Consider the following 144,179-nt stretch of genomic DNA (forward strand, 5'->3'; position numbering starts at 1 on the left):
AGTTTTCCCCCTGAGTTAGGAAGGAGGGTTTTACTATGTTTTTTCATATAGTTGTCCATATTGTCAAAACTAATAAGAGTATGAACGTTTGATGTATGGGATTCCCTGGTTGCTCAGCTAGTAAAGAATCTGCCCACAATGCGGGAGACCTGGGTTCAATCCCTGGGTCAGGAAGATCCCCTGGAGAAGGGATAGGCTGCCCACTCCAGTATTCTGGCCTGGAGAATTCCATGGACCCCTTAGTCCATGGGGTTGCAAAGAGTCAGACATGACCAAATGACTTTCACTTTCACTGGGATTCAAGGATTGTATTTTAGGTCTAAACTGGACCCAGATGACCTTTCTCACACTGATGATCATCCTGCAAATCCCAAGAAAGGCTCCTTGGTGCAGGAGCTTAGGTAAATAAGCGGGCAGGAGCCTGTTTCCGTGTGTCCAGGCCTTCTTCCCAGTGCCAGAATCAGAGCTGATCACACCTGGTACCTGACTTTTCAGGAAAGTCTGGAGACCAAGGGGAAGGTATGCGTGCTTGGCAGTGAAGGCGCAGAACAGGGAGATTGGTGTCCCTTCCCACTGAGCCCTGGAGCCCTGGAATTTACAAAAAGGCACTGCCAGGGCCCCCGTGTTCTGGCACAGTTACACAGTCAATGTGGACAAGCAGTTTCTGCCTCAAAGGAGTCCACAAACCCTTCCCTTCATATGAAATGACTTGCATTCTGGATCATCTGCAAATGGTTTCTAGCATTTTTCTTATTCAAAATGGAAAATAAAGAGTTTAGATTTAAATACATGGTGAAACTTTTTTGATCCAGACAAATGTTTATGGCCTGAGTGTTGTGGCCACTGTTAGATTAGTGAAGAACTAGCCTCATGGGAACACAATTATTTTAAAAACATTTGATAATGTATTAAAAAAATATCAACTCATCTCAGCCCACTCCAGTGTTCTTACCTGGAGAATCCCAGGGACAGGGGAGCCTGGTGGGCTGGTGTCTATGGGGTTGCACAGAGTTGGACACTACTGAAGCGACTTAGCAGTAGCAGAAGAAGGCAATGGCACCCCACTCCAGTACTCTTGCCTGGAGAATCCCAGGGATGGAGGGAGCCTGGTAGGCTGCAGTCCATGGGGTTGCTAGGAGTCAGATACGACTGAGCAACTTCACTTTCACTTTTCACTTTCATGCGTTGGAGAAGGAAATGGCAACCCATTCCAGTGTTCTTGCCTGGAGAATCCCAGGGACGGGGGAGCCTGGTGGGCTGCCATATCTGGGGTCACACAGAGTCAGACATGACTGAAGCGACTTAGCAGTAGCAGAAGTGACTTAGCAGCAGCAGCAGCATCTTGGAGACTTATTTTACTTCCTTACAGTTGTTTTACTACATAGTAGTGTTGGGCTGAGGTCTATGGGGTTGCAAAGAGTCGGACACAACTAAGCAACCTACACACACACACAGTGTTTCTATTTATTATTCTATATGGAAGGACACTATACATTTTTAGGGCTAAGTTCCCTGAAGAATGTGCTTCTTGCCTGACTAGAGCTAACTTATATTCCTCTTTAAAGCTGCAAAAATTTTGTCGATAACCTAGTGATATTAATACCTAATGCTTCTCAATAAGAAATTTTGAGATCTTGAGCTGATAAAATTTTGAATTGCAGCAATTGGTGGAATGAGGACAAGATGATGCTGTAAGAAAGAAATAGTTAAGGATCTTCTCTTGAGAATACAAAGTGACAGAAAGGATCTGATCAGCACTAATTGATGGTTAACAATGAATTCATTTTCACACTATTAGTTTACTTAGTATTTATTAAATATCAAACACTACAATGAGAAAATAATCTCAAACTTCAAGCATTTCCATCATTAATTATTATCTTTTTGTAGAATCAAATACCCCCTCAATTGTAAAACTATAATTTTAGGTGAAATGAAAGGAAAACAAGAGAAATCTCATGATAAATCTATAAACACTACCAATGCTAAAAAATACTCTGACTTTGGAGATGTTAGAATATTAAAATATGCATGCCTTGGAATCAAGGAAACATGCAATTAAGTAATTCATCCGACCAAAAGTACCACAGGTCTATGTGGCAGGTACTCCGAGAGTTCTGAGAGGAACTCCAGTCATAACACACAGAACCGATGCAAAACAATCTCTGTCCCCAAGCTGTCACCGTTTTTGCAAATTCAAAAAGTAACAATAAAGTTTGGATGGTGCTTTTTTATATGGGAAGTGCAGTTTGATGCTTGAGCTGAGACTCAAATAAGATACAAATTCTATTCACATAATATGTGGTCGTTGCTAGGAAGGAGGTTCTAGCTAAACAGAATAGATAGATCAGAGGATATAGGAAAAAAAAAAAAAGGATGGTGCTGAAAAACTGTAGTATGACTAGAACACACTGCTTGGGCCATGAAATTTAAGTCTCAAGAATGCAACTAAAGAGACCAAAAGATACAAGTTCTTGAAGGGCTGATAAGGAAAGAGTAATGGAAAACCATAGTTTGACCTATAGTAGCTATTGTTTCATACAGTCAGGACCCTAGTCAACCTGAATTCATCTTCTGCTTGAGATACCCTTTTTCCTTTGCAGTGAATGGAATTAAATGTTTGTGGTAAAGGAAACGTTTACATGGAGGATCAACCTACAGTTAACAGAAACTTTTGACTTAAGGCTTACAAATGGGCATGTGGAATACATCTTAACACATGCAGAGAAATTTCATGCTTGCCTTTGGAAACCTGGAGGCAGGATGTCATCTGAAAATTATTCGAGTATTCCAACAGAGAAGCTTTTAGTATCAGCATACTAAACAGTAGTAAAAATAACTCAAATAGTGCCTACATGCCTCAACATAAATATAGACCATACATATCATGCTTAAAGAAAAATCCATCAGTAGAATGATCAAGTATGATTCTACTTTTACTGAGATTAAAAGCATGCATAATAAACTGTATATTATCTAATCATATAAATATGTAGTAAAATTATCTTAAAAATCAAGTGTTCTTATATTCTATTTTGTTATGAACATGCATTAATATATATGTTAAAATTTCTAGTAACAAATAAGATGATTCAGTTCAGTTCAGTTCAGTCACTCAGTCATGTCCGACTCTTTGCAACCCCACGAATTGCAGCACGAGGAACTAGTTCCTTTCCAAAATTTGTAATAGCTAGTGCCCTCACGGCATGGTACATCACACATTCTTCTCACCGGTAAAATTATTTTCTATTAACTATCACATCCTTGCATATCTAAGTGTCAGACTCTTACAAGGGTGTGATTGTTCTCTGGTTTACAGATTGCTTGAAAAGTAGAGAGTTCATGGCAAATAACCACAAGAGCCAGGCAGGGCCAGGTCTTTTGTCTACAGCCCTGGAGTCCTTCCTGCATAGACACAACACAACAATTATTGACTGTGAAAGTCTCCCGCAATTTATCAAAGAAGAACTGGGTGGAGCTGTGCTCTCCAAGTCAATAGTCATTAGCTCTGTGTTGCTAGTGAATGCTGTAAAGTGGTTCAGGAAAATCTTTGAGCTCAGTATCTTGGGAGGAGTCAACCTATGTGTCCCTGTTATATGTGCCCCCTCAGTTCAGTTCAGTCACTCAGTTGTGTGCGATGCTTTGCAAGCCCATGGACTGCAGCACTCCAGGCCTCCCTGTCCATCAGCAATGCCCAGAATCCAACCAAACCCATGTGCACTGAGCTGGCGATGCCTTCCAACCATCTCATCCTCTGTCGTCCCCTTCTCCTCTTGCCCCCAATCCCTCCCAGCATCAGGGTCTTTTCAAATGAATCAGCTCTTAGCATCAGGTGGCCAAAGTATTGGAGTTTCAGCTTCAACATCAGTCCTTCCAATGAACATCCAGGACTAATATCTTTTAGGATGAACTGGTTGGATCTCCTTGCAGTCCAAGGGACTCTCAAGAGTCTTCTTCAACAACACAATTCAAAAGCATCAATTCTTCTGTGCTCAGCTTTCTTTATAGTCCAACTCTCACATCCATACATGACTACTGGAAAAACCATAGCTTTGACTAGACAGACCTTTGTTGGCAAAGTAATGTCTCTGCTTTTTAATATGCTGTCTAGGTTGGTCATAACCTTCCTTCCAAGGAGTAAGCATCTTTTAATTTCATGGCTGCAGTCACCATCCACAGTGATTTTGGAGCCCCCCAAAATAAAGTCAGCCACTATTTCCACAGTCTCCTTATCTTTCCCATAAAGTGATGGGACTGGATGCCATGATCTTCGTTTTCTGAATGTTGAGCTTTAAGCCAACATTTTCACTCTCCTCTTTCACTTTCATCAAGAGGCTCTTTAGTTCTTCTTCATTTTCTGCCATAAGGGTGGTGTCATCTGCATATCTGAGGTTATTGAGATTTCTCCTGGCAAACGATTTCAGCTTGTGCTTCCTCCAGCCCAGCATTTCTCATGATGTACTCTGCATATAAGTTAAATTAGCAGGGTGACAATATACAGCCTTGACGTACTCCTTTTCCTATTTGGAACCAGTCTGTTGTTCCATGTCTAGTTCTAACTGTTCTTTCCTGACCTGCATACAGATTTCTCAAGAGGCAGGTCAGGTGGTCTGGTATCCCCATCTCTCTCAGAATTTTCCATAGTTTATTGTGATCCACACAGTCAAAGGCTTTGGCATAGTCAATAAAGCAGAAATAGATGTTTTGACACCCAGGGACCTGATTTTGATAAAACAAGTTTTCTTGGTGAAGAGTTCTTCTACCTTCTTTGCAGCTGGGTTCTTTAGATGATTAAGTTTTGGCTAGGTCCTCAGCTTTCTCGGACTTCGAAAGAATGCATCTGTCTAAGCTCCCAGGGAGTCCTTTTCTTTATCATTCATAATACTTTTCAACTGCCTGTCACTTAGACATTCAATCCCACTGCCATTTAAATGACCATTTCCTCTGTACCTCTTACTGGAGTTAGTGTATTATCTCAATTCTCCAGGTGGCCAAGAGTTCCACATCAATTACTTCATCTTCTTAAAAAATACATATTTATTTACTTAGCTGTGCTGGGCCTCAGTGGTGGCATGTGGGATTTTTAGTTGCAGCATGTGGGATCTAGTTTTCTGACCAGGAATTGAACCCAGGCCCCCTGCACTGGGAAGGAGTTGTCTTCTTAGCTTTTGAACTACCAGTGAAGACCCCAAGTACTTCTTTTTAAAAATCTTAGTTATCTTTATTTTTTGGCCATGCCATGAGACATACAGGATTTTAGTTCTCCAATCAGGGATCAATCCCACACCCCATAAAGTGGGAGGGCAGAGTAGTAACCACTGGACCACCAGGGAACTTCCATATCAATTACTTCTAATGAAGTATTGTTTATCTCTTAGCTCACATCTATGGCCTCCTAGGGAGTTCCCTATGACCAAACAAACAAAGGGAAAATTCTGGTCTGGTTCTCAGATGGGTCAGCTTACCAGTTTGATGTAAGCTGAAAATGGATACCTGCTGCACGTCCACCCAGTCTAGGTACAGTTCTCCAGGTCAGTGGTGAGAAAAGACCCTCCCAGTGAGCAGAGCTGGGGGTGATATCACTGGTCATTCATTTTGCTGAATTGGGACCTAGACAGACAAAGATTGGAAGATAGAGGAAGGAAGACTGGAGTATTATATGCTGAAGGATTTGGGATAAGGTACAAGGCTTGTGGATTATTGTATGTCTCACATTAATGTCTGACAGACATAAAGCCTCTATGACAGAAGAGAATTTCAGCTGGGAAGTGGACAAGATGGCCTGCCAGTCAGCTTATTTCTCAGCCGGCACAATGTTTGTATAATGGGCTGATGGATAGATTGCCCTTTAGGGCTGAGAGGGAGCTATGCATGAACCCAACAATGTGGGTTCCCTCTCACTCAGGCTGTTAGCTATTGTGACCACACTGAATGGATAAACTGTCAATGGCAACAACCAGAGCCCTTGGTTTGAACAATCTGGCCCTCAATTTGAACAATTTGGAGGCATGTTGAAATTAGACCCTTTCAACCTTGGAGGAGGCAGCGATTTAATCTTACTAGTGCTGACATAATTTTGGATATGGATTTGCTTTCCCACATGCAGTACTTGGCCGACCTTACCATCTAGGCTCTTACAAAATACCAAATTCATCAGGATAAGATCATATAAATTTCCTCCTGTGAACAAGACAATTTTATGGCAAATCTACTTGTCTCATTATACACCTTATCACCACAAACGGTCAAACTAATATGATGAGGGGACTACCTCTTAACTGTTAAGTGAAATGAAAGCTCAGAGCCTCAGTACCAGGCATGTTTTGTCTACTGTCCTATGCAATGTGCCTTATCTGTTAAACTAGTGGCTGATATAAAGTGCTGGGTCCCTCATATCTATAATATCAATTCCATAAACAATATAAAGGTACCATTGGCTCTCTTCCCATTACCCTTGTCAATCCACTTTGGAAACTGTGTTTCATGTACTCACAATTTAGACTCTTCTATAAATTTTGATTTCTATTGGGGAAATGTTTCTTCCGGGGAACACAGTAAAGATCTCAATGAACCGGAAGCTAAAATTAATACCTTATGAGATTGAGCTGCTCATGCTAATGAGCCAGAGGTGATGATGCTGGCAGGGTATCTACACTGATCATGGCAAACAGTCAGAGTGCATGCTGTTTGATGGGGAAGGACGAGGGCATGTCTGGAACCAGGAAGATTCCTTGGATCTTGGTGTTTCAGGGACCAGAAATAAACCTGAAAGGGATGTGAGAGTTGGACTATAAAGAAACCTGAGCACAGAAGAATTGATGCTTTTGAACTGTGGTGCTGGAGAAGACTCTTGAGAGTCCCTTGGACTGCAACGAGATCCAACCAGTCCATCCTAAAGGAGATCAGGCCTGAGTGTTCATTGGAAGGACTGATGCTGAAGCTGAAACTCCAATCGTTTGGCCACCTGATGCAAAGAGCTGACTCATTGGAAAAGACCCTGATGCTGGGAAAGAAGGAGGAGAAGGGGATGACAGAGGATGAGATGGCTGGATGGCATCACTGATTCAATGGACATGGGTTTGAGTGGACTCTGAGAGTTGGTGATGGACAGCAAGGCCTGGCGTGCTGTGGTTCATGGGGTCGAAAAGAGTTGGACACAACTGAGCGACTGAACTGAACTGAACGGGATAGTTGCAGCCATTTAGGTCTATCACACATTGTCGGACAAAACTGAGGTGACTTAGCACAGAACACAGGTCTGCCACAGACAAGTCAGCCAAGTGCCAGACTCCTTGAAGGCTGGGTCACCCCTTTGGGCAAGAAACCCACACGAGCTGCATGAAGGAGCTCTAAGGAAGGAGATGATGAATACCAGTTATGACTTGGAACTGTTTACACATGATAGAACTTCAGCTGCAAAACATCTTCCCATATAAACTCTTCTGTAAAGCTTGCAGCCAGCCAGCAGTTTGGAGAACTGCATGCCGCTTGGGTGCTTTTCTAGCATATGTTTCACCTGTGGGAGCTAGCTGGGAATTCATGTGTGCAACTCAGAAGTTCAAGGAATTTACGACTCATAAAGGAACACTCAATGGGAGACAGGATCTGATGGGTAATTGCTTCTTCTTTACATTGCTTGAATCCTGAGATCCTTATCATAAATTTCCCCAGATAGTCCAAGTGGGATTACACACTCAGTATTCACAGAAGTCAGTTTGAAAACATATCTTTTATATAGGCTCTTTTTCTCTTTTATTGTTACACTTTCCCCACATCTTAGCCCATTCAATATGCTATGTGGGTGTTTTTCACTCAGTCGTGTTTGACTCTTCGTGACCCCATGGACTGTAGCCCACCAGGGTCCTCTGTCCATGGGATTCTCCAGCCAAGAATACTGGAGTGGGTGGCCATTCCTTTCTCCAGGAGCATCTTCCTGACCCAGGGATAGAACCTAAGTCTCCTGCATTGTAGGCAGATTCTTTATCATCTGAGCCACTAGGAAACCAAATATAATAGACTAGGTGGCTGTAATAGAAGAGAAACCAAATATAATAAATAACAAGCATTTGTTTCTCACAGTTCTGGAGACTGGGAAGACTAGATTCAAATCACTAGCAGATTGGTGTTACGGTAAGGGCCTGCTTCAAAGACACCTGTCTCCTTGCTGTGTCCTCATATGAAGCTGAGGTGGAGAGCTCCCCGGTGTCCCCTCTATCAGGGCACTAATCTCTTTCATGAGTAATCCACCCTCATGACCTAATTACCTCCCAGAGGTCCTCCAAATACTGTGACACTGGGGATTGAGTTTCAACATAGGAGTTTTGGAGGGATACAAATACTGAGTCTGCACTCATCTCACATGCTAGTAAAGTAATGGTCAAAATTCTCCAAGCTAGGCTTCAGCAATAAGTGAACTGTGAACTTCCTGATGTTCAAGCTGGTTTTAGAAAAGGCAGAGGAACCAGAGATCAAATTGCCAACATCCGCTGGATCATGGAAAAAGCAAGAGAGTTCCAGAAAAACATCTATTTCTGCTTTATTAACTAGGCCAAAACCTTTGACTGTGTGGATCACAATAAACTGTGGAAAATTCTGGAAGAGATGGGAATAACAGACTACCTGACCTGCCTCTTGAGAAATCTGTATGCAGGTCAGGAAGAAACAGTTAGAACTGGACATGGAACAACAGACTGGTTCCAAATAGGAAAAGGAGTACGTCAAGGCTGTATATTGTCACCCTGCTTGTTTAACTTCTATGCAGAGTACATCATGAGAAACGCTGAGCTGGAAGAAACACAAGCTGAAATCAAGTTTGCCAGGAGAAATATCAATAACCTCAGATATGCAGATGACACCACCCTTATGGAAGAAAGTGAAGAGGAACTAAAAAGTCTCTTGATGAAAGTGAAAGTGGAGAGTGAAAAACGTGGCTTAAAGCTCAACATTCAGAAAACGAAGATCATGGCATCTGGTCCCATCACTTCATGGGAAATAGATGGGGAACCAGTGGAAACAGTGGCAGACTTTATTTTGGGGGGCTCCAAAATCACTGTGGATGGTGACTGCAGCCATGAAATTAAAAGACACTTACTCCTTGGAAGGAAAGTTATGAGCAACCTAGATAGCACATTCAAAAGCAGAGATTATTACTTTGCTGACTAAGGTCCATCTAGTTAAAGCTATGGTTTTTCCTGTGGTCATGTATGGATGTGAGAGTTGGACTGTGAAGAAGGCTGAGAGCCGAAGAATTGATGCTTTTGAACTGTGGTGTTGGAGAAGACTGTTGAGAGTCCCTTGGACTGCAAGGAGATCCCACCAGTCCATTCTGAAAGAGATCAGCCCTGGGTGTTCTTTGGAAGGAATGATGCTAAAGCTGAAACTCCAGTACTTTGGCCACCTCATGTGAAGAGTTGACTCATTGGAAAAGACTCTGATGCTGGGAGGGATTGGGGGCAGGAGGAGAAGGGGACGACCCAGGATGAGATGGCTGGATGGCATCACTGACTCGACGGACGTGAGTCTGAGTGAACTCCAGGAGTTGGTGATGGACAGGGAGGCCTGGCGTGCTGCGATTCATGGGGTCGGAAAGAGTCGGAGACAACTGAGTGACTGAACTGAACTGATGGTATCCTGGTTCCACACTTCTGCTTCTTGGGAGCATTTGTCCATTTGACTATTTGCACTAAAATCCCTTTGAGCTATGTTTGTAAAAGAACCTAGGCTAAGACAGTAAAGCATCTGCCTACAATGCAGGAGTCCTGGGTTCAATCCCTGGCTTGGGAAGGTCCCCTGGAGGAGGAAATGGTAACCCACTCCAGTACTATTGCCTGGAAAATCCCATGCATGGAAGAGCGTGGTAGGCTACGGTCCATGGCGTCACAAAGAGTCAGACATGACTAAGTGACTGCATTTTCTTTCTTTCTATACTGTGAATATGACATATATATGCACATTTTTCTATGAATAGAGTCCTTAATTTTATTTTCTCCACTTGTCCATACATCTGTTTTACAAAGCATCAGAATAGATAAGATCTCTAAAGGTGGCTCAGATGGTAAAACGTCTGCCTGCAATGCGGGAGACTCGGGTTCGATCCCTGAGTCGGAAAGATCCCCTGGAGAAGGAAATGGCAACCCACTCCAGTATTCTTGCCTGAAAAATCCCATGGATGGTGCTTGGTATGCTACAGTCCTTAGGATGGCAAAGAGTCAGACACGACTAAGCGACTTCACTAAACATGTGGAGATTAAAGAAGACGAGAAAATCCTACTGAAACACGTTTTAGATAAAGTCATAAAAAAGGGAGCCCACAAAGAGAGAAGGCGTTGTCATTCCCTGAGAGTTAATACAAGAAGGCTCACATTCCGCATCTTGGAAAGTCTAGGCACAAGGGATTTTGAAATTCTGGAATCATCCCAAAATCAATCTTAAAATTTATGATAATTTGGAAATATGTTCTGAAGTGAGAGGAATAAATCACTTAACAAGTCATTACTTGGAAGTAAGTACAAGATGCTTTCTTTCATGTGCCATTCCTTCAAGCTGGAAACAAACTAAATATTGAAACAGAGACATTTGGAAGTGGAGGCTTTTGTGTGGTGGATAATTTCAAAAGGTCTGGTGGCTACTTGGTCTTGGTAGTAAGTGCTTGTTTTAGGATGAATTTCAGCTTTATTTAAACTTGTAATTCAACAATGTATCTGGGGAAATATGGTCAGGAGCTGGGGTGGCAACTGTGTAATTTCCATGAGCAGGGACTGTTGACTGTTGCAGTTTCTTAGGGTAATAGTTTCTCAAACTGGCTAGATTACAAACAAAAGCAAACAAAACCCACAGCTAGATTCTGTTCTTTGGATCATCTGTTTTAATGGCAATAGCTTGTCTTGATTTGACCACTTGATTACAAATCACACTCAAAGTAGCCTGTGTCCTCTGCCTGGCCCCTGCTATGTTCCCCTAACTCTCTGGGCACTCGAGGAATAGAATCCTGGCCACTAAAGGATATGATTATTTATTTTCATGTTTGTTTCTTTCATCTACATTTTGATAACCACGAGGAAAGGTATTCCTCATGTTTCATGGAATGCCTAGTAGGGAGTATTTCTTTATAAATGTTGAATAAATGTAACTATTTTATAAGATAAATTATTTTTAGATAATACTTGCATATTTTATATACTTGCAAAGACAGACATATTAACAGAGTTTATAGACTCACATAAGAAAATATGCCATCAGTGTCTGTAGAATTAAATAGAATTACCCCATAAATTAAATGCCTATGTACTGATAAAAAAAAAGTAGGACTGAGAACCACGAATACAGATGATTATTCTAACAACTCACAAGAACACTAAGTTACAATGTCCATAGAAAAGCAGAAAGTATACCTATTTTTCTTTTGCTAAGCCTATGTTTGACCTTTGAGAGCTCAGCAAATAGGGTCTTATTAAAAGCCCATATTTTTAAAAAAGAAAAATCTTGACTTATTAAGAGAGTCTTCAGAAACATTTCTTCATATATGCACATGGTAAATATCACACACTGAATCACCTCCCCTGTGACTGTTCTGTACCCGAGAGACAAATGATCCATTTGGACACAGCGACCTCATGCCCAATCGTGGAGATCAATGCGCTCGGAACCCGAAGCGGAACAGCTCTGGTGGAAGTGCTCTTTCCTGGAAACATCTGCTGCCAGCGGAGTGTGTTTACATTTTGGCAGCCCTGGCAGATGGGTTCTTAGGCAGCCCATCTGTGCCCGGATGGAGGCTGGAGCAGCGGAAGCCGGAAGCCGGGCAGGACAGACAGCAGAGAGACAGCTTACTGCCACACACTGAGTGGCTCTAGAAAACGCAAATTAGCACCTCGTTACAGGCGTTTTCTCTTCCCGTGCTATTAATGTTTTAAAGCTAACTTATTTGTGTGCTGTCTGGAATGAGTCATAAAGTTTAGGTTTGGGACTGTTTTTAAGAATGTAGTCATGGTATGATTACTATTATAGAAAAGAGAGAAGCTGTTAGTAAAATTTAATATAAAGAGTGTACAGAATAAATATATGTTTAAAATATTTTCCTATTTGAAAATATTCTTCAAAACTACTTTACGGGAAAAGAAAAAAAAAAACTGAGTAAAGGAAGCATCAACCTTTCTAACCGAAGCTCTTATCTGTTCTCTCTGTACTGGTATTTATATTCAGAAGTGTTATCCAAAACGCTGTTCTGAAGAACATAATTTCATATTTAATAGGATTTTTATACAAATTATGTATGACTTTTCAACAACAGAAATTTCTTCCTTCATTGCAAGATTTTGCCTATCTTTTCCTATGTTAATATATTTTCTGAATCTGCAAGGAAGAGACATACAGAGTTGTCATCCACTGAGCATATTTTTGTCGTGCGAGTCCGGCACCAGTGTTTGCTTGTATTTACTTGATAAATTCCACGTTGGGGACTGAGTCAGAAATCAGAAATCTGGAAGCAAAAATATTTTTAACAGAGAGATACTTGTTAGCATTTCATAATTTGTTGATTGAGATTTCAGAAATTCAGAACCTACATGACTGAAATCTATCTTTTAGGAACAGACTCAACAATGCTGATATTCTATCTGAGATTTTTTATTTTTTGCTTTTATGGGCTCATGCATGATGAAGCCAGTATAGAGTGGAAGTCATTAAACTGCTCCTTAATTTGGCGACTAGGTTACTTCCATTCTCAGGAAAAGAAAGAAACTAATAAAAAAAATCAATATAAAATGGATGAACCTAGTCATTTGCAGAATTTCAACCTCAAGATATTTATGTAAATATTTAGTGCTAAATTGTTAATGGAGAGGAAATAATCAAAATGTTTGTATAGAAATCTCTTAATTAGACTTTAAATGCAGTGCAATATATTTTGTGATACATAAAGTCATTCTACATAAGAGTAATCCAGCTTCCATGAAAAAATATAGGAAGCAAGAATTAACAGTATTTATGGAGAACCATACAAGAGACACTGCCCTGGAAGGTACAGCTCTGTCATTAGAGATGATCACTCCTTTTTCACTTATTAGACTGCTCCCAAGTCTAAATTATGACACTGCCTATATGACCCTGCCTACAGGCCACGAAGAGTCGGGCATGACCAAGTGACTGAACTGAACTGATAAGACTTACCTCAGCTTTTAATCTATGCTCACTGAATAACGACTTACTTGCAGACTAAGTTTCCAAGGGAACTTCTTGCCAGTTATTGGCAAGTATTGCCATCAGTATTGGCATCAAAACCTATGGTTAAGAAAGTGTACACTGAAGTCAGACAGACCACTTGAATTCAAATCCTCGTTTTCTCATTTCTGGGCTTTGTGACCTTTAGCGAATCACATAATCTCACATCTATAAAAATGGGATATTGCAGCTTGCATCTCATGGGCTCATGCTGAGGTCTGATTATATCCCAAGAATAAACAGGGATTGCCCACTGTATGTGGATCTTTGAAAGAAAAAAATTACACAAATACAAACAAGATTGATATTCACCAACCTTTGTTCATGGTTCACTGTTGGTCTCTACCATATATTTTAAAATTATAGAAGGTAAAAAGTGACCTCAAGAAACTAAAGTTAATAATTTCTGGAGAAAATAATGCAGTCTGAAAACAGACTAGTTAGTTCTAGAAAGCCATGAAAGCTTTAACAATGCGGTTTTTAGGATCATCCTTTGGAAGATGAACTGCAAACAAGAGCAAGTGGGTGTAATAGCATTTGCAATCACAAGTCACAGGGCAGCCATAAGAACGTGTAAGGAGCCACTGGCTTCTTCAGCCATGAAGCTGGAGTGACTCACTGACAACAGTCACTGGGAATACAAATTGGATATAAATGACTGTAGCTTATATAACACTCTATTCCCTCAACTACAAACACAATGCACCACACACACACACAAACTGTTCAGGATTCCCGGATGTCCATGAGAGTTTTGATATTGTCCATAATGCTCTGTATACACTTTAAAGAAATGACTGGCTAAATTGCAAATAGCTGGGGCTGACGAGGAGGGAAAACAGGAACCCTGGGTAAAGCTTGTTAAAGATGGTATCACCCACCTTATGTTGACGCGCAAAGTGGAACAGATTTCGTAGATATAAGAGATAAGAGAAAAATGAAAAAATAATGGGGTTTAATTTATTTTACAGTTTTACAAATGATAAAACAATAACACCTGATTGCTATACATAAACAAAAGGGAAACAGTGTTGAAGAGAATGAACTTGACAGAATAAACGTCATCTTTCAGTTCCACAAATGATATAAGAAACACTCAGTAGCAATTATTCTGTGCAGCAATACTATCTCTGTAAACTCTTTTTTTTTTCCCCTGCTATATACATTTGAAACTCTTGTGCTTTTGCCTACACAAAGAAACAGTAATTATTAAAAGGTGCTACTTAAATGGGGAGACAATGGTTCTGGAGCCACCATCTGAAAACTGCTATTCAAATACATTGCCAGCTTGAAGACTTTTTTTTTATAATTTTTAATTTTTTTAAAGATTTGGATATACTAGACCCTCATCGTAACTCTAGGTATGAACAACATAGAATTCAGTTACAAAGTAGATCCCTTTAAAGCAGGTTAGCAACTGAAGTTTCAAAAGAACTTCTTTATTCTAAAGAGGTCTTATCTCCAGAGTGTTTCACAGCGCAAACCCTGAAGACATGAGCGTAACACAAATCTCGTGTGTGTATATTACAGACTCAGTGTGTATACACACAGACACACATATATAACATTGTATATATGCATCACACGTCTATTTGTACTATGTAGCTATATCTATAGCACATATATAATAAAATATCTATTTCTAGGTGGGCTTTATTTGGATTTTCTTTCATCAAATAGGAACGATAACCCTCTCTCACTCAACTTGTCAAACATTGGTATATTGATCATGTCTGATGGGGAAACTCTCAAATTGGTCGAGGTCACAACTAACTACACATAACTCTTCCTACACCCCTTCCACAGTTATGGATACTCCCAACAATAACCACATAAAACAACTCTTTTATGAACCAAACACCACACTGTGTGTATCATGACTAACTGGCTCAATCAGAAATAAATTACTTTGTTCACCCTCTTCCTGTGTAGTAGCTTAACAACTAGTTGGTATGTACACTACCTACAGCATTATTTAAATAAATTGCTTCTGTAAGCATATATGTAGAAATTCCCATTAGCAACTGATATACATTTCATATGATATATAATACATAAACACATTTGAATGCCCAGCACCTTCTTTCAGATAGAAAAACTTTTAGTCATTTCATCAGTCCTGTGGGCTCAATCATCAGATCTGCCCAGAAAAATCTGTTACTGATTTATTATTTTTTATTCCAGCAACTTAATATTAAGTATAAAACAGGCTGGGTCATAATGACGAAATGTTTCCATGGCCTCTTCATGTCAACAGCACAGTTAACAACCATGTTCTCGAAGGGACAGGAGTGTTTCACACTCAGCTGCCTGAGTATTGCCAGGTAAAGGTTTAAATCATGAAAAGGAAATAAAATATTAAAGCTGCGAACATATTCTCAGAAGAAAAAAGCAAACGCAAATATTTCAAGTATGTACTCATAATTTGATTTCATTGTGGTCGCTTTTGCCCCCTGATTGGTTAGATCTGAATACTTTTTCTTATTCTTGCCGTTAGCCTTCAGTAATCTCCCTGCCCCACCCCTGTAAGAAGGCCATAGTGGATGGTGAAGGGGGAGAGGAGATGGAAAGCACTACAATAGGGAATGGATTGGTCTTGTACAGTTTGTTTTCTTTGAACACCAAACGCCTTTAATTGAATGCATTCTTGAGTATTGAAAGTTCCCTGAGATGAACAAAAGTAGTCTCAGTTGATACTGAAGCCCTTTTTAGATGCTGAGAATTTTCAGAACTGGGCAATGTATTTAGAGAACGGAAAGCATAGGGCAACAAAGCAATGTGAAGCTAAAAAGGCACCACTCAGTGCACTTGTGAGATGAGCGTCAGTGCACAGAACAGTGAGTGTCTGGGATGCTTTTGCTGTGGCCTTAAAACTGTCTAAACACATTTGCTGAAAGCGCAGTCAAAATGGCAAGGTACCTTGATGCCGCTTTTTACCTTCAATGAGTTCTGAGATGTATCTTATCTATAAGAATTGACTTGTGATTTCAGAATGTTTATTGAATTTAAATTAAAGACTACTCAAACAGCTTGTCTGCAAGTCCAAATTAAGAAATCGCCTACTTTTGATTGGTTGGGTAAATCAGACTTTTCAAGTTTACATTCAAAATATGGACCTAATCCTTTAAAAACTTCCCAAAAAGAAGAAGTTCAGTGATAAAAGTACATCATATTCTATCCATTTTTGGCTATGTATCTCCTTTGTGGATTCTATTTTGTTTTGAGACACATAAATTCTCAGAAAATATAATCTTCTTATCCCAAGGTTCTATCATATTTCTAAAAAGAATACCACATATTATTAATATACTGAGAACTGTATTACTATGAATATCCTTTTTCTTGATAACATATATATGTATATATGTATATTCTTTATGCTATTTATTCTTTTTCAGGCCTTCTTTGCCAAGAAACAAAACATATATATTCCTCATGCTATTTCTTCTTTTCGCAGATTGCCTTCCCTAAGAAACAAGAAGTAATCTATGTTGTTTCAGGCCAAGAGTAGAAGTGGGTACGTAGCACTTCTGCTTTCTAAAGAACAATTTACCGTCAGAATTACCTACCAGCGTAGTAATTACCAGAAATTGGCCTGTTGGTCAATTCTGTTATATGTTAAAATTTTCAAAAATCACTTTATTAATAATTTCATGTGCTTCTCTGGAAACACATTAATGTGATAATGTGAATAAATTTAACTATGGAAAAAATATTGGTCAATTTAATTAATCTGAAGTTCAAAATACTGACATACAGTTTCATTGTTAAACCTCTTAAAATTATCTCTGTGATGAAAACAGCACTCTATTAATCATATTATTTCTGCACTGAGAAATTTTAACAGTCATCTACAGAGCAAGTCAATGTTTCTATCTGAATTAACAAGTGGGATATCAAAGAACTGGAAGTCACATTTCAGCCCTACCAGTCAAACATTTACTCTAACGGGCAAAATGCTTCCACAAAATCATTATGAAATGTAAAAGCCATGGAATCTTCCTTCAAACAAAAATGAAGGTTGAGTTTGGAAAATTTAAAATATCTAGAGACAATTTTCACATCAGTAGCAGTAGCATCGTAATATACTAATATGTTATTTTCATGAAAGGAGACTAGTTTCGCGTGTAGACACATCAGTATAATCTTTGGTACCAAAAGTAATTTTTTTTTTTCCTGCTAATTTTACCATCTCAGATGACACAGAGTTTGTCTCTCCTTTAGAATGGCTCGAGATTACTAAGTGAAACAGTTTAGCTGGTACCTTCTACACCACTGGGAAAAAATTGGGAGGTTTACAGTTGTGCAAAATAAAACTTTTTTTACAAAGTTATTGTGTGATAACTTTAAAAAATATAAGAACTTTAAAAACAATCACTTAAAGGTTATTTATCTCATTCATATTTATCTCAGAAAGGATTTCAAAGCACCCCGATACCCAAACAAAAAGAGACTCCAGAAGGCAAACAAGAACAGAAACAAAACATAAAGTTCATCATGATCAGACTCAGAGTCCTGACTGAAGGCATTTACTTGAGTTGTTTAACCTTACGGATTTCACTGCTCAAACTGTTTCCATCTTGATTTCTGCTGACAGGACAGTTCAGTTTCCCCAAGGGCTGAGTTGTGTTCCTGGGTTCCTCTTCTCATGTGCTTGGCGTTGCAGTGGCAACCCAACAGTGATGAACATTTTTGCTTTGTTAACTAATGACGAGTGCATTGTTGGATCTTGTAAACACTACTGATTATACATTCAAACTGTGTTCTGAGTGGAAGTGGCACTTACTAGGACCCTTGAAGTCAAAATACTTAATTTTTAGAGCACTTTGCAGGTATTTCATCAGCTGGTAGTAGATTTCTCATGGGTGTCCTTTAATCACCTTTCCGGTAAGTGGTGGATGCTGCAACCCAGTCTTGTGTTGGATCCTGTTTTTCAAATCTTAGGAAGCATCTTCAGAAAAGAAGTGCATATTCAGTCTGCTTGTGTGTTTCAGGTGTGCTTTATTGCTTTACGCACTTTCCTGTTGTCAATTTCAGAGCTCCTCTATTATGTAGCACATTTAATGTTTTGAATTCTAACGGCATTCTATGAGGACTTGCATTGGAAAAGTACCTATATTTTAAGTCATCATAGTAATGATATTTGACAGCTTTCCCATTCAAATCCTTGGGGAATGGCCAGAATCCATACAGGTGAATCTCATCACAGAATCTCGTGGCAAGTGTATACATGAGTAGACCTGTGCTGGGTCTTTTGATGGGAACTTTGTTTGTCAGCCAGTAACTGGGAAGAAAAAACATACACACAAGAGAAGAATTTAGAGAAGCATTCAATATAACCTATAGCAAGCATACTATGTATAAAGTAAATGAAATGTGAAAAGTAACTGTATAAGGGACATTAAAAAGATTGCTGAGGAAATAAAGTATTTCTCATGCATTTAGAAAATTGAATGCATTTATTTTATCTTTCTTATCTTTTATTTTCTTGCTTATTTTGAGGTAATGTGAATAGACAAGGGACCTAGAACGTGAGTAAGTATTACTGTGGAATCTTGTATTAAAAAGAACTAGAAGAAAACATTCATAGAACTTGCAAAGTAGAATTTTCTCAGAAAGGGTTAAATATGACTGCAAAAGGCAGAGTAATTGGGCAGTGATTAAGCAATTTTCTCAGAAAAAGAGGATTTTAAACTATGCCTATAGGTTTCTAAAATCTTTCATATTTCAATTAAAAATCCAAACATAAATGCTTTGCCTGTACTATACTGACTTATTCAACTCCAATTTCTAAGTCACATGTTACTAAAGCTAATTAATAATACTACCTCAACCCACAGAAGAGCAAAAACATAGCACAAGTAATAAATATTTGTAAATCGTTCACTGCTTATGCTGTTTAAAATTCGATAGAAAAATATTTTTCAAAGTATTTTACACTATTCTTTTAAAAAGGCAATAAAATACTCCAAAATGTTTGATCCACCTTTGCGACCAAGCTTTGTTCCCCTGAACAGCATGCACACTCACAGGTTAATCAGAACCTCAAACAGGAAAGGAGGCGGCCCAGCCTTCTGGCCACAGTCATGATCTTATATGCGATCAGCTAAAGTTAAGGAAGAATGTGGATTTTCTTTGATATAAAAAGTTGTCTAGTTACACTGCCAGAGAACTCCTGATCCCAGGGACTATTAATTAGTGAGAACTTCCAGGAAGGACTATACCTGCATACAAAGCTCAGGAGCACCCAGCTGCCAATGGCACCCAGTGCAGGACGCCTCTCCCAAACAAGAAGCAAGAAAACACCACAAAACCAGCCATCAGCAGACGGGAGTCCCACAGACACCCCAGATCATACCACCTCACACAGTCCTGTCCATTGCAGGGGAAAAAGGAAAACTCACCTCCTCCCACTAGATTGTGGGCACAAGTAACCCCCAATACGAAGCCAACACAACCCACTGGACCAACCTTACCCACCGAGGGCAGAAATCAAAAGAAAGAAGGAATACAACCCTAGGGCCTGGGAAAAGGAGACTTCAAATGGAACAAGTTAGGGGGAAAAAAAAAGACAAGACAGAAATATAGTGCAAATGAAGGAACAAGGTAGAAACTCACAAGATCAAAGTTGTCTAGTTACAAATGAATTTAATAAATTTTGTTTTCTTATTTTTGTTTTTATTATCATTTTCTATTCAAGGAAATATATAACTGGCCATCCAAATATGAGGGTAAGATTGTTCGATTCTGGTCACTGCTGTGCTTAAATCCTTTCCTTGGATTTTACATAATATTGTTTTCTTTTTTTTTTTTTTTTCTAAAAAGTAATTTGTGAAGTTTTCCTGGCCAGATCAAATACATCTACACTAATGAATACAAAAACCCAAATTTTGTTTCATTTAATTTGGTTAAGGAAATAGTGGACTTTCAAACCTCACTACAAACATTTAAAACAGGGAAAATATACTTAGCCGTTATTATTCCTGTTTTTCTTTTTTTTTTCCTTCTTTCCCCCCTTTCTTTGAACTAGTATTGACCTTTCACATTTTTTATCTTTCTTGTTGGGTAAAGGGCACGTGCCGAATATTGTGAGCAACGTGAAATGCGTTATGAACTTTCTGTTAACGTTAAGTGTTTTGAGAAAGCATATTCTCAGTAAAGGTTATTAAGGGATTTTTAGAGAAGAACATCTAAGAATTTTCTCAAAACCCAAAGGCATGAGCAAAACCCGCAGCACATATACTGTTAACATCACGAAGAAACCTCAGACGGATTTCGTGGAAGGAGCATAAACTACAGCCTGGAGGCTTTGAAGAAACTTTGATACAGCCTGCAGCTCTCTCCGCTCTGAGAAAGCAGGTGTTTTTAAGATGAAATGGTTATTACAGGAAAGTTTTGTGAGCATGATTTGTGTGTGGTTTCAAATGTCAGCTGAGGCAGTTGGTTAGTTTAAAAAGTGCAAAGTGAGTGAATAAGTTTAGAAGAAAAAAAAAAGATCATTTCCATCAGGGAATGTCAATTACTGGAAATAGTTTGGCCATATATGGGCTTCCCTGGTGCCTCAGACTGTAAAGAATCGGCCTGCGATTTGGGAGACCCAGGTTCAATCCCTGGGTCAGGAAGATCCCCTTGGAGAAAGGAATGTCAATCCACTCCAATATTCCTGCCTGGAGAATTTCATGGACAGAGGAGGCTGGCAGGCTACAGTCCAAGGGGTCACAGAGTCAGACATGACTGAGTGCCTAACACTTGGCAGTATATTGGTCATGCTGAATTATCTTATTTCTAAAGTGGGAGAAAAATAGATAGGAGAAGAAAATGTAACACTATAGCATTTGTATGGGACATCAAAGTCACATTATGCGTAATTACAAGATCATATTATAAATAACCTTTGTGATGTTTGGTTTATAACAACTTGAATAATTTTTAAAAACTGACATTTTTTGAGAAATAATGAAAATAAATAACATCTTATTGATTTCCAGAAAGAAATCACAGGAAAAAAGGCCTTAATAAATGGCATCAATATGTAACAGATAAATTGAAACAAAATCATCTAAAGCAGGTCGAGAACTAAAGTCATAATTATCACTGTAACATTCTGTGAAATTAAAAAAAAATAAATAAGGAGCCAAACCAAACACAATCAGTAAAAGTTTACTGAGTGTTTAATGTAGCTCTGTTATGCTTGAAATTATTTAAGTTAGTTAAGTTACTTGCTCAGTCGTGTCCGACTCTTTGCAACCCCATGGACTGTAGCCCACCAGGCTCCCCACCAGGCTCCCCACCAGGCTCCTCTGTCCATGGGATTTTCCAGGCAAGAATACTGGAGTGGATTGCCATTTCCTTCTCCAGGGGATCTTCCTGATCCAGGGATTGAACCCGGGTCTCCCGCATTGCAGGCAGACGCTTTAACCTCTAAGCCACCAGGGAAGCTAGGCCAACCTAAACTATAAAGATTCAGTATTTGTCCAGGAACACAGTACAATTTTAAAGAATCTGTGAGTATCTACTTATATACAAGCTGGCATTTAAAAACTACAAATTTCTTGTGAACAGTTCATCAAAATAGACTGTTAAGTTTTTAACTCTAATTAGGAAAAAAGATGGAAAGCAATTAACTGATAAAATAATGAGCTATTCATACTCCAATTTAGTACATGTTGTCCTAATTTTTATTTCAAATTCTTATCTATTATGGTTTAAAATTCAGCAGTGTTTTCAATTCAGCAAATAATCTAGTTTCCACATATCTATTTCTTTGAAATGATTGCAGAAGAAAAATATTACCTATAATCCAAACACAAATTGATAATTACTGCTACAAGGTGCTGAATCCTTGTTTCCCTAGCTGTTTTGAATCAATATATATTACAACCATTCATAGACATACATAGGATATTTTCTATCAGCTAGGCTCAGTTTTATTTCAAAGACTATTAATCCCCCTCTCCCTCCCTTCCTTTCTACTTAAATATTCTAATACTCTGTCTTGTATGAAACAAGCTCACCTTGGATTTGCCATGTAACTTTCTATCGATATAAAACTTTCCACAGTTATTTCTGCTTCTCAGCAAGGTATCTTATCTTCTCTTCCTCCAAATATCAGTCCCATTTCTTATTTCAAACAAACGCAATTTGAAATGCTTTTACTCACCACATTGGTGTGCTAGAAGGCCAAATTTATTGTCAGAAGTTATGAGTGTGAATCCGTAATATAATGCTTATGAATCCTTGGGAAAACTACTTTACTTCTTCAGACTTTGGTTAATAATATTTAACATATAACATTTTTATAGCTCAGATGGTAATAACTGCAATGCAGCAGATCTGGGTTCTATCCTTGAGCCAGGAAGGTCCCCTGGAGATGGGAAGGTCTGCTGCTGCTGCTAAGTCGCTTCAGCCATGTCCAACTCTGTGTGACCCCATAGACGGCAGCCCACCAGGCTCCCACATCCCTGGGATTGTCCAGGCAAGAACACTGAAGTGGGTTGCCATTTCCTCCTCCAATGCATGAAAGGGAAAAGTGAAAGTGAAGTTGCTCAGTCAGGTCTGACTCTTAGCGACCCCATGGACTGCAGCCCACCAGGCTCCTCTGTCCACGGGATTCTCCAGGCAAGAGTCGTGGAGTGGGGTGCCATTGCCTTCTCCTGAAGGGAAGGTCTACCCACTCCAGTACTCTAGCCTGGAGAGTTCCACAGACAGAGGAGCCTGGTGGGCTACGGTCCATGGGGTTGCAAAGAGTCGGACAGGACTCAGTGACGAACACAACATTGTTAGGATAAAGTAAAAGAGGTAGTAAGGACACAAGAACAGAGCATAAAGCTTGACACGCAGTAGTGGCGGGGTTCAGTCACTAAGTCACGTTCTACTCTTGCGATCCTGTGGATTGTAGCCCGCCAGGCTCCTCTGTCGATGGGATTCTCCAGGCAAGAATACTCAAGTGGGTTGCCACACTCTCCTCCAGCGGATCTTTCCGACCCAGGAATTGACATACAGTGAGTAACAGTAGTTGAACTTCCATGTAGCCCACAAAACCCATTCTTCAATTCCGCGCCCACAGCCTACTCTCTCCCAGCAACATCTGAAACTACAAATGGGCTGGACATGTCATTTCATCTCAGTGGTGCGTTTCCTTAGCTAAGAAACAAAACCATCTGACCGTATGGCTTTAGGGTTTCCTCTGTTTCTAAGATTCGATTTCTGTTTCAAATCTTCTCTCTCAGTGAAACTGCATGCTCCCTGAAGCCACGTGAAACTCCTGTTCCAGCTCTAGCTTCCTCCTCCCCATTCTGTTCCTTTTACCTGCTTTAGTGTTTAATGCATTCACAGCAAATGCATTTGATGACCAATCGATATTATAATGGGTAATCACAAGCTTAAAGTACGGAGTTGAGAGGTCACTGAGGCTCAGGTCTCAGACACATCTCTGCACCACTGAAAACACCAACTGTCTTCGAACTGTACCAGGCCCGAGCTCACCACCAGCTGTGTTCTGAACAGCACCTGCCACCTGCAGCATCCAGCTCTCAAGTTCTCTCCCTGTGACTATGCAACCATTTCGGATTCCAACCACGCTTTACTTAACAAGCACCCTTACTTTTTTCCAGGTCCGATTATAATGATTGATACACAACTCATGTAACTAGGGGCTTCCCTTGTAGCTCAGTTGGTAAAGAATCTGCCTGCAATGCAGGAAATCCAGGTTCAATCTCTGGGTCAGGAAGATCCCCTGGAGAAGGGAATGGCAACCCACTCCAGTATTCTTGCCTGGAAATCCCCATGGACAGAGGAGCCTGGTGGGCTACAGTCCATGGGGTCACAAGAGTCGGACACGACTTAGTCACTAAACCACCGCCACTCATGTAACTAACTGCAACCTTGAGATTTTTTTCCTTTATAAGCCTCCTTTCCTTGTACAGTTCTGTGGTACACAATTCAAGTGTTTCTTGAATATATGTCTCCTGGGCAAATATATGTCTCCTAACAAACTCCAAATAAACACCTTTTTATTTCAATTAGGTCTCTGTTTCTAAAATCCTGCCTAACATACTTAATAGATGCTTCTTGATTTTAAAGCCTGCAAGAGGTTACATTTTATCTCATAATCAATTAGATAATAATCAGGAGCCAACATACATGATTGTTTTCAGAAACCCATGTTTTTGAAATAAAAGCAAAAAATGTTAAATTCAAAGTAGTATTCAACATACTAATGATAGCTCAAACTCAACACACTGGCAAACAAGGAATATTAATTTGTATTTATATTTAAACAAAGAAGCCAAAAAGTTTAGAAGTAATATATTTTTTCCTCTTAAAATATTATTCTTCCTGAAATCAACCAAGGAAATTTCTAGAAGAATTTGAATAGAGAGAATGAATCCCCACTGTGCCAACAGTTTTATTTTAATATTATATTATAAGCAAAATATCCATTCAAGAGTCCAGAAATTATTTTCTCTGGGATGGGAGATGGAGTACACAGCCCACTGTGCCTGTGCATTCTGAGTTCCAATGAATCTTCTGTATTTCTCCACTCATGCTTACCCTTCTACAACCGAGCTTTGAGCTTGGCTCCAGAGGAAGATTCTGTTAAAGGTAAACAGCATGGCTTCTGGCTATACAATGTCCGCAGAAATTTCAGGCATTATAAAAGAATTCGTTTTCATCATCTTTGCAGAAAATGTTTGCATCTTACCAATTCTATACTCCACTCCCCTAAACTAATTCTTTTATAATATCTGAATATTGTATTCTGGAATTGTGTCTTCCATGCTTGTCATTATTTAAGTTCATTATTTAAGTTTGTTAGGAGGAGTATGTGCGTTCAGATTATAAAGTTTAAGACTTCAAAGCAATCATCCCTGGGCATTCTGAAATGGAATATCACTGCTGTTTTATTTTCAACTATTCAAATTATCCTTTCATTGTATTCCCAGTCTGCAGCATCCTATGTAACATGATTCGATTTTAAAAGTGCACAAAACTTATTTTTTTCATAAAACTCTTGTGGTTACCTTCATGATACCTTTTAGGATTGTTGAGATAGCTTGGCTTGTCACAAAACTAGGGTTGGTGATATTTTTTTAAAAAAAAAGAACTTTACTGAGTTCTCACTGTACTCACTGAGAATAATTTAGTCCACCATGAATTAATTCTATTATTCCAGAGAAGCAAAAAGTGGTAGATCTTATACCTAATTCTTATGTGAGGAAACAAAAGGACAGAGTAGCATATTTAATGTGATTTGGCAAGATAGGAGTAAACCCAGGAGTAAGCAATTTATTAAAAGGTAGTGACAGTAATAATAATGTATTATTTATAATGTGCCAGAGACAGTGTTAAGAGTTCCATATATGTAGCCTTCTTCCTTTAATCCTCACCACAAACCTGTACATGTATTTCACAGATGAGGACATCAAGGCTTGGGGAGGTTAAATAACCAGATTAAGGTTGTGGAATTTGAGAATGACAAGCTCACATGTATCTGGCTATGATGATTTCAATTTCAGCTAAAAAAGAATAGGATTCCTTAGCTTCTACAAAGCCTTCATCTTGGAACAGCAAGTCCTCAGGACAATCTGCAACACACAGTTCACATCAGGAAAAATAAACAACTGTATGGTGTTTTGGTGATTGACAGTCCAGCATCAATAGTGATGGGTTTTATGGAGGGAACTTTCTCAGCTTTCTTTTTTTTTCAAAGGTAAATAAGAGCTGACCAGTATAAAGTACCCACTTTTCCACATAAGCACTCTCAAAAGTGTTTGAAGTCAGAAGATGATTTCGTAGTTTCAATATGTAACTTATTTAACCACATTGAAAATGCCAAAGGCAGGGACACTGAATCAAAGGGTAGGGATTTTCATGCAGATTGGAATAAGTCTTCTGAAAGTATTTTGAAGGGTCATTAAAATGAAAGCAGGAATTTGCAGCCTCAAAAGGTCAAATTTATCAGTAATGTTTTCTGTGTGTCCTTTATATGCAGAGCTCTGTACTGAATAGGTGATAAAAAGAAGACAGAAAATTCTTTCTGCTGAGGCCCTTCATAGTATGCATACAGAAAATATTTTATCCACCTTCATAAGCCTAATTCATCAGAGGCATAGAGAGCGCAGAGCTTAGGAAAAGGAATAGGTTACTATTTTGGGCTAATAATCTACATTGTACATGGTACCTATCTGTTACTTGATGTATACTATAGAAACCAGTGTTTGGCCTGATACTTTGACTCTGAATTCACTTTGCTTTTCATCTGACCAGATACACTGTCAGGTTGAGCGTAGATATAGGGTAAGAAAGTCTAGATCCACTTACACTCTATTGGCTTTGCCAAGAGTCTCATGTTTTATCACTGAATACACAACTTATCATTGTGATATTACTAATTTCACTTCATATATTTTCAAAGTACTCTCACATGTTCCTCTTAAAATCCTGTGATATATGCTATAGGATATATTACTATCCCTGTTTCACATAAGGTGCAGTTAATAGCTCAAGAAGTAAAAATAACTCGTCCAATTCTGCCCAATGAATGCTGGTGTTGTACACTGACCCGCTGGTAAATGTTTTAACGCAGACACTGGCTAGGGGAGAGAGAGAGTTGCATTTCTGTAGAGCCTGTCAATTTCTGTGGTGTAAATATTCCCATCAGGGCTAATTGCAACTGACTAAGCCGACATCATACTGTAGGGTCAGCCTAGTCAAAGCTACGGTTTTTCCAATGGTCATGTATGGATGTGAGAGCTTGGACAATAAAGAAAGCTGAGCACCAAAGAATTGATACTTTTGAACTGTGGTGTTGGAGAAAACTCTTGACAGTCCCTTGGATTGCAAGGAGATTCAACAAGTCCATCCTAAAGGAAATCAGTCCTGAATATTCATTAGAAGGACTGATGCTGAAACTGAAGCTCCAATACTTTGGCCACCTGATGCGAAGAACTGACTCTTTGTAAAAGACCCTGATGTTGGGAAAGATTGAAGGTGGGAGGAGAAGGGGATGACAGAGGATGAGATGGTTGGGTTGCATCACCGACTCAATGGACAAGAGTTTGGGTAAATTCCGAGAGTTGTGATGTACAGGGAGGCTGCTACAGTCTGTGGGGTCACAAAAAGTCAGACATGACTGAGTGGCTGAACTGAACTGAAGCTGACATCAGTGAGCACTGAGCTGGAGGAGGGATGGCAAAATCAGCTCTTGCAAGGTAGTACAAGCCAGCTTCACCACACTACTGGCGGTAGAAAAGAGACGGAAAATATAGTCCTCTTGACCCATGATCTCATTCCGTTTGCACAATAAAATTCAACACTAAAGAACCTTCCCTTAGGAAGATTCCCAGGTAGGGATTAAAGAGAGAAGATGGAGGTATAATGTGTATCTTTGTAAAGATAACTTCACTATATCCTAAGAGGGAAGCTTAACTTTATTATATAAAGCACAGTGCTCTCTTTCTATTTTTATCACATTATATTTAACTCTGGTGGCTTCCCTGGTGGCTCAGAGGTTAAAGCATCTGCCTGCCATGCAGGGGACCTAGGTTCGATCCCTGGGTCAGGAAGATCCCCTGGAGAAGGAAATGGCAACCCGCTCCAGTATTCTTGCCGGGAGAATCCCATGGATGGAGGAGCCTGGTGGGCTACAGTCCATGGGATTAGCAAAGAGTCGGACACGACTGAGCGACTTCACTTTCACTTATATTTAACTCAGTGCTGCATACACACTGAGTACTTAGTTAGTACTTACATAATGTGTTATTTCTGGCACCTTACAGATCTGTAGTGTTAATGAGATGGAGTATATGCATGCCTTGGCCATTACCAAGTGACAACGGTCAACAGTGGGAAAGTGCAGCAAATGTTGGCGTCTTGTTGTTATGGCTTCAGCAAACTATGTGGTCTTGGGCAAACTACTTAAACTTATTCAGCCTTGGCTTACTTACCAGTAAAATGAGATTCTACATATGGCTTCTCCTACACTTTAAGCTCTCATTTATAAAAGGTCACAAATAATACCTGAATTCTGCCTGAGGAACATGAGTGTTTATCCACTAGTAGCAGCAGTCCAATCTTTATGTCTCACTATTAACCATAAATTATTCCAACTTTGATAATGTGTCATGTGACAGACATGCGGCCTCCTCCTTCAACAACATTACATAGCTCTTTTATAAAAGTCATCCTTGCTGAAAAAACAATTCTAGTTTCCTGTAATAGTTGTAATGGGGGAGCAGATGATTTTATTTACTCTCCAAATAACAGTAAAATGATACTTGTTATCTAAAAATTATAAAATCATCCATCACAATTTTAAGCATTAGTGCTTAAAATCTTGAACTGGCACATGGACACTATGGTAAAAAAAATAAAAATAATAATAATAACGTGGACATAATGCTACAGGCTTTAATGAGTTTCTGTTATAACCCAACTGAACTCTGAAAGACAACTGAATGTATCATCTAAACTCCCAGAGTGAGGAAGTGGTGATGCCCAAAAGGTGAAATATTGGCAATGTAGAAGGGGGACAGTCTTTCGAAGTATGATGAAGGAATTAAATGAGGTTAACGCTAAAGTGCTTTGTGAATGGTCTTTTTCATGAGGGAGCAGGCAACTTTCTGAAAATGAAAAATTACAGAAACTTTACATTTCTCCTCCTAAAATTAAAAGGAAGCAGTGAAGTCCTTTATCATAAGACAGGGAGTCTTATGAGAAAAGAAAGAGGAATTAAGAGTAAGTAGAGTAGGTAATCCTAACACTTATCAAAAATGGCTTAGATACTGGCAGGTGAAAATGATAGCAGTGATTTATCCATGAGATTTTCCCCTTTACATAAACATTTATTCTAAGGAGGCACTTAGAGATTATACTTCCACATTCCCCAGCCAACATAAACACTGTTTCTCAACAGAAGTCCATTTTACTTGACTCCAGTAACAAAACGTAAACAACTCATCTAATGGCCTGATGATGTTATTTTAGCTTCATTCAGACTAGTTACAAATGGAGATGCCCAGTTTACATCAGTAAGTCAGGCTACAGTAACCTTCCAGGTAGGTCTGGCACTCAAATCTATTTTAAGAAGAGTAAGGAGCAGCAAATGCAATCTATAATCCATTCAATAATAATGTGATCTATAATCCACTAAATAATGAAAAATGCTTACTACCAAAGTGTACAAACTAAACATCAGCTGAAGATCAGTGTTCTCAAAACCCAGTGAGAATCAGAATCAAGACAGTCATAAGCAAGTTCAAAGTACTTCTTTTAAGCTTTCTCAGCAAGTATAAAAACAATAACATTTGGGGAGGGTAGTCAAATATAGATCAGTATTCTCTATTTTTATTCCTGTCATAAAGTGCGTGACGCTGAAGAGACGGACCATTTAGAAAGCAACCTTGTCCTTGGCATGGCATTGTCACTCAATAAAGAGCTTTCTATGAGCATGTAAGCTGAGAAAGGGGTTTCTGGCTGAGAGAAGAGTCCCATGAAGGAATATTGCTGAGACAATTCCAGCAAAGCAGGGTTTATGACCTGTGGTGGCGGTGGTGGTTTAGTCCCTAAGTCGTGTTGATGTCCGACTCTTGCGACCCCCATGGACTGTAGCCTGCAAGGCTCCTCTCTGCATGGAATTTTTCAGGCAGGAATACTGGAGTGGATAGCCATTCCCTTCTCCAGGGGAATCTTTCCACCCAGGGATCTAACCCAAGTTTGATTCTTTACTTGGAAGATCCTTTACTACTGAGGTGGATTTTTTTACTATTAAGTCACCCAGGGAAGCCCAATATGCTAAAGCTACCTGTCACTAGAAATACTGTTGCTGTAATTCTGTTCCACAAGTTTAATTAGGGGATAATTTAAAATTTTCATCTTTAAAAGTTTGACGGCAATAGGGTGATAAATAATATTTTTCATTATGCCAAATATTAATAAATATTTGGGAATTTTACTCCCTCCAGATGTCAATGTGCAGTTGAAAGTCTAATCTAATGAAATCAATGCTAATTTTCCTATCTTTTCTTTTTTAGTCTCACTTAATGCTGATTCCTTCAACATATTTATAGGTAGAATCACTAAACTTATAAATCACATTTATTAAATAGTTGCTGAATAGAAGACCATTCGTAGATATCAAAAAGATAATGTTCTTCTGAGGAAATAAAATAATCAAAAACTCAGCTGTAAATACAATTACATTATGTAAATATTATTCTTTGCAATGGAAAAGTACAAAAGTGAAAAAGCACTACAAAGGCAGGCTACTGTGTAACAAATTATACCTTGCCTAGGATTTCCCCCCATTATAATGCTTGTCATAACATTCAGTTAAAGTACAACGCTGAAAAACCGAAGCTGGACCCCTCCATCATATTACATGCAGGAAATAACTCAAAATGGGTCATAGACCCAAATTTCTAAAACTCTTAGAAGAAATACAGAAGGAAAATGCCATGACCTTAGGAAAATCCTTCTTAGGTACAATACAAAATGCTCAAGCTACAAAAGATAAAACCGATTAAACCTCATCAAAATTAAAAATTTTTATGCCTCAAATGAGGCCATGAAAGTTAGAAAAAACCCCACAGAATGGAAGAAAATATTTGCAAATCATATAACTGCTGAGAGGCTTGTATCTAAAACACATAAATAACTTCCACAACTCAATCATAAAAAGACAAAAAAACTCGGTTTTAAAAGTATGTAAAGAGATAGCCGTTTTTCCAAAGAAGACATACAAATGGTCAACCTTCGCGTGAAAAGGCAATATATATCATCATCTATTAGGGAAATGTGAGAGAATTTTGCAGCTCCTAGATGGTTACGATAAAAAAGACAAATGATGATAATTATTGGTGAAGATGTGAACAACTGGAACCATCATAAATTGCTAGTGACTGTGTCTGAGAGGAAAATGAGGCAGCCTCTTTGGAAACTGTCTGCAAGTTCCTCAAAAGGTTAACATGGAGTTATCTTATCATGCAGCAACTGCCCTTCTCTCAACTAGGCCTCTACTTTTTGGCCTTCTGTAGCCATCTTTGCTGAGGCCAGTTTTAGCAAAAATCCTGCCCAGGTAGTTTAGTGGGAATCTCTCTACCACTGCTATTTGACCACCACTGATATCTGACCAAATTTCTCATACCCCAACTTTGATGTCCAAGTTCTTGGTCTAACTTTAGAAGAGCCTCATTAAGCCTATTGAGTAAGAATTACCTCCCTGAACCCCGTTTTCTCTTAGAATTTCCCAACCCATACTCTGTACAATGTCTGTAAATTTCTACTTTTTTTTTTTTTTTTTTGCTGTATTCAGAACTAAGCTCAGTTTGATTCTCAAGTCTCTTTTCCCTTATGGCAATAGTTTCTGAATAAAATCTGTTATCATTTTGGCCAGAGTCTGTCTGGCTCAGTTTCTCTTTCATAATTATCAAGAGAACAGAAAACATTTGATCATATAAAAACTTGCAGACAGATATTTATAGTAGTACTATTCATTATAGCCAAAAAGTGAAAACACCCCACATTTTCATCAACTGATAAACAGATAAGTAAAATGTGGATCTATGCATACAATGGAATATTACATGACAGACAAAATGAAATACTAAGACATGTTACATGGATGTGGATGAGTGATTGCCAAGGGCTGTAGTTGGGGGTTTAGAGGAGAATAAGTATTGACTGTTCTGGAGTGAAGAAAAGGTCCCCAAATTGACTGTGATAATAGTTGCCCAAATCTGTCATTATAGTGATTTAATTATATAATTTAAAGACTGAATTATCTTGTATGTAAATTATGTAGCAATACAGCTGTTATATTTAACAAATGTAATAATGAACATCTATACCTTATATTGGGAAGGAGATAAGGTCCTAAGTCAAAAATTATTTTCCTTTAATGTTATTAATATAAATTCACAACTCAAAAAATTAAAGGGTAGAGAACTATAAGCCTATAGGACCTAAATAACAAATAATTTAAAATTACAATATCTATCCTCTATTTGGGCTTCCCAGGTGGTGTTAGTAGTAAAAACAAACAAACAAACAAAAAACCCTTCTGTTTGCAGGAGACACAGGAGATGCTGGTTTGATCCTTGGGTCGGGAAGATCCCTTGGAGGAGAAAATAGCAACCTATTCAAATCCTTTTGCCTGGAGAATCCCATGAATAGAGGCGCCTGGCAGGCTATAATCCATGGGGTTGCAAAGAGTCCTCCATGACTGAGCTCATAAGCACATCATCTATCTCAAAACAAGAAATGGAACAGCTGAGAAGCGACTATGAAACTGATCTTATTGTGTTGTACAACTATGCGGCTTTGGTACTATGGAAAATCCTAGGACTTAAAATAGAGTCAGCTATCAGAGTGTGCTCTGCTCAAATTGGAATCTGCTTTGTGAGATTCAGCTGCTCCTTGTCATGTCTGTTTCTGTTTCCTGTTCTATAAATTTGAACTAGAACACCTTACCTTCTGGGAATATTGGAGAAATTGAATATATACAAATAAGTGTCCACTGTGAATTCATACACAAATAAATTTTAGGATATTGCATTTGTGCTCAGCTGTGTCCAACTCTCTGCAACACTATGGACTGTAGCCCACCAGGCTCCTCTCTCCATGGGATTGTTCAGGCAACAGTGTTGGAGTGGGTTGCCATTTCCTCTTCCAGGGGATCTTCCCCACCCAGGGATCAAACTTACATCTTTTGCACTGACAGGCAGTTTCTTTACCTTGGATCTACCCAAGAAGTCTTATTCTATTGATGTGATTGTATTAGGTAAGATCAGTAACATTACCTGTGCACACACCTAAGTAACACTCAATTTGAGTTCAGTTTAGTTTACTTTGTTTAAAGAACTTGTTGAATTATTGCCTGCATTATACAACTAGGGCTCAAAAACCATCTAGCAAAACAAAATAAAACAAACAAAAAACCCAATAGTTACTTTCTTTAAACTTGATAAATTTTAAGAGGCAGGAAGAAGTAATCATTAGGTTTCCATCCAGAAGATGAGCTATGCAATTCAACTGAATATAGCAATCATGAAATTCACATAAATTTAGAGGCACTGCCTATAAGACAAACATTTATTTCCCAAGATTTGTTTTCTTTTAGCCATATCGATATAATAGAAATTCAGAAATGACAGTCACAAAACTTTCTTTTCACACTTTAAACAAGAATATAAGTTGATGGAGATAATTACCTCAGACTTCATAACAATAAACTTATCAAGAGGGTGAAACATAACTCTCTTTAAAATGAAAATGTAACTGAAATGCCTTTTTTTTGTTGTTGTTGTTCAAGAGGAATATTTCCATAATAAAGAATCTCAAATCACTTCTCTGATGATTGATTCTACTTGGGGGAAAAAAAGAGTCTCAAGATAAGCAATTTGTGGGAGTCGGCTTACAAAGCATGTATATAGTATTGCTGATCATCTGCTTCTCTTTGTGTTAACACATTCATGTAATATTGTTTTGTAGGCTGACCTAAGTTGCATTTCTAAACTTCAATAATTCATGAAACACACGTAGAGTACAGAAAGCAAGAGATGAATCTGGGGAATATACAGGTTCAGAAAGGGAGTAGGCACTTCTGGAGAATAAATTACATTTACATTCTGGAATAAGAGTGATCAGGCTGAAAATACTGAGAAATCTCACACTGAATCTCTATGGTTTTGCTTAACAAATAAAACATCCCTGAAATGTCTCAGTTGCTATCTTACTATTCATCCTTTCAAATATGGGAGATAAATGAAACACAATCCCAGAAAGGCTGCAAATCATTAAAATTCGCGGTGACTCTGTTGTAAGAGCTGGCCAGAGGGTCCTTCATTTTGTAAAGGCATGAGCACAAGCCTTTTCATCTTTGGTCTAACAACGGTATATGAAAGCAAACTCAGGAACTCAGGGACGGAGCAGCACATCTGAAGAACACTAAATTATCGGCTCCAAGAGAACAAAAGGAACCAACGTAGGGCATTCTGGACAGTCTCTCAATTAAGTAAGAAAATATACCTAATGAGTTCTTGGAAATGTCTGCCTACATGAGAGACTCAGTAAATAAGATCTTTAACCCGCTTCATTAGAACCAGTGATTATTCATGGAAGAAGGGGAAACAGGCACATTTTTGGAGTGAAGTGAAAAAATTAATAAACATTAGAGTTGTTTTGACTGATGGTTTAAGTCATACCATTTATTTTGAAATTGCAAATATAATTAAAGGGTATGAGATTTTGTGGGTTTTAAAAGGGGACAAAGTTTAAAAATGCTTTGAGGATTGTCTACACATTCTACCTAAAATATTTTACTATATTAACATTAAGCTTCCTAAATGATTTCGAAATGTAGTAATAAGTACAGACACAAAATATGTATGGATAACTGTCTTTGATAATTAGAGCTCCCAAGTTCTTAAGCATTTAAGTATTCTTAATTCTCTAACCTAGACCACTTTCTAATTAATTTAGTCTCAAAAACCTTAAAGAAATTTAAAAACATTCATTATAATTTTTCTTCTTATGGCAAGAACTATCAGGTCAGAGACAAGCTCTGGAAGTACAGGACTGTGAATGAATTTAGACATTAAAAGGGCTTTTTAGGCCCAGCAACTGACTACAGTAAGAAAAAGACATTATATTGTTTGCAAATGGATGATCAATGTATAGATACATATGTATTTTATAGCTACAGAATTAAGACCTGTCTTAATAGGTAGATATTTTAAATTATTTTTTTTTTACAAAAGTATATTCCATTTATAGTTTGTTAATAGCTTTTCCTGAAACTGGATTGCCAGTAAGTCTCAATTTAAGTTGACTATATTAAAGTCAAAATATAATTTTAATTTGTATAGTTTACTTAAAATATAATTTGGCACAATAAATCAAATCCTTGCCAGAAGGATAGTTCATTTCCTTTTCTCTTAACATTTCATCAGCACTTTCTGCATTTCCAGAACTCTAGTTCTTTGAAGAGTACCAAAGAGAAAAACAGGCAATTTTTACACTAGCTAAAAACCGTCTTTTTTAAAATTTTAATTGGAGGTTAATTACTTTACAATATTGTATTGGTTTTGCCATACATCAACATGTATCCGCCACAGGTATACACATGTTCCCCATCCTGAACCCCCTCCCTCCTCCCTCCCCATGCCATCCCTCTGGGTCGTCCCAGTGCACCAGCCCCAAGCATCCAGTAGATGTAATAGAAGTGTGGTTAGTTTGGAATGACCTAAAACTATTTTTTTACATGTGGTTCTACAGACGAAAGAAACTGGAACTGTGATGCAATGCTAAGTGGTGATCTTCCAGATTTTAGTCACATACTCTGACCAGTTTCCCTGCTGACTGTCTCTTGTCCATATTTAGGAGCTGACTACGTATTCTAATGTGGGAAAACACTATTCCTTTTCAAAAATGAAGTTCTACTTTAAATTTTAATTTCCAGTTGACTTATCAAAACTAAGCTGGTTCAGAAAGGGGAAAAATTATAAATTGCTTATATCTCTTCAACCTAAAACATTATTCATAATCTGCCAGTGATGATGGCTAAGCCATCTGGGGAATATGATGGGTACTTGGGGAGAAAAAATCTGTCACAGCACAATGAAGAAATGACATGTGTGAAGGTCTTAAGGTTACTTCATAGTTCAGTGATGGTGTTCAGGTATTTTGGAATAGACAAGTTCTGAATTTATATACACACAAACCACAAAATATTTATCTATTCAACAATTTTACACAGTAAGCAAGGACATATTTGTTAAATAAAATGAGCTGTTGAAAGCAAGAAATAAATGAGTGAAACAAATTAACAGAGGTTATGATTGGGAAATAGGACATTTTACTATAATTAATAATGTGAATCTCCCTACAAGTATACTATTAAGTATGGCCATTATATATATATACATATATACATGTGTATATATATATATATATATACACATACATACATATAGTTATATGGTACATTGGAGAAGGCAATGGCACCCCACTCTAGTACTCTTGCCTGGAAAATCCCATGGACAGAGGAGCCTGGTGGGCTGCAGTCCATGGGGTCGCTAAAAGTCGGACACGATTGAGCGACTTCCCTTTCACTTTTCATTTTCACACATTGGAGAAGGAAATGGCAACCCACTCCAGTGTTCTTGCCTGGAGAATCCCAGGGACGGGGGAGCCTGGTGGGCTGCCATCTCTGGGGTCGCACAGAGTCAGACACGACTGAAGTGACTTAGCAGCACACTTAAAGTACAATTATACATTAATACCTAGGAATCCACATGTAAATAAACATACATACACGAATATGTGTAATATGCATCACTAGTTTGCTATGAAAAGATGTATACATACAAGTATCTCACACGTGTGCATGCTAAATTACTTCAGTTGTGTCTGATTCTTTGTTACTCTATGGACCATAGCCCACCAGGCTCCTCTGTCCACGGGATTTTTCAGGCAAGAATACTGGAGTGGGTTGCTGTGCCCTCCTCCAGGGGATCTTCCCGACCCAGAGATCGAACTCGCATCTCTTATGTCTCCTGCCCTGCCAGACAGTGCCACCTAGGAAGCCCACAGATATCTCACAGGTACATTAAATATCAGAATATGTAGGTGACAACATTGCCTTAAAATCAAAAATAGTTTGAGACAGCAAGATTTTTGAACTCTAGTATTAGTTGCATCAAATATTTCTCTCATTTCCTTTTTGCTATTAGAATGAAGTTTGTTAGCTGACAATGTAGATCTGCATAATTCCTGATAAAACTCTGGCATTTTTGTTATGAGACTCATTTCAGCAGTTTTATCAAGAAAATGACTCTATTTCCTACTTTCTAGAAGCTTTAAAAATGAAATTAAAAGAAAAGAAATTTGCTCTAAAATTGATTTACTGTCATCTATTTGGACACACTTGAGGGACCATGTATGTTAATTCTCTATTAATAAAATGCTCATATAATCACTCATCTTACTCCCTGAACTTCTCTTGACATTAATGGTACAAGTGAGAAGTTTTCAAACCCTATTATAAGTTTTGGTTTTAGTGCTATAAGTTGGTAAAAACGTTGATTAGAATAAGTTCCATATCAAGGAATAAATATGAAATAATTCTTTAAAATCTGGGTTATGGAATCATCTGTTCTGCAAACATTTCTTTAAAACACCTTGGGGGAATCTAGCAATTTTGTCTTCACTGAAGAAAGAGAAGGATACCAACATGTATTTTAAATCCGTCTGGTTTCCAAACACTGCCTAACCCTCTCAAATACAGATGGAGAGAAATACTGAACAAATCTGCCTCCAGAAAACGCTCAGCAATCAAAGATGATAAGAGGCACTGGGGTCACTTCCACCCATCTGCATATTTAGTGCAGACCATCCTGTTAGAAAAAAAAAAAAATCACATTCAAATGTGATGGAGCCCTGCATTTGTATTCATTCCACCATGGAAACGGTTCGAAGGCTTTTCTCTGGAGACCTATGTATCTCCGTGACAGCTGCATTGCCACAATATGCTGAAGTGGCTCATCTCGACAGGTCATATCCTGGATTTCACATTCTGAATGGCAGCTGGGATACCAGAGAGTTTTCTCGCAGTGGGTCGGCCCTGGCTTTAACCAAGCCCTCCCCAGCTTCTGTGACAAAGTTGCACGTGTGGCTACAGGCCAGTCTGAGAAGTTCAAGATGTCCGTTTCCCACTCCCTAAATAGCAGGGACATTCACGGCAGCAATTCCCGCGGCTCTGTGAGAGCCTGATAAGCGTCTTTGCACTGGGACGTCCTTCTTAGCAGTGGGACACGGATTTCCTGTGTCCCACTGTAGAGCTTTTTCCTGATACCACACACACTGTTGGGAGACACTGGTTAAGTGATTCAAGTTTCAAACTGAAGTCTGTGCCTCACATCCATTTATTTCAGTCTATACAGAGGTACGAAGTGCAATTAAAAAAAAAATCATCTTAATTTAGTTCTGAGACACCTTGCCAACCAGAGCAAATCTGATTTTAATAACAAAACATGGGTGCCCCCCATTCACGGGAAAGAACTACGTGAGTTATTGCTTCCTTCACTGCTGGAGTTCCTTACCAAATGTGGACTGCATAAACTAACCACGATGCAAGACCCTAATGCGCCGACATATTCAAAACACACGGAAGAAAGAAGTATGACTCTCAGCTTTTCCATCCCCACTTTGTGCCTGAAAGGCAGCTACCCTCTTTGAAGACCTTTCTGAAAGAGGCTTGAAAGGAAAAAAAAAAAAAAATTCTATGTTAGAGGGGGACATAGGTTGAATTTCAGATTTTGAAGCACATCTTTGCAACAAAACTCCTTTTGGGTCAAAAGTCTAGCCTGGGTCCTAGTTTTTCTCACTTGAGGGACTCCAGAGACATCTAAGGCCATATTTCATGATTAAACCTGCAATTTGCCTGTGGCAGCTTTAGGTAGATGGCGCCAATATCGTCTAATAGAGAGGATGAGCAATTTGCATGGGGCATGAAAGATGCTTAGTCTATAGGTGTCAATTCAAGTCAGCAGAGGTAAAGGGCTTCAGCTCACGTGAAAAAGTGAAAGTTAGCTGATTTGTGTTGAGTTCTTTGCGATCCCAGGGACTGCAGCCTGCCAGGCTCCTCTGTCCATGGATTTCTCCAGGCAAGAATACTGGAGTGGGTTGCCATTTCCTTCTCCAAGAGATCTTTCCAACCCAGGGAATGAACCTGGGTCTCCTGCACTGCAGGCAAATTCTTTACCGTCTGACCCACCAGGGAAGCCCCTTTCAGTTCATACCACTCCCTAACTGAGCAAAAGATGAGAGCTTATGAACCAAGAGTTCTTGCCCAGCACTGTCTCATTTCCCCCTTCAAAGCCATTATCTTAAGGCTTGATGCCCTCTCCTGTCTTTTTTTTCCCTCTCCTGGATTATAAATTAAACCTTAGTCTTTTTTCAAACAAGCACATATATCCTGTTTTATCCATTTTTCTTAACTCCTCCTAGCTACTGCCTAAATGCTTTGATAAATCTTTTCATTTACTTGAAGCTTTTCCTTGCCTTAATTCTATTTTAGAGTAATAAAGAAAAGGTTGAAAAGCAAAAGCTATGGACAGTGATAGATCTATAATAGGGAAAGGAAAGTCATAAGTTAAACAGAAAATGGACATAATAAATCACTTATGCTCTTGACCTCTAAAATGCTTAAGCATACTTTTCGGAATTACCACAATGTTTCTATCTAGCAACATATTTTCTTTTAGGCAAAACTAATCTTTCTAAAGTGCAATTCAAAAAGATAAAGATTTATAAGATACTATCTATTATTTATGCTGTATTTACTATTGAGCACAAAAATATAGACACAAATGGAAATTAAAACTGATTTCTGATTAAAACTAATTTTGATTAATTAAAATTAATTTTTAAAAGAGATATACAGACATGATTTCTACCGAGGATTAAGTACACAGTCATATGTATTTATATAACCATACCTGCATATGACCTCAAATCTCAGTATTATTTTTTTATTACATTTGCTTAGGTTGTAACGATATAAGTAGTGTTTCAAGAACAAAATGCTAAAATATAGTAAGGCCATTAGGAACATTAGTTCTTAAAATTTAGACCCACTGTTTCTTAAAATAAATCTTACTGTAAATACAGATAGGACTGACTTTGAATGTACACTGACAACTCTCCCTAATAATATAAACTGAAATTGAAGTTGCTGATTTTACCAGTGGATCATTATATTTTTAACATTATAAATTACTTTTGGAAATATTTCTCTTTTTTTGCATTTATGCTCCAGTCCTTAAGTGACCACTTAGCTCTGATGGTCTACTATCTTCCAGGTACTCTGCTGGGGAGTCAAGTATAGAATAAGGTGTGCTCTTATCTTAAAAAGGAGACTTATAAATCCATCTATTATCCTATTATGAGGATTAAATGAGAAAATAAATGTTCAATAAACAGTTCTTATGACTGTTGTTCTTCTCCCCACGCAGAGACACACAGCTCTTCTCCAGCATATTTTCCCATCTCCAACCTGGTTCATCGTATCCATTTTTCCCTCCTTCTCTGCTACTCTGTTACCTAACCTTCCACTGGAGGTGGAGTCCAGTCGTTAGCTAGGTAGACTGCAAGGAGATCCAACCAGTCCATCCTAAAGGAGATCAGTCCTGGGTGTTCATTGGAAGGACTGATGCTGAAGCTGAAACTCTAATACTTTGGCCACTTCATGCGAAGAGCTGACTCATTGGAAAAGACCCTGATGCTGGGAAAGATTAGGGCAAGAGGAGAAGGGGACGACAGAGGATGAGATGGCTGAGCGGCATCACCGACTCAAGGGACATGAGTTTGAGTAAACTCCAGGAGCTGGTGATGGACAGGGAGGCCTGGTGTCCTGCAGTCCATGGGGTCACAAAGAGTCGGACACGACTGAGTGACCGAACTGAACTGAACTGAGAGTGCTCCTAGATGATCAGATGTGACCATTTCTGAGGGGACGAGCCAAAAAAAATCATTTTACTTAAAAAATGTTCATCTGCTTCAGTGTAAATTTCCTACACTTTTTTGAGCGGGGTAGATGGGTGACATAGGAGTTGAGACATAGTAGGAAACTATATATGCAAGCGAAAAATATTTGAGTACACTCTCAGGATCTAGAGCCAAAATTCTGTTTAAAATGCTGATTCCTCAAAACACTCAGAATTTATCTTTGAGCTCTAAACAGCAACTAATTTTGCTTAAAAACAACACCTCATAATGGTCTACACAGATACCAGTTATTAATAGTGGAGACTTCATATCTACATAAGTTAAATGTGCTGTGTTCATTCACACTTCAAACAAGAGCTCTGATAGAAGTCAGTCCACACTTCGGGTTTCAGCTTCCTTTCTTTTTTTTAAAGTTAATTTAACATGGACTAGTTTTTCCTTCTAGGCTCTGTGGGCCCACCACAGTTTTGCAATTAGACCTCAAATGTGCTACTGTATATCTGGGACATATGCCTGAGGGAAGCCTTCCCAATTCTTAAAAAATATTGAAGATATTTCCGTATCACAGATGTTTCATTTTCAAACATGCTTTGGACCACAGCAACTATAACAAGAGGAAAGATTTGCTCTTCTCATCAATGAAGTGAAGGAAATTGTTCTTATTTTCAGTGTGACTCACTCTCTCTCAGATAATACAGGTTAATGCCCTGAAACATATCGCAGTGTTCTAAAAATTCAATACACCCTTAGCTAAGTTTCACATCTGTTTCCTTCTCATATTTATTGGCCTTCTTTAGACTATGAGAAATTTGCACACAGTTTAACAAATTAGCCTTTAAAATATTCTTATAGGCTCTGGTTACCCAAAACAAGACTAATTTTATGAAAATACTGCTCTGATCTGATCAGTTCTTGCTCACAAACCTCTGCTGATTCTCTAACTTTCAAAAGAATGAAGTTCTTTGTTACAAGATTTGAAGCTTTCTAGAAACTTACTCCAGTCAAACTCTTTTGTACATTGTCTCACTCTCTTAATTATTCTCCACTGTTCTTAGTTATTTTTTACCCTAATGATTTTGTTCATCTCCTGTGTCAAGCAAGTTTTTTTTTTTTTTTTTACATTTTTTAGAGGTTGATCTAACCATCTTAGATTAGGGAAATCTAATCCATACTTCAGAGCTCCAAATGTTCCCTTTTAATTAAGTAGTTCATGATTTACACCGATGAAAGTAATTCTTCCCTTCATAACACATTGTTATAATCATTCAACCATTCTGTGTCTAATCAGATACTAGGCACTGTGTGGCGAATTCAGAGGTGAACACAACAGATTCTCTGCCCTCATATCACACAGGTATCTATTTGGTTGCATTTGTTGTAAGTCTGACACACTGTTTTTGGTTACCATCTCACTTTCCTGGGCAGAACTGAGAATCCCTGGAGAGCAGAGATTAAATGAATTGCTGTCCCTAGGTCCTAGCAGAGAACACTGCGTGTGGAGGAAGACAGCAGGTCTTTGCGGAAGGGAAGTGAGTGCTTGTTCTGTTCTGACTTCTGATTCATGATAAATGACACACAGACTTTTTGGTGATTCGTATTATTTTAGCTATGGTGAATTGGTCTCTAAAATAATCATACTGGTTTCATTAGACTCCAAAGTGAATACCTAGCATCCTAAATTAAAGCTGAATTTGAATGCCTTTCCAGTGTTAACAGGCACTGAAGAGTGCAGATGATGAGAACAAGCTGCCCAACTTGCGTTCTGGCTCTGCCTTTGAGTAGTTGCGTAAACTTGAGCTAACTTCTTACTTTCTCTGTTTCCTTATTTGGAAAATGAAAGAAACAACAGAATTAGCTTAGTGGATTGTTTACATGGTGTAAAAATCACTTGTAATAGTGACTGGTACATAGTGTTACATGAGTGTTGTAATATTATACAGTGAAATAATTGCAACAAGGCATCTGTCTTTACATATGTCATTTTCTCTGCCTGAAACACTTCCCTCCCCATTCCTTGCATTAACCCACCAACTTCGGGGCTTCCCTGGAGGCTCAGTGGTCAAGAATCAGCCTGCAAATGCAGGAGACACAAGCTGGATCCCTGATCTGGGAAGATCCCACATGCTGAGGAGCAACTAAGATCCCTTGTGCCACAACTATGGAGCTTGTGTTCTAGAGTCCGGAAGAGGCAACTGCTGAGCCCATGAGCCACGACTGCTGAATCCCCTGTGCCCTAGGGCCCTTGCAACATACAAGAGAAGCCACTGCAATGAGAACCTGTGCTCCAAAACTAGAGAGTAGCCTCTGCTTCTCACTGCTGGAGAATGGCCCACACAGCAGTGAAAACCCAGCACGGCAAAAAGAAATGAATCATTAATTCACTGATAAATAAATGAAGCACCGAATTCTCCACCAGGTCTTTCTCTTGTTGTCAAGCTCCCGTTCTCATTTCTTTTAGAAGTGATCCTCCCACAGAGTCCTTACCTCCCCTTGTCATAGCTCTTGTTACACTGCCCTTGGGCTTCCCTGATGGCTCATAGGTTAAAGCATCTGCCTGCAATGTGGGAGACCTGGGTTCGATCCCTGGGTCGGGAAGATCCCCTGGAGAAGGAAATGGCAACCCATTCCAGGATTCTTGCCTGGAGAATCCCATGGATGGAAGAGTCTGGTGGGCTACAGTCCATGGGGTTGCAAAGAGTCGGACACAACTGAGCGACTTCACTATAATTATCTGGTACTAATATAATCATGAAGAGGAGAAACTGTATTTCTTTAGTCCAAGTTGGAATCCTAGACCAAGCAAACTACCTGGCATAGAGCTTATGTTCAATAAAAAAAAACTGAACGAATAGGTGAAAGTAGAAAAGAAAGTTAAAGTTTAGGAAATCATCTTAGTGAGTACTAATATAATAATAAGGGATATTAGTATAAGATGCAATCTAAACATATAGACATGTACAAAATGCGCAGGTGAATATAATATTGATGTCCACTTTTAACAGAATTACAAGATTCAACAAAGGAAACGATAATAAATAGAAATGAAGCATGAAATCCCACAGTGACAAAAGGAGCAACTGTTAAATTTGTGGGGCGTAGAAAGAGTAGTGGGACTTCCCTGCTGACTCAGTTTGTAAAGAACCTGCCTGCAATGCAGCAGCTGCAGGAGACCTGGGTTCGAGCCCTGGGTCAGGAAGATCCCCTGGAGGAGGGCATGGCAACCTACTCCAGTATTCTTGCCTGAAAAACCCAATGGACAGAGGAACCTGCTGGGCTACAGTCCAAGGGTTGCAAATAGTTGGACACAACTGAAGGAAGCTAGCAACACATGCAGAGAGAATAGATCAGCTTAGGATGCAGCATTTCTTAAAACTTTACTTGGATATTAAACAAAGCAACCTCATGGTTGTCTATCTCACATAAAAGAGAAATGTGCTTAAACTTGACAATGCCTGTAATTTGGTATCTAATGGGGACATTTCACAACAAACTGTAGAAAATTCTTAAAGTGAAGGGAATACCACATCACCTTACCTGCCTCCTAGAGAAATCTGGATGCAGGTCAAGAGGCAACTGTTAGAAGTGGACATGGATCCTGGTTCAAAATTGGGAAAGGAATACATCAAGGCTGTATACTGTCGCCCTGCTTATTTAACTTATATGCAGAATACATCATGAGAAATGCTGGGCTGGATGAAGCACAAGCTGGAATCAAGATTACCAGGAGAAATATCAATAACTTCAGATATGCAGATGACACCACCATTATGGCAGAAAGCAAAGAGGAATTAAAGAGCCTCTTGAAAGTTAAAGAGGACAGTAAAAAAGCAGGCTTAAAACTCAGCATTCAAAAAACTAAGATCATGACACCTGGCCCCATCACTTCATGATAAATAGATGGAGAAACAATGGAAACAGTGACAGACTTTATTTTCTTGGGCTCCAAAATCACTGTAGATGGTGACCGCAGCCATGAAATTAAATGACGCTTGCTCCTTGAAAGAAAAGCTATGAACAACCTCAACAGCATATTAAAAAGCAAAGACATTACTTTACCAAAAAGGTCTGTCTAGTCAAAGCTATGGTTTTTCCAGTAGTCATGTATGGATGTGAGAGGTGGACCATAAAGAAAGCTGAGCACCGAGGAATTGATGCTTTTGGACTGTGATGTTGGAAAAGATATCTTGAGAGTCCCTTGGACTGCAAGGAGATCCAAGCAGTCCATCCTAGAGGAATTCAATCTGAATATTCATTGGAAGGACTGATGTTGAAGCTGAAGCTCCAATACTTTGGCCACCTGATGAGAAGAAATGACTCATTGGAAAATACCCTGATGCTAGGAAAGGTTGAAGGCGGGAGGAGAAAGGGACGACAGAGGATGAGATGGTTGGATGGCATCACCGACTTGATGGACATGAGTTTGAACAAGCTCTGGTAGTTGTTGATAGACAGGGAGGCCTGGCGTGCTGCAGTCCATGGGGTCGTAAAGAATTGGACACGACTCAGTGACTGAACCGAACTGAATGGGGGCATTAACACATATTTGCTGGAAGGAATTATTGTGACTTACTTTAATTTGATGGCTTTGAATTTCTGAATGTTTAAATTTTTTTTTTTTTCTCATTCTCAAGTGATGACTCTTAATGAAATTGACCTATCCTTCTTAAATTAGTTTTTTAAAGGCATAAAACAAAGAAAAATGGGAAGAAGTCTTTCAATTTATATTCTTTCATGTATAGCTATAGCAATTTTGCATCCTATGATAACTCTGCATAGATTTTATCAAAAGTGGATTCAATTGTTGGACGTATACTTGTTGTCCAAGGAATTAGAGAACTGGTCATTGGTATCAGAAAACACTCCAGAGTTTACCGTGCAGGGAGTTAGTCAATTGTTTACAGAAATGTTGGATATTCTGACAGCCAAGCCTGATTCTCTTATTTATTTTGAATGATGTTACCGTATTCCCCAACATAATGTGATTATGTGGGTGAAGAAATAGAAAATACATGGGAAAATCATTAACTTTGAAAAAAATGTTTTTCGGTCACAACGTAAGTGGCCAGCTGAAATCGGAACATGTCTGATGTTACAGAGGGGTAAACTCTGGACAATGTGTTTCATGCAGTATCGAAATTACTAGCAGTTGAAGGATGTTTCGTTCTTATTCTTACTAAATGTTGCATCAGAAGTTGTACTTGTCACTCACGTGAAAGGTCTAAGATGAAGTTTAAAATGGAAAAAGACATTATGGATGCTGTGGTTGCCAAACAGTATTTCAGAAATAACACAGAAAAGATGAGAGAGATTTCTCAACAACAAATGCAGACCTGTTTCACGTGCCACGTTTAGAACAGACATATTTCCCCTCTTAGTATGCAATAGACATATTCATCCATTATTAATATTCACCAGAATGGAAAGATAAACATCAGTTAACTTCAAACCAAATTGAGGGAGTCATAGAAGTGAAGAGGAATCTAAGCACGGACATCTGGAGCAGCGTACATTCTGATATCAGGGTGAGGCATAAGATCTATTAACAATTACAGCGTCTCCTATTATTTTAGCTAAAGATTTTCATTTATTTCAATATATTTTATTAGAAGTACCTGCTATTAATTTAAATAAATCAGCAGAAAGGAGGTTGGCAGCAAAGAGAGGGATATCTGAAGAGAGAAATAAGCTTTTTTTTTTTACAGCAAAGGAAGCCATAAACAAAATGAAATGAGAACTTACAGAATTGGAGAAAATATTCTCAAAAGAGGGCTTCCCTGGTGCCTCAAAGGTTAAAGCGTCTGCCTGCAATGTGGGAGACCTTGGTTCGATCCCTGGGTTGGGAAGATCCCCTGGACAAGGAAATGGCAACCCACTCCGTATTCTTGCCTGGAGAATCCCATGGACGGAGGAGCCTGATAGGCTACAGTCCACGGGGGTCGCGAAGAATCGGACACAACTGAGCGACTTCACTTCACTTCATTCTCAAAAGATGCAACCAACAAGGGCTTACTTTCCAAAATCTGTATACAAACAGCTCATACAGCTCAAGAACAAAAACAATCCAATTGAAAAGCAGGCAGAACGATCTAAATAGATATTTCTCCAAAGAAACACACACAGACAATAGACAAATAAAAGATGCTCAACATCACTAATTATTAGAGAAATGCAAATCAAAAGTGCAATGAAGTACCACCTCATGCCAGTCAGATGACTATCATTAAAAACTTTACAGATGAGAAATGCTGGAAAGATATACAGAAAAAGGTACCCTCCCACACTGTTGGTGGGAATGCAGATTGGTACAGCCATTATGGTTCCTCCAAAAACTAACAGAATTACCATATGATCCAGCAATCCCTTTCTTGGGCATGTATCCTGACAAAACTAATCCAAAAAGACGCATGTACCCTTATGTTCAAAGCAGCACTATCTGTAGTAGCTAAGACATGGAGACAACCTAGATGTCCATTGACAGATGAATGAATAAAGAAGCAGTGCACACATACAATGGAATACTCCTCGGCCATGAAAAGCACAAAATAACGCCATTTGTAGCAACATGGGGGCAACTAGCCATTATCATACCAAGTGAAGTGAGTCAGAATGAGGAAGACAAATACCGTTTGATATTGCTTATATGTGGAATCTAAACTATGACAGAAATGAACCCACTTACAAAACAGAAATAGACTCATGGAAATACAGAACAGACTTGTGGTTGCCAAGGGGAAGATGGTGGGGGAGGAACGGAGAGGGGGACTGGGCTTAGCAGGTGTAACTATTACTGATAGAGTGAATAAACAACGAGGTCTCCCTGGGTGGCACAGAGGACACATTCAGCATCCTCTGATAAACCACAATGGAAAAGAATAGAAAAAAACAATGTGTACACACACACACATATATAACATGTATTTATATATAAATATATATAATTGAATTCATATAAATATTATATATACATATATACACACATATATATGTGTGTGTATATATATATGTATATAAAATGGAATCACTTTCCTGTACAGCAGAAATTAACAGCACATTGTAAATCAACTATACTTTAATAAAAAAAGAAAAAAAAAACTTTTCTTAATTACCCAAAGGGTAATTTATTGAACCTGTTTTTCAGGGATCTGTTAGTTAGAGCCAAGCCTTGTTTAGTACTGACAATGTGTCAGGCACTAATCTCTATGCTTTATATATAACTCAAACGGTCCTCTCAGCAATATTATGAAGTAGACGTTCTTAATAGCCCCATTTTACAGCTTTGAAACCTGAAGCATAGACGAGCATGAAGAATAGGCCCAAAGAGTGAGCAAGTACTGGGTACTGGGAAATAACAATCTCCTTTCAGAGTTTGTGCCCTAGAAACTAGGTTGAGCTGAATCTTAGTAAAGCTATTAACTTGGCCAAGCCATTTTTAACTGGCATTACATCAATTCAACTGGAAATTTAAAAATTACTAAAAAGTAAAACGTGTCAGAATCCTATATTCACTCCATGTTAGAACTTTTGTGAATATTATTCTGGGATTAGTTAGTAGGTATGTTACATTAACTTATAAAATGCAGAGAAGTAAGAATACTTCTAAAATCTAACACAGAAAAATAGGTCAATGTGCTTTTCTTGGTTAAACATATGGCACTCTTATTAAGTATAACCTAGAATTTAAAAACTTTCACTTTTCTATGGCAAATGTTAAATTCCAAGTTTACTTTATACTTGTCAAGGTTATTATGCTCTATCTCTGAGGGGGACAAGTAATTTTAGGACTAAAAATAAACAATAAACTTGAATTATGCACAATTAGAAAAAAAATTCTAGGAAGTATTTTATCATCTCTGGATTTTATTTTTACTTAAATTTGGCAGCAATAACATTGATATTTGGAAAAGAATAAAATCCATCAGAGAAAACTGCCACTGTTCTGTGCTGACATTGAAATGGAGTACTTTGGAGACTGACTCTCCAATTTCCAGGCAGAAACACTCCCATGTCAGTTATTATCACTATTGACTTTACTCACAGGAGCTCTAATGGAAGTTTAGGGAATTTTGTCATTAGCGCTAACACACATACATACACATAAATACACCCATTATACCTGAGGGAAATAAGAGGTCATTCTGATTATTAGCTCTGCTTTCACTTGTAAAATCCAAGTCATCATGTTAGAGGTACTTCGGGAGTCAAGGCTGAATTGGTTTACAAAGGAAAAAAAAGGGCAAGTATAAGATAGTTAGACAGACAGTTTAATAGGTAGATGATAAATAGATAGGCAGAGTCCTGCAGCTTTATTTTCAATATTTTCTCCAAATTTTGGGAGAGCACATAAAACACAGTCATAAGCCAATTTGTATCTTAGTCTTATGTATTCAAATTCTGTCTTGAAGATAATTCTAAAATATTAAAGCACAGGCCATTTTACTTTTATGTATTTTCCTTTCATATATTGTTCACCCCAAACTCAGAATACTAACCCTCTCCAATGTGTGTGTGTACATGTGTGTTAAGCAAAAGAAAGTATTTACTTTATGTGATAAGTGGAGAACTATAAATAACAGAAGAAGGTAGAGGTCACCAACTGTGCCAAGTGATTCTTCCAGCAGCACAACATACACCACCATGCGTGCACACATACATAAACACCTGCACACACACGTTTTTCCATTTTGTCAGTGTTCTCCACAGAAAAAATAAAATGAATGGTGTCCACAGGCCCTGTAAGCATCAGGAACCTTTCACTAGGATTTACTTGCTCATCTCCAAATACTGTTTCGTGCTTTCCCTAAATCAAACACTATGTCTGTCGCTTCTTACTGCTTCTTCATCAGGGTAAAAACAGGTAATGGAACAAATGGAACATATTTGATGTCTATAACATTTACTGGTTCTATGGCATTGAGCAAGCCATCTCCAGAAAGTAGGAGCAAAATGTTGGAGATGCAGTGGTTACAATGGAATGACATTCGAGTGAATTTAAGAGGTTTTTAGATAAAACACCCACTATATTATTTTGCCTGTGCGTGCTTGCTAAGTTGCTTCAGTCGTGTCTGACGCTATGTGACCCCATGGACTGTAGCCTGCTAGGCTCCTCTGTCCATGGGATTCTCCAGGCAAGAATACTGGAGTGGGTTGCCATGCCCTCCTCCAGGGGATCTTCCCAGCCCAGAAGTTCAACCCACACTTCTCACCTCTCCTGCACTGGCAGGTGTGTTTCTTTACCACTAGAGCCACCTGGGGAGCCACTATTTTGCCTGTACAGCTCTATACAGTCAGTTTTTCGACAAAAATCCACCCTCAATTAAAATATTAAAACCGCTAAAAAGAGAGTAATGGTGAACTGATGATTTCAAGTATTGGAAAAGGTTTGGTTATAATTCTCTTTGCTGAGAAGCTTTTATTATGAAATAAGAAGAAAACAATATTTCAGTTACTTAACATAAAAATCTCAAATAAATAACCAGTTATAGTAAATCATAGATTAAATGAAATATTTTTCTTATAAATCTGAGCTGCTACTTCACACATAAACTTTTTTTCTATTTTCAAATGAGTCTTAATCTGTATTAACAATTATTTCCATAGAAAACTGCATTAGCCTCCTGTAATACTTAATATAGAATTAGAAGCACAGTAACATGCACATACATATTTTAATCATGTATTATTATACTAAGTATTAAAACTTACTTCTGCTTTCTTTATAATATTTTTACCCAAAACTATCTTCTTATATTTTTCAGTTATGACTAAACGAAATGAAAATACAATTTTACTTGCTCAGATAGACAGTTACCATTTTTACATATTATCTTTGTTTTCATGTTATGTCATTAATAAATCAGAAATTTCAAATTATGTAGGTAAACAACTCTCTTACCTGTGAGAATAAATGTCAAAAAGCAGGATAAAATGGAAAATTTTGACTATTGTCAAAACACTTTCAAGCATTTACAATAGAGAAACTAGAACATAAGAATTTTGCCATATCATAGCTATCATTAATAAGATTAGGAGTTCTTACATTTTAGAAAGAAGAACAATATTTAGATAATAAAAAGCTTATAGTACATATCCATTTCTGACAAAATAAAATTGAATGCCATTCAAAGTGCTTAGCCAGGCCAAACTCAATAGCAGATAAAGAACTCAAGTACTTTTTCCTTAGTCAATAACACTCAAAGACTCCACTTTAGAAATTACCATATAAATGGTCCATTATGCATGCTTATATCCGGTCAGAATAATAAACCAAAGAGATGAATTATATCAGAGTGATTGATTTTGCTTTCATATGTATCAGTATTGTCAGTGAATTTCCATTAGCTGATCTAAGCCATGATAACAGATAAAATAAAAGGAAAATATTCTCATAAGTGAGACAGACATTTTTGATAAGGGTTGCCAGTGCAATATAAAGGATTTTGTTTAATAAGCATGTATGTTAGTCACCTGAATTTCTCTAATATATGCAAGATCCTTGAATCAACATGAATTCTGGAGGACTGGATGTGGGTCAATGATTAACGATAGCTATTGCTAAATTTTCTTGACTTTTATAAGTTGGTTGATGTCTCATTGGTAGCTTGAAATTGAACACGGTGGGAGTATTTACACTATCAGCAAATGCTATAATCCAGGTTTGTTTTCCCAGAGAGTTGATATTAAACATTTATTCGCACACACTGCCTGAAAAGAAATTCTACTGGTGAAATGCTGAGTAATTTTCTGCAACTATTTCACAACCAGTTTCTTAAGACGGTGAAAAGAGCATGACATTTAGTATCAATAGATGGATATTTGAGACTAAACACCTGTTTATACGCAAATCTTAGTAAGTCACCTAACCTGTCCAAACATGCATAAATGTCACTACTTTTAATGAGAATTTTGGTTAGATGATATGAAAAGTTTTCTCCATGTCTAAGGTTGTCTGAATCATTGCCATATATGTTTATACCTCATTCTCCTCCCCAGTAGAAGAATGAAACTAATGGTTAAGAGCTGGATAAAGCGGAAAACTATGATAAGTGAATCAGGCTGACTGTCAGGATGGAAGTGACAAAGGGCTGTATGAATGATGAATAACAGGATAACAACAGCTAGACACAGAAGACCAAAGTTCAGTTCTGGCTCACAGGCATTTTGAAGAAATGAAGGACCAATCACTGCCAGATGTTCTAAAGAATCAACAAAGATTAAAATTTTTATTTGATTGTTCAAGGATCTTAAATATTGGCAACAAATTTCATTTGAAAATATCTGTGTTGTTAAACAGATCAGTAGGCTGGAAACGAATTGTTAGTCATCAGTTTGATAACCCGACTCCATAATCAAGAAGAGGAACAGAAATAGTGATAAGGTGTTTCTACAAGAGAAATGAAATAAAGCAGGTATTTAGTGAAGTATGAAGTATGAAAGTCGCTCAGTAGTGTCCATCTCTTTGCGACCCCATGGACTGTAGCCTACCAGGCTCTTCTGTCCATGGAATTCTTCATGTCAGAATACTGGAGTTATCCCTTCCCTTCTCCAGGGGATCTTCCCAATCCAGGTGTCGAACCCAGGTCTCCCACATTGCAAGCAGATTCTTTACCATCTGCACCACCAGGGAAGCCCAACATTATATTATTTATACTACTAGCAAAGAGATGAGTGCCAAATAGACACCATGAGTGCCAAATATACACCATAACAATACATAAAAAAACTGTTTTGACCAGAAATAATATATAAACTATATTTTTCTTACTCCAGTTGAAACATTAACAACAAATTATGTTGGGGGCACTAAAGAAAAACCCTGCCAAATTAAACACTAAAGTAGAAGTCCCAGTGTAACTAGCCATTTGCTTATTTATCTATAAGAATGCAGTTAGTTTAATCTGAATTTCAAACAGATACAGACTTGAGTCCAGAGACTCAGGTCTAAGTCATCAACATTGCAGTTAACTTAGAATATATTCTCTGACAATTGTCTCAGGTATATCTGCATGAATGATTGTTCTGTATGGAATAATTAATGTACATAATAGAAAACACAGTTGTCACTAGGTATTTTCAGTCAGTTGTGAAACAATGTCATGCACAATAAGCTTCCCAGAAAAATTATTTAAACCATGTGAGCAAAGCTAGTTAAAAAAAAAAAATTATTTTTTCTTCCTATAGCCTTTCACCAACTTAGAATATGTAAGATTTGTTATTTAGTTATGATACAAATTTCACTGATTCTCTGGGCAAACAATTTTAAAGGTCCTTAATGGGTTTCAAATTTTGCTTAAAATATTTCAAATATACATGGTTTGAGGTTTATAAATAATATGCACAAAATCATTCAGTTTTCTAGAAGAGATCTTGATTTTGCTCTGCAGAAGTCAGCTGAAAGCCTAGGTAGATACATGAAGTTCAATTTAATGAAGTGCTTCAGAACCCAGCTATAGGATCTGTGTTATTTCTTTAAGAGTTGGAAAAAAAATGGAATTCAATTTTAGGATTACTTAGGAACTTGTGTCTGAAGTTTGTGGTATAAATCCCTAGCTAAACAAAGTTTCTTCAGTTGTTTCCTCTTTTTGTCTGTGAAAAATGACATTCTTTTATCTCTGGCCAGGAAACACAAGTCAGAAACAGTTCAAGATCTGTGATAAGATATAAATAGGAATGTATTAACTTTTTGAATATCATTTTGGCAAAGAGTACAAAGCTACATAAATTAATACTTTTATTATAGTCAAAAGTCATACATTCAAAAGGAATGATAAAAGGACACAAACATGGTCATGCTAATATAAAGCTACATTCTTCTATAGAGATATTGCTGGAAAGTGAGCTGCTGAAAACAGCAATACGGGCTCTGCCACTAATTGAATATCTACAAGCAGTCTTGGATCAGACTGGGTCTCAACAGTCTGCTCTGTAAAATGAGGGGTTTACAGCTCAATTGTGCCTAAGGATCAGCCTCTTAGATATATACTAATTACCTATGTATTATGGCAGAAAGTGAAGAACTAAAAAGCCTCTTGATGAAAGTGAAAGAGGAGAGTGAAAAAGTTGGCTTAAAGCTCAACATTCAGAAAACGAAGATCATGGCATCTGGTCCTATCACTTCACGGCAAATAGATGGCGAAACAGTGAAAACAGCGTCAGACTATTGTTTGGGGCTCCAAAATCACTGCAGGTGGTGATTGCAGCGATGACATTAAAAGATGCTTACTCCTTGGAAGGAAAGTGATGACCAACCTAGATGGCATATTGAAAAGCAGAGATATTACTTTGCCAACAAAGGTCTGTCTAGTCAAGGCTATGGTTTTTCCTGTGGTCATGTGTGGATGTGAGAGTTGGACTGTGAAGAAAGCTGAGTGCCGAAGAATTGATGCTTTTGAACTGTGGTGTTGGAGAAGACTCTTGAGAGTCCCTTGGACTGCAAGGAGGTCCAACCAGTCCATCCTAAAGGAGATCAGTCCTGGGTGTTCATTGGAGGGACTGATGGTGAAGCTGAAACTCCAGTACTTTGGCCACCTCATGTGAACAGTTGACTCATTGGAAAAGACTGTGATGCTGGGAGGAATTGGGGGCAGGAGGAGAAGGGGACAACAGAGGATGAGATGGCTGGATGGCAACACCAACTCGATGGACATGAGTTTGAGTGAACTCCGGGAGTTAGTGATGGACAGGGAGGCCTGGCGTGCTGTGATTCATGGGGTCGCAAAGAGTTGGACATGACTGAGCGACTGAACTGAACTGAACTGAACTGAAAGTATCTCTATATTTAAAATTATATCCTTCAAATATTTTTACCACACCTCAAATATTTTTAAATTATTCCTAATCCTGAACTTTTTTTTATTATGTATGGTTTTATCAATGAGACATGACAAAATTTTCTGATGCATGAAATGACAATCTGAAATGCTTTCCAAGTGAGTTAAAGTTTTCTCAGCAGTTATGCATTTCCTCGCACCTTCTTTAATATTTTAAAATATTTTCTACTTATTTTAAGGAAGACTATAGTGATATTTTTAAAGAAACCCAAATCAGAGGATACAGTTGCTTCAATGTATGTATATAAATACACGGCAATTTTAGACATTCCTTTATACTCTTAAGAGTCCCTTGGATTGCAAGGAGATCCAACCTGTCCATCCTAATATTCAGATCAGTCCTGAATATTCATCGGAAGGACCTTCGCTGAAGCTGAAACTCCAATACTTGGGCTACCTGATGCGAAGAACTGACTCATTTGAAAAGTCCCTGATGCTGGGAAAGATTGAAGGCGGGAGGAGAAGGGGAGGGCAGAGGATGAGATGGCTGGATGGCATCATCGACTCAATGCACATGAGTCTGAGTAAACTCTGGGAGTTGGCGATGGAGAGGGAAGCCTGGTGTGTTGCAGCTCATGGGGTCACAAAGAGTCAGACATGACTGAGTGACTGAACTGAACTTAGAGTAAAATATGGGGGATTTTCAAAGAAACTACAAAACTAGTTTCCAATACCTTACTCTAACAAAATAAAGAACAAGTTATGAAAATGTTCCCTAAAATCATCAACCATCAGCTTGTTGAGAAAGTCCCCAATCAAACCGAAGTGTTAAAAGGTCCAGAACCCTGAGTGAGGATGTCAAATTCCCCAAACAGTTCACTGCGTTGTGAGTCACAGGCTTGGGCAATGCAGAGTCATTTCCTAACTCTAACCTCTGGAGAGGAAACCGCACAGCTCCATCATCTCCTGGCCTGCCGGGACAGCATCACTTTTGAACAGTTCAGTCCGCTTTCAGTCTCCTTCCCAGACAGGCTATGTTTGTGTTTGTGATTTCCCTATCACCAAGTTTCTTCACGATAGAAGAAAACCAATCTACAAAGATTTCCTATTACTTAGATCCAAAAGAATAAAGTGAATGAAAATAGTGGTGTGCCACTATTTTTTTTTTTTAATTGTTTCTTCATCTTCTGTTTTCCAGTAAATCTCTTCCCTCCATGTAATATGCTTGCAGTCCCAGTATGTCTTCTCATCATATTTAGTGTCTGGCATGCTGTGAAAAGTCCAAGGACTTAGGTCCTATGCACACCAAGTGAAATGAGAAAACCAGAGCAAGGGAAACGTCAAGCCCACCATATATCACCGTGGAGAAAAAAGAGAGACGCAAAAGTCTATCTGAATATAATTTTGTTCTGTCACCTTGAATTATTCAAAACAGGTTATTCTTTTTAGTAGCTGTACGCATGCTTAGTCGCTCAATGGTGTCCGAATCTTTGTGACCCCAAGGACTGTAGCCCACCAGGCTCCTCTGTCCATGGGATTCTCCAGGCAAGAGTACTGGAGTGGGTAGCTGTTCACATCTCCAGGGGATCTTCCTGACCCAGGAATCAAACCCTGGGTCTGGGTTTGATTTTGCATTTAGTAATGCAGAAAGCATGGCATTCCTATCAGACTGGGCAGAAAATGAAACACAAAACTTTTCATTACAAAGTTTACATTAAAGTGGCAAAATACTTTAAATCACATAATTCCACATTTGGAAGATATGAACAAATGTGTTTTCTGTTCATATCCTGCATTGCAGGCAGATTCTTCACGGTCTGAGCTACCAGGCTGTATACCTGTTTCCTTTTATCACCTTCCATCCCTTTCTAGAAAAATATTTAGCGTGTGGAATCACTGTTTGGATCTTGCAGCTTTTTGTAAACTGGGATTCTAATGAATAGTCTTTCATTAAAAATCAAGCCATAATGTATTGAAGTCTTTCTATTTATTTCTCTCAAAAGAGGACTATTATGCAGTATTTAGCTATTAGACAATTCACTCCTGTGAATTAGGCACTCCTGTGAAATCTTGGTCTATTCTCTTCTAGTTAACCTTTCATCCTGCTTGGAAACTGTTTTGTGCATCTCTGCTCAGTGAGTCCATTCAGCTCATATATCCCACTGGACGTTCCAGGCATTTGCCAAATTTCTTGGGCTGGCGTTCACAAATTACCATGTCTCTTCCTTATATGAATCTCTGAATAATGCAGGAGGGGAATCCATCACTAGAGAAAACCCACACTTCTGTTGCTTTCTTTGCAGTTTTAGACCCCGCCCAGCTCCTGGAATGCTGCGATTCATGGAGTCACAAAGAGTCGGACACAACTGAGTGACCGAACTGAACTGAACTGATAATCGGTGAATGGGTAAGCATGCCAAAACGCATCTGTTCGTACCTTCCAAATGTGGAATTATGTGATTTAAAGTATTTTGCCACTTTAATGTAAACTTTCTAATGAAAAATTTTGTATTTCATTTCTTGTCTAGTCTGACAGGAATGCCATGCTTTTTACACTAGTAAAATATTTGTCTGAAACATATTTTGTGTTAATTATTTTCCATAAAATAATCAGCTTACTAATTTTGAAACTGACAGTTAATACTGTTGTAGGCATCTGTTCTGGGGAAAAAAGAAAGAAAATATTTTCCAGCTGAATAAACTACAAAATGTGCTGACTTTGCCTATTAGTGACTTTTATTAACAGAGACCTGCTGATGGGTTATATGACTACAACTTTATGAATTCTACAAAGTGTCAATTTCTTTTTTTTTTTTTTTTATGGTGACTACCATGAAGCAAAAACAAAGATGAGAGTTTTGGGAAACTGCCAATTTTCCACTCCAACTGTTTCTTTAATTTTTTATTATTTTAAAATAGACACTGCCAAGTAATTATAATGACTGTACAATTTTCCCAAACTCTACTGAAAAACAGACACTTTAATATAAGATGAGGTTGTCATATTGTGAAAATTTTATATATAGCTATAAAGTAATTTCTGTTACAAAGTTTACAAAATTCTGTTGAGTAAGATGATTTAATGCAATAAAATGCAAAATCATGACTTAAGCTGTAATAATTTTGCCTTAAGTAAGATTCACTGATCAAAGGAAAAAATAAAGTTAGATTCTATTAGACTAAATTACCAAAAAATATTAATATAGAATCCCTTGCATTTTAAATTATGGAAGAATATCCAGATGTCACAGGATTGTTTCAGCTATTTAATTTCATCCAAGTGTGAACTGAAAAGATATCATGGGGTACCTGAAATAAGGAAGTTCTAAATCTGAACTCAGTTGCTTGGTGCTACAGCTTTATTAATTTTGGCCAATTTCTCTGATTTTATGACAAAGACCAAGGAAAGTCAGTACATATAAGTCATTCAATGGAACCCATACAAGCTAAGTACCAAGAATTCCTGGTTACTTTATTGCACTATTCCCTTATTCAGTCAGTTCAGCTCAGTTCAGTCGCTCAGTCGTGTCCGACTTTTTGCGACCCCATATTTCGCAGCAAGCCAGGCCTCCCTGTCCATCACCAACTCCCGGAGTTCACTCAGACTCACGTCCATCGAGTCAGTGATGCCATCCAGCCATCTCATTCTCTGTCGTCCCCTTTTCCTCCTGCCCCCAATCCCTCCCAGCATCACAGTCTTTTCCAATAAGTCAACTGTTTGCATGAGGTGGCCAAAGTACTGGAGCTTCAGCTTTAGCATTTTACTTATCTTTTAAAGAAGGAGAAATGGATTCTCCCACTGACTTTACTGTCTCTAGAAGGACATCAAAGGGTGATATTTCTTCAAAAAGTTTGCTTTAAATGAGTAATTAAAGAATAGGACAAGTAATATGACCCATACTTCCATTATGGTGAAACAATTTGGTGTTGACAGTGGAAATGTATACTGCCTGAAATAAAACCTGTTACATGTTTAGTAAGGAATTAATGATAAGATAGTAACTGCCAGCCTAATCTCTGTAACACATTTCATTTGACCACCAACATGGTCGTTGGATGATGGTTTCAGGATAAAAGTTAAAGCACGGTGGAACTGAATGATTGTGAGTTCTTAATACACTAGTACTTGACTGACACTGTCTCCAGGAACATTTAATCAGGGAATATAGCTAAATAATACCATTGCTGTGCTAACAAGGTCCTGAGCTGAAAACTCACATAAAACCAAGAATGCAGCAGGTATTTATCCAATACAGAGCAGTGACTTGTCACCAACAGTTTTTTTGTAGTAACCTTAACTGAGATCTAACTTCATGATCCAGTTGGATAAAGACACACAGACAGGGTAAGGGCCACAGTAGCACGGAAATATCAGCACTGCTGCTCCCAATGTGTGTTCACTGGGCCTTTATGATTACTTTCCTTTAATCCTAGGGCTTCCCTGGTGGCTCAAACAGCAAAGCGTCTGACTGTTATGTGGGAGACCTAGGTTTGACTCTGTGTCGGGAAGATCCCCTGGAGAAGGAAATGGCAACCCACTCCAGTTTCTTGCCTAGAGGATTCCATGGATGGAGGAGCCTGGTAGGCATGGGGTCTCAGAGTTGGACGCGACTGAACAATTTCACTTGTTCCTTTAATTCTAACAATTTATTTTCCATTAAGTAAAAACTACTTATCGGTTATGTATAGCTTACTGCTTATCTAAGCTGCTCTCTCCTGACTATCTTAAATTTAGGTAGTTATTTTTCCTTGAGACAAAAATCTGTTCAAATTGCACAGAAGTAAAATCTTTTGAGGGATGAGGAATCTTCATGGCATATACAAAAATTCTACTAAACAGGCAGAATAGTAATTTATGGATGAGGATAATAACAACATATTAGATGGCTAAAATTCGTAGGATATGATAAAAACTGTTTGTAAGAATGGAGAAAATACCTTAGGATTTTACCTTCACTTGGGCCCATGAAGTAAGAGTCCCAGTACAATACTAATTGGAGGAAATGACTGCTTAGACGGTAAAGAATATGCCTGCAATGTAGGAGACCCAGTTTGATCCCTGGTTTGGGAAAATCCCCTGGAGAAGGGAATGGCGACCCACTCCAGTATTCTTGGCTTGAGAATTCCATGGATAGAGGAGCCTGGTTGGCTACAGTCCATGGGGTGGCAAAAAGTCAGACACAACTGAGCAGCTAACACTTTACCACTTTTAAGAAACTGTACATTTTAAAAGATTTATGGGACACTTGATTCAGTTATATTCCTCAGCAAACTTAGACAATATATAGTCATACTGCTTAAAAATTTATTATATATTTGCCTTTTGTTTAAAATTCACAACTAATTTTTTACTGTATATAAGAAGTCTCTGAATGTAGTCACTGCTAGATCACTTGAACTTAAATTAGAATAGCTTTATGCAGATTAATTCAAGACATATTTTGCATAGTGATCAGTGTTCTTTTTTCTTTAAAGGTCAGAGAAACAAGGGAATTTCTAATGTTATTTATGTATTTTCTACCACTCATTACAAGATTGGGTCTTCAGAGTAGAAGGGAAATAAAAGAACCAAAAGCAAGTAGTGAATACAATCCATGAAATACATTCATGAATATTTTGTGTAGCTCTTAAAATAGCAGAGAAAACCTTTGTTCTGAATACTAAGTGTCAGTATAGGCATTTTTTTAAAATAATGAAAATAAATTTATTTCCTTCCTTAACATGTTTAACCATTTTCTTTCAGAAAGCATCATAATCAAACAATAATAGATACGTATATATATACAGAGAAAGAGAGTTTGAAAAACAATAATCAAGAGAAAACATTAAGTTACTGAATTATGAAACAGAGACAATATTCCTCAGGTGGCCAGGATGAATTTGTAGATGTTTAGTGTGAATGTTCCCATGCCACACTTCGTTATTATGATCTATTTACTTTTTAGTTAGAACTTATTCTTATATTTTCATTCTAACAACTTAGGCAGGTAAAATTTAGTAAGCATTGCTTTCACAATTTTGTGAATACTGAGCACGGGATGGTTCTTTATGTGTACCAGTTGATTAATTAATAAATTGTGGGAAAGACTAGTTGTTCTAGTTTTAACCGTATTATTTGAGTTTCAAGCCTTCCTTATTTCCATGATTTCCTTCTTTTTCAAAATAAGCTGAATGGTTAATGTGATTCCCAGTGGTATCCAGATTCATATTAAAAAAAGTCATTTCCTCCTTCTGCTTGCTGTTTTGCTTCTTTGCTCTAAATAATGAACCCTTAAACAAAACTTCAAAGTCTTTTTTCAGCACAACTTGGCTCTTTTTCATGACTCCCTTGCACCCAGGCCCCAGGCCCCAACATAATGAACACAGGGTTTTCATACTTTTTCTTAGGTATATAAAGGGATGAATAAATCAACCTTTTCTCTCATGAAATATACAATATAAAAAGACAGAGAACAATATAAAAAGTAATCATACATTCTGATGATTGTTCTATTCGAAATATACACCCCTTCTGAAGAGAAAAGACGTCCAGGTTAATTTCAGAGAAAGGGACAAGAGTGAGGAATTGTGTCCAACTGGCTCTTACCTTTAAAGTGAAGAAGCAGAATGATCTAGGTGGAGAAAAGAAAAAAAATGCCTATCAAGGAGAAGCTCCAGGATACATCAATATCAGTGAGTGCTATGAAGGATTCTCTATTCCCCCAAAAGCACTCTAGATACCCTGCAAAGTCTCAATGAGAAGAATCAAGAACTGGAAAACAGGCTGGCTGAGGGCATCCTGGCAATCCCACAGGGTCCTGTTGAGCCATACACGTGTGAATTACCTCTCAGATATAAGTTATTTATACTGTCACATTCCACAGTAAAATATGAATGATGGAAGCTGTCAGAAAACAATACCATAGCTCAAGGCCAACTAGATTAAGATATCAAGAAACCCTGCAATGCGGAAGGGTGGATATCAGAGTTGCCAGGAAGGGAAGAAATATTCTATCATGGAAATATCATGATGTTTAAAATACCCATTAAGCAGTCTCTAGCTGCTCAAAAGCATTAAAGAAGGATACATGTTTTACAAAGAAGTATTACAGCTGTGTTGCTCATTAGTCAAAATGGAAACCATATGGAAGTGTTTTTGGCGTAAAACTAAATTTAAAACAAGTAAGCCATTTTCAGAAAGTGTTCCGAGTGAATGTCTCCATTTTCAAAGTTGTCTTTTAAGATTGCTTTTCCTTATACAATTTTGAGTTGATTCAATACTTTAAAATAATCCACTTGTATAACAGAGGTAAACTCAAGTTTCCTGAAGTCTAGTATTGGTCTGCTGCTGCTGCTGCTGCTAAGTCACTTCAGTCGTGAACGACTCTGTGCGACCCCATAGACGGCAGCCCACCAGGCTCCCCCGTGCCTGGGATTCTCCAGGCAAGAACACTTGAGTGGGTTGCCATTGCCTTCTCCAGTGCATGAAAGTGGAAAGTGAAAGTGAAGTCACTAGGTCCTGTCCTACTCTTCGCGACCCCATGGACTGCAGCCCACCAGGCTCCTCCGTCCATGGGATTTTCCAGGCAAGAGTACTGGAGTGGGGTGCCATCGCCTTCTCCGAGTATTGGTCTAGGTCAGTGTATATTTTCACTGACGATTCTATTGGAAGCCTGGTCTGATTCAACTTCTTCTTCAAGTACATGTCATTCACATGAATTTAGCCTGCAGAGGATCAACCTAATTTTATATAGCCTTTTATCTTTATACTCATTTAAAAGTGACAGATTTTAACATCTAAAAGATAAGTTCAGAAAATTAGGTATTTGATACAGTATTTTTGTTTGAGTCCTACTGGAATAGACATTGATGCTGAAACATGTATGAAAATACAATGTGTTTACCTGTAAGAACCATATTGAAAATCATACACTGCAACAAAGGAACTAATATGTGCTTCTTTTAATAGAAAAGTACACTTGACCAACGAAGTAGTTTATAACAGAGAGAGAGAGCTACACAGATAAGGGGTAAGCTAGAGATGTCACTTGATATCATTTCTGTAAGGTGTATCATTACTTCCTACATTGAAATCCACAGACTAGGAATTACGACTATGCTCACTGCATTGGGAATTAAATACTCAGCTATAATAGTTTACAGGCTGCAAGCTAAAAGAAAACATAAATGATTCAGCAAAACTCTGAGAAACTTGGGAGGTTATATTAAGTGATATCCCATTGTTCAACATAATATTATTTAATAAAAATGAAGAAATAAGTTTACTGATCATGAAATAGATAAACTAGATCTTATATTCTGAATAAGAAGAAAAATTCAAGTTATTTAAACGCTTACAATAATAATATAATAGAAATAATGCAAAGACACAGAGAAAACCAATAGAACGGGAAAGACTAGAGATCGCTTTAAGAAAATTAGAGATATCAAGGGAACATTTCATGCAAAGATGGGCTCGATAAAGGACAAAAATGGTATGGACCTAACAGAAGCAGAAGATATTAAGAAGAGGAGGCAAGAATACACAGAACTATACAAAAAAGATCCTCACAGCCCAGATAATCACGATGGTATGATTACTCACTTGGAATCAGGCATCCGGGAATGCAAAGTCAAGTGGGCCATAGGAGGCACACTATGAACAAAGCTAGTGGAGGTGATGGAATTTAGTGGAGCTATTTCAAATCCTCAAAGATGATGGTGTGAAAGTGCTGCACTCAATATGCCAATAAATTTGGGAAACATAGCAGTGGCCACAGGACTTGAAAAGGTCAATTTTCATTCCAATCCCAAAGAAAGGTAATGCCGAAGAAGGCTCAAATTACTGCAGGGTTGCACTCATTTCACATGCTAGCAAATTAATGCTCAAAATTCCCTAAGCCAGGCTTCAACAGTACAAGAACTGTGAACTTGCAGATGTTCAAGGTGGATTTAGAAAAGGCAGAGGAACCAGTGATCAAATTGCCAACATCCATTGGAATATCAGAAAAGTAACAGTGTTGCAGAAAAATATCTATTTCTGCTTTACTGACTATGCCAAAGCCTTTGACTGTGTGGATCACAACAAACTTTGGAAAATTCTGAAAGAGATGGGAATACCAGACCACCTGACCTGCCTCTTGAGAAATCTGTATGCAGGTCAGAAGGCAGCAATTAGAACTGGGCATGGAATGAAAGACTGGCTCCAAATACGGGAAGGAGTACGTCACGGCTGTATATTGTCACCCTGCTTACTTAACTTCTATGCAGAGTACATCATGAGAAATGCTGGGCTGGAAGAAGCACAAGCTGGAATCAAGATTGCTGGGAGAAATATCAATAACCTCAGATATGCAGATGACACCACCCTTATGGCAGAAAGCGAAGAAGAACTGAAGAGCCTCTTAATGAAAGTGAAAGAGGAGGGTGAAAAAGTTGGCTTAAAGCTCAACATTTAGAAAACTAAGATCATGGCACCTGGTCCCATCTCTTCATGGGAAATAGATGGGGAAACCATGGAAACAGTGTCAGACTTTATTTTTGGGGGCTCCAAGATCACTGTAGATGGTGACTGCAGCCATGAAATTAAAAGACGCTTGCTCTTTGGAAAGCAAGTTATGACCAACCTAGACAGCATATTCAAAAGCACAGTTATTACTTTGCCAACAAAGGTCCATTTAGTCAAGGCTATGGTTTTTCTAGTAGGCATGTATGGATGTGAGAGCTGGACTATAAACAAAGCTGAGTGCCGAAGAATTGATGCTTTTGAACTGTGGTGTTGGAGAAGACTCTTGAGAGTCCCTTGGACTGCAAGGAGATCCAACAGGTCCATCCTAAAGGAGATCAGTCCTGAATATTCATTGGAAGGACTGATGCTGAAGTTTCAGTAATATGGTCACCTGATATGAAGAACTGACTCACTGTAAAGAACCTGATGCTGGGAAAGGTTGAAGGCAGGAGGAAAGGGGAAGACAGAGGATGAAATGGTTAGATAGCATCACCGACTCAATGGACATGAGTTTGAGTAACCTCCGGGAGTTGGTGATGGACAGGGAGGCCTGGTGTGCTACAGTCCATGGGGTCTCAAAGAGTCAGACACAACTGAGAAACTGAGCTGATACCAACTCAGAACAATATAGAAGGAAACTTAGTCCTCCAGCACAAGATGAAATTACTAGAAATAAGAAATTCAAGATGGCACAATAATTGCCAACAATATAAATACAGAATGGGAGACTGCTGTATATTAAGCAATGTAAGACAATGTATTATTGAGTATTGTTTGACACACACAAGGTCTAGCAAAGCAACCTGCATGGAGTAAGTTCTTATATATGTATTATTAGTATACTGTGCTTTATATATGTATATATAAAACAGTGTATAACACATTACTTACTCAGTAAATATACATAAGGTATTAATAATATATTAATATATTTTAATAATATACCCCTCGTCCAAGGTAAGGAGCAGCAGCTGCACTTTGCTGGAGCAGCCGTGAAGAGATACCCCACGTCCAAGGTAACAGAAACACAAGTAAGACGGTAGGTGCTGTGAGAGGGCAGACACACTGAAAGCCATACTCACAGAAAGCTAGTCAATATAATCACACTAGGACCACAGCCTTGTCTGACTCAATGAAACTAAGCCATGCCATGTGGGATGGGTCATGGTGGAGAGGTCTGACACAATGTGGACCACAGGAGAAGGGAATGGCAAACCACTTCAGTATTCTTGCCTTGAGAACCCCATGAACAGTATGAAAAGGCAAAATGATAGGATACTGAAGAGGAACTCACCAGGTCAGTAGGTGCCCAATATGCTACTGGAGATCAGTGGAGAAATAACTCCAGAAAGAATGAAGGGATGGAGCCAAAGCAAAAACAATACCCAGTTGTGGATGTGACTGGTGATAGAAGCAAGGTCCGATGCTGTAAAGAGCAATATTGCATAGGAAGCTGGAATGTCAGGGCCATGAATCAAGGCAAATTGGAAGTGGTCAAACAGGAGATGGCAAGAGTGAACGTCGACATTCTAGGAATCAGAGAACTAAAATGGACTGGAATAGGTGAATTTAACTTAGATGACCATTATATCTACTACTGCGGGCAGGAATCCCTCAGAAGAAATGGAGTAGCCATCATGGTCAACAAAAGAGTCCAAAATGCAGTACTTGGATGCAATCTCAAAAATGACAGAATGATCTCTGTTCATTTCCAAGGCAAACCATTCACTATCACGGTAATCCAAGTCTATGCCCCAACCAGTAATGCTGAAGAAGCTGACGTTGAATGGTTCTATGACGACCTATAAGACCTTTTAGAACTAACACCCAAAAAAGATGTCCTTTTCATTATAGGGGACTGGAATGCAAAAGTAGGAAGTCAAGAAACACCTGGAGTAACAGGCAAATTTGGCCTTGGAATGCAGAATGAAGCAAGGCAAAGACTAATAGAGTTTTGCCAAGAAAATGCACTGGTCATAGCAAACACCCTCTTCCAACATCACAAGAGAAGACTCTACACATGGACATCACCAGATGGTCAACACTGAAATCAGACTGATTATATTCTTTGCAGCCAAAGATGGAGAAACTCTAGACAGTCAGCAAAAACAAGACTGGGAGCTGACTGTTTCTCAGATCATGAACTCCTTATTGCCAAATTCAGACTCAAATTGAAGAAAGTAGGGAAAACCACTAGACCATTCAGGTATGACCTAAATCAAATTCCTTATGATTATACAGTGGAAGTGAGAAGTAGATTTAAGGGCCTAGATCTGATAGATAGAGTGCTGAATGAACTACGGAATGAGGTTCGTGACACTGTACAGGAGACAGGGATCAAGACCATCCCCAAGGAAAAGAAAGGCAAAAAAGCAAAATGGCTGTCTGGGGAGGCCTTACAAATAGCTGTGAAAAGAAGAGAGGTGAAAAATAAAGGAGAAAAGGAAAGATACAAGCATCTGAATGAAGAGTTCCAAAGAATAGCGAGAAGAGATAAGAAAGCCTTCTTTAGTGATCAATGCAAAGAAATAGAGGAAAACAACAGAATGGGAAAGACTAGAGATCTCTTCAAGAAAATTAGAGATACCAAGGGAACATTTCATGCAAAGATGGGCTCGATAAAGGACAGAAATGGTCTGGACCTAACAGAAGCAGAAGATATTAAGAAGAGGTGGCAAGAATACACAGAAGAACTATACAAAAAAGATCTTCATGACCCAGATAATCATGATGATGCGATCACTAATCTAGAGCCAGACATCCTGGAATGTGAAGTCAAGTGGGCTTTAGAAAGCATCACTACGAACAAAGCTAGTGGAGGTGATGGAATTCCAGTAGAGCTATTTCAAATCCTGAAAGATGATGCTGTGAAAGTGCTGCACTCAATATGCCAGCACATTTGGAAAATTCAGCAGTGGCCACAGGACTAGAAAATGTCAGTTTTCATTCCAATCCCAAAAAAAGGCAAAGAATGCTCAAACTACCACACAATTGCATTCATCTCACACACTAGTAAAGTAATGCTCAAAATTCTCCAAGCCAGGCTTCAGCAATACGTGAACCGTGAACTTCCAGATGTTCAAGCTGGTTTTAGAAAAGGCAGAGGATCCAGTGATCAAATTGCCAACATCCGCTGAATCATGGAAAAAGCAAGAGATTCCAGAAAAACATCTATTTCTGCTTTATTGACTATGCCAATGCCTTTGACTGTGTGGGTCACAATAAACTGTGGAAAATTCTGAGAGAGATGGGAATACCAGACCATCTAACCTGCCTCTTGAGAAATCTGTATGCAGGTCAGGAAGCAACAGTTAGAACTGGACATGGAACAACAGACTGGTTCGAAATAGGGAAACGAGTACATCAAGGCTGTATATTGTCACCCTGCTTATTTAACTTCTATGCAGAGTATATCATGAGAAACACTGGGCTGGAAGAAGCACAAGCTGGAATCAAGATTGCCAGGAGAAATATCAATAACCTCAGATATGCAGATGACACCACCCTTATGGCAGAAAGTGAAGAGGAACTAAAAAGCTTCTTGATGAAAGTGAAAGAGGAGAGTGAAAAAGTCGGCTTAAAGCTCAACATTCAGAAAATGAAGATCATGGCATCCGGTCCCATCACTTCATGGGAAATAGATGGAGAAACAGTGGAAACAGTGGCAGACTTTATTTTTTTGGGCTCCAAGATCACTGTAGATGGTGACTGCAGCCATGAAGTTAAAAGACGCTTACTTCTTGGAAGAAAAGTTATGACCAACCTAGATAGCATGTTGAAAAGCAGAGACATTACTTTGCCAACAAAGGTCCGTCTAGTCAAGGCTATGGTTTTTCCTGTGGTCAGGTATGGATGTGAGAGTTGGACTGTGAAGAAAGCTGAGCGCTGAAGAATTGATGCTTTTAAACTGTGGTGTTGGAGAAGACTCTTGAGAGTCCCTTGGACTGCAAGGATATCCCACCAGTCCATTCTGAAGGGGATCAGCCCTGGGTGTTCTTTGGAAGGAATGATGCTAAAGTTGAAGCTCCAGTACTTTGGCCACCTCATGCAAAGATTTGACTCATTGGAAAAGACTGTGATGCTGGGAGGGATTAGGGGCAGGAGGAGAAGGGGATGACAGAGTATCAGATGGCTGGATGGCATCACTGACTCGATGGACGCGAGCCTGAGTGAACTCCGGGTGTTGGTGATGGACAGGGAGGCCTGGCATGCTGCGAATCATGGCGTTGCAAAGAGTCGGACACAACTGAGCGACTGAACTGAACTGAACTGAACTGAATATATTTTAATGTATTATAGATTATATTATATAGGAATATATTTTGTGAGTATGTATATACAGCATATATGAATATTACTTTTATTTTTCACATATGCAAAAAATAATCACTTCTCCAGAAATAATTTTCCTTAATTTGCATTTATAGAAAGATCTATGCTTTTTAACAATAACTGCAGAAATCAAAGAAATAATAATTCAATAGATAAATGGCCCCATAACAAACATATATAATTATCTCTTCTATATCTTCATATATGCACGTACATATATATGCATTTATATGAATGTGTTTGTGTGTGTGTAACATTCCGATGAGGATCTTAATTAATTCTGGTCTTGAAAAACAAGACGAATATTTAAATTCCTAGACAAATGACTTTAAAGCAGGAATATTTTAGAAAGCTACCTCAGTTACTGTGTAAATCAAAAGTTAAATGATGCCTCCCTTAAGGTTAAAGAGAGGATATTCCTGAGGATATTTATGAAAATTCAGTACAAATGTTTGTGGCATTTTGAATATTCATGTGAGTAAGAAAAGTAAAGAATAGAACCAGTGAAATTCAAAGCCTAAAGGATCTCGATGATTATTTATGTTAATATCCACATTTTATAGAATATAAATCTGAGGCTCAAGATTGTAAACAGTCTTGTCTATGGTCAGAATAAGAAGGGTTTGTTTTGACTGTCTTTAGAGGTCAAACTCCTAAGTAATTTTTAAAAATTCTGTAAGCCAGTGTTCTCAGTTTGGATCAATATAAAAACATGTTTTAAAGAGAATAAGTATTTTTTCTCAGAACCCGAGAAATACATCTGTGAACTCCAATTTGAATGACATTGCTGTAGGTCATGAGGGTTATCCCAAGCATTCAAATAGAAATTCTTAATTCCCAGCAAATTTAATGCAGTCATATAGTCAACTTATCTCACATTTGCACATTTCTTTTGTAGCTGCAAAATTATCTTTCAAAGAAAAAAATCATTTGGAATTTTTCTCAAATACAAGGGTAGATACATATTCTAAGCTAAAAGTTAAGGAAGAAATTCATAAAGAGAATTCATATGAAATATTAAAGAATATGTATGAATTGAATTTATCATTTCCTTAAAAATCGTTTTGGTGAAATTTGTTTACAAAATTGTTGGATAACTTTAGAATTATTAACTATGAAGGTTACATCACTGAACACTATGCATGTTTATCAATCTCAATGATCACCAGCGAATCATCAATCCTAATATTTATTCTGATTAATACAAAGTATTAGCTTGTCAATGTAATGAGTATAGTCCTTATTATAGTATTTGTATTAAAACAAATTATTAATTAGAATGTGGTGATAAAATAGGGTAATTGCCTTATTTTTGCTTTGGTAGAATTCAAATAACAAAACTGGATCATAAAAATTTATAATATTATTAAAGGGGATATTTTACTTTTGCTTTAAGTACTTCAATAATAGTTCATAATATTTGCCAGGAAGCAAAGCATTCAGATAGAAATGTTTGAATACTTTTTCCAAAACTATTTATATAAACAAATCTAAAATTTAAATCAATTATCTTTAAGGGGCTGCCCAGGTGGTGCTAGTGGTAAAGAACCTATTTGTCAATGCAGGAGACATAAGAGATGTGGGTTCGATACCTAGGTCAGGAAGATCCCCTGGAGGAGGACACAGCAGCCCATTCCAGTATTCTTGCCTGGAGTATCCCACGGACAGAGAAGCTTGGAGGGCTATGGTCCATAGGGTTGCAAAGAGTCAGACACAAATGAAGTGATTTAGCATGCACAAGCTCTTTAAGAGAGATATCTGAACAAAGTTAAGCATATTCTAAGGGAATACAGATGAAAACTACAAATAAACTCTTCAAAGTACAAACTCAAAAGAAATGGCAGAAAGTACACATGATTCTAATTTAGAACACTTTACATATAATATATTTATGCATACAAAATATAATTTCAAAATATGCTCATTTACTTATTGCCTGGAATTCTTAAGAAATTATCCATTGTAGTTGGTAGTGGAACTGAGAAGATACTTTATGCACTGCTTAATTTTCTTTGACATAATGATAAAAACAATAAGCAAATAAAAGTATAATCATCCCATTATTAAAAACAGCACTTGACTATCATGAATCAAACTATAGTAATTATAAAACTAGAATTTTTTGTCTAACATTATATATTTTGCAAAAATATATTTAATATTTAATCTTATAGAATAATTCAATTGCATATTAAATCACATTATTGGGTTGAATTCTTTTCAGATTTCAGGTTATACATTGATAAGTTTGTTTTCAATATAGAAAGAAGAAACCTTGATTTTTACATTTTGTAATCACATTTTTAAAATTTCAACAAGTCATTTTAAAGTTTCAAAATTCCTTCTTCACTCTTAAAGTCTTAGGAAAATCGTTGCATTCTTCAAAGGGAAATTACAACATAGTAATAAGAGTATCAGACATGTGAAGCTTCAGAATAAATACAAACGAACAGCTTGCAATCCCAAACCAGTGTAACATTGATGCATTCACTTTAATTTGTAATTATAGTTTATTTTTTTTAATTTTCCCCATTTGACTACTCTTTCATTATTTTGTAAGACTGTTTCAAAATTAGAAAATAAGATATTTTCCCCTCCTGTTTCACTTAACATGGCTTGGGAAGAATGACCACACATCAAAAACCATCATCAAATTCTGTGATTGATGGTTATATTCTCAGAACTTTAAAACATGTACAATTAATTTGATGCTTAAAGTTGGTAAGCCATCATAATTTTCAGAGAGGAAAAAATTTAAATCATGAAGCTTGACAGTATGGAAACTAAATGATTCTCATGGGTGTTCAAGGACTTTTTTGCTTTCCAAATCATTTAAAATTTCTACTTGTAACTGTAGTACTTGGAAGAGGCTTTCCATTTTAATACTGTGATGACGTGCACCATAAAATGCATGGACTGCATGAAAGACCTCTCATGGGACACAACTCTAATAATCCATAGAGGATACAAAACTCTCTAAACTATTTTCCTGAATTGTATTAACCACAGGGTTTCAGAGACATGTGAAAAAATACGTAAAGAATATATCTTTGGGGAGTTTGCTCATGGTCTCACATCATGTGAATCTTGTTTCATCAGTATTCCCACTTCCTTATTTTCTTTCTGAGTCTCAGTAACTTTGTAGAGTACAAATATTCCGTTGAAATGCTACATTTGCGTGAATCAATGTGTTAATTTCATTAGTCCCATAAATGAAACAACCTTTGACAAACATCATGTGTACAAATTTCCAATGTACTTGAAAGGTGAAAGGTAAATTTAGGGCTACTTTTTATACCCTAGGCCACAGTTGAGAACTTGACCTTGAGAGGAAAGATGCTGATGTGTAAGCATGAAAGTAGCAAGTTAAGTTCTTTCTGGAGAATACAAAATAAGTCTTGTCAAAAATACCTAAAGTACAGTAATCAAAAGAAAGCATATCACTGACTTCACTAGTTGTCAGAAGCTTGACTCTGTTGTTCTTTGGAATAAAATGTTTAGAAAATGGTGAGATATTTTATATGTATAATGTTTATGGAAGAAAAGTGAATAAGACAACATAAAAGGAGAGGACTGATGAAGTAATTAGTAAAAAGTTTTGCACTTTCTATGTTTAAAATAAATGCAAAGGGGCTATATGAATTTACTGTTGTTAAAGATATATAATTCTATCTAGAGTCTAACTTATTGAAAATGCCCTATTTCAACCATTCCTCTGATTGTTTTGCTGTTTTCAGTAAATGGAGAGAGAAAAACCAGAACCTAGGGAATAAAGTAATAAATCCAAAGTTTATGCAGAGATGCAAAAACCCAGAATAGTCAACACAATATTGATGGAGGAATAGAGTCAGAGGACTGACAATACCTGACTTCAAGATAATACAATATTGTAAAGTAAAACAAATAAATAAAACTAAGGGGAAAAAAAAGACTTACCATAAAGCTTCAGTATTCAGGACAATATAATGTTGGCAAAGAACAGACAAAATAGATCAAATGGAACAGTTAAAGAGCCCAGAAATAGACCCTCCCAAATTTAGTCAACTAATGTTTGACAAAGAAGCAAAAGTAATACAAAAAGGCAAAGACCGTCTCTTTAAGAAATGGTGCTGGAACTATTGGCCATCCTCATTAAAAAATGACTCCCGATAAAGAACTTGACACCTTTCACAAAAATTAACTAAAAGTGGGTGATAGATCTAAACATAGAATGCAAAACTATAAAGCTCTTAGATGATGACTCATAAGACAATCTAAATAACTTTGGGTTGGTGATGACTTTTTAGATACAACACAAAAAGCACAATCAATGAAAAAAATAATTGGTAAATTTGACTTCATTAAGACAATGGGAACAGAATGAAAAGACAAGTCACTGTCTGGGAGAAAATATTTTCCAAAGACAATTCTGATAAAGGCTAGTTATCTAAAATACATACACAAAAACTCTCCAATAAGAAAACTAACTTGACTAAAAAAAAAAAAAAAATGGGCCAAAGATTTCAACAGACGTCTCACTAAAGAAGAGATGCAGGTGGAAAATAAGCATATTCTAAGATGCTTCACATCATATGTTATAAAAGAAATGTAAATTAAAACAATAATTGAAAGTGAAAGTCACTCAGTCGTGTCTGACTCTTTGCAACACCATGTACAACCCACGGAGTTCTCCCGGCCAGAATACTGGAGTGGATAGCCTTTTCCTTCTCCAGGGGATCTTCCCAACCCAGGGATCGAACCCAGGTCTCTGGCATTGCAGGTAGATTCTTTACCAGCTGAACCACAAGGGAAGCCCAAGAATACTGGAGTGGGTAGCTTATCCCTTCTCAAGCGGATCTTCCTAACCCAGGAATCGAACCAGGGTCTCCTGCATAGCAGGCAGATTCTTTACCAACTGAGCTACCAGGGAAGGTACTACTATATACCTATTAGGATGACCAGATTCACCCAAATATAAACTGAAATCACCAAATGCAAAGAAGGCCGTGGAACAACAGCAATTCTCAATCATTGTTAGTTTGAGTGTAAAATGATACAGTCACTTTGGAAGACAGTTAATCAGTTTCTTACAACACCAAACACTCTTATCATGTTGCTGCTGCTAAGTCGCGACAGTCGTGTCCAACTCTGTGTGACCCCATAGACAGCAGCCTACCAGGCTTCTCCGTCCCTGGGATTCTCCAGACAAGAACACTGGAGTGGGTTGCCATTTCCTTCTCCAGTGCATGAAATTGAAAAGTGAAAGTGAAGTTGCTCAGTTGTGTCCGACTCTTCACGATCCCACGGACTGTAGCCCACCAGGCTCCTCCCTCCATGGGATTCTCCAGGCATAAGACCCAGCAATCAAATGAGCTGAAAATGATATCCACTCAAAAACCTGCACACAGACGTTTTTGGTAGCTTTATTCATAACTGCTAAAACTTAGAAGAAATAGATGAATGAATAAACTGGTACATCAAAACAATGAAGCATTATTTAGCCCTAAAAAGGAATGAGGTACCAAGTGGTAAAAAGATAAGAAAGAAACTTAAACACATACTACTAAGTGAAAGAAACCAATATGAAGAGGCTACATACTGTATGGTTCTAACAATATGACATTTGGGAAAAGGTAAAAAACTATGGAGAAAGTAAAAACATCAATGCTTGCTATGGGTTAATGGGAGAAAGGGATGAACAGTCTGAGCACAGATGATTCTTAGGACAAGGAAACTTTATATGATACTATAATGGTAGATACATGTCATATAACATCTGTCAAAAACCAGGGAATGTACAATTAAGGGTAAACTCTGGTATAAAGTATGGACTTTGGGTGATGATCTATAAAGTCAGGTCCACTAATTGTAACAATATAGGTCTCTACTGGAAGATTTTGACCACGGAGACCATGCATGTGTGGGGGCAGGGATTATATGGAACATCTCTGCACCATCTTCTCAATTTTTCTGTGAACATAAAATGGCACTAAGAATAGTCTACTGGAAAAGTATTCATTCACAGTAACCTTGAATTTTCTTATTAGTTTCCTACAATCAAGGTGTCCTTAAAAATATTTGTATTTAATCTTAAGATATCACTGGTGTGTGTGTACGTGTGCATGCTAAGTCACTTCAGTCGTGTGCACCTCTTTGAGACCCTTTGGACTGTAGCCCACCAGGCTCCTCTGTCCATGGGATTCTCCAGGCAAGGATACTGGAGTGGGTTGCCATGCCCTCCTCCAGGGGATCTTCCCGACCTGACCCAAGGATCGAATCCACATCTGTTATGTCACCCAGCAGGCAGCCAGTTCTTTACCACTATTGCCACCTGGGAAACCCAAGTGTGTATATGTGTATGTATGCACATGTGTATATGGATGTGTACATGTAAGCATATATGTATATGTATGTGTTAGAGTGTGTGTGTGTGTGTGTGTGTGTGTAAGACAGGACAGAGTGACTTCTTTGTTTTTCTATGAATCAATGATACTCAATTTTTAACACATCAAAAAAGATGTGTGGAGAAATAAAGATTTCACTAAAGGTAAATTCTTGGGCAATTATAAAAGTATTATTTTAACAATGGTTGTAACTACTGTCATCTGTTTCTACATGACAAGAGATTAATACATTAAAAATTATTAGTGTGAAATCTAGGATGACTGTAACTTTGGTTTATATCTAAATCTTGTTTTCTACATAATTTAGGATACTAAGGCATTAAAAATATTAGTTTATGTTTTGGGACACACTATGTATAAAAATATAATTTTGTGACACCAACAATGGAAAGTAGTGGGGAGAAAACTTTTTGTGTGTTACTGAAGTTCAGCTGGTATAAATTCAAATAAAAGTGTTATAACTTTAAGATTTCAAATGAAATCCCCATGGTAACCACAAAGAAAATAGCTCTAGAATACACACAAAGGAAATGAGAAAGAAATTCAAATGTTTCACTGCACACACAGACGCACAAAATACCAAAAAACAAAAGACTAATATAAGAACAGGAGTGACTATACCAATGTCAGACAAAACAAATTTTAACTTAAAAAAATTACAAGAAACAATGAAGGACATTACACTAAGTGAAATAAGCCAGTCATAAAAAGACGAATACTGTATTACTCCACGTATATAAGGTAGTTGAGTTGTCCTGGAGAAGGCGATGGCACCCCACTCCAGTACTCTTGCCTGGAAAATCCCATGGACGCAGGAGCCTGGTGGGCTACAGTCCATGGGGTCGCTAAGAGTCAGACATGACTGAAGCGATCTAGCAGCAGCAGAGTTGTCCAAATCATAAAAACAGATAGGAGCATGGTGACTGCCCGTGAGTACGGGGAGAAGGGGATGGGGAGCCATTGTTAACAGATGAAGAGTTTCAGTCTGCGAGAGGAAGAGAGTTCTGCATGTGGATAGTAGTGATAGCTGTACAACAAAACTAACGCACTTCATACCACTAAATTGCACACTTAAAATGGTTGAGATGGTAGATTTTCTGGTATGTGTGCTTTATCACAATTTTTAAATGAAGGAAAAAATATAGACCAAATTAAGTGAAGTGAGTGAAGTCACTCAGTTGTGTCTGACTCTTTGCGACCCAGTGGACTACCAGGCTCCTCCATCCATGGGATTCTCCAGGCAAGAATACTGGAGTGGGTTACCATTTCCTTCTCCAGGGGATCTTCCCGACCCAGGGATCGAACCCAGGTCTCCCGCATTGGAGGCAGACGCTTTAACCTCTGAGCCACCAGGGAAGCCCAAATTAGATTTTGTTAAAATTAAATTCCCATACATCAAAGGGCACCATTTAGAGAGTGAAAAGCAAACCACAGACTAGAAAAAATACTGGCAATACACTTGATTAATAAAGAAATTAAAAAGATATATTCCTAGCACGACACTTTATGAAGTTTCTCTCTATTAAGAACTCTTTTTTTTTTCAGACTCAATCTGTAATTACAGGAATCAGTAACTTAAAAAAAATTACTTATCTTCTGAATGCATATATTTTATCTTTGTTAAAACTTCATGCCAAATGTCAAGAGAATGAAAGTTGAATAACCAGGATCTAATTGCAAGAATGCAATCTACTTGTGTGCAGAATAACAATTAAAAAAAAAAAAAAAACTGTCTCAAGAATTAAACAAAGAAATGACAAATTCCTGAAGGAAATTATCTCAATAACAAAACAAAACAGAAAACACCTTAGCCCAGTCCAAATGACAGTGTATAAAGTAAGCTATTTTAAACTCTGAGTTTGGAAACATTTTTCTTTTGGGACTTCTGTCCATTGTATTTACTTGGTACCCTGAACTTGCCCATCATTTTCATGTCCACTGACTTTGCTCTACATTTTTATCATTTTATGAGTAAATTAACCAAAAGCCTCTATGGTCTTTGTATCTCTAGCACTTTTCCTTGTCAATACAGTCTACAGTTACAAGATTTAATCTCCTAAATTCACATATCTAATGATGCTTCATGAAGGATAAAACTGATTATCTTCCGAACCAGATCACAAAAGTTATTTTGTATCCTATTGCACCAAAATGGACTCCATTATTACACAAATTTACAACTCATTAAATTATTTTCCTGCCTCAGTTTGCTCTAATGATGCAATAACATTTCCTTCTGGTTTCTTCTTTTTTCCCCTGACAATCACTTTAAAGTTCTTAAAAATCACTTCTTGCATTAAAAGTCCAGTTCAGACGTTAGATTTTTGGGACTTCTTTGTTAGCATGAGGAACAAATTCTACACTTCAGACAATATTCCCCCTTATCATTGTTTATGCCTTAGCTCACTTTACAGGCCTCTATTTCTACCAGCAAGCCTATGCATTCCTCTAAAGCAGTGATCAGCTCTTCAATTTTGAATCTATAGTATCTGACATTCAGTAGATATTTAATAAATATACAGTATTGCTTATCTTTGTGTTACGCATGTTACACACACATGTATGCGCAACTGAATTTACCCTTTTGGTTATTTGCCATTTTGAAACAAGAGTCTACTCCTGAGGTCTTTCTGTTGAGCTTGTATTAATAAAAGGAAAATATTGACATAATCCATAAAAGTGGCATCTGTGACTTTAGTGGGGAAGCATTAAGGCATATTATCTCAGCCAGCTTTATCACTCGTTGGCCTCTTAACTACAGATGGGATTTAATTACTTCTTACAGACATTTAACATTTAAGCTTCCACAACATTGCCCACTAGCTATTTAGCACTTCTGTTCATAGTTTTTACCCCAAATTCATCAAATTATACTATGAATTCTTATTATTCTTTAATGCAGCAACAGATAAAAATCAGTCGTTTGTTCATAAGCAGATAGAAGTAAGTGCCAATATCATATGTTTGCCTTTTCAAAGAAGAGAAGTGCTAAAATGAAGTAGTAGGTAAATAAAATTCAAGTTGGTAAGCAGAGTAGCCATTATAAAACAATGGAAACTATTTCTATATACATATATATATATGTATATATAAATTACTGAAGTTCTTTCTGGCCTAGGGAAACTGTGTAGGTATATGCACCATTGTACCAAGGACAGACTGGTCCTTTGCAGACACTTACCCTCTGACAGCATGAATAAGTCTCAGTGATGGATAAGCAGTCCGCACTTTCAGTTTATTCTTAAGGATTAATGCATTAACCCACTCCACGTGCTTCTCTCCTCCTTTGACCATGAAAGCAGGGATCCAAAGGACACTGTCATTCAGCATGGAAAGTCTATGCACAAATTTTTCTCTGTCACTCTCATTCCGAAAGCCTCCAAATGCTCTTTGTACAACTGATGGATTCATGGTAATAAAATCTGATTTAGTTCCCACATCTGCAGCAAACTCCACCACAGGGGCTAGATTACACCTGAAGAGGGAAAAAATTAATGGATAAATTAAAAGTAAGTATGAAGCATTCACTTATAAAATAGCATTCATGAAAAGAAAAAGCGGAATGAGCATGTTTTTTGTTTTTTAGGTTTTTTTAACCAGGTAGGGAAAAAAACATAATCTGCCTGGTAAAATTACATTTTCAGCAAGTCAACACACTTTCAGGAATACAGTACTGTCTTCAATAAGGATTACAATGGGGCTCAAATTGTCATTTATACTAACACAACCTGTTGTTGAATAATACTCACTGCTATTATCTTCATAAAACCATATGATATGAATTCCTAATAAGGGAATTTATGATGGTAAATTCATAAGAGCTCTGCCAGGAAGTAGGCAGTCTAAGCCACATGTTGTTCAAAAGTAAGTAAAATACACTTGACCTGATAGTCTAACCTGCACCACTTGTCAAGGTTAAGTCACTTCAACAAGTTTCTAAACATATGTAAGTGGAGATGGCTTTTCGGTACCCTGAGGTTAAGGGAAAAATATAACTCCTTGCAACATTTTCCACAAACCTATTTGTAACTGCTTTCCCTAGGCCTAAATGGGGAGGAAAAGTAAGAAAATGGAGTTACTGCATTTAATATGCCTTTTTGAGATGTTACCAGAGAAAAATCCTCTACCAAGGGATCAGATATCTTTCTGTCCCTTTTGAGGACATCCTCAAAATGCCTGTCTTCCCTACTAATCAGACATGAGCCCTTTGTGGAGGAGGACCCCTGTTCTCACTACCCGAGCTCCTGGGCCTCACAAAGTACCTGATTCTGATTCTACTCTTGTAACCTGATTTTTGCATTTTAAGAAAGCTTTGGAAAGCACCTGGAATTTGTCTTCCACTTGTGATACTTCGATTCTGTCACAAAGAGTTCTGGATTTGATGAAACTTAAAAAACAGGTTTTAAATTGTACAATAGTTTAACTTGCTAAAAAAAAAAAAAGGCACATTTTAATTGGTTGATCAGTGAAAAATTAGATTTTTAACAAACAAGAGTTTGCTATTTGGAAAAAAAAATAATTTGAACCTATACATTCATGAAAACACACTCTCACACGCACAGATTTTTTTTCTTTTCTTTTTGGTTGTTTACATCAGCCTTTCAAGTGAAGGGAAGATAAATTAATTTCCTCTTGCTGCATTTTTGCAGGTTTGACTGCATTATGCGAGTTTCTCACATTTCTCTACCTGCTGCATTTCTCCACATTAATTAAATTCTCAAACCAGTTAAATTTAATTAGAAAGTAAAGTGTGTGTTCTATTAAAATTATTGGCTTAATATCGTTCCTTATCTCTCTTAATTAATATATCTGATTACTTCCCAGATCTCTGACAACACTTACCTAACACAACCAATATCTTTCATCTCAAACAATTAAGCAGAGTCTCTGTTATCTAGGCTGAGCTACTGAGAGAAAACAAAGTTAACACGTCATATTATTTAGAAATAATCTCAAGTCATATAACTTTAATTATACCCACTAGATTATGTGATAGAGTATTTATCTGTCTCCATCCGTGATCCATGCACTGTTGGAGATTAGTTATTACTCATTCCTTTCACAGTAAGAATACTAGCGATGGGACTGCCCTGGGAAAGAACAGCTACATCTTATAGTGTAACTCACGGAAGACTAAGGATATGATTATTTTTAAAGTCTTAAAATGCACTCCCCATCAGCTTCAAAAGTAGTCTAAAATTCTAACCAAGCTGATTATAAGATGGATTTGGAAACTGTGGAAATACCTTCTGAACAACACGGGTACAGACACTTCCCCTTCCTTAGGTAAAAAATAGACAGCGCTTGCTAGCATGACAGTTAACATGTTCCTGTCTGGGGAGACAGCTTCAGACAGATCTTTCTGCTGTAATGATACCTGAGCCATCCTTTTCAGAGGATTCTACCAGACGAAAAACAATATCTATAAATGTCATTTTCTCTATAATTGTACAAGTAATCAGAGCCAACCCTGTTAAAGACAGCCAAGATAACATCCCAATGAATTAGCTTTTCAGGGAAAAAAAAATGACTTAGTTTATGCTTTTCATTCCTTTTTCTGATCACATGTTTAAAAGCCCCTTCACATCCCGTGTTTGCAAACACCCACTCTTTAGAACAGCCTCAGCTCAGTTTCTGAAACAGGACTGTCTGGCCAGATGTTATTGAAGAGTTATTAAGGTAGTCATCAATAAAGCTGGGTGCTGAAAGGCAGGGACTTTCCACCTGGGAAACAAAAGGAAACTAACAGAATAACAAGATTTCTGGAGAACAGGGGTCATCAAGAGGGAACTAACTATCTGAGGAGGTAAAAAACGCTAAGTGGCTGTGATGTAAACCGAAAGGGCATCAGGCGATCAAAGAATCATCAGTCCACCTGAGCTTTGCTGTAAAGTTTCTATGACCCAAGCACAGCCAATCAGGCTTTGTGAAGGATGGAAATGGAAGTACTGAAAATAGACCGACAGAAGGACACACTGTAACATTTAGACTATGCGGGCTCCACAAGCCTGCTTGTTCTTTTTGTTTGGAGTGCCTATGCCTAAGGAAAGATTAATATCATGTCCACATGTGGCCAGCAAATTAACTTTGCTGCGGTTGGATTAGATATGTAGTCATATAATTAGCTGAATGATATAATCAGGGCAAGCATTAAGGAAGCCAAAATAACCAACCAGCTGTGTTGTACTCCAGCAATTCAGGAGACTTGTGAACTTCACAGCATTACTAGTAGCAATGGTGCTGATTGAGCAAGATTATAAATAGGTTTGCAACCACACATTCTTCATCTTCCTTTTTAATAAATCTTCTCAGGAATTACAATAATCAAAAGTAGCCAGAATGGGTAGCAAGCATTTATGAATCATTATTTCACGTTATTCTTAATCTTGTAAAATTAAAGAGTGCCTGACTTTTAAATGGTGGATTTCTGTGAGTCAAAGCTACTGAGTATATAAGAATATTTAATGCACTCAAGTTCCGCTTCTTCAGCCAAGTTAAATTTGTGTGTGTGTGTATTAGATGCTCAGTCGTGTCCAAATCTTTTTCGACCCCATGGACTGTAGCCCACCAGGCTCCTCTGTCCATGGGATTTCCCAGGCAAGAGTACTGGAGTGGGTTGCCATTCCCTTTTCCAGAGGATCTTCCCAACCCAGGGATGGAACCCTGATCTCATGCATTGCAAACAGATTCTCTATCATCTGAGCTACCAGGGAAGCCCCAAATTTTTATACTGACCAACTATTTTGACATATCATAAACATGAAACCATATCTAAGAATTAGGTATGGTGGCCAAACTCACTGCTTATTCAAAGCTGCCCAATTTTCAATTTGTTTGTGTTTATTTTCCAAGACTGATTAAAAACCTTTGGGAATGCAGCCAGCTCCATTTCCACCCTAGACCTCTGAAATTTCTTCTGTGACCTCAAGCTAGATGTGATGCCCTCTCAACAGTCCTTTTATGTAGAATTGAAGGCACTTTCATTTATCTCACGGCCATATAAAATATTCTTTCATGCATTTTAATTTTAATTCATTTAATTTTTAAGGAAAGCTGTGTTTATTTCACCATAATCGCTCAAGACCACCTAATTCTCCAGCAAGACATATCTTTTAGACTTGTCAATATTCTCTGCATTTCCCTTAAGTTATGGCTGAACAGTCGTCTAACCAACTAGGAGGTCCCTCTTTCAAAAGTTCAACAGATATGCCTTAAGAGTTCATTGTGCAAATACAACACATTGCTCAGAATTGTTTTCTTTTTTTCGGGCTATGTTACACTTTGTGCTAGTTGGCAATGATGTAATCTGGCCAAAGTATGATCCTGACATTTATTATTAGTAATAGCAATATGAAAATGCTCAATTAGCCACATGTTTACGTATCCCACAGTGTGAGTTATATACCCTTGTGCTACCTAGAGAACTAGTCAGTTGAGACACTGAGGAGAAACAGCAGGCACTGTGATACAGGAGGCTGTTAATAACAACTCAGGGGATCACAGCCTTATCTTTATTTATTCTTTCTCACATTAATGTTCAGACAAGTTCCAATCACATAATTTTACAAACACATCCTTTTTTCTGTTAGCCAATCTCACTGTGTATTTTGCTGTACTAACACTGAAATCCCTTAACTCAAACCATCATAACCTTGGAACCACATCTGTCAACTGGCAATGAAATGGGAGACGACCTCTTTTCTTTTCTGCCCTGAGAGGAAGCACATGGTTCCTAGCTGCTCCCATCCTGTTTTTGAGCTTGAAGAGTCAAGAGAACACTGACTCTCTAATACCTGGCTTTGTTCTAGGCTTTGTGGTTACCCTCTCAAAACTGCTAGGGGAAGCCGAAACATGCAACCTCTCAGCCTCTCTGGCTTTTCCTGAGGTGAAGTCAGTAGAACTGAAGCCAATACTTTTTGCAATACTTTGAGGTCAGGAGGGGTATTATCTCCACTTAGGGGTGAGGAACTAGGTCAAAGCCGATTAAGAAACAAGTCTAAGGACAGAGTGTATAGAAAATAAAAGCATAACTATTTAAAAATTGCTCCAGGACAGGAGTTTTAATTGACACTATTTACACACTGATTTCTTTCAGAATCAGTGAAACTCTCTATATGTTCATCTTTCCCCCAACCCTCCTGTAAGGAAGAGAATGCCTTACCATTTGGTCTCAAGCATATTCTACAAGGCCACTTAGTCACAACATTCCCCAAACATTGAGCAGTTATTGAACAAAGGGGTTTTAAATATCTAACACAGCGAAACAATAGTTACACTTCAGGTCTCTTGAAAGAAAGGATTTTTTTAAATGCCAGTAAAAGGATTAAATAGCTAATTGATGTCACTTTTTGAAATATGGAGCCTAGGGTTAACAGATGACGTATATGGGGTATAATATTATGTAGCAGACAAAGCGTAAGAGTTGGAGATGAAGCATCATGTTGCAGATTTGAACTTTCAGTATGGTAGATGAACACAAAAACACACATCGTGCGCTATGCTTGCTGATAACAATGAATAAAATCCTCAAGTTGACAGAAATAAATGCAAATGACACATATCATGAAAATGACTAAGTGACTAAGTAGAAAAGAGGTTTCTTTTCACAAACCCAGATTTGTTTATATTACTGGCAAGGGTGGGAAAACAGTGTCATAGTATTTCTAGGGAAATCACAGAATTGAAAAAAAAAAAAAATCAAACTCATTCTAGAAGACAGCGATCCACATAGCAAAGAAATATCTTAGCTTACATCATTCCCATACTTCAGTCAAAATCAAAATAGCATCACCCATTTGGCAAATTTGCTACAACTGCACAGATATTATTCAATAAAACTTAGTTTTTTTTTCTGGTGGGGAGAAGGAAAGGGATGCCAAAGAATGAACATATTGTGCTTAAATCAAATGAATTTCCATGCATGTGATTGTTTTCTTTTTCACAAAGTGAATATATATAGTTGCAAGACTAATATTTATTTGAATTATACATGTAAGTTTCTTGAAAATGCATATGGCATTTTAAACACTTCCTTTGCAATTAAAAGTGAAGGATCATTTTAACTTTTCTGAAAGGGGTATAAAGGAAAAATTCTGGCAAAAAAAATTCCTGTTGAGGAATTCCTTTTCTCTGGTAAAAATTCATTACTAGAAATATTTAAGACAAGGAAAACCAAGCAAGATTCTTAGGATGTATTTTTCAGCCCTCTTGTCCTAGTCAGGGAACTGAACTACTCCATTTATCAGTGGTTGCTGAGCAGTTACTATTTTTTCTACAGAGGGAAAAACTGATTTAGCATGGAATTTATGGTCTTAAAAATTATGCTGTACATTAAAAGGAAAGAAACAGCATTCATGAAATATTATAGCTGATACTTTAATCACCCATGCCAGAAAACCGAGGCAGAAAAACGATAACATTTTATCTTTGCAATTCATAGTGTTAATAAACTAAGTACCACGTGACCGTTACATTGGTGGCGGGAAACACACGCGAATTTTCTAACATTTAGTGATGATACCAGCAAACTTGTCACAGTAATATCATGCTGACACAACTGTCTTGTTTAAGAAGACAAAAACTTGTCATTCTAAACTACAAATATCATTCTAAACTACAAATGTACTTTTCTTTTCATTTGTTTTGAAAGTACAATCCAAGATTAAAAGATGATTTCTTACTTAGTATATATAATCTATTTGACACATGGTCCTGGAAAGACGGTTGATATAATGTTCAGAAGAGTCAGGTATTCTGAGGCTCACCAAGCATTCAGAAAAGTATCATACCATGCATGGATAAAAATGAATATTTCATTTGCTAATATCACAAGGCAGGCCAAGGCCATCTCACATTAATTGCATCATATTTATTCTAAGTGGGTCTTTATCTCCATTTAGCAGAAAGTCACATTCTGACTGACTAAAAGGACTTGATCTCCACAGTTCTTTTATCTTCCGTATCTGGTTCATCACAAAGCCCTAAATATCCATGTCAGAAAATCTCTCCTTAGTATGTTCTCTCTTCTTCATTCTTATCGGTATTTTCAAAGCTTAGGCACCACCATGTGCGTTTGAACTATCACTGGAATAATTTTCAAATTGATTATTACTTAGCTATAACAACTGATGAATCATGAATTGATCTGCAATTTTTATTTTTAAAGATGAAGGAAAATAAAATGGATTATAACAGAACATGACAGTGTTCCATGCACATCATCTTACGGAAATTTATTTCAGGTTTGCATGTGTGTAGCATTAATGACAGTAGCTGGGGAAGCAACAGGAGGAGGATATCATGATGTAAGTTGTATTTCTTGCTGTAATATTTATTAAGCAGTACTGAAAAACACTGCTCTAACCAGTTCTATAAAACCCGGACTCCATCTTGATCTGTCTGTTTCAAGGATGGTATCATCTTATTAATAAGCATGCTGCTGCTGCTGCTGAGTCGCTTCAGTCGTGTCTGGCTCTGTGTGACCCCATAGATGGCAGTTCACCAGGCTCCGCCATCCCTGGGATTCTCCAGGACAGAACACTGGAGTGGGTTGCCATTTCCTTCTCCAATGCGTGAAAGTGAAAAGTGAAAGTGAAGTCATTCAGTGGCATCCGACTCTTTGCGACCCCATGGACTGCAGCCTACCAGGCTCCTCCGTCCATGGGATTTTCCAGACAAGAGTACTGGAGTGGGATGCCATCACCTTCTCCGATTAATAAGCATATTTGATCACAATACTATCCCAACCAAAAACCTTCAGTGACATCAGTCCAAGGGTTTTCATAACTTGCCCCTACCCTTACTTTCCAGAATTTTCTCTCTACATGCTTGCCTGTCTTGTATCCCAATGGCATCAGACTACTCCATGTAGTTCTCTGTCTGTGTCTCTTTATCTATGATGAACATCTCTGACTGTAATTATTCCCTCTCTAAGACACTCTAGCCTCCAACCTCAAAACGTCCTATCTTTTCCTAAAACCCAAAGGTTAATATCCATTGCAATGCTTTACATGTTTTCTTTGGCAGAACCGACTGCTTCTGTCGCACTGCTCTAAAACATTTACCTTATCTTTATTCTATCACGTATGGAACTCCATTACATTTAGTTGCTTGTGTAGGGTTGCTATTTCTTTAATGCAATTAGTTAAGCCAAGAATAATAATGATGTCGGTTACCCTGTGTATGTGAATTGAGAACCTGTTTATTTACAGGGGTTACTTGATCTCTTAGTCTTCTAGGAGTGCTGCTGAGGCTCTCAACCAAGCCCTGAAAATTCACAGGCCTCTGGGTCACAGGTTAACATAACTCTGAAAAATGGGCAATTTTGCGGGGCTATTTCCCCATTTAAAAGGGACAGGCTCTCGTGGGCTGATGATGATAAATGCCGAAGAAAACAAAACTACCACTTGGTTTGTGCCCCAAGGGTGTCAGTTCGTGAGCTCTGCACTAAATCTTCTGATTCTCTGTACAACCACTTCAATTTTCACTTTTAACATGTTTGCTCCGTTAAATACGTTAAAGGCGTTTCATTAGAAAGCCGACACAGTGTGCGTTTGGGAAAGTGAATTAAGGAACACCAAACATACTAATAAACAGGTGTTAAGCTGAAAACTCTGAAGCTGATAAAATGTTTAACCGTCAGAAGGTATGCTAACTAAAGTACACAAAAATTGGAAAACAATCATCCTTTTTAGCTGGAATTATTTACATTACAATAAGAAATGCAATCTGTTTCACTCATGCACCTATTCTAGGTGACGTGTGTTTTCTATGTACCAAGCCATCATCATTCAAAACAAGCAAGGTAAGGCTAGAGGAGTTCTAAAGGCCGATAATAATTTTTCAGTCTGATATTTAAAAACACTCACAAGTCAAAATGTACCCATAAGAGAATACACAGGGATGATAGGTGGAGAAAAGAAACTATGCTGCTTAGCATTCACTGACTGGTGGGGTCCTCTCTCCCTTTTATTAAAGTCTCACAGTTTCAGTCTGTGGTTTGTATAACTGATACTTTGAGTTATCCTTTAACCAAGACAGTGTTCTGTTTCTTTGTTAAACATCAGATAAAATGTTGAGATATGCCTAAAAGTCTATTATACATTAAAATTACCCAAGACTCTGAAATCTCAGCAGATAATTAAAGAATGGACTGGAAACATCTTTGTATTAAAGGAATCAAACAATACATTCCAAATGTTAATAGCTTTCTTAAGTTACATACAGAAGATCATGCCTAGGAAAGTTGAAAAGATAAACTGAAGGACAAGGCATGTGTATCTATATGTTTACAAGGTAAGTAGGGTTTTTATTAATGATCTCAATCACTGAAGTTAAAAAGCATGAAAAGCATATCCATGCAATCCTTCGATAAGATGGTATATGCCAAGAGTAGGGGCAAGAATATTCATACAAACACAACATTCCTGGAAAGGGGGGCTATTTTCCTGTCCCAGGTTGAACAGCCTTAAAACTCAGTTTCACTCATTTTTATAATTAATTCCTTTTGTCTACCTGGCAGCAATGCTATGTTCTTAGTTTCATTTTTACTGTTATTATTACTGTTACTGTCCTGTTTTGTTATTCATCTCTCCATCAGACTGTCTCCTCCATCAGACTGTGAACTTCAAACAGAATAGACCATGTAATTTATCCCTATATCCCAAATACCGACTGAAATCCCTCAGATCTTGTCATCTAGTGGCTGCTTGATAATTATTAGTTGAATGAAGAAATACTTGCTGATATGACTACAAATTAATGGAGTCACTGCTTCCATTTAAAACTTCAAGTAAATGCTTCTTGTTATTTAGGAGACATATATTTGTGCCAAATGTGATTTCCGTACTTACAAAATAATTGTGGACCCTAACTCTGGACTTCTTTTCTAAACAATTATTAATCACAATAGAAAAGTCCCTCTCAACTCTTCATAGGATCACCATGCTCTTGACATTGTTCAGTCTGATCATTTATATAATTCACTAAACATAATAAGAGCTATCATATTCTACCTTATGCCAGATACTATACATATCTGTTATTCAAACTTACAGAACATCCAAATAATTAAGTATAAGTAAGTAATCATATTCTACAAATGAAGAAAATCATTTCAGTTTATGAACCTTCAGAGTTGGGATTTAAATCCAACTTTGTATCTAAAACATTATGAATCCAAAACTTACTGCACAATACTGCATGCAAATGATTGTCATTGTCTAAAATACATATTCATTTTCTCCCTGCCCCCACACACTACACTTGGCACTAAAGACAACATACTAAAAGCAACAGGCTACAAAATCTATAAGTTGCAGCTTTATGTATTTGTTTAAAGAAACATTTCCAGATTTCTCAGGTAGTGATAGAGCTATAACATGACCCCAAATGTCCTAAGCCCCTGTTTATCACTCATCTTATCTATAACTCAGGTTTTTAAGATAATTTTCAAAGTTAAAATTGTTCTCATTTCCAATTTAAAAATAGTATTGGTATTCACTACATGGAAAAACATGCACACACACAAACACTAACAAGAACAGAAGCCAAATTACTTTTCAAATATAGGACACTTGCAAATCTTCCCATAAGACCATCACTATAAACATTTGGTACCAAATTGAATTCTAATATTCTGAAAAAAGATTCCATTAATGGCATAAATCAAGCTGTAGTTCCAAGAATCTTGGTGGATGCCAGTGAAATAGATGGGAAATTCTGAAAGAGATGGGAATACCATACCACCTGACCTGCCTCCTGAGAAATCTGTGTGCAGGTAAAGAAACAACACATAGAACAGGACATGGAACAACAGACTGGTTCCAAAGAGGGAAAGGAGTACGTCAAGGCTGTATATTGTCACCCTGCTTATTTAACTTCTATGCAGAGTACATCATGAGAAACGCTGGGCTGGAGGAAGCACAAGCTGGAATGAAGATTGCCGGGAGAAATATCAATAACCTCAGATATGCAGATGACACTATCCTTACGGCAGAAAGTGAAGAGGAACTAAAAAACCTCTTGATGAAAGTGAAAGAGGAGAGTGAAAAAGTTGGCTTAAAGCTCAACATTCAGAAAACTAAAATCATGACATCTGGTCCCATCACTTCATGGCAAATAGATGGGGAAACAGTGGAAACAGTGGCTGACTTTATTTTTCTGGGCTCCAAAATCACTGCAGATGGTGACTGCAGCCATGAAATTAAAAGACGCTTGATCCTTGGAAAACAAGTTGCGACCAACCTGGGCAGCATATGAAAAGGCAGAGACATTACTTTGCCAACAAAGGTCCACCTAGTCAAAGCTATGGTTTTTCCAGTGGTCATGTATGGATGTGAGAGTTGGACTATAAAGAAAGCTGAGCGCCAAAGAATTGATGCTTTTGAACTGTGGTGTTGAAGACTCTTGAGAGTCCCTTGGACTGCAAGGAGATGCAATCAGTCCATCCTAAAGGAGATCAGTCCTGGGTGTTCATTAGAAGGACTGATGTTGAAGCTGAAACTCTAATACTTTGGCCACCTGATGCAAAAAACGGACTCATTTGTAAAGACCCTAATGTTGGGAAAGACTGAAGGTGGGAGGAGAAGGGGATGACAGAGGATAAGGTGGTTGGATGGCATCACCGATTCCATGGATGTGAGTTTGAGTGACTCCAGGAGTTGGTGACAGACAGGGAGGCCCGGCAGTCCATGGGGTGGTTAGGAGCTGGACACGACTGAGCGACTGAACTGAACTGAGTGAAGTATATATGAGAAGTGGGAGGTCTTATCTCCTAGAAAAATGTCAGGGTCCTTTCCCAAAACTGTACTAAGTGATACTGCTGTGAAACAATTTCTCTCTCTTTTGATAGTACTTTTATTCACCAGTTCCTCATGTATTTTGTACATATGGTGACTTCCCAAGGCCCCGACCTCATCACACTTAGAATAATCTGTATAAATCATTAAAACTTAGTCTTGATCCATAAATAACAAACTTACGGAGGGCTACAGTCCATGGAATAGCAAAGTGTCAGACACGAGTGAGCGACTAAGCACAGTACTTAGTTATCAACAGGGAAAGGTTTATGTATGTAAAGTTGAACCACTTCGCTATACACCTGAAATTAACACAGCACTGTAAATCAACTCTATTTCAATCAAAATTTAAAAGAAACAAACAAAAACTTAGTCTTATTTTTCTTTGTCTGAGAAGTAAAACCCTTCCCCTGATTTTAGGTCTTAACATTGGCTCGCATATATCAGGAGACAAGGCAATACTCCTGGCCCAGAGGAAACAGAAAACCAGATTAGAGGATACACAGTATTAAGCAGAGAATGCTATTTATACAAGTTGATTGATAAGAAGGAAATTTATTCATAGAACATGACAACCAGAAGGGAAAAAATTCAAACCACAATGCAAGTTGACAGGCTCTATTCCAAAGCTGTCTACTGAATCATAAGAAGATAGTCACAGACTTTTAGAGCCAGAAAGGAATTTATGAGTCCATCTAGTTCAATGGCTAGATTTGGCATATTAGGAAACTGAAGCCCCAAATGGTTTACAGTATTTGTTCAAAGTCACACGGCTATATTTAGAGGCAATGCCAGCCAGGGGATCCAAGTTTCTGAACTCTCTGATGAGTATTATTTTAACTGCACTTCATGAGAGAATACGTACTGCTGAGCAACAACAACCGTTTAAGCACAAATATTTACATCTTCTGTGTACCTGGGTCACAGATATAATTTTACCACCATGAGTATCCCACCAATATGTTAATGCTAATACCATCAAAAGGAAGGAAGATCTACATTTATTGAATAGCTGATGTGTATTTGGATTTATTCTAGACAATTTCACACATATTATCTATACCCACAGAAAAAGGGAAGAAAGAGATTATTTTCATCATATTACATATAAAGAAACTGGGGTTTAGAAAACTGAAAATAAATTGGATGGAAAAGATGGAGCTTGAAACCAGATTTATCTTATTTAAGGGCTTATCACATCTGATTATCTGAGAGAAAAGGTCATGAGTCTCCTCCTCTATGATCTGTCTCTAGAATATTTTGACATTTTTTTTGGCACAGCAAGTGCTTAGTAAAAGAAAAGAATTCTCATTGGATGATCCACAGACCACAACTGGAGAAAATGCTAAACCTTATAAGGTTGCTTTGGTGTTTATTTAAGCTTTTTTGCTTTTTTTTGTAGCATTGAAGTGAAGTGTCTCTCTCAGTCGTGTCTGACACTTTGCGACCTCATGGACTGTAGCCTACCACGCTTCTCCGTCCATGGGATTTTCCAGGCAAGAGTACTGGAGTGGGTTGCCATTTCCTTCTCCAGAGGATCCTCCCAACTCAGGGACTGAACCCGGGTCTCCCGCATTGTAGGCAGATGCTTTACCAGCTGAGCCACCAGGGAAGTGAGACATAATTGACATATAGCATTGTATATGTTTAAGGCACACATGGTTATTTTATACTTGTACATATTTCGAAATGATCGCCATATATAGCTACCATCCACATAGTTCTTGCATGTGTGATTTTATTTGTTGTTCAATTTGCTTTGTTAGCCCAGCCTTTGAGGAATTGCTGGTGCCTCGAGGAAATGTCAGACATTAAAAATGGCCTTCCCTCTTCTGCTTTTCATGTTAAGTCATCAAAATTTGAAATATACCCTCATTAAGATAATTTCTCACTGGTCTCCACATTTCAGAATAAACATGCAACCAAAAACTTCACACTCTAGTGCAACACTACTATTTCTAATTTAAAAAGATAAACATTTTCAGGGACTTACTGGGGGTCCAGTGGCTAAGACTGCGCTCCCAGTGCAGGGGGGTCTGGGGTCAAACCTTGGTCAGCAAACTAAATCCCTCATGCCACAACCAAAGGTCTGCATGCTGTAATCTAAAGACCTGCACGCTGCAGCGAAGACTGAAGACCCCACGTGCCACAACTAAGGCTTGTGCAGCCAGCAAATAAACAAATATGCAAAAAGACAAGCGTTTCCAATCTTCATTTAAAAATAAAGTATTAGACTCTGAGTATTAGAGGAAAAAGTTCTACTGTTTCCTTCTTCAACTTACTGTGTACACTCAGGAAAGTCATTTAGACTCTCTGATCTATGAGAAAATGTGGTATGTTAACCTAAGTCTCATTAGAAAAGACCCTGATGTTGGGAAAGACTGAGGGCGGGAGGAGAAGGGGACGACAGAGGATGAGATGGTTGCATGGCATCACCGACTCCATGGACATGAGTTTGTACAAGCTCCGGGAGTCGGTGATGAACAGGGAAGCCTGCTGTGCTGTGGTCCATGGGGTGGTAAAAAGTCGGACACTACTGAGCGAGAGAACTGAACTGAACCTAAGCCTAACTTTCTCAGAGGAACCAGTGGAAACCAATTTGGATTATTCAAGATCCATTTTCTGCCATCCAAAAATATGTTATGTTTTAAAACATGGCATATTCATGCTCACTATTACTTGCCCTTTCCATGAATTATTTGTTGTTATTCATTCTCTAAGTCATATTGGACTCTTTGTGGCCCCATGTAACCCCATGTAACAGACTCTAAGCCACAGGCCAGGCTTCTGTCCTTGACTGTCTCCCAGAGTTCGCTCAAATTCACGTCCATTGAGTCATAAATTATACAATTCATATATTCTTTGGTTTTCTTAAACTGCCTTCTACCATGTATCCCCACTATCACTCTCTTACTTTACCTCTCATTATCTCCATATTTAGACTATTTTCAGTATTTTCTCATCCTCTGTTGCCATCTTCTCCTTTTGCCTTCGATCTTTCCCAGCATAAGGGTCTTTTCGAATGAGTTGGTTCTTTGCATCAGGCGGCCAAAGTATTGGAGCTTCAGCTCAACATCAGTCCTTCAAATGAGTAATCAGGGTTGATTTCCTTTAGGACTAACTGTTTCGATCTCCTTGCGGTCCAAGGGACTCCCAACAGTCTTCTCCAACACCACAGTTCAAAGCACACACCCCACAGTTCTTTGGCACTTAGCCCTTCTTTATGGTTCAACTCTCGCATCTGTACATGACTAGTGGGAAAACTATAGCTTGGACTATGTGGACCTTTGTTGGCAAAGTGATGTCTTTGCTTTTTAATATGCTGTCAGGTTGGACATAGCTTTTCTTCCAAGGGGCAAACATCTTTTAATTTCATGGCTGCAGGAACCATCTGCAGTGATTTTGGAGTCCAAGAAATAAAATCTATCACTGCTTCTACTTTTTCCTCCATCTATTTGTCATGAAGTGATGGGACCAGATGCCATGATCTCAGTTTTTGGAACGCTGGTAGGCAAGTAGCAAATGCTTTAACCCCAAAACTGAAGCTATATTTTGAAAATCTATGAAATGGTGAGCTGCCCATTTGCTAATGCTTCTCTGGCATCTGGGAAGGATGATCCCCACCATATTTTACGTTAGTATGACTCTTACCATCAAAGTCTATCATCTTACTCTGTCCTGTGATTTGTAATTCATCACATCTGCCTCCTCTAGTATCTTACTGAGTGCTCTTTTTCTTTCTTATCTTTGATTTATTCATTATCACGGTCTTTTCATTTGCAAATACGCTGATGCTTCTTTACCTCTATATTCCTCTCCTGCTTACAATAGGAAGAACAAAACCCCAACAAGAACAAATAAATAAACCAACAAACTGCAAGGCCGTCTTTTGGACTATAGGATATCATGTGAAACCTTCATGTGAAACAATCCTTGATGATTTAAGGCCAGCATTCCTTGCCATTTCCCCTTCCACAGCGTGTCTCATTAAGAACCTAAGAGCAGAGGAGTCCCAAACACCGCCTTCTCCTAAGACCACTGAAAGCAATTGTCTTCGTGCTTACTCATCTCTGCCTGAGATTCCTTTTTCATGTGCTGAATGACGTATCATCCACATGTACTATGGTTTACTCATCCTTTTCTTGCTCTGTGTTATAAAATGCATTTATACTTAAATAGGTGTCCACATTTGGGTAGATTCCTAGAACTGGAAATGGTAAATAAAGCAATCTACTATTTTTAAGGCTTGGAGGACATTGTCAACCTGAGTTTTGGAAAAGTTGTATCAGTTTTCATTTTTAAAAGCATTTCATACGAGTCCCAATATCAACATAACTTTGTGCTGAATATTAAGAATTTTAAATATCCTTGTTGGATTGATAGACAAGAAACTGTATTTAATACTGCATTTTTAGAAAATGAGATAAGCATTTTAAAACTTAAAAATAGCTTGTCAATTCATTGTTACTTCATTAATTTTTTTTTTCTTCTGGATTAAATCTTTTCATCCAAGCAGTCACATGATTATAAAGAAAAAAGAGTCTTATCTCACATCGCATGTGCTTATTAATCACTTAGTCATATCTGACTCTTCATGATCCCATGGACTATAGCCCACCAGGCTCCTCTGTCCATGGGGACTCTCCAGGCAAGAATACTGGAATGGGTTGCAATGCCCTCCTCCAGGGGATCTTTCCAACTCAGGGATCAAACCCAGGTCTCCTGCATTGCAGACGGATTCTTTACCGACTGCGCCACCAGTGAAGCCCAACTCACATCACAATCCACAAAAATTCCATATTTAGTTTTAAGTTAATTTTAAAAACCATAACTAATTAGAATTAAATAGAAATTCTGATTTCTACCTAGAATATGAATTTTATGGTTAAATCAATAGAAATAACAATGGTAGTTTCTTGAAAACTATAAAATTTCATAGATCAAAAATATGAATAACATACTGAATAATCAACATTGTTATTTCTAAAATATAATGTGGTTATCTTAATCAATAAGAATTAAAAAAAAATCTTTCTAATGCCTGTATCAGATTCACTACCAGAAATTAGTTGTTTGCAGCTAAAACATACTTGAGTTAATTACAAACATTCTCAGTGAAAGTGGAAGGAAAAAAAAATAAGGCCATTTTTGTGAACACATGGAAAAGCAAGCATAATTTTTTATCTCAGAAAAGATTCTATTTTGCTATAAAAGAGTTAGCATTTATAGAAGGTCAAAGAGAATGATTTAAAGTTTCCCATAAATTATCTACCAATGGAGAAAGAAACACTGATTGAGTTATAAAAATACATTGGGATCAGTCAATGTAAGTCAGTTCTTCCATCTTTTCATTTTGTGAAACATCTCATCCCTTCTCTTAGGAAGCTAGATCATCATAAAGTAAAAAATTTTTACCTTATAATTTGGTTTCCTGAAGAAATATATCTCTTCACTACAATTATTTCTAATTGTATACACTCAAATTTTACAGACACCCTTGAGTAGTGTTCTTGTGTCTTCATATTATCTCATATGTTATTCAGTATCAACTGTAGACATGGTTGATAAAGCTGACAAATTTGGGGAAGGTCTGACTTCTTGTTTATGAAAGACAGAGATAACCTGCACTTTCAGCCAATGGTCATGGCTATTGGAAAATGCAGTAACAAATTTAACTTTCAACTATGACATCTAACTCAAGCAAGGTATGCTTTAACATCATTCATCATCAGTTTAGATTTACAGTTTATACATGTCTTTATTATATTTCCCATCTGATACTTGGAAAATCACTTTGAAATTATAGGTCTATTATTATCTTCACCACTGGACACTGGAAATAATAATGTTTAGAAATTAAGATATTTTGTGCAATATTAATTTTCTGGCTTTATTTTTCCATTTTATTTTTTATTAAATTATAGTTGATATACAATATTATATTAGTTTCAGGTGTACAACATAATGAATCTAGTAATTGTCAGAAGCCCAGCTTTTCTGATTCCCAACATCTAGTACATTTCATTATACTACTCATATTTCTATATTTTCTTTTTAATTGTAAAGGTTTAAATGACCATAAATAACCTTATATATGACTCTTCTTACATATTAACTTTGAAATTCAGTAGTATATAAATTTAATACAATAAAATGTGAATACAAACCAAAAGTTTCTCAAGTCCTACCTTAATTCTTTCATTCAATAAAGAGCACATGCCTCAATGTATCAGATTTGGTGCTAAGTTCTTGAAGATAACAGGCTACATAAATCAGACTACTGGGTAGTGCCAGCTTCTGTAGAGCATGCTGTTTAGCCATATTGAGAATTCTAGTACATAGCAAACTTTAATGTACAGAAGAAGCACCAAGGCACGGTGATCAAATGCACATTCTGGCTTAGCAGGTCTTTTGCAAGTTTTGACATTCTGTATTCCCAGCAAGCTTCCAAGTGATGTCAAGGCTGCTAGTTCAGAATCTCAATCTGAATGACAAAGATTTCTTTATATAAATATGTATACATTTAAAGGGATATTTTAAGTGATCTTTCCTTGCTGTTCCTGTGCTCTTAGGAAACAAAAACATTAATGAAAAGGAAATTAGAAAGGAACTGGTCAAACATGGCAGGAGTTGAGAATAATGATTAACAAAGGAAAGACGAGCGAAGTTGTCTATCCGAGAGGAAGACGGGGACAAGACAGAATGGGTAAATGAAAGGTGGAAAGAGGGCAATCAATAAACAGAACGAACTGAAATCCCAAGCAGCCAGAACACCACCACAAAGTGTTTTGCGGCTCTTAGCTAACCATGTCCGAATCACTTAAGTCTTACTCACTGCTTCTAGCATCTCTGTGTAAGCACAGCGTGGAGACAGGAGTGGCAGCTGATGGTTAAAATGCGTCAGCTGCGAACTATAACTGTTACTAACTCCTCCCTCAGTGTCCTCCGGGCTTCCCTGTGGCTCAGCCGGTAAAGAATCCGCCTGCAATGCGGGAGACCTGGGTTCGATCCCTGGGTTGGGAAGATCCCCTGGAAGACTACCCACTCCAGTATCCTGGCCTGGAGAATTCCATGGACAGTATAGTCCGTGGGGTCGCAAAGAGTCAGACACGACTGAGCGACTTTCACTTGACTTCACTTCAGTGTCCCCCATATGGCATCAAAGAGCATACTGCGGGCTCAGTTTACTTTAGATGAGGCTGGACGCTGTCCTTCTATGAAGAACCTGCCCTGGCAGATGCTTGCCATTTCCTACCATCCACACACGCCCAGAAAATGGAAAGAATGCACGATCACTTCCACACCACGATGGGGGGTAGAGAAGGACCAGGGAAGATGGTCTTTCAGCACCTTTCAGGGTTAGTTTTAGGAAATACCTTACTTTTCTGGTTCTCATTAGAAAAACCACTCATGGTGGTGGTATGGGGAGAGAGATGGGAGGAAGGTTCGGGAGGGAGGGGATATGGGCCTACCTATGGCTGATTCTTGCTGATGTATGACAGAAAACCACACAATTCTGTAAAGCCATTATCCTTCAGTTAAAAGAATAAAGTGGCAGAAAAAAAAGAGAAGACAACTACTCTTGTTAAGTCTATGAAATTCTTGAGTATAGACAATACAAATATTATAATGTACTTTTTTTTTTGTAAATATACACTGGACTAAAGCATCCAAAAAATGAGAAAACATTCAAAAACTGCAGGACAATTGAAAAGCAGTTTAAATATCATTTTGCAAAATCCAACTTTGACCACTAAAGAGGTATATTCTTTAGTCTAAGATATGAACTGTTGAAATAACTTTATACCTAACACAAAGCAAAGAAGAAAAAAAAAGACCCAGGAAAGGATTTAAAGATTCTTTTAAACAGACTGCATGAAGGGAACTTCTGTTTTCTTTTACTTAATCTGATACATAAATGATGCATGTCTTCCAAACTCTAAATTCTTGAAATTTTACAGCATACCTTTAGATGAGTATATAGGGTAAATTTAGCACTGACATTGTGTAGTGACAATTCATCACTCTAGGTGTAACACTCCAGGAATAGAGAAACAGTTCATACAATAATATCAGTTTCTAAATTAGAAAACTAAAGTATAGAAAGGTATACAACTTTATCCAGCATCACAGACAATGAATTCTGCTTGAAATCCTGGACTCTATGTTGGGTAATAGTCTTCCTTTGAAGCATTGATTTTCTCTCTCTTTCTTTCCAATATTTAGCATGTCAGGCCATCCAGATATAAAATAGAGAATTTAACATCAATGGGACAATGTTTCTAATGCTTACGAGGTGAGAGAAGGTTTATATCTGACACACTGGTGCTAGATTAAATTGAATTTTTGCTTCTCTGGAGCTATATTTCAAGATCTTTAACATCACAAGAACTTTATCATCCTTAATGAACTTTCCCTTTCAGACAGGATTTCAAGTCCAGAAAAGCGAGGTATTTTCAATTTGAGTGAGTGACTGCCCACCTGTGCTCTGTCCTGGCCTCCTTCTTGCAGCACGGTACTCACCGATTGAGGAATTACAGATTAGGGGTCTTAAGGGTAGCACACGTGGACATAGTGCTAATATTTGAATTATGATTTTAGGCATTTTTATTAAGAAATAAAAATATTTCTCTTATGCCCATTTTTCTGTTTTTTAGATACACGTAAAACCTAGATTTTACAAACCAGTTCAATATTTAGTAATTAGAGAATTAGAGGAAGGTTTCGATTTTTCTGACCCTCATTTTTTCCCCTTTAAGTATCCTGATATTGATCGAACTCCCATTTTGTGTAACATCCCTGCAAACCCAGCATTTAATTTAATTGATTAACTTCTAATACAAATAGCCCCTGAGGGAGTATCTCTTCTAAGAGAAGAAATGCACGACAATGTGTGTGTGTGTGTGTGTGTGTCAATTCTTGTGCACAGCTATCACTACACGTGCAGGCACTTAACATGAGCAGTTTTCAGCAGCTTATTTAAAAATATTGTGGGACATTAAAAATAACATTCTCCCAAAATACCGATACACTTCATAGGCCAGTTATGCCATGCACCTTGCTCTCCTTCTCAACAGGACAACTGCTTGGAGCAAGAGATTCCTGTTTGCATGTAATAATGCATTCTGTATATCATTAAACAAAGAAGACAGCATTTCTCTAAAGCACCTTCAAAAAAATACAGATAAAGTTTGAAATCTAATGTTGAATGAATATTTTATCTAAAAAGAATGCTTTGCTTCATGTCAGAGGTCAAATTGAACATAACACCAGGGTGAATCTGATCCTTGAGGGGTCACTGAACTAACAGTGTCCTTGGTAAGAGCTCAGACATAAGTTGTCTCTCCCATAACAAACTTATTATCTAACAAGAAGAAAAGAGAAACAAACAAACTGGGAGCAATAGGCGATACAGGCAAACAACCAATTAAAACTATATACCTAAGCAAATGCACGTACACACCATATAGCTCTGGGAAGATGGGAAATTTGGAAGATTTTTAAAAATTGTTGCTAAAATTTGTGACTTTAACCAGTTTGACCTGGATGGCAAACTATTAATGTTTCAAGGAATGGTGTTTCGATTGAGTTTTAAAGCAAAAATCCCTTCTGCTGTTCTAGAGCAGAACAGACACTTGTACACTAACGAGGTCACATACACCTGGGGAAGGAAGATGCACACAGATGACTAGCCACATGCCAGGGGGAAGATTAGAGTTTTAGGAAGGGTGGAGGTCTGGTATAACAATGTGTCACTGAAGTCTCTTGTGTCCAAGAGACTCAGAGGAATGGGCTTCCAAACTAGATATTATGACCAAAAAAACAGGTTTCGCTGAAGGGATTACCTGTTTCTAATGTTAAATGTATTCTTGCCGCAATTTTTCTTGGAAAATCAGAAACCCATCCGTAGGCTACACTTTCCTAGTACATATTTTAATGTAGAACATTCCAGCTTCTAGTTTCAGAAACTAGTAAAATAGGAGCAAAAAAAAAAAAAAGTAATTATGGCAATAATTTTATGCCTTCATTGAAATGCTTATCCTCAGTGTTTTATACTTCTTGGTAAGACCATAACACACTTAGGGACACTAAGGATTGACCACTATATAGTGTTCTTGTTAATAAGCTTTTAAAATAATCATAGCTCCAAGACACTCTACAATTGCAAATGCTCAAACATCGGTGTCTTAAGCCGCTCAGTCACGTCCAACTCTTTGCGAGCCCATGGACTGTAGCCCACCAGGCTTCTCTGTCCAAGGGACTCTCCAGGCAAGAAGAATGGAGTGCGCTGCCATTTCTTCCCTTAGGGGATCTTTCTGACCCAGGAATTGAACCCACATCTCTTATGTCTCCTGCATTGACAGGCAGGTTCTTTACCATCAGTGGCACCTGGGGAACCCTCAAACGTTAGTGAGTGACCTGCAACAAACATGTACGTTCAAGAGATCTAATTCAGCCCAGTGACTATAGTCACCACACCGCACTACCCACTTCAAAGTGGCTAAAATACAAGATCTTAATTATTCTCACCACAAAAAAGAAGAGACAATTATGTGCTCTGGTTGAGGTGTTAGCTGACATTACAATCTTAATTTCAGAGTTAGAGGTGAGGTTGAACCCAGTGCATTATGTAGGTCTCAATGCTGAAGTTTAAAGAGATGTAGGAATAAAGAGTCAGTCCTTATTAATAAGGATGCAGGACACATTCGAATCCTGTATCCCTCCAGTATTAATCATCTTTACAAATTATCTACTTTCTGAAATTTCTACTATACTCTAAAATCTTTTCTTCCTCATTTTATCTGAGCTCTGATTTTAATCTCTTCAGAAATTCTAGAAGCCTTACTGTTTCTTCCCAACCATACTTCATACAGACTTCAATGTCTTAAGCTCATTGCTTCCATTTCCACCATCATTCCCTCATCAAACAATTTGTCTCCTCTTTGGACACAATTTTGTTTGTATACCTACATTTTCACAGGGTTTTGCGCTCTCAGTTCAATTGATTTAAAAGCTCAGGGTTTTAAAGGGTCAACTGATGTCAAATCAATCACTAACACTTCATGTGACTGAGCAAAGTAAGATAGTTATACAAAATGTTCGTAGCAATATTCATTGTTATGAATTGTATTCCCTGAGTGTTCTCTTATGATTTTTCATGGCTATTATTTCTTTATAAAAAACCTGTGGCCTACTTTATATTAATATTTATTATATTTATTTTTAATACCATAGTTCAAAAAAAATTTTTTTTCAAGATCTATACTACCACAAGCAGGATTCCTGCATAGCTTCAAGACTTCAAGCTATTTGTCAACACGGCAAATCAGCATACTTTCCTATCTATCTTTATATTGCCGTATTTCATATTTCAATATACATGTTTCATTTATTTAGCAAGTATTTATGAAGAAATAAAAAACCAACAACTCTACTCAAAAATGATAACAGAATTAAAAAATGCAAATTAATATCTATGTCATTATTATAATCCTAAGTCTGTGGTTGTCTTTCTTTCAGTTAATCAAAAGCTAACCAAACACATGATTCATCAAATATCTGTTGAACATCAATGAAAAACAAATAGCTATGTTTAATTCCATGAGAAAACTAAAAAATCAAAATATACTAACATTCACAAATACTACATATAAAAAGTGATGAAATCAATTTGGCCCAAGGTATCAAATATAAATTTGCTACAGTATATGCCTAGAATATGCTAAATAATCATTATTAAAACAGTAAAATTAAGTTACATCTGTTATATCATTGCAGAGTAATGTTCATAATTTTGTGAATAAGTAAAATAATTTATTGAATATAAATGGCTTATAAATGCAATTAAGTGAATTAATTCATTCACTAATAGAAAAGAATAATTATATTATAAATTATACACAGAAGAACTATTCAGTAATAAAAATAAACAATTAAATAAATTAAATTATAACAAGTAATTACATCTATTAGCAAATAGTTTTTCTATGTATTATATGTAATATAATTATCATTTGGCAAAAAAAAAAAAAAAAAAACCCAAGCTGGTGTGAATTATTGCTACAAGATCACCTTTTCTGTCAGTGATACAATAATTTTAATTTGACATTTCAGGGTAAGTAAATTTGGATACTACACAGATAAAGATACTGTCGATGAATGCTAGGTTTAGCTTTCAGTAATTCTTTATTAATATTAGATTTACATACTTCTGCCAGCGTTCTAGTCCTAAGTAAACGGTCTTTGAAGAAATTACACATTTTAGCAACAGAAGAAAACTCACCTTATTACAAAATTGTGACTGTCGATCTCTTTTCCACACTCACTGTCCAGCAGAATGCCCGAGTTTCCAACAACAGCGCAAGTCTTAAACCTGCGGTTTTTCATTGGTGAAACTTCAGGCAGGAGGCTGTGCAGGTCCTGAGAAATGTTTAGTGTCCGACGCCTGTCCAGCACGTAGTGTATGACGTCACCAGGCTTAAAGCTGCTCTTGACCACGGAGACGTCTCGTTCGGCATCTAAGAAACGAAGAATGTTCTTCCTGCATTTGAGATACAAGCAAAGTTTCCCACTAACGACAATGCATCCAAGGACTGGTGACATGTTATTGACTGGGGGATTTTCACAGAAATTAATGCCGGTGGCAAGCAATTTGTTATGTAAGTGAAACTGAAACATCTCTGGTCAATAATGTTCAGGAAACAAAAGATGCATGAACGCATCTCTGGTCAATAATGAGGTAATATCATTTATAAAGAAACGCATTTGGTAATTAAACCCACCAATTAAGTTGATACTATAGGAAATAAAATATATTTTTAAAAAGTCATTTACACATAGTTTTTCAATGATTCTGTAAGTAGATATACACTATATACACCTATATGTGGAGTGAAAAAGGCCCCCTATCTATCAAACAGAAAATTAGTTTATTAAATGAAATACTATTGCCATGAGTTGACTTTCCCGAGCCTGATAGTATTCTGCCAACCTTCATTAATTATCCATAATCATCTATTTTGTTCAGCATTGTCTAGTTAAGGTGCACAGAAGAAACTTGAAATTGTTTGGAATTATACTTTAGTAAGCTCTATTAAAGGACTGATTGTTCCAATAAAATTATTGACACTTACCAAATCATGTGTATATTGTAATTATTTGAAGTAATGTTAAAGCTACAGCAATATGTACTTATGAAAGTTTCCCTCCAAGCTCAAGAACCCTGGAAACAGGATGGCTATCCTAGAGGAAAACATGGACAGATAGAATACTGGACCTTGTACAGCAGGGACAACTCACTGTCTCTGTGTTCTTTCTTCCCTTCTCTCTTTTCCTAATCGAATCTTCCAAGTTTTACTTGGGGACATGGATGCTCAACTAGAACATGTCCAAGTTTCCAAACCCAAGTATATAGCTGGATTTGGTCATCTGAGTTAGTTTTCTTAAACAGGATATGAGTGGATCAAGTATATTCCTATAGGAGAAAGAAATAAGCTTCCAACTTGTTTGACCAGCCCACTGAATTTTTTAAAAGTTTTAATCGGAGGATACTTGCTTTACAATGTTGCGGTAGTTTCTGCTATACAACAACGTGAATCAGCTGTAAGTACGCATATCTCCTCCCTCTTGAACCTGCCTTGCACCCATCCACCCATTCCACACCTCTGGGTCATCACAGCACCAAGGTGAGCTCCCTGTGACCCACTGTATTTTAAAGTTTCCCTTCTGTGGAAGCTTAGCCTATCCCCTCTCTACTAAAGAAATTGGTTAACAGATGTGAGAAGCTACATAAAAATATATGCATTTATGCTAAGTTAAATGATGGAAAATGAGAAAATAGATATAGCTGCCTGGAAAGCTGGTGACTCCTGGCATGATACAGGATAGCATCTGCTAAAACTGTGGTCTGTAATAACCTGAGAGTCATATTCTACATATAATAGCTTGTTGCTCTTGGATAACTATGTTGGTTACCCCTTTCAGCAAGGCACTAAAAGAGGTTAAGTCAGACACAAAACAGACAAGTTGCAAGCTGAGATAGACGGAAGTAAGTCTAGCAATGGCTTACAATTTAAACTGTGTGAAAGTTCAGTAATTGGGACCTCCCAAATGTCTCCAGTAACTCATGGACAGAGGAGCCTGGCAGGCCCCAGTTCATGAGGTCACAAGAGTCAGACACAACTGAGTGACTTTCACTATATATTAACAAAGAAATATCTATGAACCTAGCTTACAAAAGTCTTAGACTGCTTGATCCTCAAGTTACCAAACAGAGACCCACTAGAAGAAATCTGAGAAATCAGTCTTCTGAGTTGGACGTTGGATATTATTTACTGAAGTGCTCTTAACTTCAAGCTTGAATTTTCAGAAAGCACAAAACAATGTCATCATTATAATATTCGTGATATGATAGATACACTTTCCTCTAATGATACTACTGTTTAAGCTTCGTCACTATTTGTAAATTTTATCATTGAGCAAAAAATATGATCTCTTCTTCTTAACACTCCAACAAAAGGGAAATTCCCCAAATCCTACTTATAAGCCAGAAGCATGACTAGCCAAGAGGGATGTAAAACAACTCATATCTTTGCTTATCACCACTCTAATGACAGAAAGTAAAGAGGAACTAAAGAGCCTCTTGATGAAGGTGAAAGAGGAGAGTGAAAAGGCTGGCTTAAAAGTGAACATTCAAAAAACTAAGATCATAGCATCTAGTCTCTTCCTTCATGGCGAATAGAAAGGGGAAAAGTGGAAGCAGTGACAGATTTTATTTTTTTGGGCTCCAAAATCACTGAGGATGGTGACTGCAGCCATGAAATTTAAAGACACTTGCTCCTTGGAAGGAAAGCTATGACAAATCTAGAGAGCGGAAACGATGCCTTTTCCAGTAGTCATGTACAGATGTTAGAGTTGGACCAAAAAGAAGCTTGAGTGCTGAAGAATTGACACTTTTGAACTGTGATACCAGAGAAGACTCCTGAGAGTCCCGAGACAGCAAGGAGATCAAAGCTGTCAGTCCTAAAGAAATCAACCCTGAATATTCATTGGAAGGACTGCTGGTGAAGCTGAAGCTCCAACACTTTGGCCACCTGATGCGAAGAGCTGGCTGATTTGAAAATACCCTCAAGCTCAGAAAGATTGAAGACAGAAGGAGAAGAGGGCAGCAGAGGATGAGATGGTTAGATAGCATCACCGACTCAATGGTTATAAATTTGAGCAAACTCTGAGAGTTAGTGGAGGACAGAGGAGACTAGTATGCTACAGTTGCATGGGGTCACAAAGAATCGGACATAACAGCTATTGAACAACAACAATCTTTCCTTTTCATTTCTTAATTGGAATATAATTGCTTTGCAAATTTTTTAGTGTCTGCTCTACAAGACGAATGAGTTATACATATACACATATTCCTTCCCTCTTGAGCCTTCCTCCAACCTCCCCCATCCCACCTGCCTAGACCATCACAGAGCAACAAGCTGAGCTCCTTGTACAAAAGAGCTTCCCACCAGCTATCTCTTTTGCACATGGTAGTCAAGGTGTAATTGACATTGCAAATGTCAATGCTACCCTCTCAATTTGTCCCACTCTCTCCTTCCCCCACCATCTCCACAAGTATGTCCTCCACGCCTGCCTCTCTATTCCTGCCCTGCAAATAGGTGCATCAGTACCATTCTTCTAGAGTCCACACGCATGTGTTAATATGTGGTAATTGCTTTTTCTCTTTCTGACTTACTTCAATCTGTATGACAGAATCTAGGATCGTCCATATCGCTACAAATGGCCCTCACACTAGTCAGGATGGTCATCATCAAAAAACCATCAAAAACAATAAATGCTGGAGAGGGTGTGGAGAAAAGGAAACCCTCTTGCACTATTGGTGAGAATGTAAATTGATACAACCACTCTGGAGGTTCCTTAAACAACTAAAATAAAACTATAATATGACTCAGCAGTCCCACTACTGGGCATATACCCTGAGAAAACCGTAATCCTTTGGTTTTACTTCGGTTTGCTTTAAACACATCCCACTTTAACGTGTGATCTAATTAGGAAACCAGATCACTGAATATTTTATTTGTCTAGATTTGATACACAAGGAATATGCCCATTAGCTCTGAAAAAAAAGAACATTTTTTGAATTTTTATCAAATATTTGGATTATCAGGCTTATAAGGAGTAAAATTTATACAGGAAAATGTATATAAATGCCCTACAAATGAAAATTTAAAATTAACAAACCTTATAAGGCAGTCATCTTAACAAAGTACAGACTACATCAGAAGAGAATCGCTGTTGAAATCAGCAACTATGGAGCATATGAACTGCAGAAAATTAAGAAGCCTTTCATTATGTTAAGCACATGTGATTCTTCATAAAAGTTAACTAGCGCCAAGAGCAGCAATCAACTTTTGTACATATTAACTCCCACTTACTTCTCTGGTGAAAAAATTAACTAATGCCTGATACCTGTATTTTAACAAATTTTTTTTTCATTTCCTGTGAAAATGACAAGCTTGACTTTAAAGACTGCACGGATGTGGTCGAATTGACAAACTAGATGTTTATCATTTTCCTTTGAACATAATTTAAAGGAGTTGCTGTAGGTATTTGAAGATTTAACACAGGAGTTGTGGTATGTTTGCAAGCCAAAGGTGAATGGATTACAGGTCTGGCTTTGAAAAAGGACTCTTTAGCTTGGAAATCCAAAAGGGAAAATCCCCTTACTCATAACGTTAACACTTAAATGCTTGTCAACGGATGGCAAGAGGGACTTTCCAATCACAGTATCTTTGCTGTGTTATAAAAAGTTAGCAGCAAAAATATTTTCCAACACAGGTCTCTAAATCTCTGAGTTTATATAAGTTCATTCTTAGGGAAAATTGATATTTAAAAAGTGGACTCTAAGAGTTCAGGAAAAAATAATGCTTAATGTGATAAATAAGTATTAAGTACAGATGATATTATTGTATGTATTATTCCAATGCTGTCTTACAGGCTCAACAGTGTTTGTTTTTTTTTTTAATGGAAGCAGTAACAATAGTAAAAGTACTTTACAACACAGAATACAAAACACCAATTCACACAGACTAATTGAAATATAAAAATGTAATCTTCTTAGATATAACTCAGAACAATTGTTGCCATAGAATTTGCTTTCTTAAGCTGAAAAGGGGAGGTGGACCTTGAATGCCTCCAGCTTATTCTTTTTCCTACATTGAACCAAACTTTTCATTTCTATGGGCTTAAACCTATGCTTTGAGTATTATCTGAGCTAAAATTCTTGGTGTAGGGTGAAATAAAGACAAAATAATTACAATGAGTGAAAATATTGATGAAAATGCTTGATATTTGTTTGGAAACAGTAAAGAAAATTTGGTTGTTTTTTTTTTTCCTCCCCAGTAGGTTGTATTTTTTAGATTATAGGTTTAATGTAATATAAAAATTATATGGATTTGCTAAGTCTAATTGTTGTTCAGACTATAAATCTATTGAAGAAAAAACCAGAACAAATAAAGTGAGGGGGTGCTTAGTTGTGTCCAACTCTTTGTGACCACAAGGACTGTAGCCCATGAACCTCCTCTGTCCATGGGATTTTCCAGGCAAGAACCAGGGGATCTTCCCAGCCCAGGGATCACACCAAGTCTCCTGCATTTCAGGGAGATTGCTTACTGCTGAGCCGCTGGGGAAGCCCCAGAAAGAAGAAAACTAGTGCTTAAATATAATTAACTGAACGTCATTGGGAGCCTGAAAAGCTCGTGTACTTATGTTGAACTGAAACAACATGTTAAGTATTACCAAGGGGAACATACATGCTTTGTTTAAAAGATAAAATCGACATGAATGAAAGCAGCTCGTTTAAAAAAAAAAAAACCTACTTTGGAAAGAGATAGAAAATTCCAATTTCTGGACATGGAAGCATGAATCAACAGAAGCTAACATTGAATATGCAGGCTGTACCAGTGTAAGCTTTCTTAATATGTGGTCAAGTTATTACCAGCTTTTTAAAGCAGAGAATTGTGTTGTCTGTGTGTGACTTCAAAAAACAACACAACGGAAGGGTTTCATCTGAGCCACCGAGGAAGCCGGGAAGACCTTACAGGTCTTTAACTGTTACTTTGTAAGCATAATGTAACTTCTGAAACCTTATTCGAAAAGCAAACACCTAAATTCAGCAACTGTCTTAAAGATAAAGATAAACTGACAGAATCAGAAAACATTTTTCACTTTGGGTAAGACTAAAAAGTTAGTCATAAAGATACTATTTTGTTAGGCAATGTTGGCTTAAACTGAAAGACTGGTTTAGACTGTGAAACCGACAGGAATAGATGCTATACAGAAACTTTTCAACTGAATTTTCAACTACAACTTCCCTTTCAACGTCACCCACCACTTGAAATAGCAGCTGCAGAGTCCTGGGGAATTAATTTACTAAACATTGTTTTCACTTGTGAAATGTTAAATATAGCTAACCTATCACCAGGTGCCACTCTTTCTTCTCTGTAGGTTTCCTGTCAACAGCAAGCACACAGCACACGTGCTGTGGCAGCTAAAATTTAATCTAAATGACATTGTTGACTTCATCAGTAAGTATTGTGAGGCGAATCTTACAGCTGGAAGGCATCACACGTTGAGAAACGAATTAGGTAGTGATACACATATATTAGGAATCAGTTTTTGCAAACTTTTGACTCTAGACAAAAATCACTGAATCAATTCAATTGTTTTCACTGAAAAAAAAAAGTTTAAGAAATGCCAAGTGTTTCATTACGCCTAGAAAAAGCAGACAATTTTTTGTCTCAAAAGATTAATTCTGCAAGGTAACGTGACTTAAAGCTCTGAAACAAACAAACAAACAAAAACATAACCTATAGCTTGTTGGAGAAGGACACGGCAATCCACTCCAGTACTACTGCCTGGAAAATCCCATGGACAGAGGAGCCTGGCTTGTTAGGGCTTCTGAGCTTAGGGTTCTAGCTGTTATAGGAAAGATATTCTAGTTAGTTTAAAATAAAAAAAAAAAATTCTGAACACAACTAAATGAAAAGGCAAAACTGTCTTTAAAAAGCTTGAAGAAAAGCCTGTTTTAGTTTAATTTACGCCTCAGGTAGCCATTTGATTTTTGGTTCAGCATTTGGCAATACTGGATGGATACTGTTATATTTTATTATGTTAGAGCAAAAAAACTCCACCTTGTGAACTTTACATAAAGATGCGTTGTAATAGTATGCACTTTTAGTATTGAACTTGAGCCTTCTAAAATATTATCTCTTAATAAGAGGCTCTGGTTGCACAGTCAGAGAGGCCTGGCTTTGAAGGATGACCAGGGAACTAATGCACTGTGAGACCCAAAATGGTCACTTACTGGACAAGTGGAACTGTACGTGGACCTTCTTCTATAGTAAATCAATGTGTGCAACAGCAAGTTATTGTTGACAGCTGAAGCACGTACAAATCTGCTGCTATGGTTAGTCAACCTACAAACTGTATCCATTGAAGAACTTTGATATATAATGACACTACCAGTTGAAGATACATTTGCTGACTAATCACGATGTGCTTATTCTGATCCTGATGAGCAGTAGCTGAGCTCATACATTTCTGCACATTTATATCTGGTATTGTAATTCTTTCGATTCCTATTCAACATATGAAAAATGAGGGAACAAAAAGAAACAACCCAAAGATGAAAAAAAAAGTCAAGTCACAAATGTTGGACATGACTAGTACAATTTCTCAGTACACTGTTCACAAATAGACTGACAACATCTGATACATCTTAAACGTGTCATTTCTTAGCTTACAATATAAAGAACAAGCTGCTGCTGCTGCTGCTAAGCCGCTTCAGTCGTGTCCGACTCTGTGCGATCCCCTAGACGGCAGCCCACCAGTCTCCCCTGTCCCTGGGGTTCTCCAGGCAAGAGAAAGAACAAGCTACTAACAATAAAATCAAGCCTTTAACCAAGCTAATTAGTTTAATTGTGAAGTTAGCTGTGGGATGCGTAAACTTCCCTCAGTCTCGATGAGTTTTCAAAGTACAATGAACTAATATACGAAATCATCTCTCAGATAACTCCCCAGAGGTACAGTTGTTTGATGAATATATATGAATCCTTTCTTGATGTGCATATGTAAGCAGCAGAGTGTATATAGGGCTGGAAGAATTAGTAATAAGAAAGAAAATCATGTTTACAAAAGTAGGGGAAAACAATTTATCTTCAGTGACTGTTTCACATTTTAATGTAAATAGATAAATAATTTATTAGGAATGTCACAAGAGCATAATAAGTTTAATGAGATTTCAAAAATGAGAAAGATTTGTAAGCACTGTTCAATCATGTAAGATTAAAATTGACTAGTTGTAATGTCTTAATCAAAAACTTCAAAGTAGAATTTTGAAAACACTTGTAAAATAGGCCCACACCCACTCACTGACACAAATTTAATGTGGTTCTTCATAAATGCTATAGATGTGGGGAAAAACAAAGGAGAATAACCAAAATTAGTTTTAGGTTGGACTTAAAAAGAAAGTTAAGCCACTAACTAGCTATTTTATATTCTACCTTTTTGTATATTAGGTGTCAAATTGATACTTACTAGTCACTACTGTGATAGGCAATTATATAATTTTTATAAACTGTATATTGAGCAGTAATGGTTTGATAAATTATTATTTCCTTGAAAGGAAGTGATAACTTTGTATGTCTTATTCAATATTTGCTCACTGTTTAATTGTTTACTTCTTTACCTGCTAAGGAGAACCATATGAAAAGAGTATTTACATTTCATTCACATTATGAGCTATTACAATTGAAAATAAATCACCCTTAAAGATATGAATGCAACTCTCATTAATTTGTAAAGTTGTAATAATAAATTGCTTGGGTCAACTTATATTAAATACTTTTAGCTTGAATACCTTAAAAACAGCAATAGATGGAGCCTCATGCCCCTAGGTAGTATTCATTTTTTCACAGATACTAAGAAGACATGGCCAGATTTATTGATTAAACTATTGTTAATTATGTATTTTTATTTATTAGACTTTATCTGATTTATTATTCAGCATGGTTAGATACATTCATTACATTAATTATTAGATATAATAATTATATTAAAGTATTTCAATTTCTGATTTTACTTTATTTTCTTTCATTACTTTCCTTTACTTGACCTACAGAACCTTACATAATTGACACCTTTCTCATCAAATCGTTCACAATTAAATGTTTTCTTTCTAGCCATTCTTGTAGGTCATATATTTTCTTTTTAATCACCCATGTCTCTCTCTCTGATCTACTTTTAAGAAATATTAAATCCTTACTCCATTCTAAACTCAAACACACTGTACTCATGGCCCCTTCTAGTTCCACATCCTGTAGCTTTTCCTTCATAATTATCTCATCTCTTAAAGGGTTTCTAAATGTCAATGTGGGCATAGGAGTATGAGATAGTAAGGATGACACTAGGTGGGTATCATGAGAAAACGGAGCCAAGGTGTAAAACCGTCCAACTGGAGATACCATGATTAGTGTTGGTTTCAGCCAAGGAAGTCTCAGGAGGAGTACAGGCCCAGAGTTATACATTTTTCAATCTCTCAAGAGAATATGAAAATCTGTACTTTTATAAGGAATCTGCTAATGTATTAGAACTGTTTGAAGTTTCCTTTTATCCACTGATTGCTGCACATATTCTACCCGGAAGACATTGATTTATAAACTGTCAGAGTTGTCCTACATCAGTCAGATGCTACTCATCTCCCTGTTCTTGTACTCTGCCCTCAAATATACAAAGTTCACCCTCAACTAAAAACAACCAAACATACACCACTTGACATTGCCAAGTGTCAGATTTGATTCCTGTTTCCACTCCAGTCAGACTGAAAGTTTTAAAACAAAGAGGTCTACCAATTCCTGCATTTCCATGGCACCCATCTCTTTTTAATTTGCAGCCACTCTTTCAATTTTATTTTAACATGTAGTGAGTGCCTTCGATGCAATGCATTCTATGAATTGCTATGCATACAGTGAAGATGAGGGTAGTAGATTCTTCCTTCAAGTGGCTTATTCTGCATTATATATAGATGTGAGGCAAGAAGTGAGGACATAGAAACCCAAAGAGATCAGCCAGCTTACCCCCTTAACCACTAAACCACTCTTACAAAATCTATATGTTAATATTCAGTCATTGAGTAATTAGCATTTTACCAATGCTAGAAAATGCAATGTTTTATTATGTAAAGGATGGTTGTTCTCTTGAACTTTTAAGAGTTCTGATTTACTGAAATGCTCTCATTTAAACATGCCAACCAACACAGCAAAGTAACTATAGTGAAAATGATCTTGTTTCCTCTATAATTAGGAAGGCCCTAACTTTCTTCTTAGTTATAGAATTATAACTGAATAAAACAAGATATAATGAATATAGATAGGTGCTGTATTTGATTTCAAGAGCTTATCTACATGAAAATACCAGAATCTTACAAAGAATAAACCTCTATTCTAGAAACCTTATTTGCTAATTTTTACCTGTTTAGGATATAATTATTGAATAAGTACTCATGGAGTAAGTAAAGTTTATTTATAACTGTTGGCAAAAATAGCAGTTGAATAGGCTCTACTTGTATCCAGTATGAGAAAACACAAGATTACTAAAGACTTTAGAGAAATTAAAGATAATTCTCAAAATATATGTCCATCCAGACAGAAGTTATGTTAAATATTAGGGTTCTGCTGAATGTTTTATTTCATTAGTATAAAGACAGTATGTTAAAAACTCTCATATTCATCCTTATATTTCTGACTGTATAGTGATTTCAGTCTTATGACTTCACATCTTTCAGTGAGCAACATTAAACACTGGTCCACTCTTACTGAAGTATTCACACTTAAATTATAAATCAAGCATTCAAGGTAAGTTTGCCAAGCCCAGTGTATTCTCGAACATGATGTGAAATTCATTATGCCTTATTAAAGAAACTCACCTTATTTCTAGGACCAAAGAGGAATTGATTTTCCAACCTTCTACAGAATGCTGGAAGATTGAAGAACCAGCCTTCCGAATGATTTTATCCGAACTATTGACAAGGGATCGACTCAAACACAGCTCACCTTCTCTGGAACAGAACACAATTAAAAGCTTTGTAAAAATAAGAAACACTTTGTGTAATATCATAATACCTGATTTAGATTATGGTGACAGCTTACAGATACAACATTCTCTGTATGTTAGAAGAAGACGTATGAGCATGAGGAAAGGTATTACGAAGATTAGGTGAATGTGACTTTATCAGGTAATCATCTACATTTATCATTTCACTTACTCTTTTTAAATAAAACTGGTTTCATGTAAAGAAAAGACCTTTGCGGTACTTAAAGGAAAAAATTCTCATCAAAGTTCTGCTCCCCTTTAATCCCTCCCTCCCTGCTGTGCTTAACAATAGAGACAGGATGTTTGGCCAGTTCCCCTGCATCTGGGTAACTGTGACTCCTAAGAGAGTAATTTTATTTCCACAGGAGCCATGAGACATAACGGAAAGAGCTTTTGTTTTGGAGTAAGAAGACGCTGGCTATCAAGTGATCTAGGCATGTTTGTGACTCTGTTGCTTGCTAGCACCTACATCCTTTGACCCTATTCTCTTTCCAGGCCACGGTGGCTTTCAGTTCAGTTCAATTCAGTTGCTCAGTCGTGTCCAACTCTTTGTGACCCCATGAATCGCAGCACGCCAGGCCTCCCTGTCCATCACTATCTCCCAGAGTTCACTCAGACTCATGTCCATCCAGTCAGTGATGCCATCCAGCCATCTCATCCTCTGTGATGAGGTGGCTTGAACCTTACCTTGAAAACTGCAAAAATATTAACTAATATGCTTCGACTTTGTGAGGATTAAATGGGACTCTGCACGTGAAAGTAATTTATAAAACAACTGAAGTGCTAATTCTGAAATAACATTGGTCTCAAAAAATCTCAACAATGAAGTGCTTTCTGATAGTTGTTTGGGGTGGGGAGATAAGAGATTGCAATTGGGGGAATACTCATTCAGTAGTCATTATTACTGGTATTTTCGGTTACATCAAAAAATCAACTGTGCTGCCCCCACCAATCAACAGCATGGGGCAAGTATATCATGAGGCATACTAACAGCAGGGGTACTGACTGTAAGTGACAGATACCTATGATGGCATTTAGGCCCTTAGGGCCTTTATAGTTGAAACTGTTCATTGTTCAGTACACTATTTCTTGGCGTTTTATTGATGTAAATCCAGACTCAGAGAATAAAAAAAAAGCCTCCTGTCTATGGCCTAGCCCTTTCAAATCTGTATTTCTTTACATGTCACCTCTTAATTTTTTTTTTTTTTTTTTTTTAGAACTCAAGAACATAGTTAAAAAGCAGCATGGCTATTTGCTCAGTCACAAAGTCTAAATCTGTGTTTATTATGTAGGCAATCCTCCCCTACTATCAATGGAAACACTGCCTGTGCAACAGCTGCTAGATGAATTCTGTAATTGGAGGCTTATAGTTTGGTATTTTGGTTTGCATTCTTTTTGAAACATGTAGTTCCAATTTGAAGCAACTCAAAGCATCAAATGCAACTACTCCCTGTAAAATTTAGAAGTCTATAAAAATTAATATTTTAAACTGTTCTACTGATGAAAACGATACACTCGCATGCCTAGGCATGGCTAATAATAGTCATTTTATAGAGGTCATTTAGGATGTAAGGAAACAGGGTGCAATTACTATTCAGTGGCCCAGAGTCAATTTTTGTATTACATGTCTAATCATGATAACTATATATGCATGAAAATGTGGATGTACAGAGTTAACCTTCATACTTTTGGAGATGTACTTCCAAGGGTATGGACACAAATATTTCTAGGGGTCAGTATCTTTCCAGTCTTCATCTTGTTAATACTTGGCCTGTCAATTCATCTTTTTCTAAACACAGATTGCTACTGTCAGGTGAGGGTATGGCTCCTCAGTTTCTGTCTCACAACGAAGATTTGGAGTGACGGACATTAAAGCCCCCTCTGCGAGTCACAGTTCTGGGGTCTTGGACAGGCTGTGTTATAGCTCTCAGGTCGCGAACGGACCATGTTATAGCTCTTAGACAAATCAGTGTTACAGTTCAGTGTTACAGCTCTATTTTATTTAGAAGATAGCAGGAAAATCCATCTCCGAGGCGTGAGGGCACTTCGGTCCAAAGATGCGAAGAGAAGAGTGCCCCAGTGCACAGGGGCAGGAGACAGAGAGCCCTTTGGCTCCTCTTTTTATTATTATTTTTCTTCCCCCTGGGCCTGCCATACGCAGATTTGGCTTAGTCAGGAATGCTATTCTGCTTGAAGTCCTCACTCTGGTCCTCGGACCTTCCTCTGACCTTCCTCTGACCTTCCTCTGTTCTATTTTTGCGGGCTTTTCCCTTCCTTGTCTTTTAGAACCGCCATTTTGGACTCCTTTTGCCTATTCTAATTAAAATAACTTTTTGCCACCAATAAACTTTTATAGAAGTAAGCTGGCGTGTTAAATACCTGTGGAAAATTGCTTTACTGACAGGTAGATAAAGATACATTTTTATAAAGCAGAATGATTGCCGCAGTATGGTATGCAGCCTTTTCAGAACTGCAAAGATTTAAAGAAGTGCTTTAAAAGTTTAAATCAGTTGTATTAATATATTAACGAAATGCTGCCACATTACTCTGCCCTTTGAATTGTTTTGTTTTCAGTAAACTGGTGATCAGCCAAACTTCAGACTTTTACTACTGGAAAGTATTTTGAATGAAAGTATCTACAACCAGTCACACTTGAAGTCAGTGGAGCTCATGTGTGAGAAGGCCAGGCTTCCAGCAATCTGAGGCTCTGGAGCAAACTTCTTTGTATAAAGTTAAATGAGTCCCAGGGGGTTCTTCACTTGTGACCTTGGTAGTACTTGGTCTTGGACAAGCCTTTTCCTTCCTGTGAATGCAAGGCATGAAGGATGTTGCCACCCCCTCCTAGCTTCTCATCCCAGATCCAAACAGCTGCACTGAAAACATTTCTTGCATGGGCTATATACAGGAAGGTTCAACATGTACTTCTAAAGGGATAATTACACACCATATAAAAGAAATAAAGCAACATATAAAGTATTCCTGCTTATACGCAGCTAAAACACCCACTTAGATGGCCATCCGTGTAATACCAGGGATAAAGTTAGTAGTTATGTTACTAGACTTTATAAATATTTTTCTCTTTGAAATATGAGTTGCCAGGCATCGCTATAATTTATTCTATTAATTCTGCTGTACCTAATACATAGGATTAATTCAGTTTCATGAAATTAGGCACCCAAAAGCCCTGTATTCACCTCATTGTAAACTCTTCTCGATTTGGCTTTGGGATCTGTTCTCTTAGGTTAAACTTCCTATTTAAAATGAAAATGTAAGTTATTTACGCAAAAAGAACTTGCATCAAACTAAGCCTCAACAGAAGTAGCAGGCAGTTTTGTGTTTTCATAACCTAAGTGTAAAACAACTAAAAAACAATGAAATGTGCTAACTTAACTTACAGCATATGGCTTTTAGTAGAATTCCAAATATAACATATGAAGTAACATGCAGATTCTGGTTTCCTGAGTTACCAGAGGGTGTTCTACTCTAGAACAAACTGGAATGAACACTGCTGACAACGCTAAAACACTCTTAAGTATGAATGCTTATCTCCATTGTCAATCCTAAGTTTCAGAACTAATACTGGAGGTAATCTAGTGAGACAACCTACAGTGCACAGTCAAGTGAAAAAGAGATATCTAGATAATAAGAAAAGTAAGTTAAACTGCCATTTAAAGTCCACCATTAAAAAAGTATGTGGCAAGTTTTAAGGAGTAACACACACAGCAAATGTCTATTTGGTATTAAAGTTTGTTACTTTCCCAAATGCATTATTTCATTAAATGAGTACACCCACATAATTTTATCTGTAGGATCTTTAAGTTAGCATATTTCTAGTTATATCCAAAGAACACAGTCAGTAAAAGAATATGCCAACTGAGAGCAAATGCCATTTTCCCTCATTAAGTAAAAATATCAGTTAAGAACAGAGCCCTTTATATCCTTAAGTGCCCTTTCAGTTAAACTTTATTAACTAGCCAACAGATCAGGCAATTAATAGGCTAGCTTTGAAAGAAACAATTCTGAACATCCAATAATTACTCGACCTATCCTTCAATTCTTGCTTATGGAATGATTCCATGCTGCTGGAATTCCTCTGGAGATGTGTGAATGCGGTTGCTTGGTGTGGGAAGCTGAGCGGCTGTTTCCTGCTTTTCCTTCTGTGTGGAATGACCGCTCGATCCTGGATATAAGAAGAACCAGGTCACATCGACTCTAGGTAGGACCTCCAGTGTTAAAAGGCAGGCAGGTGGAATAAAGAAAGTAACTACCTGTCTGCTGCCAGATGGAAGCAGGGACGCTAAATCCGAATCCAGAAGGATGTTCTAAGATCCAAGGACTATGGAATTGCCCTTCACCGAATCTACGGCCTGCTCACAAGGTACGCAGCGGCGCCCCCAAAGGTCAGACTCCTGTTTACCTCTCGGGCGATGAACGGGCTTGGGTTCAGGCGGCCAAACCGCCGCGCTGGGTTACTCATCTCCAAAGAAACCAGCCCCTCCACGTGGCTTGGGTAGAAAGAGAGTCAATGAGAAGAACCGTTGTTTGGGATGAGTCAACCCCGCCACCAGGAGCACTACTCGGGGGAGTTGAAATAATCAGCTGCTATCCCCAGCTTTTCAGGGGCACGTTTCAGCCGAGGGGAAAGCGCTGGGGCGAGGGTGGGCTGGGGGGGACCAGCTGTCCTCCCGGTGCGCCCTCCCACCCCGAACCCCGAGCAGCGCCAACTCCCAGGTTTCAGCGAGGCGCGGCGCGCGCCGCCCCGCGTGGCCGTGATTGCGGGTTTTAATTAGGGAGGAGGCGCGCGGGGGCCGACTGGAGCAGTAAAAGTTATTGTTTTATTTGTAAAGGGGGCCTGATTCTTGCAATAGAGGCTGGTTCCTCTACCCGGGCGGGCAGCTCTCTCGTGGAGGGGGGCCCGGAGAACCCCGGTTTCGCGCGCACCCCTCTTCCTGCCGGATGCGCCAGCCCCGCGCATCCTCGGAGGGACGGGCTTGGCCCGGAGAAGGTGCGAGAGAAGCCCCCCGGGGCTGGCCCGACCCTCTAGCCCAGGTCGACGCCTGCTCGCCCTCCGCCTTCACTCCCCTCCCCTTCCTCCTCCTCCCGGGCGCCCTGGGCTGCGCCCACCGGCCGGCAGAGGCCACAGGAGGCATGTCGCCCAGGAAAGGGGGAGCATCCCAAGACTCGGGGTGCGCCCCGCCTTCCTGTCGGCGGGTTACGGAGGCCTGGGGAGGGGGCCCCCCGGGGTGCCCCCCACCCGTTCCTCCCGCTCGCGCCCCGCAGGATGGCCCGCCGCCGAGGCCCCGACCCTCGGAGTCCTGGCCGAGGACGCGGCCGCTTTGTCTGGGCTCAAGGCGCGTCTGCGAAGCCCACCGAACCCGGAAGATCACCGAGAGCCTCGACCCCCCACCCCCAAGCCCAGCCTCAGCCTCTCCCCCTCGGGCGCCGGTTCACCACCTCCCGAAAGACCCCTTTGTCCGTCAGCAAAGCCCCAGGTCTACCCAGGGATGCCCACCCATTCACCCCCGCCCCCTCTCCCCCGAGTCCTTCTCTGACAATCGAGCCAGGCTGAAGGTTCAAGCCACCCCTTCCCAGTGTTAAGGACCTCACACAGTTCGGGGACCCCCCTCCCCGAATAGCCCATTTGGAGATTTATTGAGGCATAACGACCATCCCGCACATGCCTCTTTGGCTTTTTCTTTCTCTTCCAGTCCCCTTCGACTGTACTTCTGTGTTAATTTTCTATCAAAGAACAGCGTCTTCTGTACAGATAAGCCGGCTTTTTGTTCACTTAAATTCTCATTACTTAGGGAAGAGCAGGAATATTAAGAAATGGAGTGCGTTTAGTGTGTGTGTGTGTGTGTGTGTGTGTGTGAGTGAGTGCGCGCGCGCGCGCGCGCGTGTACACACGTTTTAGCTGTCCTGTGCCCCCGCCTCCCCGCCCCAGCGTGCAAGGGTTCTATCTTCGTCTTCATCTTTAGGGAAAAGAAAAACCAGGCTGGCATCTCTGCCAGTGTGGAGTTTCCGATAGCGACAGCAGACACCTCCGGATGAGGCAGGATTTCCGAAACAGGACTTCGAGCAGAGTTGACAACCAGGGGTCACATCCTCAGGAAAAAAAAGAACGTTTCCAAGCTATGTAAGCAACACAAAGTTGCAACCACCTCCTGGGTAAACTTCAAAGTCACAGAGGCTGGGGAGAGGGAGGAAGGAAGTGTGATATTTAGAGAACTGACTAGGGTGGAGGAAGATTCTGAACTCATCTAGACAAACTAAAGAAAAAGCAGAAATCTAGTCTGTGTGAAGTAGAACCCAGTTTCCAAAACTGTAACCATGACGCCCATGCATTTGACCCACGGACAGCAAAGAAGCAAGTATCACTGGTTGACCTGGAGTTTCTAACTCAAATAATGATACACAGATCTACTCGACGCCAAACAACAACAACAACAACAACAAAAACCAACACACAATTGTAAAGAGGAGACGCATTTCCTACTTTCTGGGCTTTAACTTCAGCCTTTCAGGAAGCCAGTTTCTGCTGGTACCTCCCTTTAGAGCTAGCACAGAGAAAGAAGGAAGGGCAATAAAGACATTTGGACCGAGTTCTGCCCTGGGACTAAAAAGGGCAAGGGTGCCCGTTCTTTGTTGACACTCTGCGGGGACTTCTTTGGCTTGCGAGCCCCGGCACCAAGGCAACTGTCACTATCACCGCGCAGGGCAAGTTGAACTCCTACTGAGAACCCGCCGTGGAGAAATCACACACCTCAACAACATCCTTTGTTATTTACTTCACGAGACTAAGCGCTCACAGGGGGACCCCACCGCTAACACGACCCCAGCGCTCACTCGACCGCTTCTAGTCACATCTCATTCGCGGCTGGACTTGTTGTCAGACCCTAGAATGAAGCTTTGCATTTACCCGGTGAGTTGCGTCCCCTGGCGCTCCCCGGTCCGTGCCATCTCTTTTGTCTTATAAAAGATCAGCAGCAGACTGATCGTGCAGATCGTGCACCTCTTCCTGATGGAGCGCATCTTGGGTGCCCGGGAAACTCCTGGTGGCCCCAGCTCCCTCACCTCCTCTTCACAGAAAGATTCCGTTCGGGGGAGAGGGAGTCGCGGGGCGGGGGGGCAAGATCTGTAAAAGCCGAGGAGACCGTGGAGCCGGAATCTCCCCAGCTGGTCTCGAGGGTCCTCTGCGGCCGAGCTCCGGCTGGTACCCGAGCGCTGCGCGGGGCGCTCTCTCTCGCGGTTCCCTCCAGCTCTGCCGGGGTCGGTCCAGCGCCTCCTCCCTGGGGCTTCGGTTCCTTTGCAGGAGAGACACCTTGTGCATTGGAGGTGGCGGCCGCTTCTGCAGCGGGGTTCGGGGGCGTCACTGGCCCTTCCCTTTTTGCTAGCATGGAAATGATGAGCAAAGCCAGCCAATCACGGCGCCGAGGGGGCGGAGGCTGCTGGTGCCTTCGGTCTCCGGCTGCTGCTTGCAGAGTAACGTCCCCGGCATTGCCTGCGCGGTGCGTAGAGAGGAAGCTCGCGAGCTCAGTCGTGTACATACACAGTCGCGCTCACACATACACATACACACACTCACACGCACGCACCAGTGCTCGCACACCATGGGAAGAGAGCGGCGCCCGAGGAAAAAGTCAGCTCGTCCTCTCGGGACAGTGAAGCTTGAGCTCGATCTGGGGACCAGGGCGCACCTAGATAGTCTTGTCCGCTTCCGCGTGGAGAGGACCCCGCGGCTGGGGACACAGACCGGAGACGCGATCTGAGAGCTGAGGGTGGCTAGCAAGAGGGGTAGCCGCTTCCAGGCGTCTTTGCTAAATATACACCCTCGCGCGCGCACACAAGCCAAACGCAGGGCCTCCAGAGGGGAGTGAATGGGGGGCGGGAGGAGGAGGGGTTTGGAGGACGTTTGATGTGCTGGGCGCCGCTCCATCCCGAAAGGAAAAACACACGCGCGCAAGAGCGGATCTCCCACTCTGGGTGGATGGTGGATGACCAGCCCAGCTCAGAATCTGGCAAGGAACCAGTGAGATGGCAGAGGTGTCATCGGGGACTTGATGGATATTTAGGAGGGTCGATCGCTGCCATTTGAAAACTCCTCACGCAGAAGTCAAGGAAACTCCAATCCCAGTTTAACTTTCCTGCGGAGAGATCAGAGTCTGAGAAAAGCAGAATCTCCTTTTTAAAACGCAGGTAGACTTACACACACACACACACACCTATACACGCATACACACATGCACACACCCAGAAGAAAGAAGGGAGGAGAGAAGAAATGAAGGAAGGGAGGGAGAAAGAAGGGGGAAAAGGAAAAACAGCAAGCTTTTCTCTCAAAGTCGTAGTAAATTGTATTTAGCCTAATTTTCACCCTCTCTTTCCCTCTACTGTTTGTTTGTTTCTTTGACTTCTACTGTATTGTGTGGCGGGACCACTTTTTCCTTCCTAGATTCTAGTCTTAGTTAGAGTCCCTCTCCAAGTCTTGGGTCCCCTAGCCTCAGCCAGAGAGAAGCTTGCAACTTAGTTTGCCTTGGTTTGTTTTTTGCGTGGTGTGGGTATGGTAGAGGTGCGTGAGGGAGTCAGTCCTAAAGTGAGACAGTGCCTGGAAGCCAGAATTTCCCCCGTCTATCTGAGCAGGACCCAGACCCCCTGCTTTTAGTCCTTCCCCCTGAGCCTCTCTCAATTCCATTTCTCTTCCTTCAGGTTGAGCAATGGCTCCAGCTGTCATCTGCCCTTGGCCGCTAGGCCTTCCATCCCCCTGAACTTAGAAATGGTGAGGTTCACTGCCAGTCCTCTGCTGGAGGGGAGCAATACTGACAAAAACTTCTAGTCCCTTGACAGCATAAAATAACAAGGATAACAGCCAACACCTTTGCTTAAAAACTTGGGATCCCTGGCGATGTTTGCCATTCTTCACCTAAGATGTAGAAAGTTAAGAACCACTCAGGTCTCCAGCCTCCTATTCACAGCAGAGTGAAAGGAAGTTGGGTCTAAAAAGCTCAAAGGAGCAAGTAATTATGAACCTTTATTGACACTACAAGTGGCCCACTGGGAACCTTTCGAGTTTATTGATGTCTCGGGAAATCCCGCTTGCATTAATGCAGCTTGATCACAGTTCCTTCTCAACTAGCAGAAACTGCAAGAATAAACAGCTTCTTATTTAAGTGAGAAGGGTGCCTGGATGCAGAGGAAGTGGGCAATGCATGGTTAGGATGTTAGTTAAGTTAACTTTTGATGTTTAAGCAGTAAACAAACATATTCTGAATTCCAAATAAAACACTATTTGCTGCTGCTGACAGTGTAATATATATAATTTAATTAAATTCATCCAACATTTCTTAAGCAATTCCTATGGACCAGAAAATGCCTTCAGTTCAGTTCAGTTCAGTTCAGTTCAGTAGCTCAGTGGTGTCCGACTCATTGCAACCCCATGAATTGCAGCAAACCAGGCCTCCCTGTACATCGCCAACACCTGGAGTTTACCCAAACTCATGTCCATCGAGTTGGTGATGCCATCCAGCCATCTCATTGTCTGTCGACCCCTTCTCCTCCTGTCCCCAATCCCTCCCAGAATAAAGGTCTTTTCCAATTAGACAGCTCTTTGCATGAGATGGCCAAAGTACTGCAGTTTCAACTTCAGCGCCACTCCTTTCAATGAACACCCAGGACTGATATCCTTTAGGATGGACTGGTTGGATCTCCTTGCAGTCCAAGACTCTCAACAGTCTTCTCCAACACCACAGTTCAAAAGCATCAATTCCTCGGTGCTCCACTTTCTTCACAGTCCAACTCTCACATCCATACATGACCAATGGAAAAACCATAGCCTTGTCTAGACGGGCCTTTGTTGGCAAAGTAACGTCTCTGCTTTTCAATATGCTATCTAGGTTGGTCATAACTTTCCTTCCAAGGAGTAAGCCTCTTTGAATTTCATGGCTGCAATCACCATCTGCAGTGATTTTGGAGCCCAGAAAAATAAAGTCTGCACTGTTTCTACTGTTTCCCCATCTATTTCCCATGAAGTAATGGGACCAGATGCCATGATTTTAGTCTTCTGAATGTTAAACTTTAAGCCAACTTTTTCACTCTCCTCTTTCACTTTCATCAAGAAGCTTTTTAGTTCCTCTTCACTTTCTGCCATAAGGGTGGTGTCATCTGCATATCTGAGGTTATTGATATTTCTCCTGGCAATCTTGATTCCAGCTTGTGCTTCTTCCAGCCCAGCGCTTCTCATGATGTACTCTGCATAGAAGTTAAATAAGCAGGGTGACAATATACAGCCTTGACGTACTCCTTTTCCTATTTGGTACCAGTCTGTTGTTCCACGTCCAGTTCTAACTGTTGCTTCCTGGCCTGCATATAGGTTTCTCAAGAGGCAGGTCAGGTGGTCTGGTATTCCCATCTCTTTCAGAATTTTCCACAGTTTATTGTGATCCACACAGTCAAAGGTTTTGGCATAGTCAATAAAGCAGAAATAGATGTTTTTCTGGAACTCTCTTGCTTTTTTCCATGATCCAGTGGATGTTGGCAATTTGATCTCTGGTTCCTCTGCCTTTTCTAAAACCAGCTTGAACATCTGGAAGTTAAGGGTTCATGTTTTGCTGAAGCCTGGCTTGGAGAATTTTGTGCATTACTTTACTAGTGTGTGAGATGAGTGCAATTGTGTGGTAGTTTGAGCATTCTTTGGCATTGCCTTTCTTTGGGATTGGAATGAAAACTGACCTTTTCCAGTCCTGTGGCCACTGCTGAGTTTTCCAAATTTGCTAGCATATTGAGTGCAGCACTTTCACAGCATCATCTTTCAGGATTTGAAATAGCTCAACTGGAATGCCATCACCTCCACTAGCTTTGTTCGTAGTGATGTTTTCTAAGTCTCACTTGACTTCACATTCCAGGATGTCTGGCTCTAGTGAGCACACCATCGTGATTTTCTGGGTTATCAAGATCTTTATTGTACAGTTCTTCTGTGTATTCTTGCCACCTCTTCTTAATATCTTCTGCCTCTGTTAGGTCCATACCATTTCTGTCCTTTATCGAGTCCATCTTTGCATGAATAATTCCCTTGGTATCTCTACTTTTCTTGAAGAGATCTCTAGTCTTGCCCATTCTGTTGTTTTCGTCTATTTCCTTGCACTGGTCACTGAGGAAGACTTTCTTATCACTCCTTGCTATTCTTTGGAACATTCAGATGCTTATATATTTCTTTTTCTCATTTGCTCTTCACTTCTCTTCTTTTCGCAGGTATTTATATGGCCTTCTCAGACAGCTATTTTGCTTCTTTGCCTTTCTTTTCCATGGGGATGGTCTCGATCCCTGTCTCCTATACAATGTCACGAACCTCTGTCCATAGTTCATCAGGCACTGTATCTATCAGATCTAGTCCCTTAAATCTATTTCTCACTTCCACTGTATAATCATAAGGGATTTGATTTAGGTCATACCTGAATGGTCTAGTGGTCTTCCCTACTTTCTTCAATTTAAGTCTGAATTTGGCAATAAGGAGTTCATGATCTGAGCCACAGTCAGCTCCCAGTCTTGTTTTTGCTGACTCTATAGAGCTTCTCCATCTTTGGCTGCAAAGAATAAAATCAATCTGATTTCGATAGTGACCATCTGGTGATGTCCATGTGTAGAGTCTTCTCTTATGTTGTTGGAAGAAGGTGTTTGCTATGACCAGTGTGTTCTCTTGGCAACACTCTATTAGCCTTTGCCCTGCTTCATTCTGTACTCCAAGGCCAAATTTGCCTGTTACTCCAGGTGTTTCTTGACTTCCTGCTTTTCCATTCCAGTCCCCTATAATGTGTAGGTACCTGGAAATACAGTAGTGAATAAAATATAGCATCTAAGCAGATAGGAAGAGCACTCACTCAGAGGGGGAAAGATTGAGAAAAAGAAATCAAAATAAGTTGCAGTGTGAAAGTTGCATCCGACTCTTTGTGACCCCATGGACTATACAGTCCGTGGAATTCTCCAGGCCAGAATACTGGATTGGGTAACCTTTCCCTTCTCCTGGGGATCTTCCCAACCCAGCGATTGAACCAAGTTCTCCTGCACCACAGGGGGATTCTTTACCAGCTGAGCCACCAGGGAAGCCCAAGAATACTGTAGTGGGTAGCCTGTCCCTTCTCCAGGGGTAATCCTGATCCAGGAATGAAACCAGGGTCTCCTGCATTGCAGGCAGATTCCTTATCAGCTGAGCTACCAGGGAAGCCCAAGTTACATTTAGGCACCATGAATTAACAGTAGGTTTGCAGTATGTCTCTCATATGTAGGTAAGCTACTGGATGGAAGCACATAGAATGCTTTAGTTTTTGGCAGCAAGGAAGGTAAGCTTTCTAGGAAAGGGCACACATAAATGGAATTTGCAAAGCTAAGAGGTAAGTCAGGCAGAGGGTTCAACAAGCACAGGAAAGATATGTGTACACAGGGAGGAATACATTGCTGGAGCTTTGGAATAGATCAGTACTGTTGGAACAAGAAATGGAAAAGGCAAACAGTGGGATATAGTCCTCAGTGTGATCATACTAATCTAAACCTCCACAATGTCAAACTGTTTTCCCTAATAGGCAAGTTACAACATGAAAATCTTCAAGAGGACTGTAAGTTTATTTCACGAATTAAGCTTCAAGTTTGGTGAAAATGTTCACATGACCCAAACAAAACAAAACAAATCCATCAAAAGCAAAACTAAAGCAAACCAAGAACTAGTTATGGGAACACGTAAGACAAATTCAAACATCCGGGAAAAAAAAAAGAACTCTCCAATTGTATAATGCTGCTGTTTCTGAATTGGTTAAGCAGAGCACCTTTTACTTAGAGGTGAACACTTCTGAATGGTTGATAATGGTTCAGTGAAATTCAAGAGATTACTCCTTTCCATATTTGAACAATTAAGTGTTGAGAGTATAATTTAATGTCAATTATTTCAGCTTATTAGATTTATGAAATATGCATCCACATTCATTTGCCAAGTTTAGAAATACATAGAGACCAACAGTATGGCCAAATTGAGGACAGTCTGATTCTTCTCAATGTGCTATTAGGGACAAGAGCCATAAATACGTAAGTTGGGTAAAAACTCTTATCCACACAAGTGTCTATTGAACTTACAGCCCTCCATTAGAATGCTGGTTTTGATGATCCTGAAAAATTAAAGTTGCTGCTAAATTTCCCTTCTATCTTTGAACTGTAAGTTCTTCAATAAAGAGAACACATTTGTCTTTATTCAGCACAAATCTGCAATTACACAGTACCCTATGAATAAATAATACAAGTAATGGCAGTTGGTTTCAAACTGCAACTTTATCCTTTAACTTAATGTTGATCATGTTTTAATTGCTGGTTGTGCCCTCAACTTCACCTGGAAAGAAATGAATAGACACATGGAGTCTCATAGTGGGGTTTTGAAATAGCCCATGACATTTTTAATCGGCTATTTTTTAGAGCAGTTTTAGGTTTACAGAGATATTGAGTAGCAAGTTATAGACTGCCCACATATGCAGTTGAGAGGTGGAGATACTGAATGTCGTCCAAACTGAGAAGGAACTTTGGAGACGAAAAAACACAAAGCAGGCAACTCCTGAAAGTGCAAACTATGAAGTTTATTGTAGGTAACTTACATACAGAGGATCCTGAGACATTTGCCACTGCATTCCGTCCAACAAAAGGGGTACTGGGGGATTCAAAGGGACACACTCTAAAAACCAGAACTGACTACCCAGTGAGACGTATATAAACAGGGACTGGAACCAGGGGTTTTCCCTCCCCCTGGAGGTGTCATGACTGTTAACCATCTGCATTAGCAAATGACATCCTTCCAGTTTCCGCTTCTGGTGAAGGCAAAGGTAAAGGCTGATGGGGAACCCATTTGGCTTAGGTGCAGTCCTTGTGAGTAGACAAATGTTCGGTCATAAGGAAACGGGGGTGGCTTGGACTGTGGGCCTAACATGGAGCTGACCAATGGAGTCCAGGTGGGTCAGCCACACACACCTTTACCTCCAAACATGCACAGCCTCACTGACTATCAACATCCCACAGCACATTTGTTAAAGTCAATGAAAGCACACGTTCCCATCATTGTCACCCATAGTCTGTAGTTGACTCTTGGAATTGTACATTCTATGGTTTATATATCTAATTGCTTTGACAAATGTACAATGATATCCACCAATATAATGACGGGATAATATCTACGGTTCTAATGTCATACAGGTAGACTCACTGCTCTAAAAGTCCTCTGTGTTCTGGCCGTTCATGGCCCCCTCCCCAGGCAACCACTGTTCTTTTTATTGTATCTATGGGTTTGCCTTTCCCAGAAGTCATATAGTTAGAATGATAAAGTATGCAGCCCTTTGCTTCTTTCACTTAATAATATGCTTTAAAGATTCTGCCACATTTTTTCACGGCCTGAAAGCTCGTATTTTTAACACTGAATATTTCATTATCTGGGCTTCCCCGGTGGTGCTAGTGGTAAAAACTCACTTGCTAATGCAGGAGACATAAGAGATGAGGGTTCGATCCCTGGGTTGGGAAAGAGCCCCTGGAGGAGGGCATGGGAATCCACTCCAGTATTCTTGCCTGGAGAATCCCGTGGACAGAGGAGCCTGGCGGGCTACAGTCCATAGGTCACAAAGAGTCAGATACAACCGAAGCAACTTAGCAGACACACACATTCCATTATCTGCATGCACCACAGTTTATTTATCCAAATGCCTGTGAAGAGCATTTGGTTGCTTCCAAGTCTGGGCACTCATAAAGCTACTACAAACATGTAAAGGCTTTTATATTTGTGTGTAGGCATGTTTTAAACGTTTGTGTAAATACCACGGAGCGCTGTTGCTGGTAAGACTGACGGTGGCTCAGTGGTAAAGAGTCTGCCTGCCAAGCGGGAGATGTAGGTTCAGTCCTTAGGTTAGGAAGATGCCCTGGAGAAGGAAATGGCAACCCATTCCAGTATTCTTGCCTGAAAAATTCTATGGACAGAGGAGCCTGGTGGGCTGTAGTCCATGGGGTTGCAAAAGAGTTGGACATGACAACAACAAGACCATGATTAGCTTTGTAAGAAACCTAAGTGTAAGACTTCTAAGTGGCTGGATTATTATCCATTCCATCAGCAAAGAATGTGATTGTGTTGCCCACATCCTTACCAGCATTTGACGTTTTGGGTTTTGGCCATATATTAGGTATGTAGTGGTATCACTGTTGATTTAAATTTCATTTCTCCAGTAACACACAGTATATTTATTTGCCACCTGTTTATCTCCTGTGATGAGATCTGTTCAGATCTTTGGTCCATTTTAAAATTACATTGTTCATTTTCGAATTGCTGGGTTCAAGAGTTCCTGTATATTTTAGATAACAGTCCTTCATCACATGTCTTTTGCAATATTTTCTTCCAGTTCATTCTCTTGACTTTCACAGAGTAGAAATTTTTAATTTTGATGAAGGCCAGCTTATCAACTATTTCTTACTCATGTCATTGATGCTGTATCTAAAAAGTCATAGTCACATCCAAGCTTATCTTGATTTTCTCATGTGTCACTTTCTAGAAGTTTTATAGTTTCCCAAATTACACATAGGTCTATTGTCTATTTTAAGTTAATTTTTGTGACAAGCATACAGAAGGTATACTTGCATGCTGATGTCTGGTGTTTCAGCATTATTTGTTTTGAAATGACTATTTTTTTCTGAATGTTGCTGCTTACTCCTTTATCAAAGATCAGTTGAATGCACTCGTGTGGGTGCTTTATTTGTTCCGTTGAGCTATTTGTCTCTTCTTTTACCAGTATCACATTGTCTTGACTACTGAAGCTTCACAGTGAGCCTTGAAGTCTGGTAGCTTCACTTCTCCAACTTTGTTCTTCTGCGATATTGTGTTGGCTATTCTGGGTTTTTTCTTTCCACTATAAACTTTGTAACTGGTTTGTCAGTATCCTCAGAATACCTTGCTGGGATTTTGATTGGAATTGTGTTGATTCTGTTGAAAGCAGAGAAGAACTGACATCTTGGCAATACTGAGTCTTCCTATCCATAAATATGGATCATTTCTTCCTTTATTTAGTTCTTTTGTGATTCCTTTCATCAGAATTTAGTAGTTTTCCTCATATACCTTTTGTACATATTTAAATTTATACTCAAGTATTTCATTTTTTTGAATGCTCATATAAATATTCCTTTTTTCCATTTCAAATTCCAAGTGTTCCTTGCTAGTACCGGTGACATTTTAATAGTGAGAATGTTGCTGTAGTAGTCAGGAATCTCCAGAGGAAAAGAAACAATAGAAAGTGTGTATGTACAGAAATAAAGAGATTTATTTTAAGGACTAGATCACACGATTGTGGAAGCTGGCAGTTTCTAACTTTGCAGGACACGCTGCCAGGCTGGAGACAGGAAAGAGGAAAGAACTGATATTGCAGCTCAACTCTCAGATCATCTGGGGGCAGGTGTCCCTCTGGGGGAACCTTGGTCTGTTTTTCCCTTAAAGTCTTCAGTTTACTGGCTAAGGTCCACAGTATGGAGGGTAATTTGCTTTACTCATAGTTTATTGATTTAAATGTTGTTGCTATTTAGCGGTTAAGGCATGTCTGACTCTTTGAGGCCCCGTGGGCTGTAGTGCCAGTAGTGGACCATAGCCACCAGGTTCCTCTGTCCATGAAAGTTACCAGGCAAGAACACTGGAGGGGGTTACCATTTCTTTCTCAAGGGGATCTTCCCGACTCTTGCCTCTTCTTGCATTGGCGGGTGGATTCTTTACCACTGAGCCACCTGGGATGCCCAGTATAAATGTTACTCTCACCTAAAAGACGGGCTTCCCAGGTGGCTCAGTGGTAAAGAATCTGCCTGCCAAGCAGGAGACACAAGAGACAAGGGTTCGATACTTGGGTCAGAAGATCCCCTGGAGAAGGAGATGGCAACCCACTGTATTCTTGCCTGGAGAATTCCATGGACAGAGGAGCCTGGTGGGCTACAGCCCATGTGGTTGCAAAGAGTAAGACACAACTAAGCAAGTGAACAACTACCACCACGACCTCATCTAAAGGACACATCTCAGCAATATCTAGACTGGTGCTGGGATCAAATATCTGGGTGTTGCGGCCTAATCAACTGTAAAATTCACAGACAAGCTAATTGAAGGTCTTATTTATGACCTAGCAATATAGTAAGAATTATTCAAACAAATCCTTTTACCCATGAATCAATTATCAATAAGAACAAGAAGCATACTAATGAGAAAATTCAGATGTTCACCAATAGGCAACTCAACCTCTTTGTTTCTGGACAAAATATCTAGTCTTTAAATTTCATTCTATATTAATTCATTTTGCCCCTGTAAAAATTCATAAAATGTTCACATATTTTTTATATGTATATTCACTGTCTGTTACTATTTTCATTCACAGTAACCAATTTTCTAGCCTTATAGCACAAGGGTGGTTTTGACTTTAGGTACCATTTCAAGCATAAATCTAGTATAACTGGAACAACAGGAAAAATTCCATCATTGCCTTTCTCAGTTCTTCCCCATCATTTAACGCATTATTTAAGTGATGCATGTCACTTACATCATCATTTGCTTTTACTACTTAATCTCAAAACATGAACGTCCTTAGAAGAGACAGTTCTTATGTACTATTAGTCAAATATTCTTTAAGTTGTAATATCCATTTGAAATATTCTCTGACATCTTTTAACTTCTGTTTGTCAAACATATCTCAGATGAAAATAAGCACTTCTTTTGCTCACAGTTCACATTTTAATTGTTTACAAACTGCTATTTCTTTTAGACATAGCTCCTGGTGTTTTATTTCCTACTGCACACACCTCTGGAATGTTAAAATAAACAGACACACGCCCCATACCTGTTCTGGCAAGTTCCAGGTGCCCTACCTTATTACCTAGTGATACATTTTGTGTTCTCAGTTTGCTGTTTCTCTGTGCTTAATGGTGATGGGAGAAGCTATCTACCAGGACAAGAATAACCATAAGGCTCAATATTACTTCAAACTGCTCAGCTATTGAATAGTGGTCACTTCAAAGGCAATTTTGTGTGTCACCACCTAGGGAATTTACTGTTTGGGGTTGTGATTTCTTTAATCTTTTTGTACCTTCTAAAAGTCTTGTCTTGTATCTGATTCACCCAATTTATCTTTTCTTCCAGTATCTATATTTCCTAAAATTGCCCAATCTAATCACCCACTTAATATCTTCTTTTATGGAACCCACCTTCTTTGTATATGACTTTCCATTCATCATAATAAAAGCAAAAGAGAAATAGTAATAAAAATTGTTCAAGGCTAAAAAATCATTTGTGTAAGTCTATCTCTTTCCAGATATCTACATTCAAGTAATTGCTTTTATAGTTAAAATAGTATTCAGCGAGTATCTCTGGAAAATATTGTTTTGATGTATATATTATAACACAGAACAGTTCTATGTAAATTGAATTTTGTGAAACAGACATTTCAAATTATTTTTAATTTGTCATTTGAAGATTTTAAAGAAAAATAATATTGAGGTAATTATTAACTGGCAAACTAGTGACCAACATAGCCTGTAAAAGGCATTTTGTTTTCCCACAAAATGGGGAAATGACTGAAATAAGATACACAGACATACACACACAGAAAACTAGTTGTCAGTACTTCAAATTTCTTTTTAAAAATATCATAAGACTTGTTAATATCAGATTCATCTACTCTGATAGTAGTAATTAGGTGAAGTTAAGCAGCAGCTGTTTCATCTCTCTCTTGTTTGTGTTTATTCCACAATTTAAAAATTCATTTATACTTTAACTTCTTGGCCCCTGCAGGTATTTGAGTTGCAGTCCTTCAAGTAAATGATTCCTTTAAAAGATATATGCTTCATGACTAACCTGTCTAAAGTATTGAACTTTAGACAATATCAGCTTTTTTTAAAGTAACAAAATAAAGCTCTTATTAACCAAAATTTAAATGCCAAGTCTACAAATGTCTGTCAGAAGAGAAAGTTGCTCTGGGAGAATGAATCAATAGATATTCCCTAGAGGGCACCTGTGGGAATAAAGGAAAAATAATGAGTCTAAGTAACATATGACCTGTGCCTCATAATATAATAACTGATCTGTCTTCTACATTACTACTAGAGGCTTCCCAGGCGGCTCATTGGTAAAGAATCTGCCTGACAATGCAGGAGATACAGGAGACACAAGTTTGATCCCTTGGTTGGAAAGATTCCCTGGAGGAGGAAATGGCAACCCACTCCAAGTATTCTTGCCTGAAAAATCCCATGGACACAGAAGCCTGGCCAGCTACCACAGTCCATAGGGTCACAAAGAGTCAGACATGACTGAACACACACACACTGCGTCACCACTATCGTATATCCCTGCATTACACCAGAAAACTTTGTGTAAATAGCTATGGATAATGGAGGCATTGTGGCTAACCACATACTCACAAATACACACCTTATCAAATTGTGATAGCTTGTTAGTTACAATTGTGATCCTATCCTTAGAAAAATAAACATATGCGTTTTAGAATTCTACTGGGAAGATCAAAAATATCTGGGGATTTTATCCCTTCTGCATGACCTAAATGTGAAACTCTTTACCTTTTGACTGCATGTCTTAGAAAGAGATAGGAAGAAGAACACTGATAGGATTTGTCCACTCACAGTCTTTCTGACAGAGTAGTATGCTTACAGGGAGTTCTCTGACGTGAGTGGACTATGACTATAGCATTTATGATGTATAGAATTCCTGGGGAGACTAACCTAGAACCTATGAAGATTTTGAACGTGTGTCCTTGGTATTAGAGATATCTGTCATAGGTCTGTTAAGGTGAACAGAGATATTTGGGCAGTTGATTCCTGTCCATGGATGGTGCGATCCCTTTGAAGATGAAGTCACCTATAGTAAGCATTAAAACCAGTCTTATATAGCTCTCTGACAACAGCTGGTAGAACAAGCATAAAAAGACATGTCAAATTGCCAGTACAACTAGTATTCAACTATCTACTTAATCCTGTGATAGTTATTCACAACTTACAGTTAAGGTATTAATTAAAGAAATGGCTAGAATCCTACAGGAGACCTTGTCAACCATACACTGTTATGCGTACTAATACACCCTCACCTTACAAATTTAAAAAATGACTATTACATGTACTATTCCATCTTCATTTTACACACTGTAAAATGAATTAAACTATTATCAAGTGATTTGCAGATGATATTTATTCATTTATTCATTAGCCAAAATATTTATTGGATAATTTCATATTGTGATTAGTGTGTGAAGCAGTCAATAGGGCAGTGGAATGGAGGGTAACAAAGATGTTTTTCTTTGAGTAAGACGGTCAGGCAAGGGCTCTCCAAGGACATAATGGTTGAAATGAACTTGCCGAATGAAAGGGATATAGGATTCCACAGAACTCAGTAAGAGAATAATAGGCTAAGAGAATAGCAAATACAATGGCCAGGGAGCAGAAAATGGCTAGGCAGATGTGTCATAAATAACAAATACAATGGCAGCCATTATATGAAAAAGAAGTGAAGATATTAGTTGCTCAATCATGTCTGACTCTTTGCGACCCCATGGACTGTAGCCCACCTCTGCCCAGGGAATCCTCTAGGTAAGAATACTAGAGTGGGTAGCCATTCTCTTCTCCAGGGGATCATCCCAACCCAGGGATCAAACCTGGGTCTCCTGCATTGCTGGCAGATTCTTTATAGTCTGAGCTACCAGGGAAGCCCCTAAAAGGCAAGGGAAGTTGGGCCAGCCAGAAGTCATTATACAGTGCACAATAAATTAAGTGAAATAGAAGATATCATATAAGAAGGTATTTGAGGAAAACAAATTTCTGAGATATATATATATATATATATATATCTCAAAGCCTGTGAAAGCCAACTTATTTAGGACATGTAGTATTATTTTTAGGCAATCCTCCTTATCTATTTGAGGCTTTAGCTCATGAATTTAAGGAGAGACATGTCTACTTCCTACTTCTAGTCGAGCTCAGTTATACAGGTTTCAAACACAGAATATGTATATACTTTTGTTCAACCAGGGTTGAGTTTTGCCAGATAAGAATGGCAAAGGGAGAGAGTTGACAGTAATTAACAAGGGTTGAAAGGGCCACCAAACCTAATATGGGAAAAAGGGGAATCAAAGCAGAATAGTACCACACACTACTGTCAATCAGCTATACTTCCAAACATTTTTAAAAAAGAGGTACAGATGTGTGAAGTCTATAACCCAAGAGGATGAAATTTCGAGACACTGGTCCATCTAGTCAAGGCTATGGTTTTTCCAGTGATCATGTATGGATATGAGAGTTGGACTGTAAAGAAAGCTGAGTGCTGAAAAATGGATTCTTTTGAACTGTGGTGTTGGAGAAGATTGAGAGTTCCTTGGACTGCAAGGAGATCCAACCAGTCCATCCTAAAGGAGATCAGTCCTGGGTGTTCATTGGAAGGACTGATGTTGAAGCTGAAACTCCAATAGTTTGGCCACCTGATGTGAAGAGCTGACTCATTGGAAAAGACCCTGATGCTGGGAAAGATTCAGGGCTGGAGGAGAAGGGGACGAGAGAGGATGAGATGGTTGGATGGCACCACTGACTCAATGGACATGAGTTTGGGTAAACTCCGGGAGTTGGTGATGGACAGGGAGGTCTGGCCTGCTGCGATTCATGGGGTCGCAAAGAGTCAGACACGACTGAGCAACTGAAATGAACTGAACTGAACTGAACTAATTTTAAAGGGCTACAGGAGAAAGTTCAAAAGGTGAGAGTCAGTACTCAAAGAGTGAGATACTAACAATATGGATTTCAGGGGGAAATGAGCCAATGGCAGTGTAAGATACAGAATATCGATGGGATGGGAGACTAAATTGAGGTGAAACCAAATTTTGCTAGAGGTGAGACAAAAGGCAAAGGCGAGGATTTCAGATGGATCACTTAGATGACTATTTGAAGTCACTGAGGAGGACAAGAGAAGTGAGTGTGGACTGTATGAGCTGAGCAGGCCTTTAATTTCTGGGAGTGAGTAGCTGTTCTGTTCAGTTCAGTCAGTTCAGTAGCTCAGTCATGTTGACTCTTTGCGACCCCATGGACTGCAGCAACCAGGCCTTCCTGTCCATCACCAACTCCTGGAGTTTACTCAGCCTCCTGTCCATTGAGTCTGTGTTCTGTAAATGACAGCATCAGAGTTAGTAGACAAGGATACTACTGATGGCATAAGCCTCAAAGGATATGAAGAGATGTTTTGCATATGTAATGGGGAACCAAAAATGATATTTCTTCTATTACTGTCCATGATTTATACGACATGTCAAGGAAGAACAGCTTTCATTTGTGAGGACTGACAAAGAGAGAAAGAGAGACCTCTCTACAAATGCTTGGAGGTGTTCATTAAGCGATGAGAACACTAGTTACTTAATCTTAAATAATTATAACCAAAAGACAAATAAATCATTTTTTAGCAATCTTGGATTGTAGTTGCTGCCATATCTAAGATTTTTCTTATTTGTATTAATGTGAATTTTAAATTGCTTTATTATTTTTGTTTGTGTGTGTGTTAGTTGCTCAGTCATGTCCGACTCTTTGCAATCCATGGACTGTAGCCTGCCAGGCCCCAGGCTCCCCTGTCCATGGAATTTTCCAGGCAAGAATACTGGAGTGGTTTGCCATTACCTTCTCCAGGGGATCTTCCCAACACAGGGGTTGAACCCAGGTTTCCCACATTGCAGGAGGATTCTTTACTGACTGAGGCACCTGGGAAGTCCTGTTCTTCACTCTTATGTGATATTTCAGCTAAAATGGGTTCCAATTTGCTGTCACAAGAGTTCAGTTTGATTATTCCCTAATTCAGCATATGAATTTTATTGGTAAGCTTTGTTAAAAACAAGTGACCCCGCGCAAATCACTGTGGCTCACAACAACATATATTTAGGTCTTGCTCATGGTAGATGTCATTGGCCTGGCTCAAGTTCTGTGGTTCTGATCCACAAGTTTTTTCATTCTAGATTCCAGCCTCCGGGAGCTGGCCTTATTTGGGACATTCAGAAAGGCAGCTGGCAGGAACTCTTGATGTCTCCTAAGCTTCCCCTCAGATATTTCTGTACACTATGTTCTTTCACATTCCTGTAGCCAAGACCCAAATCAATGAGTTAGTACTGTAGGGGCCTACCTGCATGCTATGTGTCCATAATGAGGATGGGTAAAACCCTTACTAGGAAGAAAGTGAAAATTTGGCAGAAAAATAAGACCTACCGCTGGTAGATCTAATACCTGACTCAAAAGATAAGATTTAATAATAAATCATTAAGAGATGACTACTCAGGAGATAAATCCATACTGGGCAGGTAGAGTTGCATCTATCATGGATAGAGATCCAAGCTGACAAAGTCTGTAGAGTCTGAAGGGATACGAGATTTAAAGACAGAATAAATGTTAGCAATATTTTTTTCTGTAAAAATCACAGAAAATAAAAACAAGTTAAGCAATGGGAATAATACTGTTAGAAAGGAAAGTTTTGTCCATGCCTTAAATCCTTCACAAAGTGGCAACTCTTCCACTGTAAATTATTCACGATCCAACATCTAGCCACCAAATTTAGTGATTCTGACATATTAATTTTGTCATCACTACACAAAAGCTCTATGTGTCAAAGAGCAAAGCTTTTTTTCTTCCCTTTTGTCTCAGCATAGGGATGTGGGCTAATGTATTTGAAGGCTGATGGCCGAAGCTCTCTTTCCGTAAGTCTATCTCTTGGCTGACAAAACTTTTATCTACAAGTTTCTTCTATGTAGTATTTCTGGCGTAATCTTGACCCTTTCTGATTGGTACATTTCTTATTTAGCAGGCTTATCCCATTTAAGTTACGTTAATGAATTCACAGCTATGTAGCTATCCTGTAATTCTAGAGAATTCACATAATATACACGTCTTCCTGAATCTTAAACTTGGAGAGTTTTCCTTAACTATATGGCCTCATTAAATTAATAACATTTATATATAGTAATGGGTTTCCCTTGTGGCCCAGCTGGTAAAGAATCCACCTGTAATGCAGGACACCAGGGTTCGATCCTGGGATTGGGAAGATCCCCTGGAGAAGGGAACGGCTACTCACTCCAGTATTCTGGCCTGGAGAATTCCATGGAGAATTCCATTGGGTCCTAAACAGTCAGACATGACTGAAAGACTTTCACTTCACTTCAAATATAATAATATAAATTAATATGTTTATATCTTTTGAAGATAGACTTCAACACTCTCAAACATCAAAGCAACAACCCTAAGTAATTATCTGATCAAGGCAGAAAGACTTACTTAAAGGAGCAATTAGATATGAGAATTGAAGTATTCATAAAAGCATAACAATGAGTTAGCTATTCACTCTTATGGTCCATTGTGGACTTTGGCAAGGGTCATTTTTATTTCATTATCAATGAATCAATAAATATATCAAAATACTTGACATTTGGTGAAATGTACTATTATGAAGGGTACAATTTGATGAATTAAGCAATAGCTGGCACTCTGATCAGAGCATAGAACATTTCCATCATCCTGGAAATGCCCTTTGTTCCCCTTTCCCGTCAATCTCCGTCTACCATATACAGTGAATCTTTGTTATTTATTTCGCTATCCATTTGTTTATCTTGTGCTTGAGCTCCCTAGGGATGGACTTATGCAGTAATATTCTTTCCTAGCTTGGTCTTGAGATTTTTCAACTTGGTGTTACAGCAAACCGTGTTCTGTTTGACTTCTAATTCCTTACACTTCAATTCAGAAAGTGGCATGCACTCAGCACCTAGTGCGAACATGAGGCTCACCTCAAGCATTTCCCTTCTCTTAGGGATCACAGATGTGTTAGCCCATCTCCTCTGAGAGGCAGAAGCTAAGACAGGATTAGACAAAAGATGTACTGGAGGATGGGACCGTGAGGAATACCAGGAGGCAGGGGGCTCCATCAGACTGGTATGCAAGGCATACCCCTAGGAGAAAGAGGGGAGGAAGGAGGGCTGGGTAGGAAAATAGTCAGCCTTCAGTACAAGTCTATGAGAGTTTCAGTCATGGCTATGGAGAATCCTGAAGACAAAGTAGCCCACTGGAAGGCATTGGTGTTTCTGCCATAATCATTCGTTGGCTGGATCAGCTCATAGGAAGTGGGGTCCTGGCAGGACGGTGGCAGGGGAATTGTGGCAGTGGATGGTTGAACAAATAGCATCTGTTATTGCTGTTGGTCATGGGGCTGTACCCTGTACTCACTGTCGCCTCCCTGTTTCACCCTCGGCAGGCACCTTTGAAAGTCTCGGTGGCTTCCCTAGTGGTTTCATTCAGACCTCCATTCATGATGGTTCTAACCTCTTGGTGATCATCATCTTCCCAGGACAGGTTTCCTGCTTGTGTCTCTTCACAATTACTTCAGAGGAAAGTTGCAACAGGAGCGTCCAAGTGGGTCACTTGAATTCCATCTTGATGCCTCTCTGCCCCCATCACATCTGCAAAGGTGTTCTCTTCCCCAGGGCTGCTTTCACAGATCACTACCTGTGTGAATATGAGGGGCTGGGCCACGTCTCAGGTCAATGTCCCACCTGCTGTTCAGGATTGCATTTCCTCTGCTTGCTGAGACAGTCCCAAGTCTCAGTCTTAGCACGTACTTGGGGGAGACTCATACCAGTAGTATTAACATTATTTCACGCTGTCGGAAGGGAAACACTGAGAGGCAACACCTGTGGCAGCCATACCTGTTTCACTACTCATCGTGGCAGCTGCACCCACGCTGCTTCTGATGGTTAGATGCTACCTTTGACCTCTGCATTTTCAAGATTCCATCGTCCTTCTTATCTGCAGAGAACACGGTTCAATGACAGTATTTTATTGCCCTGAGTCCTGCCAACAGACAATAGCTGTCCTTGAGCTTCTCAAGGACAATGGTGTTTCAGCACCAGAGCTTCACTGTTGCTTCTGTAACTGAGGAGTATCCCAGGCTCTCCCTCAGGACATGATTAACTGGTGGGTTTTCAGGCCGTAACTGGTGGGTTTTCCAGGAGCTTGGCCATTTTTATTAATTTTTAAAATTCCCTTTTGCCCACGTCTGCCATGGCTGTTTTGATGTTTCTACTCTACTTATTATGGGCTTTCACTGTCTCCAAGCTTCCAAGACCTATCTTAACATTGATTCGACACTGTTCTTTGAGATCTTGTCAAGCTGCCAAACCTTTATCACAAGACAGTTCTCCCCTTCTTAATAAATTAAGGAACTGTTATCCAATCTCATGTTCTACTGTTTTTGATACAGGACCATCAGGATGCAGTCTCAGTAAGATTCTCCCAGCTCCTTTCCTTGTATACTAAGTCCTGCAGACCCACTAGGAGTCTGCTGGGAGGTGCCCTGGGGGTCATAATTCCTTGCCTCCTTTTACCTGCCCAGCACTTCCCCAGCTTGGAATCTAAAAGGGGAGCTAACAGCCAGGTGCTGAGGGATGTTTATGTTTCCTTGTGAGGCAGTGATCACTGAATAATTTTTAAGCAGTGGAGGCACGCAGGCCCTTATTAGGAAGGAGCAGGCCTCTTCTTCAAGTCAAAATGATTTAAGGGATCTGGAGTTAATATAAAGAGTTCATCAACCCAAATGTCCCCAACTCGAGCCTCAGGATCTCAGTCTTTCCAACCAGGGATCTATCATTGGCACAAATTTTGCAGGAAAGACTGACAATTCAATCTTCTCTGGAAGGCTCTCTGCTATTATTGTAATTAATTCCTGGGCGGAATACTCAGTTTTTTTCCCTGTCTCTAGCTGCAGGAGATAAAAGTCCCTTTATAATCTGCCAAGGAGGCCCTCTGAATTTTATACTTCACCTTCAGTTGGTGATTAATCCCCCATGGCCTTTTATTGGTTTTCTCGGATGCATCAAAGTCATGCAATATAAGACACCTGGCGTGATTTCCTTCTAACTTTCCTCAGCCACGCAAAAGCCTGAGATACTGTACCTGTGAGTGTATACCAGTTCACCAAAGGTGAGGGTTTTAACAAATGCACTGCTATAATTTTAGGACTGTGCCTACAACCAGTGACAGAGTCTTCCTTGCCAGCTTGCTGCCAGAGCATCCAGCTTCAACAACTCATATTAAGAACTATTAACCTGGACCACTGCTGACATATTGTTTTAAGTCAGAACTCTGGAAAACAGACCATGAGTGGGAGATTTTCAAGTGGAACGTGTTTGGGGCAAAAAGCAGCAACAAAAAAGGTGTCTCGGGCAGTGCCCTCAATACCAATATTTAGATATAAACACTCTAGAACTGGACAAAGAGAGAACCTGAACTTCAGTGAGTTACAAAGATAAACTCACAGTTTCATGGGAATCACTGGACTTGGGGTGATCCTTTAGAGTGGCGTTGCCTTGAGACCATTTGGGGATGGCGGCCGACCTGAGTTTACATGCTTACTTGAGCTGAAGGAAATTTCTGGAGAGAGACACAGCTGTTGGTGTTCCCCAAAGGTACAGGAATGAGAGTCTCAAGTCTTTTTTTTTTCAGTTTTATTTATTTTTTCACTTTACAATATTGTATTGGTTTTGCCATACATCAACATGAATCCGCCATGGGTGTACATGTGTTCCCCATCCTGAACCTGCCTCCCACCTCCCTCCCCATACTATCCCTTTGGGTCATCCCAGTGCACCAGCCCTGAGCATCCTGTATCCTGCATTGAAACTGGACTGGCGATTCATTTCACATATGATAATTTACATGTTTCAATGCCATTCTCCTATATCATCCTGCCCTCCCCCCCTCCCACAGAGTCCAAAAGACTGTTCTATACATCTGTGTCTCTTTTGCTGTCGTGTATACATCTTTCTAAATTCCATATATACGTGTTAGTATGCTGTATTGGTGTTTTTCTTTCTGGCTTACTTCACTCTGTATAATAGGCTCCAGTTTCATCCACCTCATTAGAACTGATTCAAATGTATCCTTTTTAATGGCTGAGTAATAGTCCATTGTGTATATGTACCACAGCTTTCTTATCCATTCATCTGCTGATGGGCATCTAGGTTGCTTCCATATCCTGGCTATTATAAACAGTGCTGTGATGAACATTGGGGTACACGCGTCTCTTTCAATTCTGGTTTCCTCGGTGTGTATGCCCAGTAGCGGGATTGCTGGGTCATATGGCAGTTCTATTTCCAGTTTTTAAGGAATCTCCACACTGTTCTCCATAGTGGCTGTACTAGTTTGCATTCCCCTCAACAGTGTAAGAGGGTTGCCTTTTCTCTACACCCTCTCCAGCAGAGTCTTGCAGGGGGAGTCTGGGTGGCACACTGTATCATCTACTATAGAAAGTGATAGAAAATGGCATTGCACTGTTTGGTCATTCCTTGATTTTGCATTCATAAGAATTTTAGGACCTTTATTTTTCCCTGTTTTTAACTGTAGTTTCTGAGGGTATGAAGTTGATTCAAGTTTCATTAGGTTTATTCTGTACTGTCATGAATGTTGACACACATGATAGCCATTTTATCTTACGAATGTTGGAGTTTTGTTACTTAACATTTTTCTGAGTAAGACAATATATTCCTTTCAAGAAACCCAGGATTTAATAATAAAAAAGGCAGATTATGTCTGACACTTCTTACAATGGCTAACTTCAGCAAGCCCAGTATCTCTGGTAGGCTTTAGAAAAATAGGCTGTTTAATAAATTCTTGGAGGTTTAAAGGAAAATAAAAAGAAGGGAAGAAAAAAAAATACCACGTGTAGTTTGAAGTGGATTTTCTTCATCTTACTGTGGAAGCAGCCAACTGTTAATTTTGGAAATGTTTTGCCGTGTTTAATTTTCAAATCACCCTTAATGACACTGAGATTTACTAACTGAAAGAATCAAAGTAAGAGCCACTGATGTAAGTGACAAGCACCTCTGTTCTTCCTTCTGTTTGCAGTGGGATAACAGAGCGCAGGTCCACTGATCCAGACAGCAGTGTATAGGAGCATCCCATGGCTCATAGCACAAAATCCCAAAGATGGTATGTGCAGAATCACATTCTAGGATGATTTTAAAAGCCCGATGGTAAGGCAATATGTAACATTATGGTTTGAAGAAACAGGATACTTTTTGTACGAGATTGCACATTCAAACATACTGAATGCTCAATGTGGCATTTATTTGGATGGGCAATGAAAGATTCATATAAACGTTCATGAGTTATCACACGGCTGCACATAACGTTCACCAACACTTACCTAAATGTTTTCATATTGTGGGAGATAGCTTCATCTAGAAAGCCTGGAAGTGCACATTTGAATGGGTGATTAATGAAAATAGACCTCGTTGATATTTTTTGTAGCATCATCTACTCACTCCAATGTTTACGTAGGTCTTTGTGTTGTTTCCAAACATCAAAATAAAACTGTGGTAGGAGAGCTATAAGAATAGTCTGCATGTTATTATGCAAAATGAAGGAATAAAATGACAAATGAATTAGGGGCCATTTTATGATATGTTCAGAGATTAAAGAGAATGTTTGAGTGTTTAGAACCTTGTGATTACGGAGGTGGCTCAGTAACCCTTGACTCCCTGGGAGAGTACTGCATCTGGCAGACACAAAAGGCACAAGTTCCTATTCTCTGTCCCTCATTTCAGACAGTGTGACTGCAGAGTTGGACTAAAATGTTCCTAATCACCAGATAGGGCACTTATTTTTGAGGGTGGAGGATAAGAATCAAAGTAGCACGGGAATTTTACATATTCAAGTATCCTGGGAGAAAAAAGAAAATAAGGTAGCCAGGGAAATTTCCTCACAAATCAGTCAGGAATGCATTCATTTCTTGGCTCCTGCCTCAAGACCGATAAGGGAAATTTAAAAAAAAAAAAAAAAGGCAAAAAAAAAAAATCTGATTGCTATGGATTGGGAGGCAGAATTGTCATTGTTCAGTTGCTGGGCCATGTCCAACTCTTTTTGTGACTCCATGGACTGTGACCCACCAGGCTCCTCTGTCCATGGTATTTCCCGGGCACGAATACTGGAGTGGACTGCCATCGCCTTCTCCAGGGGATCTTTCTGACCCAGGGATCAAACCTGGGTCTCCTGCATTGGCTGGAGGATTCTTTATCATCGGAGCCAGCAGGGAAGCAGTAGGCAGATTAGGAACTCCTTTAACAAAGTTTAATTATTTAATTCTCACTGTGCGTAATATGGCTTTCTCTTTAAATGTTTACACCAAAAGCTAAGGCTAAAAAAGTCTCTTAGCCCTTGTGTGACTTAAACTGCTAATTAATTATCACAGACAGTAACTGTAGGGTTTTCACATGTGACTCAGTACCTGCAGTCATTAGCACTCACAAGGCTTCACAGTTCTTCTGTGCCACTGGCAAGTAAGGCTTTCAGACAGTAGGTACTCAATCGAGATTCAACAACAGAATATGACAAATACACCATTTCCCCCTTTATCTCAACCTCTTGAATATTTCCCATTCTATTTTCTTTAACCCACAGCTTCTCCTCCTCACAATAACTCTTGCCATTTCATCCTATAAAATGAGCATGTCTTTGTTAACTTATCCAATGTTTTTTACAGTGAGTTGTCTATTTCTCAGTATTTTCATAAGCCTAAGGGATTAACATTAAATGTTATTGTGATGGCTGCTTTTATGTGTCAACTTGGAGGGTTTTGGATGAAACTAGAATTTAAATTAGTAAACTTTGGGTGAATCAGATAGCCCTTGATAACCTGCTGCTGCTACTGCTAAGTCACTTCAGTCCTGACCGACTCTGTACGACCCCATAGACGGCCTCCTACCAGGCTCCTCTGTCCCTAGGATTCTCTAGGCAAGAACACTGGAGTGGGTTGCCATTTCCTTCTCCAATGCATGAAAGTGAAAAGTGAAAGTGAAGTCGCTCAGTCGTGTCTGACTCTTAGCGACCTCATGGACTGCAGCCTACCAGGTTCCTCTGCCCATGGGATTTTCCAAGGCAAGAGTACTGGAGTGGGGTGCCATTGCCTTCAAATTAGTTGAAGACCTGAATGAAGCTTTAGCAGACCACTTTTGGACTTCACCTGCACCATTGGCTTTACTGTGTCTTGAACCTGCTGGTCCATACTACAGAGTTTTGACTCACCAGCCTCTGTAATTGTGTGAGCCAATTCCTTATAGCTAAATAACCTCTATATCTCTCTAAACATATCTCATTGGTTTTGTTTTTCTGGAAAACCCTGGACTAATACAGGTATCACCCTGCTTATTTAACTTATATGCAGAGTACATGATGAGAAATGCTGGGCTGGAAGAAGCACAAGCTAGAATCAAGATTGCTGGGAGAAATATCAATAACCTCAGATATGCAGATGACACCACCCTTATGGCAGAAAGTGAAGAGGAACTAAAAAGCCTGTTGATAAAAGTGAAAGAGGAGAGTGAAAAAGTTGGCTTAAAGCTCAACATTCAGAAAACTAAGATCATGGCATCGGGTCCCATGACTTCATTGGGAATATATGGGGAAACAGTGGAAACAGTGGCTGACTTTATTTTTGGGGGCTCCAAAATGACTG

The 144,179-nt window shown here is 38.7% G+C and overlaps 1 protein-coding gene and 1 non-coding gene across 2 annotated transcripts; one reads left to right on the forward strand and one right to left on the reverse strand.

Moving 5' to 3' along the window:
- Positions 1–18,216: 18,216 nt before the first annotated feature.
- Positions 18,217–119,969, reverse strand: ST8SIA4 (ST8 alpha-N-acetyl-neuraminide alpha-2,8-sialyltransferase 4). The gene is given in 6 exon segments (XM_052643983.1): positions 18,217–18,499; positions 77,872–78,165; positions 101,772–102,029; positions 112,473–112,604; positions 119,559–119,917; positions 119,919–119,969. Coding segments are annotated over 6 exon segments (1,377 nt in total).
- TRNAG-GCC (transfer RNA glycine (anticodon GCC)) lies at positions 27,711–27,783 on the forward strand. The gene has a single exon. It is a non-coding gene; the product is annotated as a tRNA-Gly (tRNA).
- Positions 119,970–144,179: the final 24,210 nt, after the last annotated feature.

Source organism: Budorcas taxicolor, chromosome 7 (assembly GCF_023091745.1).
Source record: "Budorcas taxicolor isolate Tak-1 chromosome 7, Takin1.1, whole genome shotgun sequence".
Taxonomy (NCBI): domain Eukaryota; kingdom Metazoa; phylum Chordata; class Mammalia; order Artiodactyla; family Bovidae; genus Budorcas; species Budorcas taxicolor.